This window comes from Pleurodeles waltl, chromosome 7, assembly GCF_031143425.1.
Source record: "Pleurodeles waltl isolate 20211129_DDA chromosome 7, aPleWal1.hap1.20221129, whole genome shotgun sequence".
NCBI lineage: Eukaryota > Metazoa > Chordata > Amphibia > Caudata > Salamandridae > Pleurodeles > Pleurodeles waltl.
The window spans coordinates 1378294549-1378438727 of record NC_090446.1 but is presented as its reverse complement, the minus strand read 5'-3'; the positions used below and the strand labels follow the sequence as shown (position 1 = coordinate 1378438727).

Here is a 144179-nt window from a genome sequence, read left to right as displayed (position 1 = left end):
CCTTGGATGGTTGAGGGGAGATTTTGAACTTTTGGTGGATAGGCCACCACCTTTTTAAGTATCATCTAAACGCTTTTACCTTACAAGTTCTCTCTTCTCCGGAATTATTCTGTCAAGGTTCTTAACTCACCAATGAGATTTGTATGACGGGAATATTCAGATCCCTTTGGTGTTTCTTTTGTTCTTTCATACCACTGAATTTAACTACGCTAAATTATGTTTTTATGGAGGTGTTTTCCTTTTTTCACTATTTTCATGTTTGATTATGATTCCTTACTCTGTATGCCCCATCACTTGCCCTTCACTTACCAGTGGTGTTCTTCTTCTTAACACCAGTCATTCATAATTGATTGCTTTATGTTTGATTACTTACAGCTTTGAGAAAGCCCTAGGTGGACTCACCATAGAGGGTGAAACACGTGTCGGCTGTGTCTGATCTGGAATATATAAATAAATGATTGAATATTGAGCACAGTCTGCAAGTTTATTTCATGAAAATTGGATATCATTGAACTGAAGGGTTCTCACTCTCTACTTGGTCGGACTATTCACGATAGTTGTCTGCTCCACAGAGATGGACCTCAGGAGGTCAGTAGCCTTCACATTGAGTGCAGCAGGGCTGACTGGGGCAGAGGTGCATGCAGCGAAGGAGATGCCCACCCTCTTGGATGAGCAGGGACAGGCAACTCGGTGGGGAGCTACAGGGAGGGCAGTGCTGGTAAGGAGGAGTGGCAGGCAAGGACGGTACTGGGGTGGTCCCTGATGGGTCCGCCATGGAGCCGCCATCGGAGGAGGAATCTGAAGATGTAGTGGTCAATCCAGTCTCCCCTGTGGCACTCCCCTCACTCTTCATCCCACTGGTCCCCTCGGCTCCACTGGTGTCAGCCTCCTGGGTCCCGTGGGCTGCAGCTTTCCCACTCGTCGGTGTCCCTTCTCCTTCGTTAGATGATGCTGATGCATACAAAGATCGAGGAGAACAGGGAGGGATGGAGAGAGAGAGAGAGAGAGAGAGTGAGAGAGAGAGAGACAGGGTGCAATCGGTCAATGCCAACACAACTGTCACACAGGGCCGAACATCAGCACTTGATGCCATGCCATGACACATTATGCCCACCTCTGAACATCCTACAACTTGGAAATACCATGGGGGAAACCGCAACAATGCAGTTGTCAACCGCTGATGGTCTGACTGATGCAAACATCTACATAAGGAGTGTCATACCCACAACACCTATCCAATACCTGCCCACTACCCATAGCCGTTGAGACAGGCATTCAAAGGACTGCACACCCAACAGGATCCTGCACGGCTAGTTGGCAGGCCACATTGGCTATTATCAAGAAGCAGTGTCACCACTTGGTGCACCCACCCCAACATACATGCAGTGCCTGCCAACTGAATGAGGTCATGGATACATCCCTGGCACAGTGGTTGGCCAAGACCATTCACCAGGCCCTGACAACCCAGCTCTAAGGATCCTTTTGCCATGTGCTGGCAAGCTGATCTGGCAAGTAGGTGACCACACAGTTTCTCACTTAAGGAGTCTGCCCCGCTACCACTGACTGCATGGCATTACATACACCTGTGATGTCAATCCTGCCCAGATGGACACAACTCATAGTGGACATCATTGTACATAGCATCCACGGCACAACTACCCAATGGTGCCCACCCAGTGCCACCATGCCAACATATGTCACAAGTGAGAGTGAGTACTTACCCCATGTGGCTGCTGTGCTGCCCTCAGGCGCCCATCCACCTCAGGGTAGGCCACTGTCAATATGCATGCCATTAGGGGGGTTAGGGTCAGACAGGCACCCCTCCCACGTTAGGAGGATGTCCCCAGCTGGGCCTCTGCGGTCTTCGGGCCCAGTGTCTCAGGTCCTCTCACCGCTTTCTGCAGTGAGTGCTCCGCCCGGCATGGACCTCCAGGGTCCACACTTGCTTGGCGATGGCATGCCAAATCCCCTTCTTCTGATGGGCGCTGACCTGCATGGGTGACACAGACAGAGGAACACAGTCATGTAGGGTGGCAGCCCTGGGACAGTAGTGGACAGCACACATCACACTTCCACACCCACACGTCATCAGCCAATGTAGCCCTAGGCCCCTCACCCATGTCCATGCTCCATTCACACTGCCACCGACCAAGGCCCCCAACCCCATGCGCACAACTCACATACAGGAAAATGACAATGGGCTCACATGCTGCTCTGCTGCCCCATACAACTGTCCATACAGGGACAGGACCCTGTCCATGAGCCGCTCCAGCTCTTCCTGGGAGAAGGTAGGGGCCCTGTCTCCTGCAGGATGTGGCACCTTGGGAACCAGAGTCAGTTCACAGCAGCACACGCAGTGGAGGTTTTCAGTGCACGAAATGCAGGAGTCAAGTAAGCATGGAATGGCAGTCACGGCCGCCGCGGACATCACCATCACCGCAGGCAGCAATCACCATTGGCTCCTGCCTCCCATTGGCAACAGTGTGAGCCAATGGTGAGTTGCACAGCAGACGTGACCACCTACTGCCATGATGTCACTCGCCAGTGGGATGATCTCACTTCCACCTGTCCCATGCATGCAGACAGGCAGCAACCACTTTACATTCACAATGTGTAATGTGTGTGAAATTTAGTGCGTAATACATCTATGTTTCACAACATTGTACCACCTCTCTCCTGTTCCCAGGTACCATGCACGGTTGAGGAAGAGGAATGCACTGGTGTAAAGGCCCCCTAGTTGACCTTGCCACCCTGGAGGAGCATCACATTATCCAGACCTATCGCCTGAACCGTGTAACCATCATGGAACTGGTGGCCCAATTGGTCATCCCAATGCCATCCCTCCCACAGTGCAGGTGTTGTCAGTCCTCCACTACCTTGCCTCAGGCTCCTTCCAGGTCATAGTGGGCCTCGCAGCTGGGGTATCACAGCCCGTGCTCAGCAACGTCCTGAAGGATGTACTGTCTGCCCTGATAAAACATAAGTCCAGCTACATCCAGTTCCCCCGACGTTCAGAATTGCCCACTGTCAAAATTGTGTTCTACCATGTGGCACACGTCCCACATGTGATTGGGGCCGTTGATGGCACCCACATTGCCCTGGTGCCACCCAGGAGGAATGGACAGGTGTACAGAAACCACAAAAACTTTCATTCAGTCAATGTGCAGGTGGTGTGTCTTGCGTACCAGTACATCTCCAGGTGACCGCCAGGTACCCAGGCTCTGTGCATGATTCCTACATCCTGCGGAACAGCAGCGTCCCACATATGAGGGCACCACTCCAGAGAGACTGGTCCTGGGTCGTCGGTATGTACCCCAGCATAAGTGTGGCCCTCAGCTCTCTGCACCCTTGTGTACCTGCCCTATTCCCCTCCCGGTCTTGACATGCCTCTTCCCTCTATACACACAAGTAAAATCTGGCTATCCCAACCTGCCCTGGCTCATGACACTCATGAAGCATCCAACCTCAGCTGCAGAGGACCGTTACAATGAGGCCCATGGTCGTACCAGACGGATCATTGACAGATGCTTTGGCCTCCTGAAGGCCAGGTTCCGGTGTTTGCATGTCTCCGGGGGTGCCCTGCTCTACAACCCACAGAAGGTGTGCCAGATCATTGTGGCCTGCTGCACGCTGCACAATCTGGCCCTGAGGTGTCACATCCCATTGCTGGATGCAGAAGAGGGGATAGCTGTGCCAGTGGCTGATGAAGGGAACATGGGGAGTGATGAAGAGGAGGATGATGAGGATGCAGCTGACTCTAGGTCGGAGCTGATTCAACATTACTTCAGCTAATATGCGGGTATGTGTAAACTGTGTGGTATGTGTCCTCTACAGCTGTCTGCCTTGTCCCTGATGCCACCTGTTGTCTGTGACCACTGACCCTATTGGTTGCAGCTCAGACTCTGGGTGGGTTGGGGGGGATGTCACATGTGCCCATGACTTGGCTAGTCACAGTGTACAGGTCAGGCCCATAGTCAGGCAGCTGTTGTGCTGGTGCACTGGTGCCATCAAAGTGTATGTAGTAGGTTCCCTGAGCTGCGAGTGCAGGTGCTATGTGTGTGCCACACAGGGTTATTGCATGTGTACAGCATCTATCTTGGGATTCGACATTGGATTGCAGTGCTACATTGCTGTTGGTGGCAGCGGGTATGGGGTCAGGTCTTGCGCTGGGTGCTGTGCGGGTTGGACCATTGGGTTGGTATGTGTTGTTATTGTGTGTAGCTACTGGCCATATGGCTGTGGACCTGACTGGCATGTCTGCAATTAATTCCTGTTCCTACAGTGCATTTGTGTGGAGTTGGCATCTGTGACGCATACAGCGATTGTTGTCCCTGTCTTGCTCTACTTTCAGGACAATGTTGTGGTGTTCTGTGGTCCCTGCGTGGCCTGTTGCCTCCATTGATACATATGTCCAGCCACTGCCTGCTACACGTCTGTCCTCCCGGGTTTTTGCTCCCCCATCTGTCACCCTGCCATGTATGTGCAGTTGTACATGTATTGCCAGTTTCATGCATACTCATGACAAATAAATAGGTAGACATGAACTCTGCTCAGTAGTTGTTTATTTGGTATGTACTAGTGTAAGGGGTGATGAGTGTGGTCATGGCAGCAGAGATCATCTGAGAGGTGAGTCCAGTGTGCTGGCTATGGGTAGACGGTGATATGGGAGTGGACAGTCGACAGGGTGTCACAGTCACACACAAGGGAGAATGTTCAGGAGAGGATCACTTCCTGACTGTGGTTGTGGTCTGGCCATCATGTCCGGCTCTATGTCTAGTTTGACATCCTCACTTGCGTGGGGATTCCTCAGCTGCAGGGGTTGGGGTGCTGGTGTCCGCGAGTCCTGTGGCGGAGCCTCCATGCCACTGGCTGCCGGAGGGCTGTGATGGGATGTGGCCAGTGGTAGGGGCCTGCTGGTGGGTGGTGGACTCACGAATGACAGTGGTCAAGTCCCTGAGCACGCCTACTATGGAGGCCATGGTGGTATTGTGGGCCTGCCACTGCTGCATGGCCTCCGGATGGTATTGCTCCTGCAGCCGCTGGGACTCCTGCACAGTAGCAAGGATTTGGACCACTGTGTCCTGGGTGTGCTGGTATACACCCAGGACTTGGTTGAGGCCCTCTTGGGCAGTCAGTTGGTGTGGCTGTCCTGACCCTTCGCCCACGGTTCCACTCCAACTACCCCTGGCCCCCTGTGCCTCTGGCACAGTGTGCCCACTCGCAGTAGCAGCAGGCCTTCATTGTCTAGGGTGGGTGCACTTGACTCTGGCCTCTGTACTATGGGGCACACCTCTAATTGATGGGTCCCTGGGGCAGAGGTTTGGGGTTCAGGGTCTGGATGTGGTGTGGTTGCCACATGGGTAGGGGTCACCGGTGTGTCCAGGGTGGGTGTGCCATTGGTGGTTTGTCCAGTGGTCCCAAATGGCCCAGGCAAGTCGTCCTCATCCAGACATCCAGTGGGGCATTCATCCTGGGGAGGGATGTCTGAGCCTGGCATTCTCTGCAGGGTGTCAGTGGCAGGAGTTTGGTATGGATGGATATGGTAGATGTAAGTTGTGTGACTGTAGTTGTTATGTCCCTGTTGTGATGCATGCAGTGGCTCGACTGGGTTCCCAGTGCTGGTAATGACAGCTGCTGCACTGCAGACATTGATTTGCTTAGGATTGTGGGTGCTGTGGTTCTTCACAATGTGGTTGACATCCATGCATTAGGGATATGTGTGTAGGGGTGGTGGGAGTGGGGTGGGGTGACATGCAGAGGAGGGGTGTGGATTGTTTGGGATGGGGGCAGTGGGGTGGGTTGCAGTGGGTTGGGGAGTGGTGGGGAGCCATGCTGAGCATGGGTGGTTGGTGTATGGGGGGTATTGCCGACTTACCAGAGTCGAGCCCTCTGATGATGCCAGTCAGGCCCTCGGGATGGAAGATGTCCAGGACCTTCTCCTCCCAGGATGTCAACTGAAGTGGAGGAGGTGGGAGCCCACCACCAGTCTTGTTTCTGGCTATCCTCTGTCGGGATGCCATGGATTGGACCTTCCACCTGAGGTCATTCCACCTCTTTCTGATATCCTCCCTTGTGCGTGGGTATGTGCCGACCGCATTGACCCTGCCGACGAGCCTCTGCCACAACTCTGTCTTTTTGGCTATGGATGTTTGCTGTACCTGGACTCCCATGAGCTGTGGCTCTACTCTGATGATCTCATCCACCATGACCTGCAACCCACTGTTGGTGAACCATGGGTGCTTCTGGCGTGACATGTTATGGGGTGAGTATGTGTTGTGCAGTGCGGTGTGTGTGGTGATGTGGGGGTGTTTGGCTGTGTGTGCTGGTGAGCTGTGGTGTTGATTTGTGCAATGTGTGCTGTGTGTTATTTGTTTGCTGTGTTTGGGGTATGCTTCATCTCGAGAGTGGCTGTGGCTGCTCGGATCTGATGCAAGGGATGGTTGGGGGTGTTATATGGTGGCGTGGTCAGGTATGCGTGGTGTGTGATGGTTATCAGGTGCGGGTTATTTGAACTAGCCAATATGGTGTTGGCTACTTTCTGCAGTGCCTTTTTGTTCAGCTGCGGTGAAAACCGCCAACATTTTCCACTGTGCATGTTCTGCTGTGTCGGAGGTTGCCTCATGATATGACAGTCGGAATGTGTCGGCGTGGCGAGCCGGCGGTTGATCAGTTGCCGTGGGTTGCCCTGGCGGTGTTGGTTTTGTGCCTGCATTTGGGCGGTTTGTGTTTTGTGACTCGTAATATGGCAGTCGCTTTCCCGCCACCAATGCCGGTATGGTGGCACAAGTTTGCATGATGGTCTTGCCCAAAAACTGCCAAACTCATAATGAGGGCCTTAATATCATCAATAATCGTCAGGTTCAGAAATCTCCCCACTCCCTACGGGCATCTGTCATCATGTACAAGAAGTTCTATATATGTCTAATATGTTGGTCAACCTTTGTCAGACTGCAGAATGTTGTTAAAGGTTGCCATTTTGCATCAATTCAAAACATTTTTGTTAATATGCCCACTGATGGCAGTTTTCCAATGACTCAATGTAATCCAAAAGGCATTGACCTGAGCAGACAGTCTCCACTTTGAAATTAAGTTGACGTATCTTGTTAAATCAGTGGAACCCCAGGTCAAAAGACATTAAATATGTGTCCATCTATCTTAAAAAGTAACAATAATATATTGGGCCAGTTCCACATTATGGGCCACATGTACAAAGCATTTTTCTAGATGCAAATGGGCTGATTCGCAGATTCGCCCGTTTGCGACTAGCAAAATACTTTTTGGGATGTTCACATACCAAATTGCGATTTGGTAACTTGTTACTGAATCACAATTTGGATTTTGTCATTCGATATTAGGAATGGGCATGCTGAGGATGTCCCTTCCTAATACAGAATAGGAAAGGTATATATGAATGTTTGGCGACCAGAATGCTGTTGCAAAACATTTCCAGTTTACCGCCAATACAAAGTTTGTGGTAACCTTTTCGCAAATGGGAAGAGGTCCAAGAGGGAACACTTCCCCTTAGAGAATGATGGGGAAAATACTTTTTAAGAGCAGGTAGTGACCCCACTGACCACTGTCTACTCTTAAAAATTTAAACTTAAAGTTTAATTTGTTTCTTTTTAAACACAGCCCGTTTCCTTTAACCCCTTCGCTGCCAGGCCTTTTCCCCCCTCAGGTGCCAGGCCTTTTTTTGGCTATTTGGGGCAGGGCACGCTTAGGCCCTCATAACTTTTTGTCCACATAAGCTACCCACGCCAAATTTGCGTCCTTTTTTCCAACATCCTAGGGATTCTAGAGGTACCCAGACTTTGTGGGTTCCCCTGAAGGAGACCAAGAAATTAGCCAAAATACAGTAAAAATGTTGTTTTTTAATTTAAAAAAAAGTTGGAAAAAAGGGCTGCAGAAGAAGGCTTGTGGTTTTTTCCCTGAAATTAGCATCAACAAAGGGTTTGCAGTGCTAAAATCACCAGCTTCCCAGCTTTCAGGAACAGGCAGACTTGAATCAGAAAACCCAATTTTTCAACACAATTTTGGCATTTTACTGGGACATACCCCATTTTTACGATTTGTTGTGCTTTCAGCCTCCTTCCAGTCAGTGACAGAAATGGGTGTGAAACCAATGCTGGATCCCAGAAACCTAAACATTTCTGAAAAGTAGATAAAATTCTGAATTCAGCAATGGGTAATTTCTGTAGATCCTACAAGGGTTTCCTACAGAAAATAAGAACTGAAATAAAATAAAAAATTGAAATTGAGGTGAAAAAAATAGCCATTTTTTTCGACGTTTTACTCTGTAACTTTTTCCTGCAATGCCAGATTTTTTAAAGCAATATACTGTTACGTCTGCTGGACTCTTCTGGTTGCGGGGATATATAGGGCTTGTAGGTTCATCAAGAACCCTAGGTACCCAGAGCCAATAAATGAGCTGCATCTTGCAGTGAGTTTTCATTCTAAACCGGGTATACAGCAATTCATTTGCTGAAATATAAAGAGTCAAAAATAGGTATCAAGAAAACCTTTGTATTTCCAAAATGGGCACAAGATAAGGTGTTGAGGAGCAGTGGTTATTTGCACATCTCTGAATTCTGGGGTGCCCATACTAGCATGTGAATTACAGGGCATTTCTCAAATAGATGTCTTTTTTACACACTGTCTTATATTTGGATGGAGAAAATGTAGAGAAAGACAAGGGGCAATAACACTTGTTTTGCTATTCTATGTTCCCCCAAGTCTCCTGATAAAAATGGTACCTCACTTGTGTGGGTAGGCCTAGTGCCCGCGACAGGAAATGCCCCAAAACACAAAGTGGACACATCACATTTTCTCAAAGAAAACAGGGGTGTTTTTTTAAAAGTGCCTACCTGTAGATTTTGGCCTCTAGCTCAGCCGCCAGAGACCTAGGGAAACCCAATACGGGGTGACTTGTGGGGCTCGCACCACGTTCTGTTACCCAGAATCCTTTGCAAACCTCAAAATGTGGCTACAAAAACACTTTTTCCTCACCCATGGCAGCTGCTAACTTCTGTTTGATGCCCGACCCTGTATGACTGGCTACTGAACCATGCGTGTATATATAGCGACCTGTTCTAAGGTCCCACATCCCAAAGGGAGTGACAGGGCGCCGCTATTAGATACCTGTAGTAATGACTTGGTTTTGAGGGACATAGGTCGCTCAACCCTGGCGATCAACCCAGACAAATGCACGTTGGAACTTATGTCTTTGAACATTGCAGGTTTGGCAGGAAATTGGACGATATAGAATGGGCTACTTTTGTCAAAGATATAGATATCTGCCTGTTTCAGGAAACTTGGGCAGAGGATGTTATCAATATAGATGGATTCCTTCCATTTAGTGTTCCCGCCCTACCTCCAAAGAAGGGGTTGGGCCGGGCCAGAGGTGGGCTTCTATCGCTTCTAAACAAGAATTTGCAATGTGATTATAAGCATTTGGAAATTGATTCTACTGATGTAAAGGCTATGCGTATTACGTTTAAACAGGGTTATACAATTGTTATTGTCAACGTTTATATACGATCTGTTCCACCTAGCTCTGAGTCTCATACTCTGGTTATACTGTCTGAATTTGTAGGAAGCCTGCACCCTTCAACCATTTTAATTATAGCTGGCGACTTAAATTGTACATTCGAACCCTCTACCCTGCTTAGTGGCCTAACCGACGAAGAAGATGAGCTGTGGGGAATTCCACAGTTATCCACCACTCGGTCTGGTACACGCTCTCGTGTGGCCACACAATTAGCCACATTGTTTAAAACATAGCCTTAGGGCTTGCAATGGTAGAACATCATCTGATTTGAACATTGCACCAACATTTAAAAGGGGTATGTCCACAAGTACTATTGATTACTTTCTGGTGGATGTTAGGCTGTGGCCACACTTGGAAGATATGAGAGTAGAAGCGAGATGTGACAGTGATGACTTCCCTCTGCTTCTTACTCTGTCTGGGAAAATGTTTAGGAGAACACTAAATAATCACATCACAATGGTTTCATCACCATGCTGGAACAATAACTTCACCAAGGTTACCTGGCCAAAAGTGTTGTCCAACCCCCATCTGATCAGAGCAATATATCAAGCTTTTTCGGACAACTTGGCTGAGTATGAAGAACAGGCAGTTGGGAATATTCTGATTCTTAAAATACACAACAGCCGGGCCATCCAGCTACAGAGCTTTTTCTATAAAGTGGGTCGGACAAGGCCTAGCGAAGGGAAAAGGGTCCGTAAGGGTTGGTTTGATGAGATCTGTTCCAAGGCAAAGTCTGGGCTAAAAGCAGCAGTAATGTCAGGTTCCCAGGGGGAGATCAAACAAGCCAGGTGTACATATAAAGGAACCTTAACCACTGCGAAAAGGCGGTGGGAGGATTCCCTGTGGCAGGAATTACTAGATGCCTCTAGAATTAAGAACAACAAGCACTTCTGGGAACTTTTGTCTAAAAGAGAAATTGTAGGCAGGAATTGCCCTAATAATCACATACAACCCGAAAGTTGGGTAGAGCATTTTTCCAGTCTTTATGCTTTACCAGTGGGTTTAACGGATACCAATGCAGCCCATCCTCCCTCAATGCCACCGGACTTGAGCCCTAGTTTGCCCCCTCTAGAGGAGGATCCCTGTGCCTTCAAGGGTTGTACTATTTTTTCCATAGAAGAAACTCTTGAGGCCATAAATAGTTTAAAACCTGGCAAATCATCCGGCCCGATAAGCTCACTGGAGATCTTTATAGATCTGAACCAATTATTTGGTCCTGGTACATCAATGCTATTTCGAACAGCATTGCTGCAGGGGGACAAATCCCAGACACATGGAAGGGGGCCGAAATTATACCAATTTACAAAAAAGGCAATGCAAATCTTCCAGCCAATTATAGGCAAATTAGCCTTATAGATAACTTACAAAAGATCTTTGCTAAACAAATTTTACAGAGGCTAACTAGCTGGGTTGAGGATCTTCAAATTCTCTCTTCACTCCAGGCAGGATTCCGTGCGAAAACCAGCACAGTAGACCAGGTCTTCAGGTTGGCCATTTTGTACTGGAAATATGTAATTATTGCCAAGCAGCGCCTATATGTTGTATTTATAGATCTGCGATCTGCCTTTGACCTGGTCCCAAGAGCTAAACTGTGGGAAGTGCTGGGCAGACTGGGAGTTCCAGGGGACATACTACTTTTGTTAAAACGACTACACGAAAACACCTACGCGCAAGTGAGGTGGGGCAATCAAGGCGAGCTGACTGAAAAGATTCCAATTAGAAGGGGAGTTTGCCAAGGTTGCGTGCTATCCCCCCTACTATTTACCCTATTTATTAATGAGGTGGTGAAGGCTGTGACTACTTGTCAGAATGATGCCCCCTCCTTGAATGCACAAAAAAATTCCCATTCTCCTTTTTGCAGATGACTCACTCCTCATTTCAAAGACACCAATGGGGTTGCAAACCCTTGTTGACAGATTTAATCTATTCTGTAGAGAACATGGGTTGGAGGTTAACATTAATAAAACTAAATTGATTGTGCTTTGTAAAGGTCCTAGCAAAAGATGTACCATCAACATTGACGGAGTCCCCTTGAAGAAAGTCAGCTCCATAGATTATCTGGGTGTTAGGCTAACTAGTAAATTATCATGGGAAGATCAGATCACGAAGAGTGCAGGGTTGTTACAACACAGAGCTTCATCCATACTGCGCTTCTATCAAAGCTCCTTTATAAAAGTTGTATCCCCAGCAATTAAAATTTATACAGCCAAGGTGCAAGGAGCAGCTCTGTATGGAGCGGAAGTATGGGGATTTTCTAATTTTAACAAGATATCAGTGGGTGAAAATAATTTCGCAAGGGCCTTGATTGCATGTCCTCGCAGCACACCCTTGTCCCCATTATTTTTTTACTTGGGTTTAAGTCGAGTAGCTGACCTAGTCATTTTAAGACCTCTTTTATATTGGATCAGGATATGGACCACTCCTGAATTAGATATATACAAGGTCTCATTACTCAATTTACTAAAATGTCAAAATGCCAACACACTCCCTTGGATCCGACATGTATCTCACTGGTTTCGTTTGTTGGGTCTGGGTGATTACTGGGAAAATCCCCACAACCTAGAGAGACGTCACAAAAATGTTTTAAAGTCAATTTATTGGTCTTATGTCATGGACAACTATGTAATCTGCAAATCGCATGGTCGTTTAATTAATTTTTTTATCGATTTTAAATGGTTCCCACAGTTTGAACTTTATTTGGATATTATACCGGATTTGCAGGGCAAAAGCATATATCCAAGATTTCGGTTTGGATCTCTACCTCTGATGTCATTGACCCACAGCTGTGGGCAGACCACTCTTCCCGATATATGTCCCGTTTGTGGTGGTACCTCAGAAACTATTGAACACTTCATGTTCTTCTGCCCAGCATACTCGATCCCACGGTTAAAATGGATCCGCAAAATCTGTAGGGTCATGGGATTAAAAAATTGTTCTTCACCTATATGGGTTCTAAAAAGTCACAACTCCACTGACGCAATACTTGCAGTAAGCAAGTTTTTAGTGGCAGCATGGCATATTCGTCGCAGTCTTTTAAAAAAACAGGGATCTACACAACCGACCTAGACAAGACTTTTATGTGCAAATTTGATTTTACTTAATGTATTAAATGTTTTATATTAGTTTATTGATGTTTGTATTTAAATAGGATCACATTGTGTTGCTTTCATGGTCAATTGACCGAATAAAACTGATGATGATGATGAAACACTTTTTCCTCACATTTCGGTGACAGAAAGTTCTGATATCTGAGAGCAGCCACAAATTTCCTTCCACCCAGCGTTCCCCCAAGTCTCACTTGTATGGGTAGGCCTAGTGCCCGCAACAGGAAATGCCCCAAAACACAACGTGGACACATCACATTTTCTCAAAGAAAAAAGAGGTGTTTTTTGCAAAGTGCCTACCTATGGATTTTGGCCTCTAGCTCAGTCACCACCTAGGGAAACCTGCCAAACCTGTGCATTTTTGAAAAATAGAGACCTAGGGGAATCCAAGACGGGGTGACTTGTCAGGCTCTCACCAGGTTCTGTTACCCAGAATCCTTTGCAAACCTCAGAATGTGGCTAAAAAACCCTTTTTCCTCACATTTCGGTGACTGAAAGTTCTGGAATCTCAGAGGAGCCACAAATTTCCTTCCACCCAGTGTTCCCCCAAGTTTCCCGATAAAAATGGTACCTCACTTGTGTGGGTGGGCCAAGTATTTGTGACAGGGAAGAGACAAAAACACGTCAAAATTGAGGGGGAACCAAAGTGGGTCCAAAAGGGCAGTTTGAAAAAAAAAATTTTTAGGCTGACAAGTGCAGCAGAAATTTTATCGGTATAGATGAGACAATGCTGGGTGGTAGGAATTTTGTGGATTCCTGCATATTCCGGAATGTTCCATCACAAAAATGTGGGAAAACTGTGTGCTTTCCAGCAAAGTTGCAGGTTTGCAGGGCATTGTGGGTAAGGAAATGGTGCGGGTGCATGTGAAGCACACCACCCTGGAATCAACTAGATGTTTAGTTTTCAGATGTGTCTAGGTCTTGTGGATTTTTCTACATGGCAGCTTCCCAAAGTTTAAAAAAAGTGCAGCCCTCACCATTCCAAATGGGACGATTTTGCGAGTTACCAAGCTCTCATGGCTCAAATGTAAAACAAAAACCCAAAATAATCAAATGTCCTCTTGCTTGCCATGGGATAAGATGTTTTAGTGTGCGGGGGAGAGCTGAATGACTGTTAGCCCCTTCAGTTCGGGTGGGGGCATAACCAGGCCCATACTGGTTGGTAGCCACCACCCCACTATTTTCTTTTATTGTTTTTATTCCCTGGCATCTAGTAGACTTTCTGTACCCCGGGGTGTGGATCGGTCAGAATTGCCCAATCTGCCCACTGGTGGGCACAACAACTTTGGCCCCATTTATTTGAGGTGGGGGTATGGCCATACCCCAACCTCTTATTTTGAAAAAAACAATCTTCCCAAGGGGGGCAGTTATGGCCAACAGTAATGTGCCCCCATGGGGAGAGATCTTTGCCCAAGGGGCTGCCCCCCCCAAAAAAAAACACACACATACACACACACCAATCCTTGGTGTCTAAAGGTTTCTGCCCCCTTTGAGGGCAGATTGGCCTAACAAAAATAGGCTGATCTCCCCCCGGGGCCAGGAATGGCCTAATAATAATTTGTCCCCCCCGGGGGCAGATCGGCCTAATAACTTTAGGCCATCTGTCCCCGGGGGGGGCAGAAATAGCCTAGAAATAAATTGCCCCCTGGGGAGCAGCCCTTGCCCAAGGGGCCGCTCCCCTTATCAGTGAATGTAAAAAAAAAAGAAATCTCTGGTGTCTAGTGGCATCGCGATCGGGCAGCAGAAATGCTCAGAGAGACATGAAAGGAGAGGAAAGGCCTTTCCTCTCCTTTGATGCCTCTCTGCCCCTCCACGTGATCGGAGGAGAAATGCTTTTGCATTTCTCCTTCGATCGGCGCTGGGGCCTCTGATGAGGTCAGCGTGCGAAAGCGCGCTGACGTCATCAGATGCCACGGGGTGTCACGGGGGGAGCGGGGGCAGAAGGGGAAGCAATTCCCCTTACATCTCGGCCCAGAGGAGGGGGGTGCACGGCCATCTTGGGGAGCGCTAGCGCTCCCCCCGGGGGCCCATGGCCGGACGAGACCACCTTCTCCGGGGCACCCAAGGGGTTAAATAAAACAGGCTGCGTTTAAAAAAAAAGATTGCTTTATTTAAAAGCAATCACAGACATGGTGGTCTGCTGACCCCAGCAGGCCACCATCCCTGTGATTTTAGCCATTAACAGTTGGTCGCACATTGTGACCTGCCTCATGAATATTGATGAGGCAGGTCCATTTGCGATCCACTGTGAATCGCTAGCAGTGTTAAACACACTGTTGTACATCCATTTTGCGATTTCCTAATAGAGAATCGCTAACAATCACACAAAACCCCTCCATCATGCCGCAGTGGATCTTCCATGTATCCCATGAAGATTAACCCAGTACTGGTACATTAGTTGGAGCAGCTGATTATCAGTGAGGTTTATGTTAGCAATTCTATGGGCCAGCTACTTAGCCAGCAGAATACCCATCCTGTCATCATCGGTTGCAAGGAAACCAAGTCATCTTGCTGCCTTTGCTTAAAAAAGTCTTGCAGGAATATATATGCATGTTAAGAATAAATGTATAGCTTGTAAGGGTGTGTTACATCCATTATCTATACCACCAGCTCCCAATCATTCCTTATCACGGAGTTTCACAGTTGAATGATTCTGAAAGCTGTTGGTGGGCATTGATTCTACAACAGAAATTGCACATTTGTGCCTTTCAAAGATCTACGTTTATTCACCAGTCTAGAAAACCTAATTCATCATCAAGAGTTACCACATGGGATCATCTTGGTTCATGGCACACAACTCATCTCTCATTTTTGTCTGAGTCAACTTGCATTTTTCCATCAACTATCATGCCCATTCTGTTGCTCAAACTGAAGAGCTGAACTGAGCTTGATGTGGCAGTAGATATGTAATCCATATACAAATCACCTCACTGGCTCAATTTGCTGCGGTTATTTAAATTTACTTACACTATTTTAGGATGCTCTGAGACCATTAGGAGCAGAGACCCAATAGAACAGGGGAGTTTTAACATGTGAAGTTAACAGAATAAGGCAGATATATAGGGCTAGTTTCACAGAGATAAATTTGGTCGTAAACAGGATTCATTGCTGGCATATATGCATTTTCAATTTGGCACATCTCTGCCCACTAAAAAGGCAGATAAGCAAGAGTTCCTAAACAATTGTGCAGTTTTCTGTGGTAAATGATTGCCTTATGAGAACCCTGGCATGGTTTTGGAAACCAATAGTATGGAATCTGTGCTTTTGCACATCAGGGACAAGTTTAAGATGGGAGTAAGACATGGGCCACATGAGTGCTTTAATTCTGCTGGACCTATTAGCTACCTATGACACATAGATGAAGGACCACTCCGCAAGAAAATGTTTTCCCCGCAGTGAAAAAAGTGTACACTTAAGGATCCTTTCCTCCATGCAGATGTCTCCACTATGGACAAATCTGTATCATGAAATTAGAGCTTAGTAGATCACTCTTTTACACTATGTGCAAATAAAATTCAGTACCGCAGGGATCACCCGTTGTAACATGGTGGAATATCATCTTCTAAACTTTTACATTGGTCCTGGATGTAAGAGGTAATGTATGAAGTACGGCTATGTGTCACATTACAGTGGGCATAGCCTACTTATGTGTATACAGACACCTGAGTATGTGTGACATAGTGAGTGACAGTGTAATGTAAGTGAATATAAGTATATGTTGGCATGTAAAGTGGAAATATGAGTTATTTTCCTTATGTGTCTCCTTACCTGTGTTCTTTGGAGTACACAGACCAGGACTTGGGGACCGATTCCTCCTTGAAGAAGAGACAATCCTGGCCTGTCCCTTGCAAAAAGTACTCAACGTCACATTGCCTTGCTGCAGTGGATAATGGGATCATAGGTGCCATGGTTCCAGGTTGATCATGGGGTCCTACAAATTGATTGGCACATGTGTAGATCTACTACAAACAGTGGTGGGGGGTGCAAAGCATATATATTTCAGGGGGTGAAGTGACTTTAAATGTCCAGATTCCTGACAGTGGAGAAAACAAGACTTGTGTCCTGTGTGACGGTGCGATAAGTCTGGAGGTCAAGGAAAAATGGGGAAGGTGCTCACAGTTTGGTTTAATATATACCATCAGGTTCAGGATAGGGGGTAAGATGTTAAGGTATGTGCATTTTCCTCAAGACAGGCACATCAAATTGATTGACACTTACATAGAGTCCGGTCCTGTGTTATTGCTGAAGTGGGATATGTGTCGAAGGAAAGATTGAAATGATCAAAGTAAGCGAAGAAGTAGCTGAGAGCTTACTCTGAGAGTTGGGTCGAAATGGTGCACCCGTTTTTCACAAAATTATTTTTAGTTTGTTTCATTAAAGTAGTAGGAGGGGAGGGAGGTGGGCTCTTATGTATTCCACATCAAATGTGTATGAATGAAACTGTAATGATGGACAAAAGGCCAGTAGCATTTGCAGAGATGTAATGCCTGCTATTAAAACTAACATATATGATTGAGTGCAAAAATGCCTCCTAAAACCTTGGATATTTTACATTCAATATGGAAATTGTAGTGTGGTACATATGTTAATAGATAAATTGTAGCGGCCAATTTTTATCCGCTGTTCACATTTGTTCCTGGCCTTGGCTCTCTCACCCAAAAAAAAAATCCAAAGTAGGGATCTTCCTACATCAGAATTGCCCTTTTAAGGAGGCTGTAGCATCCTCCCCAGGCTCTGTACCCACCAATGCATACACAACAACACTATAAATCACATGTCATTATTCCTCTGTGTGTACCTGTGAACTCCCACACTCTTAATCAAGCTAAAACATTTTCATTACATTCTATTCTATCAATTACGTCACACTGCTACGGAGAACGTTTGGAGCCAAAAGGGTTCCGTCCAAAAAACTTGCAACACACTACAAAGGCATCACAAAACAAATTAAGATAATGGAGGTTGAGGTGTAGATAATAATTACGCCTGGAATGGACCCAACAAGATATTTTCAGGCCTTTATCTGTTATTAAAACAGGTGTTAACAAATTTACTAAATCTCTACCCTTGGGACTTCCTCATTCAGGGGTCATTACAGGAATGCAGGCAAGTAACAACACCAGAAATATCTCTGATCTCATTAACACAGCCAGACAACAAAAAGGAAGTGTTTTCCCTGCATCTCTGCCAAAAATTCATTCTACATGGAAGATTGGGCTCTTTTTCAGTAATTGTTTAAAAAATTTGAATTTAGTACACAATTTTGTAGGCGGATAGTGACAAGACTTAGATGACAGTGAATGGTCTCCTCTCTCAGAAGGTGGTCTCAACTATTCTCTCTCTCCCTTGGCTGAGCCTTTGTTCAACAGTGAAAAGCAGCCAAGACATTTAGGCCCATATTTATACTCTCTATCCACCGGATTTGCATCTTTTTTTAATGCAAATTCGGCACAAATTTAACTCCATATTTATACTTTGGCGCTAAACCCATCCAGCGACAAAGTTATGGAGTTTGAGTCATTTTCTGTACGTGAAAACCTACCTGGCGCTAATGACATTCAAGGTAGGCGTTCCCATGCAAAAAATGACTCTAAAACATGTGCACCTCATTTATCCTCCGGCGTCAAAATGATGCACAGGAGGAGGCGGGCCTTAAAACAAGGCGCCCAGCCAGATTTGCGCAGTTTTTAAACGTCTGGGTCAGGCCAGGCCAGGCGTTAAGGGACCTGTGGGCTCATTTCCATGGTGGGAGACCATTGAAGCAGTCCACAGGTGCCCTTCCCAGCACCCAGGGACACCCCCTGCCACACTAGCCCACCCCTGGAGGACACCCATGGATGGGGGGACCCATCCATGTTGAATGCAGGTAAGTGCAAGTAAGTATATATATATATATATATATATATATATATATATATATATATATATATGTGGCATAGGGGGGCCCAACTTGGGCCCCCCTACATGCCACTGTGCCCAATGGCCATGCCCAGGGGACAGATGTCCCCTGGGCATGGCCATTGGGCGGGGGGCAGGACTCCTGTCTTTGCTAAGACAGGAGTCATTTCCATGGGGGTTGTGCGTCAAAAAATGGCGCTAGTCAGGTTAGAGCCAATATTTTTGACTCTACTCTGACTTGCACCATTCTGTGGCACACAACCCCCAGTCTTCCCTTCGCCTCCGCTGCCTGGTTACCGTCATTCATTTTGACGCAAACCAGGCCGCAGCGCTGGCTAACATCATTCCATAAATAAGGCGCCCGGCTGGTGCGTTTGAATGGCGTTAGCCGGCGGTAAACTTTTTGACGCAAATCTGCCCTGGCACTGATTTGCGTCAAAATGTATAAATATGGGCCTTAGGGCCAGATGTAGGTAGCCGTTTGCATGGTGCAAACTGCGAAAAAATGCAGTTTGCGCCATGCAAACAGCCTAACGCGATGCTCATTCCCAAATTGTGAGTCGGTACCGACTAGCAATTTGGGAATGCGACTCGCAAATAGGAAGGGGTGTTCCCTTCCTATTTGCGACTCGCATCGCAATTCAGACTTGCCTTGTGACCGCGAATGCGGTCGCAAAGCAACTCACAGTTACCACCAGTGTCACACTGGTGGTAACTCATTCGCAAAAGGGAAGGGGTCCCCATGGGACCCCTTCCCCTTTGTGAATGTCGACAGAAATATTTTTTCAGAGCTGGCAGTGGTCCTATGGACCACTGCCTACTCTGAAAAAACGAAACCAAATGGTTTCGGTATTTTTTTCATTTTGCAACTCGTTTTCCTTTAAGGAAAACAGGCTGCAAAATGAAAAAAAAAAACTTCTTTATTTAAAAAGCAGTCACAGACATGGAGGTCTGCTGACTTCAGCAGGGCACCGTCCCTGTGAGTGCAGGGACTCGCTATGGGGTCGCAAAATGCGACCCACATCATGAATATTGATGACGTGGGTCTTTGCGACCCCATAGCGAGTCGCAGACGGTGTCTGAGACACCGTTCTGCATCCGGGATTGCGACTCGGAAATTGCGAGTCGGACAGACTCGCAATTTCCGAGTCGCAATCTCGAAGTTTCCTACATGTGGCCCTTAGAGTGCTAAACTGGGAAAAAATACATGTAAACTCAGCGTTTAAATGACATTCTCCTGTGCCTGGCAGGACTGGATAATTCTAGGCCAGCACTCATGGATGAGCTCCAGTCAAGCTTATATGGTAGCAAGATGTTCAGCGGTCCTAAAAATCAGCATCAATCTGAGTAGAGTAAGACAGTTGCACTACTGAATATACAAGAATATTGTGGACAGAATATTGAGGGACAAAATATCAAAAGGTGAGTGCAAATAGGGAAGTATAAATTTACTATTCCTAACTCCACATCTGTGTATCGTGAAAATATATGTGTATAACACTAAAGTATATGTGGATTTAGGTATAGAAAATGTATACTTATTTACCTTTTGATATTTTTATTTGATATTTTGTTGTCCATATTCTGGATTCCATATTCAAGGTGCACACCGAATGAATCCAGTAAGCAAACACAACTCACTCATCTGAAATGCTAAGCATCTGCTCTATATAGGGGTGAATATCATACATTCTTTCAAAGCATGATAAATAATAATTACGCTTGCTTATTAGGCAGCATATTTGAATACAAAGATAGCTCACACAATTGAGCAATATCATGGATTAGAAAGACAGTGTAAGTTAAAATAGAAATCTTATCAAAGCTCCTTTCCTTTCGCAAACTATTCCACAAAACCTCAAACCAACCATACCAACCATTGTCAGAGACATTCAAGAAAACATCAATAATTTGATATATAATGTCCCAAAATCGAAAAATATTGGTGAAGAAATAGGAAACAATTAAACATAATAACAAAACTTCAGACCAAATGGAATGCCAACATTATTGGTGCTGGAGATATTTGGAGTCCAGTTACCACCTAACTACAAATAAAATAATATGGGACATTGAACTAGTGGTTGCTAGATAAAACATTGCCAAACTCTCAGTGGGTAGTGCCAACCTATAATGCACAACTTAATGACATGGAATGGCTTATGCTATCAGAGAAAGAATCTACAAAAGTAGGGATTGCCCAAACAAAAGGGCCTATTTACAAGGACCTTGTGCTGCTGTTGCGTGAGTTTCTTTGACGCAGTGGCCACGCTTTGCTAACTCCATATTTACATTGCAAGGAAATGGCTCCCTGTTGCAGTTACCCCCCCACTTTTTGCCTGATACTGATGCTGACTTGAGTGAGAAGTGTGCTGGGACCCTGCTAACCAGGCCCCAGCACCAGTGTTCTTACACCTAAAATGTACCATTGGTTCCACAATTGGCACACCCCTGGCACACAGATAAGGCCCTTGTAAAAGGTACCAGTGGTACCAAGGGCCCTGTGACCAGGGAAGGTCCCTAAGGGCTGCAGCATATGTTGTGCCACCCTAAGGGACCCCTCACCTAACACATGCACACTGCCATTGCAGATTGTGTGTGTTGGTGGGGAGAAAAAGGTAAAATCGACGTGGCATCCCCCTCAGGATGCCATGCACACAAAATACTGCCTGTGGCAGAGGTAAATCACCCCTATAGCAGGCCTTGCAGCCCTAAGGCAGGGTGCACTATACCACAGGTGAGGGCATAGCTGCATGAGCAATATGCCCCTACAGTGTCTAAGTCTATTCTTAGACATTGTAAGTACAGTTGTGGCCATATTAAGTATATGGTCTTGGAGTTTGTCAAAAACGAACTCCACAGCTCCATAATGGCTACACTGAATACTGGGAAGTTTGGTATCAAACTTCTCAGAATAATAAACCCACACTGATGCCAGTGTTGGATTTATTTAAAAAATGCACACAGAGGGCATCTTGAGATATTTTACCCAATTGTTCAGTGCAGGACTGACTGGTCTGTGCCATCCTGCTGCTGAGAGATGAGTTTCTGACCCCATGTGGTGAGGGCCTTTGTGCTCTCTGAGCACAGAAACAAAAGCCTGCTCTGGGTAGGGGTGCTTCACACCTCCCCCCTGCAGGAACTGTAACACCTATCAGTGAGCATCAAAGGCTCAGGCTTTGTGTTACAATGCCCCAGGGCACTCCAGCTAGTGGAGATGCCCGCCCCCTGGACACAGCCCCCACTTTTGTCGGCAAGTCCAGGGGAGATAATGAGAAAAACAAGGAGGAATCACCCACCAGTCAGGACAGCCCATAAGGTGTCCTGAGCTGAGGTGACCCCTGCCTTTAGAAATCCTCCATCTTGATTTTGGAGGATTACCCCAATAGGAATAGGGATGTGCCCCCTCCCCTCAGGGAGGAGGCACAAAGAGGGTGTAGCCACCCTCAAGGACAGTAGCCATTGGCTCCTGCCCTCCCAGACCTAAACACACCCCTAAATTCAGTATTTAGGGGGTCCCCAGAACCTAGGAAACTATATTCCTGCAACCTGAAGATGAAGAAGGACTGCTGAACTGAAGCCCTGCAGAGAAGACGGGACACCAACTGCTTTGGCCCCAGCCCTACTGGCCTGTCTCCCCACTTCGAGAAAAACTGCAACAGCGACGCGTCCCCCAGGGTCCAGCGACCTCTGAAACCTCAGAGGACTGCCCTGCATCTAAAAGGACCAAGAAACTCCCAAGGACAGTGGCCTTGTTCCACAAAGACTGCAACTTTGCAACAAAGAAGCAACTTTTAAAGACCACGCGTTTCCCGCCGGAAGCGTGAGACTTTCCACTCTGCACCTGACGCCCCCGGCTCGACCTGCGGAAAACTAACTCGACAGGGAGGACTCCCCGGCGACTGCGAGCCCGTGAGTAGCCACAGTTGACCTCCCTGAGCCCACACAGCGACACCTGCAGAGGGAATCCAGAGGCTCCCCCTGACCGCGACTGCCTGCTTCAAAGAACCCGACGCCTGGGAAACACACTGCACCCGCAGCCCCCAGGACCTGAAGGATCCGAACTCCAGTGCAGGAGCGACCCCCAGGTGGCCCTCTTTCGAGCCCAGGTGGTGGCTACCCCGAGGAGGCCCCCCCCTTGCCTGCCTGCATCGCTGAAGAGACCCCCGGGTCTACCATTGAATCCTATTGCAAACCTGACGCCTGTTTGCACTCTGCACCCGGCCGCCCCTGTGCCGCTGAGGGTGTACTTTCTGTGCCTACTTGTGTCCCCCCCGGTGCCCTACAAAACCCCCCTGGTCTGCCCTCCGAAGTCACGGGTACTTAGCTGCTGGCAGCCTGGAACCGGGGCACCCCTATTTCCATTGAAGCCTATGCGTTTTGGGCACCACTTTGACCTCTGCACCTGACCGGCCCTGAGCTGCTGGTGTGGTAACTTTGGGGTTGCCCTGAACCCCCAACAGTGGGCTACCTTGGACCCAACTTTGAACCTTGTAAGTGCTTTACTTACCTGTGAACCTAACAAATACTGTTGATTTTTGCACTGTGTCCATTTTTATAATAGCTTATTGCCATTTTTGCCAAAACTGTACACGCTATTGTGATGATTTAAAGTTCCTAAGATACCTGAGTGAAATACCTTTCATTTAAAGTATTGTTTGTAAATCTTGAACCTGTGGTTCTTAAAATAAACTAAGAAAATATATTTTTCTATATAAAAAAAACGATTGGCCTGGAATTGTCTTTGAGTGTGTGTTCCTCATTTATTGCCTGTGTGTGTACAACAAATACTTAACACTACCCTCTGATAAGCCTACTGCTCGACCACACTACCACAAAATAGAGCATTAGAATTATCTCTTTTTGCCACTATCTTACCTCTAAGGGGAACCCTTGAACTCTGTGCATACTATTTCTTTCTTTGAAATAGTACATACAGAGCCAACTTCCTACATACATGGTGACGCATTTGGCCAAATGCTTCACTTTTTCAGGCCCTTAAAATCTGCGTGGGATCTGGCTGCGTTGCGTATATTTTAATGCATGCAGAATGGGTTCTGTCAGAAAAAGTCACTTATAACTGATGCAGTGGTATTTACAAGATTTTCCTCTTTTGAGGCTTTTTCAAGATGAGTTATGTTAGCCTATAATGTGTCAGAATTCCACCAAAACCCAGGGTTAGTACTGATGCAGTGGCTTTAAAACAGGAGTCTGCCCATTTAAGGTCACTTCACACCCTGGAAAATATCTGTTTTGCATCCACCTCCCCCACCTCCATTGTTTGTAGTAAGTTTACACATGTGCCAACCATGCTGTAGGACCCCGTGACCAACCTGGAATCATGGCACCTACGATCCTATTATCCACTGCAGCAAGGCAATGTGACATTGTATACTTTTTGCAAGGGACAGGTCAGGATTGTCTCTTCTTCAAGGATGAATCGGTGCCCAAGTCCAGGTATGCGTATTCCAAAGGACACAGGTAAGTAGACACATAAGGAAGGTAATACATGTATTTCCACTTCACATGCCAACATTTACTTAGATTCACTTACATTACACTGTCACTCACTATGTCACACATACTCAGGTGTCTGAATACACATAGGTATACTATGCCCACTGTAATGTGACAGATAGCCGTACTTCATGCATTACCTCTTACATCCAGTACCAATGTAAAAGTGTAGAAGGCGATATTCCACCATGTTACAGCCTTTTACATTGGTCCTCACACTTTAGGCTTCATGAGTCAATCTGAAATGATGTATCGCCTCAAATTTTTGACGCATTACTGAAGTTGCATCAGTTAAGACATCAACTTCAGCAATGCGCCAGTTTTTGTGTGGATGCCTTGAGACATCCTTCCATCGGATGTGTCAGTATTTCTGATGCATCCTGGGACCTGACGCCATGGGGAGCCATATTGTGAATACAACACATCCATGGCATTGTAAACTTTTTTTGATGTGGCGTAAGTATTTTTGATGCATCGCTGGCACAACTCAGTGATGCATCAGTTCTTGTAAATGAGGCCCAAGCCTTTTTTTTAAATGTGGGAAATGGTATGAAACGTACAATCTAGATTAACCTTTAATATTCTCTACTGGACAATGGTACACAATTTAAGAACTCTGCCAATGCAGATGTCTGTTTGCACTAACAGTTAATGGAAAACTATAAACATACAAATTTCATATAAAATGTGAGAAAACTAGAGCAGCCCTTACAGGTGAGACATATCAAGCAGAGAGGGCTGAGGATCCCTGCTGTTTTGTAGCATTATGAGGCAGAACAGTGTCAATTCAACTTAGTCTGGGCGTGATGAGAGATAAAGAAACACAGGTGCTTCAGCCACCATATGCTGTCCAACTTCTCTTTACTCTGCCGTACGACCAAGACTACTTTACTGGTCTGGGACAGTTTAGCTACTAGGAAAGTATTGACTTGTTTCTCTTATTCATTTGCACCCTTACTTGGAAATGTAGACTTCTGGTCAGGTCTTTATAGAAATGATAGCGAAGTGTAGAATAACACACAGCAATACATTGGGGATCTTTTCTTTAGGGGCAAAATCAAATTATTTTAAAAGGTTAGGAAGGACTTTGACATACTGGAGGATAAGAGTTCTAAATAAAATGAACCAAATTCATGGACAATGCATCCATAGAAGAAACAAGAACTATGAAATAGTTCACCCCTTTTTCTAAAGGTTTCCCAGAATAAGACATATTTGACACATGCTAACTCCTCTCCCTCATCCATAAAGTATTTCAAGCCTTATATTGCATAGACAAGTCGGAGATCATAAAGCATATAACTCAGAATAAGAATAACACTGGAAAAGAGGTTGAATGGGATGAGCCTGGAGCCTGCAGCTTTGCAATGGACACACATATCTTATCTCCTGTCCAGAGTAAAGTCACTCAGGGAGAACATCTTTGGTGATATAGATTTTTCAAACTTCAGGGGTGAAACTGAAAGAAAATTCCTCTTTTTCACATGGTTAGCCCCTACTTTTTACCTGGTGTATGATGTAGCCTAGAGCTGTTAGTACCTAGGGTTTCTGCTAACTAGGTTCCCTGGGTCAGAGCTCTTTCCCTAAACTGTTGTGATGCTTTGGCACAATTGGAGACACCTTTAGCTGCCACTGTAAGTCCCTAGTAAAGGGTACTTAGGGTACCAAGGGCATGCCCCTGAGGGCAACAGCACTGATTGTGTGACCCTCTAGGGCCATGCATTCAGATACACCCAGTCCTACCACAATGTAGGCTGAGTACTCTGGAGCAAACCTGAAACACAAACTCGACATGGCACACGGACTGTGTGCTCTGTCCACTATAAACTGCATGCACTATAGGTAAGACACCCCTTTGGAAGGCCTTCCAGCCCTAAGGCAGGTTGCACTATAATGTATCTGAAGGCATAGATGCATGAGCAATATGCTCCCACTGTGTCCTTGCCAAACCTGGGACTCAGTGAGTGAACAAGGCAGCCATTTTAATGCATGTGCTGGACACTCATCCGTATGAGTTTCACAGCTACATGATGGCCACTCTGAACCCTGGGTTGATTGGTATCAAACAACTCTGAATGATAAATCCAAACTGGTATCAGTATTGGATTTATTAACAAATGTACTCATGGATCACTTTAGAGGTGCCCCCTGCAAAATCTAACTACTCTGGCATGGTTGCTGACTGGCTCTATCCAGCCTGCCATCACCAGACAACCAATCTACAACCATGGGGTGAGAGAATCTTCTCTCTGGGTTGAGGAACAAAGCCCTTTCTGGGTGGAGGTGCTAACACCCCATCCCTCAGGAATGTGCATTGCCCTGGCGGCGAGCTTCAAAGGGCTTACCGCCTTTGAAACTCGAGCACCCATGCCTGCTGCTAGCAGTAGGTGGCTGCCCCCATTGCAAACCCTTACTTTTGGGGGAAGCAACGGCGAGAAATACAAACAAAGGATAGGAGGAGTGGCCCCACCTAGCATGCTCCACCCCTACAGTGTTTCCTGAGAGGTGGACCCTCCATTTCATTTTCTTCCATCTTAGATGGAAGGAAAATAGCCAATTAAATATAGGGAAGTGACACATGCCCAAAAGAAGTGGTCACCTAGTGGGTTTAGCCACCCTAAGGTAGATGACCCATTGGTCACTACCAGCTTCCCCCCTAAAACGCCCACTAAATACAGTATTTCGTTTTTATCACAAGACCAAGAAATGAGATTCAATGGACAGAAGAAGGCAAGCACCAAGAAGATCCAAGGCACGAGAACTGTGGACCTTCTGCATCATAGAAAATGTGCCAAACCCTGCCTGCTGCACCCAGGACCTGACAATCGCCGCTCTGGAGCTGTGGACAACTGAAAAAACTCTAAAGAACCCAGAGGACCTCCAGGCTTTGTAAATCGCTGGAGAACTCCTTCTAGAGTAGAGTTACCTCTCTAAATCTACAAGGAACCAACAAGCCAGTGAGGTCCATTTTACTGACTGGATGCTAAGTCCGGAACCACACAGTGCAGCCAGGCGAAACTTCTCAGCGAAGACCACGAGGACAGTTCCTGCTCTGGTGCCACGTTTGTTGGCATGGCACCATCTAGTGGCTGAACTGTACCAATACCGTGGGTGTTGGTCACCTAACTTTGGACATCAAGAAGAACAGTCCACCCAGTACTGAAAAAGGATCAGGAGGAAGTCCCAGTCAAGGGACTTCAGAAACAACCTGGACGTCCTGCTAGAGTGCCCCTGTTGTCGTGTAAATGACCCTTTAACAATCTACCTCTTGCTTCAAAGGGCATCCTTGCGCACAGCTCCTGGCTCATCGATTCCCTCTGCACCCGGCCACCCTGTGCCCTGCAATGAAGAATTAGCTGTGCCCTACTGGTTGCCCTACCCTTGTGACCTTGACACTCCAACGGGACCCCCAGGATTCACCTTTAAGCTTACTTATGCAGTGCTTTTCCAAGTGGTCTTTTCCAACGGCCCTGCACCAGCTCCAGAGACCTTCTTCCGCTGCTCCCGCCAGAACCGGGAGCCGCCCAAACTTCTCCAGGTGGCACAGTGTGCCCACCATCCACCTCGACCCACCTACAAAAAAGACCTTAGTCAACCCACTTTGTGATTTTATATGTATTTTTAAAGGTTATCCTCCATTGATTCCTATAGTGCGTCATTACAAACAAAAAGACTATTTTTATTAAATTTCACAAATTCATATCTCAAAAAGTACTTAACCAATTTTGATGATCTTGTTCTTAAAAAGTATATCAAATTATGACGTATTTTTTAAAAATGGTCTTGAGTTATTCCTTTGTGTGTGTGAGTTGCAAGATTGATACTGTGAGTACAACAAATGCTTTGCACTTCTCCAAGATTGGCCTAACTGTTTGACCAAGCTACCTTAAAAATTTGAGCATTAGGTGATCTATTTTTTACCTCTGTAAACCAATGTGTGGTTGCCTGGACCCAATTACACAGTGTGCCTGCCTTTGCACACTACATAAAGGAACAGCCTCCTACAGAAACTGTCACTGCTTCCTGAGACAGTTCTGCTGAGCCAGCTGATACACGGGTTTTATATGCCATGTACGATTTTGAACAAATGTGTTTCAGAATCACAGAACAGATGATCCTAGGACTTTGGGGGTGAGAGGCAGACATAATCCCTAAACTTTTGTCATGGATGGAAAGGTTCTAATACCTGATTGGGATAAAAAAAAATTACATCTCTGGACATAGGAAACAGATGCAAACTTGTGAGGAGCCCTCACCCAGTATATAGCACAAGCCCTTAAAGCACTGACTTGTCCAAGAAATCTCAGGGTTCTGAATATTGCACATCACCAGGGTGGTGGAATGAATATGCAGAGATAAAGCTTGGTCAGTAAGACTTGGGGGCGGGCGAGCTTCACATTTCCCAGCATGTTGGTTAAAATACATGATACGAGAATAGGTGCAGGAGGGTGCCTTAAGGAGCAGTAGGAAGGCAGAGGAGTGGAGATTGTTAGGAGTACTTAGGACTCCATCATTTTCAAAGCCTTTAAAACAGAGACAAGAGTGTGTGTGTGTGTGTTTTAGTCAGCATGTGTATGTGAAAATCCCAAGTGAAATCTGACAAACACCTCGCCATACCCAATTTAAGACACTTGTACCCAACTATTTACTGCACATTACATTTATTAGGGGAGTAAAACACCCCGATCAGCCCCCCCCACCACCAAAGCTATGCCCCTGAAATATGCTTATTTGCACCTTCATACCAAGGCATTTGCTGACCTCTGTCTGGAGCCTTGGAAATGCCTCAGTCACGAGACGCCCTGCTGCTAATATTCTCAGGTCGTTTTAGGTTGTTTTGAGATTAGGCGGCAGGTGAGGGTGGGAGGGAGACTAGGGAAGAGGGGGCAGTGGGGAGGTACTTCTAAATTGATTTTGTACGAATTTGTATCTGTTTTTTTTTTAATTGTTAATAAAATCACTGATAAACAAACATTTCAAGAAGGTATAGGTAGTTTGCAATAAAATGGCGAAACAGGATATCATTCTTAATTATCTCCATATACCTGAACGTCTATATCACATACACTATGCATTAAACACAGCTCTGCACTCTCACCCCTAATTTTAACAAAACTTCTCCAGGTGAAATTCTGATGGGTGGTAGTAAAAGAGGTGTGGGGGACTGGTGGGATAGTGGTGGCTAAAAAAGCCCCTCAGAAAGAGAATACAAAACACAATGGGACAAATTTACAAGAAAGTGGTGCATCGGTCCTGATTCGCCACTTTTCTTGCGTTGCCCCGGCCCCACCTAACAACGCCATAGCTGCACTATATTTACACTACGGTGCCTTATGGTGATCGTTAGGAAAACAGCATCAAAATCTTTGACGCTTTTATGGCGCTTTGCTGCACTAGCGGCAACAATTTTGGCGCTAGTGCAGCAAAGTTCAGGGAGGCCCATTGATTAAAATGGGTGCGTCATTGTACTGCCTCCTCAGAGCAGGTGTTAAAAATTATGGAAAAAAAATGGCGTAGTGAAATATTGTAAATTTTGCTGTGCCATTTCTTTGGGCCTCCCTGCGTTGGAACGTCCCCCTTGCTTACATTATGCCTGGCAAGCATTGCGATACTTTGTAAATACGGTGTGGGAGAAAGGCCTCCTTAACTCAGCCTTAGCGTAAAAAAAATTACGCTAGGGCGGGGCAAGCTGGCGCTAGGGGCTTGTAAATATGCCCTGAATACCGCCAGTACAACTGTGGCTCTCTTTTCAGACTTCTACACAGAGCAGTCACATTTCATTGTTGTTATTTTTATTAGTTAAATGGCTAGGGTTTCCACCATTCCCAGAGAAAAATACCAGCCATCTGTTCATGTTTTAAGATTCTGCAAAGGCCCAGACATGATTAGAAAGCAGAACTTTATATGGATTTGTCTGTATTCCTTTTTGTTTTGGCCCTTCTGGTTTTGAATATTGTAATTATCAGTCAGGTGTCAATAAAACAGCTATGGAACACATTTTTAAGAGGTTTCTTTTTCCATTTAATGTTTAAGGTATGTAGGGGAAAAATACAGGCCTTAAGTGATTTTCCTAATTGTTGTATCTGCAGGGACATTAAAGAAACGGCCAGGTGGCTACCCTATTTCTGACACACAAAACACCAGTGGTGTGGCATCACGGCACATTGTGACAATAGTAGGGGGATATCTAACAGATGACAAGACACTTTTTTAGGCAGTACTCAATTGCAGAGATCTCTCACCCCTTCTACCTTTGATGAAGTGGAGTTCATAGAACACATGGGCCCAGATTTAAGAGGGCCTAGTGCCTCCTTGTGCCACATTAGCGTCATTTATGTATTTTTAATGCTAATGTGGCCCACCGAGGCCAAAATCGCTGCACCAGATGTGCAAAGTGGCGCAATGCATGCATTGTGCCAGTTTGTAACCCCCTGCGCCGCATTATGCCTGCACCAGGCATAATGTGTGCACAGGGGGCGTTCCCCCATTAGGGAGGGGGGGAATGGCGCAAGGAAATCTAAAAGATTTCTTTGTGCCATTTTTGCAACATTTTTAATGCCTGCTCAGAGCAAGCTTTAAAAGGGGGCACATCATTATTTATAATGGGCCCCTATGTACTGGGCAGGGTTAGTGCCAACATTTTGCCACTAACCTTGAATAGTACATCAATAGTGTAAACAAGTTTGACACTAGTGCCCCCTACCCTGTGCCATGGTGTGCCATATTTTAAATACAGGGCACACATGGTGGTGGTAGAGGGGCACAAAAAAGTGGCGCTGCACTGGCTGCAGTGCCCCTTTTCTTAAATTTGCCCAATGGTCTCTTTGTTTATGTAGTCTCTACATGGCCCCTCCCCAAGCTCCTCTTCAGTGTCTACAGTGTGTCCTGCCCCATGACCTCCCCATGACCTCCCCATGTCCTCCCAGTCTGTTTTCAGGTGCACCTGCCTATTGTTCCCCCACAGGTTCCTTCTCACTCCTCTGCAGTACAAAAAGATGGGCAGGCTTGAGTTGGCTTCCCCCTTCTTTATACAGCGGACATGTTTTAAAAGTGTGCATCTTCAATATTGACATGCAGTGGGTGATGACCCCACTCTGGTACAGTCGTACACTCGCAGAACCTTTAACTGCATGATGTTTGCATATCAATAGCCACTGTAGCTCACAGTTAATGCTTTCACTCTGTCCTTTACTGTGAGCTTCACAGGTGGCAGGACAAATCTACCACTTTAATCTTATGCAAGTGTTTCATTCATGCAGGCAGTTCAAGGGCAGCTGCCCACTTCATGTGCATGTGGATGCAACAATTTGTATTTATTTAAACCAAGGTACATGCATAAAACTTTTAATATGATGTGAAACCCTGATCAGCACCGACTACCGTCAGAGGGATCGCTAATAAAGAACATATCATCCTTAAAAAGATCAGTGGCGTAACGAAACTTGAGAGGGGCCCCCTGCTAAGTTTATGGAGACCCCCCCCCTCACCCCCTCCGTACTCACCCAGGTGTCCTCTGGCCAGGGTGACAGTCGGACATAAGTCATACATCTGGGGCATGTCAAAGGGATTTAACCATTTTGCCTCTATGGGAAAATATGTTAGTGTACATGGGCTCAAGTTTGGCTAATTACTTAAAGGTAGAAATTCATATGTTAGGATCTCCTTCAGCTAAATGGAGAGAAAGGACGTCTGTTAACAATCTGGTCACATATGTGTACATGTGTTCAACCTCACAGCCATTCAGTCCTATTTCTGGCTCTTCTGTCACAACCTTTTGAGTTTTGCCTTCCACCGCTCAAAGTAGAAGCCTGGTGGATCACCTGGACTTGCACCATCCGCAGCGCCTGCTCACTGCTGCTTTCAGACCTCCATTCCAGTCAGCCACCCTCAACCAGCTCCACAAAGGACAGCTTTTAGTCACAGCAGCCTCAATATTCTGTGATGTCATTACAGGCACACCATGTCTTCTCCCCGGCTCTAGAATGTTCCCATGAGTTAAAGTACACTCATCATTCAAACAGACACACATATAAAACCTAATTCCAAACGCAAATGAACTGTATTACATTCTAGGCGCTACAGACACAAAGGAAGCTACTACTTTTGCACCAGTTTTTATTAAAGAAAAGCAAAGTGACTTCTGCTGCCAATAACCAAGAGACACATGAAGGTCCTGTACTTAGACAGGCTTCTTGCTCTGCTGTATGTGTCATGATTTGACTTTAAAGTACTGTGAAGCTGTTAAGTCAGTGACCGACTGCACACACCAGTTGCATGGCCAGTTACAAAAGTTGCCTGTCTAGCGCAGATTGTCATCTGCTTGTATCAAAAAGCCATTGAAAATACTGGTGGGCCTGTAAACAAATGACTGGGACAACTGCACTGTTTTCACATGCAACAGAGAAACCAGAATGGGCACCGAAACCTTTTCTACATAAAGTATTCAATGTTTTCCTTTTATTCCTGGGTTTTTCTAAAGTGCTATCCTATAAAGCTTACTTTGTTCAAAATCAAGCCCAGGAAGCCCATCGAAAGCTTCAGTTGTGTGTCTAAACAGCCAGGAGGGGGAAACAGAACTACAATGTGAAACACAAGGCATTGTGAGTTTACAGGAAGTCCGTATGGGGACACTATACCGATTGCCAAGGTTTGAAAGTGTATTACTGTTTAGGCAGGCGCGGCTCCTCCGCTAAGGCAAGGAGCGTCGTCCCCCCCTCGCCAGCAGCAGCAGCTGCAAAACATTTACAAGAATATGATATGTTTATTATCATTTTCTTGTAAAAGGGTCACATGGACCTTAGTGATGACGGGGACCTAGTGCGCATGTATGTTTGGCCGGCCAAACACACATGCGCATTGTGCTCTCTCCAACCCGGCACTCTGTTGCCGGATTGGAGAGAGCATGCACAGGCTCCCAGTCGACCTGGGAGCACCCTGGCTTGGCGCCTAACTAATCCGAACGCTGCATGCCAGCAGCGTTCGGACTGACTGCAGGGCAGGCTGGAAGCCTGTGCCTGGGGCTGCAGTGAAGGCAAGAGGAGTGGCGGGGTGGTTGCGGGGGTGAGGCAAGTGGTTTTTAGTTTATTAAATTATTTTTTTCCTCCCCCTCCATCAGTCTCCCCCTGCCACGTGATGCCCCACCCCATAAACGCACCGCTTGCCGCTCCTGTTTTTAGGTCTGACCTTCGAGAGAGCTCTAAATCTCTCCCCAGACTATTGTTTTCCAAAACAGAAATACAAAATGTACATATACTGAGGGCCTTTCGGTCAGCGGATGTTATCTATTGGTAAATTAAAATATTATTAGCATTTTGCTTCTGCCCACCACAGCACAAAGAATGTACAACGGGTCAGCCCACTTTACCCATAGACTCCCTCACTTTTACTGCACACAGCCTATAGACATTGTTCATATTCACTTCAAAATAATTCCTTTCTCTTCAGTGAAAAAGCTAGATCAGAATGTGCTCTATTTTTTAGCATTAAATACATGCTATTTATTTTGACTGTACTTTGGCTGCATGGTTAGATGGAGATTTCTTTTACATCTCCCTTTTAGGGCTGGCAGTTACCAAATTCTCTTAATTTTACTAACATTATATGTATAAGATACTTGCATACTCTTAATCCATTGGTCTATTACTGAGTCATTCACATTTGCCTTCCCCCCACTACAGCATACATCATAGAGCACTGGGTCAGCCCACATCAGCCACTGGCTAACATCATGGACATCAAATCACTGAAATACCAGGGGTAGCGGAAGTTACATCACACACCCTTTGACTCCCCACTTTCAGTCATGCACATATACTTATATATGCACAAAAATTCACACTTACGTACCCTCTCACATAAACACACTCTCACCCGCAAACACGCACACAAGGAACATTTTAAAGCATTTATACTTACCTCATCTGCCATGGAAGGGCATATTCCAGCCAATTGTACTCCATTTTCATTACACTAATAGTGAATGTTATTATTCAGTCTTAGTGTAATAAATAATTGACAAAAATAAAGAAAGGAGTCCCAAATAGTTTCATTAGGATGAGCTGCCACTGTGTTCCTGACACTGAATTTGCCACCTTTGAGGCCAGGGGTCGCGAAGGCATTGCCAGGGGTCGCAAGAGACCAGTCAGGGGTCGCAGTTGTAACCCCTGGCGACCCCTAAATGAAGTCCATAGCTAACGTGGCTGTGAGTGATTGCATTCTGCTCTTTTTCATAAAAACATGCTTAAGGCTCATGGACCACTTACAAAATGTGTGCTTTTTAAGATTAAAAAAAATATTTTTAGCCAATGTTTTTGTAGATTTACGATGGCCCAGCAGCTTCCCCAATAATAACGTTTTGTGAAAACCATGACAAAACAAAACAACCTGTGATAAAGACAGTGGCTGTCAGCCAATACTTACCCTATTGGTTCTGCCAATGCTTGTTTTTAATACTGCCATAAAGTCGTTAAGGAACTTTGTAGTTGCGGTGATTTGGATGACTGGAAAGATTGTGAATTATTATTGTCTCTGTCACAAATACTAATACTAGAGAAATGCATGGAGCAGCTGGAATTGTTATTTAGAAGCATCACAAAAAAAAAACCCATCACTGATGATTTTTTTAATCTAAAATGTATGTTGCAAACATATGGTGGACATGTTTAGGTGACGGCATATTTCCTTTTTTATTTGTGTGGCATATACTTGCAAATAAAAAATGTAACAAAAACAGCCGCTTTCGCGTCACCCTGCCAAGGCCATGTTTATTGGCTTTGGCAATGCTTGTTGCAGAGTTGGGAGTCACTTCCTATTAATCAGAGCGCAGGGTGGGTGTAATATAATAATCATTGCAGACCTCTCCTTTAAGAAGAGGTGCCCACACATGCCACAGGCTGGCGTGCGGAACACACCTCTCGTGGGTTGTGGAGCTGGTGCTCAGCAGTATCTGGAGCAGGGAGGGCGCCTCTGGCGGGGCAGGTTTTTCACACCGCCTCACATCAGGTTCTCCCAGTTCCCAGGCCAAAACAAAACAGGTTTTGTTGCTCTTTCCCTGGAGTTTCTAGAAGTCGAACAGGCGCGAGGCTTCGCGGCTTCGGGGTCGGGCGCGCGCCTTCTTAGTATCCCAACCTGCAGATCAGCCCGGGGAAATAACAACACTTTGTAGGAATTTAAAAGCTTCTTTTTGGGGGACTAAACGTTCTCCTAACGGACATTGATTGAACTAGAATGGCAAACATAATTCGAGCACTACAGAAGGGGTGCTAAAAACACGTGTTGCTTGCAGCGGTCAGCTTTAATTTCAAAATGTTCCTGTAAAGTGTTCCCAGATTTCCTGGATGAGGCTTTTAAAAGGATTAACTTCCGCACTTCACCCACTCCAGATTCATTGCATTTGTAAATAATGTGTACTCATTGTGGCATTTTAAAAGGATTTTCCTACGACCTGAGCCTAGTAACTCCGGCCTTGAGCAGACACCGATCTACTGACGCAGGAAACGTTATAGAAAAATTGATGAAATTAACTTAGTTGTAATATCATGACATATCTCAGTTTTCACAGTAAGTTGTGTTACTAATAGCCACTTTAAAGGTAAACAATTTATCCCACTCAAAAGGATGAATGGTTGAATCTGCCTTACTAGTTTTCAAACTCCTGACTTGCTGATTATTCGTGCATCAATAATCAGCACTTAATTCAGTAAACCATTGCGTCTGCTTTAATGAGTGCTAATTTGAGTACAAATTGACTGTGCTTGTACACAAAAGGACACAAAGCCAATGAGCATCGGCAATGCCAACAGGTGTCATCTATGTGAGAGCTATTCGCTTCGGCAATGTCTTTTAGCCGTATTGTACAGCAGCAGGTTTGCTGTTCAGTACGACTAAGAGCGCATGGCGTACAGAAGAGTGGAGTAGAGTGGTGTAGATTGGAGTGGTTTGGACTAGAGTGGTGCAGACTACAGTGTAGCGTGTAGTGGCGTAGAGTGGAGTGGCACAGGGTAGATTGGCATAGGGTAGAGAGGAGTGGCGCACAGTGGTGTAGAGTGTCGAGGCATAGAGAGATGCAGAATGCAGTTGATTAAACTGGAGTGGCGTAGAGTGGGTGGAGTGCCATAGAGTAGAGTGCCATAGACTGGAGTGGCATGCAGTGAGTGGCACAGAGTAGAGTAGGACCAAGGGGGTCATTCCGACCTTGGCGGGCGGCTACTGCCGCCCGCCAGGCGGAAACCGCCATGCGGCCGCCGATCTGGCCGCACTCACGCGGTCCCCATTCCGACATTCCCGCTGGGCCGGCGGGCGCAAACCAAGTTTGCGCCCGCCGGCCCAGCGGGAATGAGGCCGCAACACAGGAGCCTAATGGAGCCGGCGGTGTTGCGGCCGTGCGACGTGTGCAGTTGCACCCGTCGCGCTTTTCACTGTCTGCTATGCAGACAGTAAAAAGCTGGCCGGGGCCCTGTTAGGGGGCCCCTGCACTGCCCATGCCAGTGGCATGGGCAGTGAAGGACCCCCAGGGGCCCCAGGACACCCCTTACCGCCAGCCTCTTCCTGGCAGTGTAAACCGCCAGAAACAGGCTGGCGGTAAGGGGGTCGTAATCCCCAGGGCAGCGCTGCTTGCAGCGCTGCCCTGGCGGATTATCACTGCCGGGGGGAAATCGGCGGGAAACCGCCGGCCCCGGCGGTGCGACCTCGGCGGTACCGCCGCGGTCGGAATAAGGATGGAAGCACCGCCAGCCTGATGGCTGTGCTTCCGTCATTCTTACCCTGGCGGTCTCGGACTGCCAGGGTCAGAATGACCCCCCAAGTGCCTTAGAGTAGAATAATTTGGAATGGCGTAGATTCAAGTAGTATAGAGTTGAGTGAAGTAGAGTGGAGTAGATAACACAAGTTGGAGTAGAGTGGTGTAGATTTGTATGGAGTGGCACAGACTGAAATGGAGTTGTGTAGAGTGGAATGGGGTGGCATAGAGTGGTGTAAAGAGGAGTGGCACAGAGTAGAGTGAGAAAGAGTAATTGTAATTGCAAATGTATTTATATAGAGCTCACTACACCTGATAGCTCTCTCGAAGGCCTGAGATATTGAAGCACTTTTTGGCGAGTAACACACCACTCCGAAACCCAAAGTGGATTAGTATAGAGAAACATAAGTTGTTAATTGGAGCGGTGAACATGTGAGTCTGTTAAGTGGATTGACTAGGATAAAGAAGGAATAGATGAGTTAAGAGTCTAAAAGGTGTTATTTGGGAGCTCATAGTATTAACATGAGGTAAGGAGGGATAGAGGAGGGAAGAGTCTGGAAAGGGTTATTTGGGAGATTATAGTAGTAAAATGAGGCGTGGCTGAGTCAGAGAGTGGAGATAGAGGACATATTGAAAGTGGTATAGGATGAGACATTGAGTAGTGAGTTGGAGAGAGCAGAATGTTTTGTTTTCTACAGTGGGAGTAAAGTAGTATATAGATAAATAACTACTTAAAAATGGTATACATGTATATGGAAAGTAATAGATATAAAGTTGTACTATATAAATCCCATACGTACATGTATGGATAAATATTAAGAAACTCAGCCTTTCAAGGGTTGCTGTACATACAGCTAATTTATGTATTTATTTCTGTATATATTATTTGTTTATTTATATATCTATATATATATATATATACATATATATACATATATATTTATATATATACAGTATATATATATATATATATATATATATATATATATATAAATATATGGAAAATGTCACTTACCCAGTGTACATCTGTTCGTGGCATGAGACGCTGCAGATTCACATGCTGTGCACATCCCGCCATCTAGTGTTGGGCTCGGAGTGTTACAAGTTGTTTTTCTTCGAGTCACGAGATCAAGGGACTCCTCCCCTTTCGGCTCCATTGCTCCATTGCGCATGGGCGTCGACTCTATCTTAGATTGTTTTCCCCGCAGAGGGTGAGGTAGGAGTTGTGTATATAGTAATAGTGCCAATGCAATGGAGTAAATACGTATGTACATAATGTGTTTAAAAATAATATATTTACAAAGTTACAAATGTATAATTCTAATATTTTCTCAACTTAAAACGGCTACAGGCTCCCGGGGAGGTGGGAGGGCGCATGTGAATCTGCAGCGTCTCATGCCACGAACAGATGTACACTGGGTAAGTGACATTTTCCGTTCGATGGCATGTGTAGCTGCAGATACATATGCTGTGCATAGACTAGTAAGCAGTTATCTCCCCCAAATCGGTGGTTCAGCCTGTAGGAGTTGAAGTTGTTTGAAATAAAGTCCGTAATACTGCTTGTCCTACTGTGGCTTGCTGTGTTGTTAACACATCCACGTAGTAATGTTTGGTAAATGTATGAGGCGTAGACCATGTGGCTGCCTTACATATTTCAGTCATTGGTATGTTTCCGAGAAAGGCCATGGTAGCACCTTTCTTTCTAGTTGAGTGTGCCTTTGGTGTAATAGGCAGTTCTCTTTTTGCTTTTATATAGCAGGTTTGAATACATTTAACTATCCATCTGGCAATGCCTTGTTTGGATATTGGATTCCCTGTATGAGGTTTTTGGAATGCAACGAACAATTGTTTTGTTTGTTTTGTTTTGCAAATTTGTTTTGTTCTATCTATGTAGTACATTAGTGCCCTTTTAATGTCTAATGTATGTAATGCTCTCTCTGCTACCGAATCTGGTTCTGGAAAGAATACTTTGAGGGTTCTGTGCTCTGTCCCCGAAACCCCCCTCGAAACTGTGATTTCCGAAAAGTGCCTTTGCTCTGTGTGGAGTAGAGTGCACCCATTGCTTTGGCCGTATCTGTGTCTTTTTTTAGTTTTTCGATAGCAGTGTCCACCTCCGGCCCAAACAACTGCTGTCCGTTAAATGGCATATTCAACACGGCTTGTTGTATTTCCGGCTTGAATCCTGATGTACGCAGCCATGCGTGTCTCCGTATGGTCACTGCTGTATTTACAGTCCTAGCAGCTGTGTCTGCTGCATCCATTGCTGACCGTATCTGATTGTTTGAGATACTCTGGCCTTCCTCCACCACTTGCTGTGCTCTTTTTTGGAAATCTTTGGGCAGGTGTTTAATGAAATGTTGCATTTCGTCCCAATGAGCCCTATCATATCTAGCCAGCAAGGCCTGTGAGTTGGCAATGCGCCATTGGTTGGCTGCTTGTGCCGCGACCCTTTTTCCCGCAGCGTCAAACTTGCGACTCTCCTTGTCTGGAGGTGGTGCGTCTCCTGAAGTGTGTGAGTTCGCTCTCTTGCGAGCTGCCCCTACTACCACTGAGTCTGGTGTTAAGTGCTGCGTGATGTACACAGGGTCTGTTGGTGGCGGTTTGTACTTCTTCTCCACCCTTGGAGTAATGGCCCTGCCCTTCACAGGCTCCTGAAACACTTGTTTGGAGTGTTTCAGCATTCCCGGTAGCATAGGGAGACTTTGGTACTGGCTATGTGTGGACAATAGCGTGTTAAATAAAAAGTCATCTTCGATAGGTTCTGCATGCAGGGTGACATTATGAAACGGCGCTGCTCTTGACACCACCTGTGTGTAGGCTGTACTGTCCTCAGGTGGTGACGGTCTGGCTGGATAACAGTCGGGACTGTTATCTGATACCGGCGCATCATAAAGATCCCATGCGTCTGGATCATCCTGACTCATTCCAGTATGAGTTGGGGACTGCATCATTGGTGGAGTGGCTACCGGTGATGGTTGTGGTGAGCGTTGTGGAGATGGTGACGGGGTTACTTGTTTTGCCACCTTTGCCTGCGGCTGCTTGTCTTTCTCATGGAAGGCAAGTTTTCTTTTCATTCAAACTGGGGGAAGAGTACTGATCTTCCCTGTGTCTTTTTGAATGTGGAGCCTTCTTTGAGTGTAATCTGGCTCTATTGTCTCTAGTTCTTGTCCGAATCTGTGTCCTTGCATTTGTGAGGACAGGCCCTGTTCCTCTGTGTAGGAACATGATTTCGGTTCCGAGGCCGGATGTTTCGGTATGGAAACTTTTTCGGCTGTCTTTTTCGGTTCCGACGACACTTTCTTGAGCTTCGGCATACTGATCTCTTGGTGCCGACTCGTTTCGGTGCCGCCCTCTCGGTGCCGAGATTGCTCTGACCCGGTTTCTCGGGGTCTAGTCTGCTCTGTGCCGGTATCACGACCGGAGTCGGATGACTTCGACACATGCGTGCCCTTTTTCGGTGCTGATGGTCGGTCACCTATTTTTCTGGTTAAGCCATGGCCTGCTGGCGGTGGCGTCCCCTGGGCTTTAGTGGTTTTTCCGTGAGTTTTGTGTTTCGACGTCTTACTTACGGTTTTCCGCGTCTGTTCGGGATCGACCTCGTCCGAGACCGAATCCTCGATGGAGAAGGTTTCCTCTTCCTCCTCCAAGTGTTTTTGTCCTGTCGGCGCCGACGCCATTTGTAGTCTTCTTGCTCTTCGGTCTCTTAACATCTTCCTCGACCGAAACGCTCGACAGGCCTCACAGGTATCCGGAGCGAAAAGGAACACGTCCGAACCCGATGGCAGAAAGAAAACAATCTAAGATGGAGTCGACACCCATGCGCAATGGAGCCGAAAGGGGAGGAGTCCCTCGATCTCGTGACTCGAAAAAGACTTCTTCGAAGAAAAACAACTTGTAACACTCCGAGCCCAACACTAGATGGCGGGATGTGCACAGCATGTGTATCTGCAGCTACACATGCCATCAAACATATATATATATATATATATATATATATATATTCATTTTACATTGCCCCTAACATTTCAATAACAAAGCACTTACAGATAGAATTGTTATGATTATATTTACACATTTTGATAACAAAAATAAAACAAAACAAAGACCCATAAACATTAGGAAATGCTTCTTTTTGCAGGTTCACCACCACATTTTTTGAACTGACCCTGCTGGTTTTTCGACGAAAGTGCACTGAGGTCTGCTACCCAGACCTCAGTGCCAATGTTCTGACCCTAAACAAATTTCTTGTCTAAATGGATACCCACCAATTGGCAAGGGCTGCCTTACTTATAAGTCCCTAGTATATGGTCCCCTTGGTACCCAGTGCATGTAAGGCAGAGTGTCCACTCGGGGCTGCAGCACTGTTTGTGCCACGCAGCGTGTATCAAAGTACAAAATGGTCCCCCACCCTGCCAGTGCAGACTGGATGAACAGTGTTTTAACTGCTGGTCTGACTTTACCATTCATTCCAACAGCAAAGCCAACCTATCCCTTAAAATTATATGTAAGTCTTCCCTAAGGAAGGCCTATAGAACCCTACAGCAGAGAGTTGTATTTTGCTAAGTAAGAAATATATTTTTGGTTTGCCTTATTAGCAACACTTGCAATTTGTTGTTCTGCTCTGGATAAAGTTAGTAGTCCCATTCACTAACACAGGGTGCCTGGTTGGCATTCTAACTTGGCTAACTCCTGAATGGGACTAGTAAACTGGGTCATGTAAGGTATCAAGTTAATGGTGGCATGAAACCTGACCCGATGCCCAGGTCGAATTTAATGCCACTATTAAAGTTAAGCAACTTTGAGAAAGATGCCACTCTGTGCTCCAGCTAGCTTAGCAGCCTAGAAAGGCCCTGGCACACAGACAGATTTATGACCACCTAGGGAGACCCCAACATAGGAGCAAAGGCAGTTGCCACAGAGAGATGTGAATCAATCAAGATTTATAAAGCAAAGTTAATCACCTGCAAGGGTATCCAGACGCTGGGAGCATAGCCCATAAGTTTTTAGTTGAACAACCAGGTCTTGAGCCCTTTCCTAAATTCCAGAAGAGAAGATGAGGTCTGAAGGGGAAGGAAGAGGTTGTTCCAGGATTTCCCCACAAGGCAGGAGAAGAAGTGTCCTTCACTGTTGCTTCAACGAATGCGGGGTGTGTGAGCAAGGCAGAGGGAGGCAGAGTGCAGATATCTGGAGGGTTGGTGGAAGTTCAGGAGGTGGTTGATGTATGCATGTCCTAGGTTGTGTAGGGCTTGTAGGTGTGGATCGGCATCATGAATTGACATCTCTTCTCAATGGGGGGCAGTAGAGCTTCTTGAGGTAGGGGGTAGAGAGGGTTCGTCTGGGGAGGTCGTGGACGAGTCTAGCTGCTGAATTGTGTATAGTCTGTAGTCTCTTCAGGAGGTCCATGGTCATTCCTACGTAGAATGCATTGCTGTAGTCTAGCTTCTGGTGACTAGGGCTTGAGTGATGGTTCATCTGGAGTTGATAGGTAGCCATTTGTAGATCTTGTGGAGCATATGAAGGGTGAGGAAGCAGGTGAAGGAGACTGCGTTGATCTGGTTTTCCATTGTGAGCTTGATGTCCAGGATGGTGAAAAGGTTGTGTGCGTAGTGGGTGCTGCTCCTTGTTCCGAAGGCCACCAGGAGTCGTTCCACGGGGAGTTGTTCCTGAACATCAGTACTTCCCTTCTGTCTGTGTTGAGTTTAAGGCAGTTGTTAATTACCCAATCTGCGATGCTCATCATGCACCTGCAGAAGTTGTCTTTCGTGGTTGAGGGGTCTTCTGATAGTGAGTGGATGGGCTGGGTGTCATCTATGTAGGACATGATGTTCATTCCATGTGTTCTGATGATATTGGCCAAGGGAGTCATGAAGATGTTGAAAAGTGTTGGGCAGAGGGGCGAGCCTTGGGGGCGCGGCAGATGTTGTTCTTGGATTCTGAGGTGAGAGGTGTTAGGCAGCTTCTTTGGATTCTTCCGGTGAGGAAGGAGGCAATCCATTTGAGGGCATCTCCTATTATTCTGATGTGATGAAGTCTCTTGATAAGGGTGTGGTGGGATATAGTGTCAAAAAGCTGCTGAGAGGTTGAGGAGGATCAAGGCTGACATGTTTCCCCTGTTAAGGAGGGTTCTGATGTTGTCAGTGGCACCTTCTCCCCCTGGATGGCCACTCCAGGGTGTTAGCCCAAAAGGTGAGCTACAACGGTCAAGCCGACTTTATGAGGGAAGTAGCTCGAAGACCCTTGAGCAGGATGCCTTTTGTTCTTGCAGACAAAGTAGAGACAAGGTCAAGGATGGAAAACTTGCCCTCAAACCGGTTCTACCAGGGGCGAGTAGCCTTCTGGTAGTCACATTTCTCAGGTGGGCTACCATGCCCCTAACAACCGAGGAACAGTTGTGCCATCTTGAAAGGGGCAAGAATGTGGCACTCTGGGTAGTCAGATATCACACATCACAGTAACTCCATCATTAGGCAGGAGGGGACCCAATAACCCATTGGCTAGTGAGCATGTGGCCCTCTCAGGGCATTTTCTTGGGAAAAATATGGCATTCCTGGCACTCTGACTGTCAGGCCACACTGGAATTAGAGAGAGGGCTAAAGAAGGACTGCCATCTGCCCTGGAACCCACACAGAGGCTGCACGTTCAGAAGGACTGCCTCTGTCCACTAAAAGTGCTCTACAATTTCTCTATTAGCAGTTTCCAAACAGAGGTACTAGTCCTGCAGTGCCAGAGCTCTTTACAACATGTATGTACACAACTGTAGCACATGCAAGAGACAATGTAATTTTAAGGATTTAAGGGGGCCATGAGCAAGACGTACTTTAGGGGTCAACGTTTGAACATCTTTATATTTTATTAACCATTTTCTTCTAATTCAACCCCCATCATGTCAAACAATACTGAATATTATGTTAAAGGTAGAGATTAAGAAATAGACAGGCTTGAGTTAGAGAGAATGACCACTTTCTCAGGCGCCCCTTGGAAGATGGAAGGCCCTGGTCAATTGTCCACTTTGGCCGTGCCTTAAAATATCATTGACAAGAGAGCATATAAGACAACACAATGTATTCAGGGGGGCAAGTTCTATGCTATTTTTTCAAATGACTTTTATTGTTTTTTGCATGAAAGTCAATAAAATAAATGAGACACAAAAAAAGACAACCTTTCTGTGCGACAGTCTCAGTTTCACATAGTATATTCTTAGAGCTCAAGAGGTGCAAGATTCTGCAGGTGTGGCTCACATCATACATGTCAGGGTTGGTATTATTAGAAGAAAACATACAATAGTGATTATGTATTGGTGCATGAACAAAACCATCTGGCCAAATCCTTATGTGGTGAACATAGCATTTACACATTTGGTTGCCACATCATTCATGAATGAATAGTTTAGTCAAGCGAGTCATCTTCCATCGTCTGAGCTAACATCGGATCTCAAATCGCTCTCATCATTAAACTTATCAAGGAGCTGTCCCCAAGCCATTATCTATTCTGCTGCCCCCTCATCCGTTTGTGACAGGCACATATGTTTTTCCTCTGCCACTCCCAATTCAAGTAAGTCTCTCAGTCACTGGTCTACCAGTGGCACCCTGGACCCGAACTACCCTATGGTCACTCAACATTTGGTCTGAAGAAGAGCAAGCTGAGTAAGTTTGTGGGGAATCTTACGCCCTATGGGTTTAGCCATCACACCTAACAAGTAAACTATCGGAGTCCGAGGAATCACCAACCTGGTAGCCTCCTCAATCCTGGGTACCAATGCCCTCCAGAAGTTCTGGACACCGGCACACAACCAAGCCAGTTGCAAAAAGCTGGTGTCCTCCTCCCCACAGCACATGCATTTAGCCCCCCAGAATGAGCCATTGTGTTCAATTTGTGAAGTGTCACAAATGTGTGGAGCAAAACATTCTAATGTAACAGTTTGAAACTGGTATCAGAGTGTGCCAGTTCTGACCCTTGAGCCTAGTCAGTGTCGGAGACTGAAGCAGCTGGAAAGTCACACCACACCTCAAATCTCCCTTGCAACACTTTCCAGTTTGGCATAATCCAGGAAGTGACTGTGGCCTACTCTGAAGGTGTCCTGAGCTTCCTGAAAAGTGAGAAAAAGCTCCCCAGGATAAAGGCTGCCTGCCACCTGACAGCCCTGTTGCTCTCCAGTGCTCCATAGACATGCTGTCTCACTACCCCGTCCATATTTAGGTGCCTCTGAGCTGCCTCAGTGTGTGTAACCCATTTGCACAAGTATCTAAACCCCTCCATTTCTCAGTGAATCACTATATCCGGGAACTGAGCCAATGACTAAACAATCAGCCTCCTCCCCCAAGGGGAACAAGAGTGATTTCTGGGTATTGACTTTGAGACCAAAGACTTTACCAAAAGGTGTCAACAATTGCATTTAACAAGGATACCGACTCGCCAGGGGATCTCACATAGACTAACGCATCATCAGCATATAAAGAGACAATGTTGGTGGAGCACCCACCCAATTCCCATAAAGTTCTGAATCTTTACATAACAACATGGTGAGGAGAGCGATCGCTAGTACAAAAATGAGCGGCGATAGAGGACACCCCTGTCTGTTCCCCCTACATACCATCCATGCCTCAGAGAGCTCACCACGCACCTTAACGTGAATGGAGGGGTCGATGTACAAAAGCTGTACCTAAGCACAAAATCTGGGTCCCAATCCCATATTCCTTAACACTACCATTAGATAACTCCTTTCAACAGTATCAAAGGCCTTTTCAATGTCCAGACAAACCAGCGCCATTCCATAATCCACTCCCGAGGTTTCATGCAGGACATGAGCAAGTCAACGCAGATTAAAAGTCCTACTACACTGCAGCATAAATCTGCATTGATCTTCATGAACCAGCTCACGTATTACTCCCTGAATCAAGATGCCAGGATTTTACATAATATCTTGACATCCAAATTAAGCATGGTTAGTGGTGGGTAAATGGAGGGTCACCCGAGTCACCCCCAGTCTTCAGCATAAGACAGACAATCACCTCATGCATGGTCTCTGGTAATGCACTCCTCTCCTGTGCCACAAGAAGGACTTCCAACAATTTCTCCTGAAGTACAGCAGAGTATGATTGATAGAATTCTACAGGAAATCCATCCCCACCAGAGCTTTAGACCTGTTGAGAGCTTTTATAGCATTGCCCAGTTCCTCTAGAGATATGTCCTCCTTTAGTTCCTGCATATGGTCAGGTCCTAACCGAGGCAGCCCCACCCTGTCTAAGAAATTGTCTAACACCACCTCCGGGCCCACTGAGCCAGCCTGACACACTTCCCAAAAGTGGTCTACAAAGGCAGACAAGATGACCTGGTAACCAACACACCAGCAGGGTCTCTGAGGTGTAATTCAGGAGGAATTCCCGTTTCCCGGAAAAAATGGTCATCTGTATTCGGCGCATACATGTTCAGTAGTGTGAGCAGCTTCCCATCCAACATGCCCTGAAGAAGGAGATAATGCCTTTCCACATTTGCTTCGCTGTAGATGTAGATACCCCTGAAGGGGACCCCCAGAGCAGGGGCTAAAACATGTTGATGCATTAGCTTAAGGGTCATAGGACAATAATATCACAGAGTACCCTGCATCACTTTTGATTATAACCATACCTACTGTCACCATTAATAAAAGGATACCTTCATGAACAGTAACGTATTTTTAATCTTTAGTCCCCCGGTAGGTTCTTTGTAAGAGCTGTCGGTAGAGCCCACCCTAGCTCTTAGGGGCAGGGTAGACCGGATGATAAAGCATGCCACTACTAGATTGGGTGAGGGTCACTAAAAACAAAAAATAAATCTTTTCTGGTAGGAACAATCGAGGTTAAGCCTTTGACACTATTTACCGAAAGGTTTGTTGAAGGGTCTAGGGATACTTGAAGTTGATGGTGAACCCTGAAACGCCCTGGGTAAATATTTCTCCAGGGCCCAGGGCCGTGGATTTAGGAGTGCACAGGAGGACTCAATGCAGCACAGTGGGGTCCGAAAGATGATTTCCTCAAGTGTAGCAACCGCCCTCCTGTTCCGGCCATCTCTGCTATGCACGGAGTTGCTCAAGGGACACGACTCCACCAATCCACCTCACCGCAAAGGGTGGCCCAGTCTGTTTTGGCCCAGACATCCGCATCAGATGGCACCTCTGGACGAACAGGCCCGGCCGAGCGCGGCCACCAAGATGTCTCCTCCCTTAGGGCACACTGCACCGGCTCAGTGTAGGTTACCCAGCAGGCCAGCAACGCACTGGTACAGGAGTCCCTTAGCTGCTCCTCACTGCAGACAGTTCAGCTGGCAAAAGGAGCTATCCCTGGGCCCTGGAGCTCTGGAAGCTGCAGCGCCATCTGAAGCCAAGCCACAAGCCTGCCAAGATCACCAGACCCGCTGTGGGCCTCAGCAATCGTCAGGCGTACTTGTTTTCCCGCAGGCCAGTTTTCAGGTCTTGGTGCAGGGGGTCTCAGCGATGCCGCATGCCGGTTCTCCAGGTACCGGCAGTGGCCAATATACAAGGATTCCGCAGGATAATGCAGGGATCAACAGGGAGGCTCTTAGGAGTAGGTCCTGTCGGCCATTTTGTGTTGGCCACACCCTCAAGATGTATGCTAGCTAATAACAGAAGGAAGTAGAATACTGCTCAGGTTTTCTGACCTGGCTCAGAGCTAGTGTTAAACATAATGTTACCGATAGAGGTAGGTTAAGAACATTGGCTGTTGTAGGTCCAGTTTGAATGTCTCCGACTCTGGGTTGTATTTATTCTTATAGGTTACCTTAAAATATCGAACAAGTGTTCTTTGTTCTTAAATGCTGGAGAGTCAAAGAGCACAGATTTTGCACTTCGCAGAAGGGATGTATCTTTTGGTATCTGCTCACATTCTATGTCTATCCATAAGGGGCACTGCTCATACTGCGTGCAGCGTCTCTAGTTAAGGAGCTATATCAGTGACCCAGATCACAGATCCAATTGTTTTTATGTACAGAGTTTCTGATAGAAATTAACACAATAATTCAGCAAAAATGCATAGAAATGTAATGCAGGACACGCTTCAGTTTAACTGAACCATTTCACAGGTTAATGACAAGGCTTACCCATATCAAATTAAGGGGTCACACGTTTTAAAGAGTTGGAGAACACCGCTATTTTCCCCAACTATGATCTTCCGCCTTGCTTTCCACCTGAGAGCGTGAGGTTTATGTGCCAATTGTTGTACAATATTACCACCTGGTGGTAAAAGGTGAAAATGCAAGAAGTCTGCACTAAACCTGATGACTTATTGCACACTCCAAACCGGGAAGCCCTCGAAACAGACCACACCTCCACTCCCTGCCCCCTCCCGAAAAAAGAGGGACTAGACTCCACCTATCGATCAATGGGATATTACCAGACACACATAATTTTCTAATCTTTGTTGTTAGAAGGAGCGAGTTCTAGAATTGGTGGGCAGGTACTGTCCCGCACTGAGTACCTTCACTTCTTTAATTTCAAATACGGTGACCACCCGTCCGTAAATATCACGGACTGCCCGTAATTTCGTCCTGCCGACTGTTGTCCGTGATGAAAGGCTTAACGAACAGCATTTGTCCGTTATTTTAGCCTTTCACCAAAAGGACAAGCGAGGGCAGGGCAAAATTAGGGGCAGATCAGTTTCCCCAGCTGGATTGAAAGGTGGAGTTTCCTGTGCTGGAAGGGTAGGGCAGACAGATAAGAAAAGGCCTTCTTGCCAGGGTGTCTCCTTTCCTAGAGAAATGCAAATGTGCGCAACTGAAGGGCTTGAAAACCTGCATTGACTTTAATCAAAGGAGTCACTTGAAGCTTTCTGATGGCAAAGATATTTTCATTTAGAGATGTACTGTAATGGTGTTCCAAGCTCAGCTTTGACGTGTGTGGTTTTGATGGAGTGTTATAAAAAATGTTAGTACTAGGTATAAACTGTATTTTATTCAAATCTGAATTTGAGAAGCACCTTTTTCACCAAAATGTATTTGCGCATTTTGTAGCAGCCTATATCATGATGTAATTGTATTTATAAAGAGCTTACTACCACTGACGAGGCATCAAATGCGTGTTTAAAATAAGTACTTACACATTCTCAGTTCTTTCAGGGATCTTGGTACCTCATAGTACTAACAAACACTGGCAAAGCCAATAGGTCTCGTCTACGCAAGAGTTATTGGCTTTGCCAATGTGTTTTAGCCACGTTATACACCAGAGTGGCTGCTGTTCATGGCTAAATGTTAGTGGCATAGTGGTGTGGATTGGCGTATAGTGGCATAGGAGCAGTGGCGTAGTGGTGCAGAGTACACTGCAGTTGTTTAGAGTGCATTGACGTAGATTGCAGTGGTTTAGAGTGCAGTGGCATGGAGTGGTGTGGGGCATATAATAGAGTGACAGAGTGCAGTAGTCAAGAGTGGTGCAGTGGCATAGAGTGCAGAGTAGACTCGTGTGGCAGAGAGTGCAGTGGCTTAGAGTGGAGTAGTGTAGAGTGGTGTAGTGCAGAGTAGAGGATAGTGCTGTAGAGTGCATTTGCATAGAGTGGAGTGATGCAGAATAGTGTGGCATAAAGTGCAGTGGCTTAGAATGCAGTAGTACAGAGTAGATTGCTGTACAGTACAGTGGCAGAGAATGGAAATGTTGCAGAGTAGAGTGTCAGTGCAGTGATGTAGACTGGCACAGAGTGCAGTGGCATAGAGTACAGTGGTGCAGAGTAGAGGGCAGTGGCATACAGTGTAATATTTTAGAGTGCATTGGCGCAGAGTGCAGTGGCATAGACCTGCATGGGGTAGAGTAGCATAGAGTGCCGTGGAGTAGGTAGAGTAGCATAGAGTGCAGTGAAGTAGAGTGGCATACAATAGAGTGGCAGAAAGTGCTGTAATGCAGAGTCGTGCAGTGTCATAGAGTGCAGAGTAGACTCGTGGCATGGAGTGCAGTGGCGTAGAGTGGTGCAGAGTGGAGTATTGTATAGTGGTGCAGTGCAGAGTAGAGTATAATGCCTAGTGTGCAGTGGCGTAGAGTGCAGTGACATAGAATGCAGTAGTACAGAGTAGAGTTGTGTAGAGTGCAGTGTTGCAGAGTAGAGTGTCAGTGCAGTGGTGTAGAGTGGTACAGAGAATAGTGGCATAGAGTACAGTGGTGCAGAGTAAAAGGCAGTGGCATACAGTGCAGTCGTTTAGAGTGCACTGGAGTAGAGTGCAGTGGCATAGAGTGGCATGGGGTAGAATAGAGTGGTATAGAGTGCAGTGGAATAGAGTGCATTGGTGCGGAATGTAGTAGTACAGAGTACAGTGGTATCGAATATAGTGGCGACCAGTGCAGTGTTGCAGAGTAGAGTGTCAGTGTGCAGTAGCGTAGAGTGCATTGAACTACAGTGCAGTGGTCAGAGTGGCGTAGAGTGCAGTGGCGTAAAATAGATTGTTTCAGAGTAGAGTGCAGTTGCATAGAGTGGAGAGGTGCAGGGTAGAGTGCAGTGGCATAGAATGCAGTGGCACAGAGTGCAGTGGCATAAAGTAGATTGTTTCACAGTAGAGTGAAGTGGCTTAGAGTGGGGTGGTGCAGGGTAGAGTGGAGTTGCTTAGAGTGCCACAGAGTGCAATGGCATAGAGTAAAACGGTGTACAGTACCGTGGCATAGAGTGCAGAGGTGCAGAGTAGATTACAGTGATGTACAGTTCATTGATGTAGGGTGCAGGGGCACAGAGTTGAGTGTTACAGAGTAAAGTGCACTAGCATAGAGTGTATTTAGAGTGCAGTGGCGTACAGTGCAGTGTTGCAGAGTGACATAGAGTGGAGTTGTGCGGATTAGACTGGTTTTGCCTAGACTGGAGTTGCATAGCACGCAGAAGCGCAGAGCACAGTGGTGTAGAGAGGCGTAAAGTGCATTGGCATAGAGTAGAGTGGTACAGAGTAGAGTAGAGAGGCATAGTGTGAAGTAGCATAGAGTGCAGTAGCATAATGTGGAGTGGTTCAGAATGGAGAAGAGTGCAGTTCGGTGGCATGGAGCGGTGTAAAATGGATTGATGCAGAGTAGGGTGCAGTGGTGTGGAGAGGAGAAGAGTGGAGTGGAGTGGAGTATGCATGGTGTGGTAACACACTGCTACTACAGACAACACATTTTTGATTGAAATGACCATTACATTTGCACAGACATACAGTTTTTCAAATCAAACTATACTGTACAAAGATGATGATGTATTAAAATTGCATCATCTAAAGCAATGATTTGTTTTAATCATATAAAGGTATTTGTTTCCGGCACAGTTCAGAATTGACAACAATGTGCTTCATCTGTACTCCTAATTCTGATATATTCTGAAGTTTATTTAAATGTTGTCATGTGATAGAAAAAACTCTTTCCTAACCCCAGTATCCAGCAAGATTGTCACATAAATCCTCTCACTTTGAAGTCAGAGAAAGAAAAGTAAACACTAACTTCCCACCGAAGACAGAGCCTGACATTTGACTTTGTTCTTTGAAAGCACAGCAAATGTGATGAGATAAGAACAAGATTTACAGGCCTGTTTACAGAAAGGGAGCATTTAGAAGGATACTGTAAATAAGGTTTGGGCAGGGGAAGGGATGAACTCAAGCTGCATAGCCTAAAACAAATAAAGCCAGCAAATTGAAAGCAACAAAATGTGAGTTACAAACCACAAGGCCAATGGCAAGCAACAGGCGGAATGCTTTCCCAAGGAAGCTCTATGAATGTACTTAAAGTGACAGCTGTGGAATACTTTGTGGGTAAAGTCCAGTATTTTAGTCCAGTCCGTATCTTACAGAGGTTTGGCCACATCAATCACCCAGGTAGAATGACAAGAAGACCTGGGTTGGTTTCCATGTTGCAGGAAAGGTCTGTACACCTATTTCATTGGTTTGCCACCAGTTCCTATGGTGTAGAGCTTCTGGCACACCTCTTGTAGGGTTAGTGCTAGTTGGCAGACATGAAATAGGGTACTTAATGATTATTTAAGGTGGTTGTAAGTAATGAGTTGACCGGGGTGAAGATGGTAGTCTGCCACAAGGGTTTGGAAATTTAGTAGCTTGCTGTCCAGAAAGAAATCCCCCAATTTTAAGACACTTCCAGCATGCCACTGATGGAGTTGGTTTGAGCAAAGCCGTCCTGTGCGAGCGGGAAGGCTTAGCAAAGATAGTGCAGGAGCACAGGGTTTCTTCTTGCCAGAGTTTAAAGGTTCTACCAAGGCAAGAGAAAGCTGTGCATGATAACCCCAGATGGTGATCTGTCAAATGGTCAATAGGAAACAATGAGCAGTGCATTAAGCCTTCCGTAAAAAGTCTTTACTGATAAACCCCATCTCATGCAGGGAGGTGAGCAGAAAGCCAGCTAGCCACCCATTTGACCTGTGCAGCTGAATAATAGCATTTTAAGTCCAGAAGACCTAATCCACCTGCAGTCACAGGTAGCTTTACAGTGGAAAGAGCTACCCTACGGTGCAGCAGTGACCAAATCAGATGTGTGGCATGTCTGAAGAAGTAATGAAGGATGAGCAGGAGAAAGTTTGCAAAATAATACCATCATTGGGGTAGCACACCATCTTCACTAGTGCCACGTGGCCCACTATAGAAAGCAGAAGATTAGACCAAAAAGCAACCTGGGTTTGGCGGGACAGTGACGCTCTGCCGAGATTTCCATCCTGCAAATCAGTGGGGAATGGTAGATATTAATCACTAGGTATCAAAAGGTAACTGGTTCCCAGTTCAATCTGAGAACTTATTGTATATAAAGGGGAAAACAGTGCCAAATGTTAAAGAAACACTAATTACATTTTAACATTTTTACTTTTTGTTTGTGCAATTTACATCCCAAATATTTTGAAGATTCTATATGTACTTCAAACTTAATGACAACCAAGATCACTAGTTTGGCTTTTGCTCAATTTCAATACCATTTAAAGACATGGATAAAGCACCCAATTGCCTTGTACAATCTTGCAAGGGGTCTGGCCCCTGGTTACCCTTCACAAGCATGAACATCGGACCATTGCACCAGAAGAGTTTGCCAAGGTGGATGGGTGTTGCTTGTTCAACCACTTGACAGTGCCTTTTCTGTTTCTTTCCTGTGTACAGAGCCAACTCCCCAGGTACCCAATACCTTCCGATAGTCTTGGTGGACACATCTTGTCTGATTTTAGGAATTGTCCCACCTTGTTCTTCTCTTCCTTGTTTATCCAGTTCGTAGCAGCAACCCTTTGAATCACTTGCTGTGGATCTCCCATTTGATCTCAATTTCATCCTCCTCTTTTATTACCTTTGATTGGTAGCCCGGGCTCCCATTTCTGAGATAAATGTAGAGTCCCAGACATACACTCTAGTGCAGTGAGACTACAGACAAGTTGTGGGTACCTCACATCCTGACATTAGGTGTGAGACTGTCACCCACATCATCTGCCCTGCCTCATTAAATTTATTTTAGGATAAAAGTCCATGGCGGTTGGGGTGAGCCAGATATTTTTGTTCAATTGGTTTAAACTAGCATAAGGTTAATTATGTTAATGTTTCCCAAACTCTTTGCCAGGGGTTTTAGAATGTCCAGATACATAATAAAAATGTTGCTGTTTCTCTCTCTTCAAGAAAGATTGGGTAGATTTAGGTAGGGGTGATTCAGGCCTTGACACATTGCTGAAGGGCATTAATTTACTACTGAACAAGGACGTATGTGACACCTGAATGTAGCATACCAGGAGGCAATCACAAAAAGACCACAGTGAATAAATAGTGCTATGTTAAAAAAGAGTAAATAAATGCACTGACATAGTGAGGCTTGTCCTCTCTTAGGTGTGTCTGTAAAACTGGCATTTGTCCTGAATTTTTGTCCTGAATTTTGACCCTTTGTCCTGAATTTTTTACAGTCCTGCCCAGAATCTGCCTCAATGCCAGGTGGTCACCCTAATTTCAAAGTAAGAGCACCTCAAATATTTAACGGAGAGTACCTGCACTTTAATTTGAAGGGGAGAACATCTGCGCTTTTCACCTGTGCTGTGTTTGTGTGCACCCTTGTCGGAAGGGTTCCTGAGTCACAGTCTTCCTGTTCTCGAGCAAGCATAAAAGGTAGGTGTTATGCACTATTTCATTTTTTTTTTACACTTTCTAGACTTAACTCACTCTATTGTGACTGGGAGGAATTGCATTTACCCTGAGTTATCATCTACACATTCTCAGTCTTCTGTCAATCATTCTGCACTTAGTTTATTTGAGTCTCGAGGCCTGAGAGTAAACGTTGCAATGGTTGGGGCTGGGAGAGGGGAAACATACTTGCTTACACCTCTTTATTACTCTCTCCACTTTAAATGCAAATTTCCATTGATTGGGTAAATACCTGTATTTCATGTATTTTATCGCACAACTTATAGTAAAGGTTTTTGTGCCCTAGTAGTATTGAGTCGTAGTTTGAGCTAACAGATACCGATCATTTATTTAAATAACTCCGTCCTGAATGTATATGTTGTCCAGTTACGACATAACATGTGCGACACTTAAAACTAGTCCTGGCTTTCTAGCCAGAGGATATTTGCATTTTGGTTTTCCCTTCGAAGGCCAAATGTCTTTGCAAATCAATGTGCTGTCCAGTACAAATGCAAAAACCGCGGAAATGCTCTCAGTACAAGGCTCCCCGAAGACTACTGACTGCGCACCAGTGACCTTTTGCATCGAGTTTTGCGTGCGGGGGGGGGGGGGGGGGGGGGGGGTAGATATGGACCTGGACTCCCCAGAACCGCAGAGAAGAAAAGTACAGTAAAGTAGTGATAAAGGACACTGAAACATTAAGGCGGAGTTTACCTAAAAGTGTTTAATACACGTGTATATCGTTTAAACATTTGTACCACTATTTCCATTACGGCTAGTTGTGTCCTATGGGGTTTGACATTTGGTTACCTTTAAAACCCGCTGTTGTTTCTTTTTGTGAACTATTCTGCAGATAGATATTGTCCACATCGCTCTCAATTCTTTCTCCGAAATTGTCAATGGTGTTAGGGAGAACTTTAGACCAGCAAGTCTGAAACTACCTTGTCCCATCCATCCCCAGACCCCAACTCTTTCCACAACAGCGACGTCTGTGCCTGCATAACACTGCACCTACATGTCCTTGTTGCATTTCTAAACGTCCCTTATACAAGTATTGTGCAACAAAATGTTCTTTATTTTTCTTGATGCTTCTGATTACTAGAGAGCAACATCTATGTTTCAAACACAGTCAAATTAAATGAAGCACTGATTTTGATATAAAATGCAGAAATCTCCTTCTCCTGGGGAGGAAGGAGATTGGAGGGTACTCACTGTGGTGGGGATCTAGACCCGACTAGATACGGAAAGCTGGGCACTCCCCTGGATTCCATCTTGTGTTCACACCAGACATAAACTACGCGATACTACTAGCCCCAATGGCCTGGGTCTTTCTACTGGGTGAAGTAACTTTTTCTGCATTTTCCGCACCCTTTCCCTGTTGTAAGGTTCTTATTTGCTTTTAGGGCCAATCTGGCACTTCCTTGCAGGTGGAACCTTAGGCAAAGCATATTTTGCCTAGTGATAACGATGGCCTTTCCTAAGGCTAAGGTCTGATTCCAGCAGATGAGCCCATACCTCACAGTAAGTTTGAAACCCACACTGGTTCCAAGTTCAAGCTCACAACAAGGCCTTTCTTGTTTGCTTGTCAAGGAAGATCTTAAGCCAGCACTGGGAGCTCAGAACTCACCCCAAGGTAAGGCCGAGGAAGGGTCACAGCCACAGAGCGAGACTTGTTCCTACATCCACCTCATCACCTGGGGTCAGATCCACAGTGATACATTCCTTCTCCAATGCGGACGGGACACTTTTTCTGACATTAGGGCTATGAGGAGATTCTCCAGACATGGGGAGTCTTATTTGATGCAAACTCTCCCTTTAGTGTGTTTCGGTCGGATATGACCAAAGAATGATAACTGTACATCAATAAATAGAATTTCATTTATACACTGCACAGGCGCGTGCACACACACGGAAGCTGTAGAACAAGATACAGTTCAAGATACTGAAGAGAATATATTCACAATGGTCAAAAGAGTTTGACAGAGAAAAACAAGTTTAAAAAGAGGGAAAAACTGAAGAAAGATGAAGAGGGGATGCTGTGAGGTGATTAGGAAGTGTGGAGAGATGGCGCAAAGGAGGCCAGAACGAAAGGAGATGAAGGGAAATAAATAGCAGGGAGAGACATGACAAGTAAAAATGAGAGGAGGGAAAGGAAGAAACACTGAAGGAGAGAAGAGAGACCAAAGGAAGGAATAAGACACAAGTGGAGGAAAGAGGGAATGAGAGAAGGACACGGAGTAATACAATCAAGAGACAGAAATAAGGGGATAAGAGATATTTGAATGTTGAAGTAGACTGCCATATAAAAGGAAGAAAGAACCAAAAAAAGATTCAAAAAGACGTAAAAAAGTAATTAAAAAAGAAAAAAAACTACGTGAAATAGACAGTTGGAGGCTTGAGAGGAAAAGAAAGTCATATATGTGGATTGAAGAACTGTAGATCAGTCAAGCAATAAATAAATACATTTCCATCTTTATAAATCAGTCTTTGCGTCCCAGAGGATGACACTGTCGGTGCCACTTAACCATCGGGCTGCAGGGCGGTGATGGGCACTGGTAGGTTACCCCCTAGATTCCAGAGACCTGTAAGATAAGAGAGGGAGGAGAGGATCAGTGTGTGTGAAACAGCCTGTCTAGGGATGTGTGGAGTGAAGACAGTGTCTGTTTTTTTGCTAAAACCTCTCAATCAATGTGTATAATCTAGTTACCCAAAGAATGTGTTTCTTTTTTAGGTTTGAGTTTTGACAGTGTGACTGTCAAACAGACCTATTGCTTACAATATAACTAGAGTGGGCTTTGCTTCCACCCCTTTCAACCATTCTTTGATCAGCATCTTTCAACCACTGGCACAAGTCTTTGCCAACCATGCCTTGGATCAGCCCATTGAAGAATTAATTTCTTACCTAACACTATTAAACATCTGGATGTATCCTTCTGTCGAGTTCTTGCTTTGAACTGCTGGAGGGACCACTATAACCCTGACTGTCCACTCTTGCACATTAAACCAAGTCCTACCGGCTTTGCCAATGCTTGTTTCATTTAGCCTCTATCTTTCTTGCTGTCTCTGACGGGTGCTTGCAGTATGATTTAATAGGGGATATAATAGGGTGTCAGTTGTGTTAGTCAGGGCTTTTAGATTTCTGTCTTTCAAAGTTGAGGGATCCAGCCTGTGGCATTTGTTGCCTACAGAGGGAGAGTTTGCTTAATTTCACAGAAAATTCCCTGCTTCTTTCAAATCAGTTCACACTACACAGAGTAGGAACCTCAAAAGAGTTCAAGTTAAAAAAACAAGGACTTACAAGGCAGATGTCCTGTCTACATGGATAAAATGCTGTGCTTTGCCGGGGAGCTAGACCTTACAGGGTCATCGTAGTTTGCACCCAAACATTAAAAACTGAGTTTTTGCACTGTGCCAGATGAAAAAATTAAGGGGCATGATTAAGAGCCCGTAGCGCCACTTGAGTGCCGTCATAGCATTATTTATTTTACACTAAGGCGCTGCTAAAGTGGCTTTTCTGCTGCACCGTATTTGCTCAGCATTGCGCCAATTTGTAATCCCTTGCTCCACATTATGCCTGCACCAGGCATATTGTATGCAAGGCAGCGTTTTGGTGCTAGGAGGTCCGCAAAACTGGCGAATTAAATTTAACAGATTTCACTGCGCCATTTTAGGCATCATTTTTAACGTCTGCTCAGAGCTACCCTAGTGTCAAAATTTTTGATGCTACTGTAGCAAAGTGTCACAATAGCATCACAAATTTTGATGATATTGTACTAACGACCACCATGGTGTGCCGTATTATAAATACGGCGCAACCATGGTGTCATTAGGTGCCAGTAAGGGGGTTGCAGAAAAAGTGGCGCACCATAGCTGATGCGCCACTTTTTCTTAAATATGGGACTACATTTGTCAGGATTTGCAGAAACCCCATCCTAAATTAACTTTTCAACCAGGACACTTAGGCAAACATCACCTAGTAACTATTGTGTATACTTGTGGAACCGGTTTCTCCTATATTGATTTTACTTCCACTGTATGAACTTGGAGAGTATGTGCTCGAATAATATTGTTTTCTTTGAACATGTCACTTACAGGGCTGGTGTCTGCATGCCCCACGTGCCTGGTGAATTGAACAAAAGAAAGTGAGAAAAGGCTGCCCATGCTTAAGAACTAACAATTTGGAAATAAGTAATTGTGGGCATGTTCCAAGTTTGGATAACAGAATTCCTAGGACCAGTGTATTCTGAAGTGAGGGGCTTATAGATGGAGAAGGATAAGTTACTTACCTGTAATCCTAGTTCTCTTCCAGGGGAATCCTCATCAAAGTCATAAGCATTGAATTATTCCCACCCGTGTACGGGGACCCCGGAGCACATAACACAGATACATATTAATAATATAGATAACAGTACTATGTTTTATTGAAGAAAAAACTAATGTAAAGCACAGACATTTTTAGCCAATAGGCTGCATTCAGATTAACATGGTAAAGCAAATAAATGGCACTGTGCCTTTAAGGCCTCAGAGACCTCCAGGATCCTGCCATGCCTCAGATGTCAGAGAAAAGTAACAGTTAGGTGGCAGTTAGGTCAGTTCTTTTTTAACGGTGAAGTGAAGAATGAAAAACTCCACTAAAACATGAACTGCTGTATGTGAGGTTTGTCTGGGTAGGTGGGAGGGTTGCTTATGCCTTTGATGACGAATTCCACCAGAAGAGAACTAGGATTACAGGTAAGTAACTTATCCTTCTCTTGCAGGGGATCTTCATCAATAGTCATAAGTATTGAAAAGAGACACAATCCTATCCCCTGCGGACATAGCTAGAGTAAGCTACAGCAGGTGATCTCTCATTTAAACAGGTTTCATAATGATGCCTGTCCCACTTGGGTGTCTGCTCCAGTATCTGAATCGAGACAGTAGTGGCTTGTGAAAGTATATACCGATCTCCATGTCGCTGCTTTGCAGATTTCAGAGATGGGTAAATTTTTCGGAAGAGCTATTGTTGCTGCCTTGCCTCTGGTAGAATGGGCTTTTGGTCTGGTGGTCAAAAGCTTATTAGTCACCTGGTAGGTAAACATAATGCAGGAAACTATCCTTCTAGAGATAGTTTGCTTGGAAGTAGCCATGCCTTTTCTCATTGGACCATAGTTCACTAACAAATGACCTGAGTGTCTAATGTCTTTCTTTTTATCCAAATAGACCTTCAGAACTCTTTTTAGATCTAAAGAGTGTAGAGCTCTTTCGGCTGGTGTAGATAGTTTGGGAAAAATGTAGGGAGCAAAATAGTCTGGTTAATATTGAAATCAGAAACCAACTTTGGCAGGAAAATAGGATGGGTTCTTATAACCACCCTATTATCTTGGAACACTGTGTAAGGCTCTTTTGCACAGAGAGCCTAAATCTCGCTTACTCTGCACGCTGAGGTAATAGCTACAAGAAACACTGTTTTCCATGTCGTATGCTGTAGAGAGGACTTATGTATGGGCTCAGGGCGTGGACCCTTCAGTTTCAAAAGCACCACATTTAGCTCGCAGGGAGTAGAGAGTTAATGAACAGGTAGAAAATCTTTTCTTAAACCCTCTAAAAAATCTTTAACAACAGGCATTTGATAAAAGGATGTCTGAGAAGATGATTTTCTATAAGCAGATGTAGCTGCAAGATGTACCTTTATCGATGAAAACTGCAAACCTGATTTTGCCAGATGGAGGAGGTAAGGTAAAATTACATCCTCCTGTCCCAGAATCGGTTGGAAATTATTCTGGATGCACCACATTAAAATCCATTTAAACGCATATGAACGTCTCATTGATGGTCTTTTGGACTCCTTAAGAATGTCCATGCATTCCTGCGAAAGACCTAGATAACCATATTGCAGGAATTCAGGAGCCATGCTGTCAAGCTCAACAAAGGAAGGTTGGGATGGAATATTTTCCCCTCAAGTTTGTGAAGGAGCTCTGGTCTGCACAGCAATCTCATATGTGGTTTCTCTGACAGAAGGAGTAGGTCTGTGTACCACCACTGGCAAGGCCATGCAGGGGCTAGTAGGATCATCCTGGTTCTGGCTCTGTAGAGTTTGTTGCTGACCTTTGGAATTAGAGGATTGGGAGAAAACGCATACAGAAACCTTTCTGATCAGTTGATCAAAAGGGCATTCCCCTTTGTCCTGGGTCGGTAAAACCTGGATGCAAAGCTTGGGAATTTTTTGTGTGCTTTTTCTATGAATAGGCCTATTTGCGGTTGCCCCAGTTCCTGAAAAAAAGTTTGAATGACATCATCGTTTAGAACCCAGTCATGATCTTCTGCATACGTGTGGCTCAGAAAATCTGCTTTGGTGTTCAAGGATCCTGGTAGGTGAACCGCCGATATTGTCAAGGTTCTGGCTAGTAGCCACTTCCAGTTTGTTTGAGCTTCCAACGATAGGGTCCATGAGTGGGTCCCTCCTTGCTTGTTCAGGTAATACATTGTGGTGGTGTTGTCCGTTTGAACAGGCAGAGAGTTTGTCTGAATGGAAGGATAGAGGGATTTCAGTGCTAGATGGACTGCTCTGAGTTCCAATATGTTTATATAACAAAGTTGTTCCTTCTCAGAACACAGGCCCTGAACTTAACGGGACCCATGTGAGCCCCCCACCCCTGAGAGGAAGCATCTGTGATCAAAGTTTGTGTGGGAAGTTCCTGTTTAAAAGGAACTCCTATCCGTAAATGCCGTTTCTGCATCCACCATTGGAGTGATTGTTAGACTTCCCTTGTGAGAAGTATCTTGTCCCATTGGTTGGAATATTGAAACCACTGATCTTCCAGAACTTGCTGTTGAGGTCTTGTGCAGTCTGGCATTGGGAACAATGAAGATGCAGGAGGCCATTGATACCATTAGCGATGCCACTTGTGTGGCTGATGGGCGAGGAGTGCAGATGAGAGTTTGACATTTTATGTCGATTGAGTATAACCTTTCCTCTGAAGGATACTCTCTTGCGTGGTTTGTATCCAGTGTCGCTCCTAGACAATGGATGCTTTGACTTGGTACCTGTGTGTTTTTTTATGTTGATCTGTAAGCCCAGAGTTTGGAGGCAAACATGATAATGCTGTTGTGCTAGGCACTCTTGATCAGCCAGTCATCTAGGTATAGATAGATGAAAATTTGCTTCCTTCTCAGATGTGCAGCACCTACTGCCATGCATTTTGAGAATGTTCCACGGGCTGATTTTAGGCCGAAGAGTAAGACTTTGTCCTGGTAGTACTTGCATGCTACCATGAAGCAAAGATACCTCCGATGTTTTCTTGCAATTGGAATGTGGAAGTAGGCATCGTGGAGGACTATGGAGAACATCCAGTCCCCCTTATGGAGTTGGGGGTAGATCTGAGGAAGAGCAAGCATTCAGAGTTTTAATTTTTGGATGAACTTGTTCAGGAGCCGCAGCTCTAAGATCAGTCTGTATTCTTGAGACAGGCCTTTTTTCTGGACGAAGAAATAGAGTGAGTAAAATCCTGTACCCCATTGCAAGAGTGGAACTTCCTCTATTGCCTCTTTTCGAAGTAACTCGGCTACTTCCTTTCGCAACAAGCTCTGTTGATGGTGGAATGTTGCTTTTAGTGGTACTTCCGGTGGAGGGGATTTGAACTTGAGTGCGTAATCGTTCTGAACAATGTTCAAAACACATTTGTCGCTTGTTATTTTGTGCCACTCTTTTAAATGCTTGGCAATGCTTCCCCCCACTTGAGCGGGAGACCGAGAAGAGGGAAGCCGTGACTCATTATTTTGACTGCCCTTTGGACGAGGATGTGGAAGGACGGAGAGCATTTTTTCCTCTTCTTGGGCGTCGAGGATATGGATGCGACCGACTATGTTGTTGTGGCACCCAGTGAAGGGTTTGAACCCTCTGTTGTATATGACGTTGGTCATAAGGCTTGTTTCTTTGTCTGAAATCTTTTCGTTTCTCATGCCCCACTGTCTTGAGAGTGTTTGCCTTCGCTTTCTTTCTGGCCATTTCCTCATCGGTGTGTGTACCGAAAAGAGATGATCAGTTGAAGGGAAGGTTTAATATTCTCTGCTGTGCTTCAGGCTTTAACCCCATAAGTCTTAGCCATGATAAATGACTTGTAGTGATGCCGTGAGAATAACCATGAGCAGAGAGATCGGAGGCATCAACTGCCGCGCTAATGACCTGGTTTGCCACTAGACCGCCCTCTTCTAAGATTTCCTGAAAATCTTCTGTCTTCTTCAGGTATTTTTTGTGTAAACCTAAAAAGGGAGTCCCACAAAGACTTATTGTACCTGCCAAGCAACGTCGTTGCACTGGATAACTTCATGTAGGATGCAGAAGTATTCAACATTTTCTTCCTCATCGAGTGAAATTGCTTACTGTCTTTAACCGGTGGTGCAGTCGAGGATGAAGCAGTGGCATGGGTCTTTTTTGCAACTGCCACAACCACCAAATCTGGGGGAGTATCTGACTGGAGGAACAAAGCGTCTTGATCGGGCGCCTTATATATTTTCTGGACCCTCGATGGTACAGCTTGAACAGACGCTGGAGTAAGGAAAGTCTGCATGGCAGGTTCAAGAGGGCCGGGTACTAAAGGTAGTAGTGGTCTGGAGGAAGATCTGTGATGTAGTGTTTCAAAAATGACCAACAACGTAGACACAGGTGTTGCAATGTCTATGTTTAGCTTTGTCGCTCCTCTGATGTGGACATTATTGAATGTAACCAGGTCGTCCACAGGGGAGACTGTAGCTGGATGGGAGTCTGACAGTGGTGGTGAATAGTCCCTTATGGAAGAACAAGAAGTAGAAGAACAAGAAGGTGACCTATGCCTTCTTCGAGACCTGGAACGGTAAAGGGTGACGTGATCTGACCGAGATCTGGTATGCGTAGATCTAGACGGAGATCTGTGAGATTGTGGTTCTTTAGTTGGTGTTCTCCCTCTGAGTGGACTCCTAGATCTGTCTGGTGTCCTTGATGGCGTACACGCAGGTGTTCTGGATGGAGAATAGGTTCTTGACTAGTCCGAACCTGGAGCAAGATGTCGTCGAGGGAGACGTGGAGATTGTAGCAGAGACTTATCTGCCCCTGGCGCTGTCTCTTCATGAATGGATCTGATCTCTGTGGAAAGAGATATGTTTCTCGTTGTCGAGAATCTTGGCTGCAATGGCGACCTGGGCCTGTCTTGCTGTCGTTGTATCCGACTCGACGTTGATAGTACTTGACGTCGAGCGTCTTCCGACATCAATATTGGATCCTCCGTAGGTGGCGTCAACGTTGTGTGATTTGAGATAGGCCTTGAAGTTGAATCCTGTGCCGTCGACATCTCTTGTTGCGTTGGATTAGTCGACAGTGAACCTGCTGCTGCTGATGATGTACCCTGTCTAGACGCGACTTCTCCGACATAGGTTGTGTTGACCGGACTGGGACTCTTGATGTCGATTGACCATGCCTTGCTGGCAACTTCTCCGACGTCGGTCTTGTCGACGTCGATGGCATTCGGACTGGCACTCTTGATGTCGATCCCAACGGCGAAGGGGAATAGATAGGTACTTCTTTCCTCCTACCTGAGGACTGTGGTGAGGAACGTCATTTTTTCGTTTGACCTTCCTCAATGTTCCAGAGAGGAGGGCTCTGTAAAGGAGGTTTTTGACTCCCCCTCCCCCCAACCCCCCAGGCCACTTGAAGGTCTCACCTTTCCTCTCCCTTGAAGTGCATGAAGTCTGCTCTTCTCTCGGTTCTTGACAGGGATAACATGTCTCAGGATTATGAGAAGCTGGCAAACAAGCAATGTAGACTTGAATGAGGGTCTGAAATTGCCATCTTCCTCCTATATGAGGGACATTTGTTAAAAAGAGATTTTGACTGATAAAAACTCTACTTTCATTCAGAAAATTTTTAAAAGTACAAAATGTACTTAAAAACGTCGAATGAAGTCAAATTCGAATTTATATGAAAAATTTCAATTTGTATTAACAAATACTCAGGAGCAAATGCTCTGGGATCCCTTTCTGAAGGAGCCTGAAAAAAGATCTGACCTAACTGTCACCTTTCTCTGGCCTCTGAGGCAGGTGGGGTACTGGAGGTCTCTGAGGCCGTAAAGACATGGTGCCATTTATTTGCTTTACCATGTTAATCGAAATGCATCCTGTGGCTAAAAATGTCTGTGCTTTTCATTACAGTTTTTTCTTCAATAAAACATAGTACTGTTATTTATGTCTCTTTTTTTCTGAGTTTCAGAAATTCTGGAGCTCTTTTTCATATTTATTAAAGGAAAACGTACCGAAAATTACACATTTTTACCTTTAAAACATAGGCTGCATGGATATGTATATTCACTTATATATATATTAATATGTATATGTGTTATGTGCTTCCGGGTCCCCGCACGCAGGCAGGAATAATTCAGTGCTTATGACTACTGATGAGGATTCTCTGGAAGAGAAAAGGTTTTCCGTGATCATTATTGTCGTGAATTTGTTAAAAGCAGTGTGAAGAACTCTATTAAATTAGTTAATCTCAGCAGTAATGCATTTCTAAAAGGCCGAATTTGCCCAAGAAAAAATATTTACTTTCTGTAAAAACTGTGACATCAGAGAAATAAAAAGAATATTCTTTGACAAATGGTCCAGAAAGTTTTGAATTGGTTCTCTGTATTTTCTTCTGGCAGCAGTGGCGGCTGCAGCAAATATCAAGGGGAGGGGCGGCGGTGATGATGGGGACGGGGGAGGACAAATACATATAAAAAAAAAGACTTACTATTCCCCACCACCACTGTTGTCTCCTGCCGCCTCGCTCGTCCCTCCTTTCCTGTTCTGGTGTCCCAGCAGTCACATGGACACCAGAACAGGCTCCTCATCAATCCTGTGCTGCTTTCATGCTAAAGGTAGCATGATAGTATGAAAGCAGCATCAGGATTGATCTGAGCGGCTCAGACTGCCACTCAGACACAACCCTGGAGCCTGTGAAGTTTCTCCAGCCCAGTTGTGTACACAACCGAGCTGGAGAAACCTAAGTGTGCATGTATGTTTGGCCGGCCGCCTTAGGCCGTCCAAACACACATGTGTACTTAGTGCACTCAATTCCTCATACCCCCTCCCACATCCCGAGGCCCAGCCCTGCCCCTCCCTTCACATGCTGGCTGAGCTAGCAGCAGAAAAATAAAACAATATTGAAGTATCATTTTATTTTTCTGCTCCTGGCTCTTAGGAGCCACCACTGTCTGGCAGCATACTGGTAAGGTGTCCCAGGTTTATCCCATGCCTTTAAGGGTGGCTCAAAAGTCGAGCCCGGCACCTGCTTTTTCTAATATCAATATGGAAGCCCCAGGAGTTATGCTGGAGGGCACACACATCTCCTAGTGACACACAACTCTACCCTGGGATGCCATAGGAGTTCTCCTGTAGGACACAGACATCTAGACACACAGCTCTGTCCTGGGGTGTCATGGAAATTTTGCTGCAGGGCACAGGCATCTCCCAGTGACACCCAGGTCTACCCTGGGGTGTCACAGGAATTATGCTGGAGGGCACAGGCATCACCCAATGACCTGGGGTGTCATGGTAAATCTGCTGGAGGGCATGGGCATTTTTCAAGACAGTGGTTCTGTCCTGGGGACTCATAGGAGTTCTGCTGGAGGGTACAAGTATCTCCCAAGACACCCAGTTCTATTATGGTTTGTCTTACTTGGGCGACATTTAGGGGCATATTTACAAGCCCCTACCGCCACCGGAGCACACTTTTTGTGATGCTCAGGTGACGCTGTACACTGCGCCATATTTACAAGGTGGTGCTAAGCCACTTTTTGTGGCTTAGCGCTGCCTTGTAAATATGGGCCCCTCTGACGCACTTTTCTGTGGCAGAGGGACATACAATGGGTGTTGCTGTGGGTGTTCCACCGCAACACCCATTACTTTTAACGCTGCCCTAGATTTACAAGGAATCCTGAATCTGAGGCAGCCCCAAAAACTAATGCCACTCCTGGGGTAGTGTTAGCATGGTGTAACAAGGAGAAATACTCTTATTTCTCCTCCTTTTTGCTTTTTCCATGTGTACTGCATTCTGCAGCATACAGAAAGAGCAAAATGCCGTGATTGATTGCTTATGTGCAGGAAGGTGTTCCTTCCCGCACATAAACAATGATTCAATAATGACGATTTGCTACTTTTATGTATGTTGCATTCTGCAGCACACATAGAAGTGCCAAATGGCCATTGTAGATTGTTTATGTGAAGGAAGGAACATCTTCCTGCACATAAACAATCATTTCCTTCAATGCAGACACCCTTGCATTTCGGTGTAAGGATGCCTGCATTGGCGCTGGCAGCTAAATTTAGCACCAGAGCTAAGGAAACACAGGGGTGCACAGTATTTTTGTAAATACAGAGCAGCCCTCCGTTTCAGAACTGACGCAGTGCGGCATTGCCAATTTTGGCACAGCGCTGCGCCAGAGCCTTGTAAATCTTGCCCATAGTATTTGAGAGACTGTCCTTTGCTATCTATTATTGGATATCTCACATTTTCTTGAAACTTAACCCACCAAAGATGGAGTTTTGGTTGCTCATTTTTTGCCAAGAACCCCTTTAGGTTACTCTTGGCTTTCCACTCTCTCTCTTCACCGTGAATATGCTCTCTGTTGGTTCTGCCGTTGGGAAACCCTTGTGGCTCATTTTAGATTCTGCTCATATTTTTGTTTTCACAACATCAATTGTCAGTCCTTTTTTAAGTCAAGCCTACCCAATAGCGCAGGCTGTCTGGTCACAAAAGACATATTGTGGGCCTGATAAGAACTTATAGCGGTTTACAGCCCGCACATTGCTTACCATTGGTTGGCTTTATTGTCACTCTCATTTGCTTGCTTCTTATTTGATGGCTTCTTTTGTCCCAGAATGTCCATCTTGTGCTAGTCCCTCATCTGAAGCACAGCCTCAATGCCATCTTGTTGACTGTCTGGCTTCTATCTTACTACTGCTCATCTTCAGAAGACTCCCTTTTTTATTTTTGCTGAATCACTTCATGAGAGTGTTTTTTTTCTAGCTCTCTCATGTGCTTCTGCCACACCAATTACCTGTCCCCCCATGCTTCATTTTACTGTCTCCCTTGTGTTCATCCAAGCTCTCTCCAATGTGCGACTCCCTATGCCAAACTACCTACCTCTTCCCGTGCTCAGTGTTGGTTTCTTGCATGTGTGCTTCTCACCCAACTCATTTATTCCCCTCACTCCTTTTGTGCTGCTCCACCTGCCCACTCACTGTAGCTTCCCCACCCACTCCTCCATTGTCCCTATGCCCACCACCTATTTTTTCTTTCTTTTTTGGGGGGAGAACCAGGCAGGAATTTGCTGTCAACCCCTCTGCCTTAAAGAAAAGTCCTTTTGCACTCCTGTCATTTATTTTATTTAGTGATCTACCTTGAGTCAGCAAACAAAAAAAATTGAGCCTGTGCCATTTTGTAAGCACATATTGATAATGACTCATGGGTGCACCTGCAAAATGATGTGGCGGCCTGGCCCAGGTCATTGCGCCATTTTTTGCTTTTTTTAATTCACTTTTGGTCATGCTGGACAGCAGTGATATCCTTTTGTTGGGTCCTTACTTGCAGCAAGTTTTTACATTTTTATTTTATTTCAGTTAATTTTGTTCTGTTTTGTTTGGTTCTGTTCCTTTTATTTTGAAATGTACATTACACTGAAAATTCAGTACAATTTTAAATTCACTGCTATCTAGTTTTGTCCTACTCAGTGAAGTACCTCCAAAACATGTCACATAAAATCTAAACAAATTCCATGTAACCAGTTAAACCATGTACAATGGATAAGGCAGGACAGTGCCCTATATTTGTATGTCCAAACAGTGGGCCTGATTTAGAACTTGGAGGATGGAATACTCCGTCACAAACATGACATTTCTCGTCCGCCATATAAAAATCCCATTATATCTTAGGAGGATCGTAATATGGTGGATGGGATATCCGTCACGTTTGTTACAGAGTATTCCATCCGCCAAATTCTAAATCAGGCCCTGTGTCCCACAAGCTATTCTACTCCTTCTATATGACATATGTTATACGCTCCATGCAGATCAAACCTAATCCAAAATAACCTCCAATTGAATATAACCAATAAAATGTAGGCCCTCATTACGACCCTGGCGGTCCACGGACTGCCAGGGCTGCAGTGGTGGTCTCACCACCACCATTACAACTGCAACGGATTGGCCATTGCCAAACCGCTGCTTCCCCACCCGTCACGCCAGGCTGGGGATTTCCACCTCCAGCCCGGCGGGAGTCAAATAACCACCAAAGTTATTACTACTCGGGACACCACCAGCATTTTCCTGATGGTCTCATAACCACGAAAATGCTGGCGGAAAGGTATACTGACACAGGAACTTGTATTCCTGTCGCTGGGATACCCCCCAAACACCTCCACACACATGCAGGCATGAACCCACACACAATTACACACAGACACAACCCCACTCACACACGCACTCACAACATTCACCCTCATAGACACGCATACATACCCAGACACATCACGCACACATACACTCTACATCCCCCACCCCCTCCTTTCAACTACATACATACACAACCCCCACTCCCCTACTCACCTTCACACAACCTCACCCCCAAACGTACCTCACCGCATGCACACCTCATCTACACATACAAACATACACGCAATCATAATGAGGGCAGTAGTTTCTCTAGTCAGTTCTTAATAATCAAGCTATAGTGCATGCTTGTCTTCTTGGGTGCATAAAAGTAGAAGCACACTCAAGGACTGATAGAAAACAATAAGACAGCTGTGAAGTTATCTTCAGTGTGATTCCAAAAAGGTATAGATATACCCTAGTGGAACAATACATCATGTCCTAGATCAGTGGTAAAATCACGCTCATGGTAAGGCAGCAATCTTTGTTGATTTTGTTACAAAAATATGTGTGATGTTATTGCCATTTGTCTAACGTACATCCACTTCTGGGGCTGAACATCACCAAAAACATTTTGGGCCTGATTTTCAAAGGTAAACTTACACTCCTGTGTAAGTTTACAATTGTTTGTTATACACAAAGGTATTTTTTACTAGCAGCATCTTTACAACTCTGAGTCTATGCACATAAAAATAAAGGATTGTCCTATCTTTTTATGCGTGGAAACTCATCAGTTGAAGCATCCCTTGCACTAAGGTGCAAGGATGCCTGAGTTGCAAGCAGGATTGTTTTTGCGCAGGAATGGAGCACACAAGGAAAGTGACAAAAATGAGGAGGAATAAAGATATTTCTCCTTGTTGTGCCTCATCTGGGGAGGTGTATCTTTTTGGCACATTCCTAGGCTTACCTGTTCTTGTAAATCTGGGAAGGCGTCAAAATCCATGGCTGTTGCCTGGGAACACCCATGCAACATCCATAAAATTGCCTCCCTGGTGCCGAGGGATGCCACGCAATGATTTCCACTGCGTTACATTACTAGAGATTTATGAAGCCACATAGGGCCACACAAGCTAGCCTTGCATGGCTTCATAGATCTCATTTTTCATTTACATTCATCTTGCATGATGCTGCGTGGTCAGGAGCGAGGCAGAGGGGCTCTTAAATATGCCCCTTAGCTTTCATGGTGGAGGGGGCTGTGAGTATCTCACCTTCTATTTTGTCATACAGATTTAATAATGGATAGAGCTCATTGCCATTTGTAACACATTCTATCTGTCTAACAACAACTGGGTCCATTTTATATTTAGACCAGAGAGATCAGTCTTGATCCACAAAGGCTAAATTCATGCCAGAGTTACATGAGATATATTTATATAGAATTAATCTACATAGTTTTAATTACATATTCACTGGTGACCCTACAAACGTGACAACAGTCTGACCCTCTTTGACTACATTTGAATTCTTCTTGGTTAAGCCATTCTAGAAGCAGTGAAATCCTCAATCTGGCCAAAGTGTCACATGGATCCATAAAACCTTCATATCTTAAATGTTCTTGAGCTCAGAGATTTCAGAGTAACCTTGCTGAGTGACACTATGGGGGTCATTTTGACCCTCGCGGTCCGAGACCGCCAGGGCTAAAATGACGGAAGCACCGCCAACAGGCTGGCGGTGCTTCCTGCCCTATTATGACCGCAGCGGATGTGCCGCGGTCGCACCGATGGGGCCGGCAGTTTCCCGCCGTTTTAGCCCCGGCGGTGATAATCCACCAGGGCAGCGCTGCAAGCAGCGCTGCCCTGGGGATTATGACACCTCTACCGCCAGCCTGTTTCTGGCGGTTTGCACCGCCAGGAAGAGGCTGGCGGTAAGGGGTGTCCTGGGGCCCCCTAACAGGGCCCCGGCCAGCTTTTCACTGTCTGCATAGCAGACAGTGAAAAGCGCGATGGGTGCAACTGCACCCGTCGCACGGCTGCAACACCGCCGGCTCCATTAGGAGACGGCTCCTATGTTGCGGCCTCATCCCCGCTGGGCCGGCGGGCGCAAACTTGTTTTGCACCCGCCGGCCCAGCGGGGATGTCGTAATGGGGGCTGCTGGAGTGCGGCCGCATTGGCGGCCGCACAGCGGTTACCGCTTGGCGGACGGCCGTAGCCGGCCGCCAAGGTCGTAATGACCCCCTATATTCGTTGGAGAGGTGCACATTATTGCTTTTAAGAGGCCATTTTATCATTGAATTGTGTTGCCCTTGCATCACACTTGATGTAGCAAGGGCAACACAATCCTTTAGTCAGATTTACCAAGCAAGGCAAGGCCACCTTGCGTTCCTCTCCCTGGTAAGGCGTTCCATGGGTGGAGCATGGGTCTTCCAACACATTCACCCATGGATTTCGGCGCATTTCCAGATTTACTAAGCCTGGTAAGCCTGGGAATGCGTCAAAATGCCAAAAAGGTGCAAACAGGAGAAATATCTTTATTTCTCCCCATTTTTTTATTTTTCTTTCTCCGCCGTCAGTTTTTATTTCTACAGGAGGTGTACAAAAACAATCCTACCTGCAACACAGGCACCATCGCACCATGACACAAGGGTGCCTGTGTTCGTTCTAGGCTGTACTAAGTGCACCAATGCAAGGAGATGGCAGGAATGTGCCACGTCTTGACAAATATGGCACATTCCTGCTTTCTCTATTTGACGCAGCTCAGCAAGTTGTCTAAATCTGGCCCTATATGTCTACTTTGCTCTTAAAAATATAATGTGCTCTATTGGTTCCAAATAAGGCTTTTGCTGTGTCATCTGCAATTTGGCACATAGTTCTACTTAATTCTGATGCTGTAGTGTCATTAGTATTTATGATTAAAGGAGATTTTGTAATATATACAAAAAAATCCAGTCTTCTTACAGTATATTACATTGAATACACTTCTCGACCTTGGATCGTCTTACTATGCCATTGTTGAGTTTACAGATTTGTCTCGTCTGCAGTGCTGTGCCCCTACAGCTGATAGTCACATGCGCAATAATCGTGTATATAGATATCATTCCCAGTGGTAAAGCAATGAATAAACAGCGCTTTCCTTATATGAGAAAGCTCAACTACCTTTTGTGCTTGTGATGCATCCGGTTGTACGCCTGCTGTATGGTCCATCTTTTGTTTCTAGAGAGAGACTTAATGGCTGCAATTCCAATATTCGGAGTTTCTCATTGCATATGCTTTCCAGTGGGCAAAGATTTACTGCATGGCATATTGTGACATGCTCCTTTGGAAAGTGGAAGGAGAGTAAAATGTATTGCAGACCCAAGAACAATTATCTGAAATATATATGGCCACCACCATCTCTTTAGCCATCTCCAGGACCCAGATTGAACTGGTGCCTCCATGTTGACACAAATATGGATTGTTCATAGGTTTACAGGAGAATCTTAGGAAAGGGTGGGGTTTAGCCTTTGGCACTGACATTTGATGTTGCTGTCTTAAAAGCTTCCATTGCTGAATAAGTGTCAGTAGTTTCATTTCACTACTTAGCTGCCACATTTGAATTCAACTTTAACTTTCTTATAGGCACATAAGGCACTGATATTTTATATCCATTCAAGGATCAATTAACTGCAATATATTCTTATTGACTTTCAAAGTGGTCTACGGCTAAGGAAAGTGTTGCTGACGCAGTATGCATCTGGTTGTATCGTGTGGTGTAGTGGATTCACATGCTAGGCACATTCCTGCCATCTGGTGTTGAATTCGGATATTACAACTTGTTTTTCGATGAAATGTGGAGTCGCAAGATGGGCTGTGACTCATCCCTAGGTCCATAATGCAGCTTGGTTCTGACTCAAACCTAAATTGTATTTCATTCAAAAGGTTAGTAGTAAAACATCTTCTTCCGAAAACGGTAGCTAGTGAGCAGAAGATGGTGGTGTTTGGAACAATGTTCTCAATACTGCTTAGCCTGTTGAGTGACCTCGTATTTTTACGCAGTAGGTTTTCATAAAGGTACATGATGCTGAGCAGGTAGCTGCCTTGCAGATGTCTGCCAATGGGATGTTACCCATGAAGCCCCCTTTTTGCATGTTAAGTGTGCTCTGGGGGAGTACAGCGGAACTCTGGATTCATTTATTTATCACCCTGTCTTTGTGTACCTGAATGAATGGTTCTTGAATACGGAGTGCTTATAACTCACTGATATGTCTGAGGGAGGTTTGAGTCAATTTCTAGGACAGAAACATTTCTGATATTCAGTTCGAGTATCAGAAATGTTTCTGTAATAAATTACAAGGACTAGACCATGCATCAAGAACTGTTTGGATTGTGAAATATTTAATTGGATTATTTATCTACTTATGATTTGGTTGTCTTTACCTAGTTAAATTTGAGTGCCTCACGTAGGTTTGTGTTTAAGCTTCTGTTTACTTTGTAAACATTTTTAGGGATTGGGTGTTGTCCCATGTGAAGGCACCTTTTGTTTACTTTGCGCCTTGTACTATCCTTGAGCGCCTTTCCCTTCCCTCACAATCACACCCCATTTTGTTGACAGCAGTGTAGAGATGTGTGATGTAGGGTTGTGTTGGGAAGTGTGATGTGGCGAACAGGCCGGCGTGCCATCCACTTACGAGTAGCTGTTCTGTTGCTGCCTGCGTCGCGCGGTTCTCATCTTTTCAAAGCGCGCCTCCATCTCCTCTAGGACCTTGGGAGTGTAGCGCACCACCAGCTTCACTGTGCCCTGCGCAGCCTTCAGCAGCTCCACTGCTTTCTCGTGCTGCTCTCCTTCCACACTCTGCAGGAAAGGCACAAACAGCGAGAGAAAGAGAAAGGCAAATGAGAGGAACTATCAGGAACCAGGAGTCAACAGAAGAAGGGTCACCAAGAATATATCATGGAAGGAAAGCCAAGGAGGGAAACAGTGCAGGCCAGTCCCGAAGGAAGGCTCACGGTGAGGGATTGAGGGACTGGAGAGGATTCCCTTTTGTTTCTTCTCAATTACTCAACCCCCCACCCTCCAGTTATCACTCCACCTCCAGCTGGTATCCTGCTCTAATATGTAATTCAGAGTATAATGTTTTAGGGGAAACATAGTATCTCCGGGACCATCTCTTAGGAGAGCATCTTAGTAAACGTTGGAGGTTTTAGGAGTATATAAACGTCTAATCCAAAGTAGCCGCGGAATTCCAAAAATAAAAATTGAAAATTCACAATTTATTAGTGGAAGATGGCGAACAATAAATGTGGTGGGGCATAAATATTCATCTCGAGCTGGGTCAATAAGTCCTACTTTCAGCTGGTACGTTTTGAAAATTATTAGAAAAAAAAGAAGCCACGTGGTTCACCTTGCACCAGGCCCAGGTATCCCTTATTAGTGTATAGGGTGTCTAGCAGCTTAGGCTGATAGATAATGGTAGCATAGCAGAGCAGCTTAGGCTGAACTAGGAGACGAGTGAAGCTCCTACAGTACCACTAGTGTCATATGCACAATATCATAAGAAAACACAATACACAGATATACTAAAAATAAAGGTACTTTATTTTTATGACAATATGCCAAAGTATCTCAGTGAGTACCCTCAGTATGAGGATAGCAAATATACACAAGATATATGTACACAATACCAAAAATATGCAGTATAGTCTTAGAAAACAGTGCAAACAATCTATAGCTACAATAGGATGCAATGGGGACACATAGGGATAGGGGCAACACAAACCATATACTCCAAAAGTGGAATGCGAACCACGAATGGACCCCAAACCTATGTGACCTTGTAGAGGGTCGCTGGGACTGTAAGAAAACAGTGAGGGTTAGAAAAATAGCCCACCCCAAGACCCTGAAAAGTGAGTGCAAAGTGCACTAAAGTTCCCCAAAGGACATAGAAGTCGTGATAGGGGAATTCTGCAGGAAAGACACAAACCAGCAATGCAACAACAATGGATTTCCAGTCGAGGGTACCTGTGGAACAAGGGGACCAAGTCCAAAAGTCACAAGCAAGTCGGAGATGGGCAGATGCCCAGGAAATGCCAGCTGTGGATGCAAAGAAGCTGCTACTGGACAGTAGAAGCTGAAGGTTCTGCAGGAACGACAAGGGCTAGGAACTTCCCCTTTGGAGGACGGATCCCTCATGCCGTGGAGAGTCGTGCAGAAGTGTTTTCCTGAAGAAAGACTGCAAACAAGCCTTGCTAGCTGCAAGTCATGCGGTTAGGGTTTTTGGATGCTGCTGTGGCCCAGGAGGGACCAGGATGTCACCAATTGCATCAGAGGACAGAGCGGGCGTCAAGCAAGACAAGGAGCCCTCTCAGAAGCAGACAGCACCTGCAGAAGTGCCAGAACAGGCACTACGAAGTGGAGTGAAACAGTGCTCACCCGAAGTTGCACAAAGGAGTCCCACGCCGCCGGAGGACAACTTAGGAGGTCATGCAATGCAGGTTAGAGTGCCGTGGACCCAGGCTGGACTGTGCACAAAGGATTTCCGCCGGAAGTGCACAGAGGCCGGAGTAGCTGCAAAAGTCGCGGTTCCCAGCAATGCAGTCTGGCGTGGGGAGGCAAGGACTTACCTCCACCAAACTTGGACTGAAGAGTCACTGGACTGTGGGAGTCACTTGGACAGAGTTGCTGGATTCAAGGGACCTCGCTCGTTGTGCTGAGAGGAGACCCAGGGTACCGGTGATGCAGTTCTTTGGTGCCTGCGGTTGCAGGGGGACGATTCCGTCGACCCACGGGAGATTTCTTCGGAGCTTCTAGTGCAGAGAGGAGGCAGACTACCCCCACAGCATGCACCACCAGGAAAACAGTCGAGAAGGCGGCAGGATCAGCGTTACAGAGTTGCAGTAGTCGTCTTCGCTACTTTGTTGCAGTTTTGCAGGCTTCCAGCGCGGTCAGCAGTCGATTCCTTGGCAGAAGGTGAAGAGAGAGATGCAGAGGAACTCGGATGAGCTCTCGCATTCGTTATCTAAGGAATTCCCCAAAGCAGAGACCCTAAATAGCCAGAAAAGAGGGTTTGGCTACCTAGGAGAGAGGATAGGCTAGCAACACCTGAAGGAGCCTATCAGAAGGAGTCTCTGACGTCACCTGCTGGCACTGGCCACTCAGAGCAGTCCAGTGTGCCAGCAGCACCTCTGTTTCCAAGATGGCAGAGGTCTGGAGCAAACTGGAGGAGCTCTGGGCACCTCCCAGGGGAGGTGCAGGTCAGGGGAGTGGTCACTCCCCTTTCCTTTGTCCAGTTTCGCGCCATAGCAGGGCTGAGGGGTCCCTGAACCGGTGTAGACTGGCTTATGCAGAAATGGGCACCATCTGTGCCCATGAAAGCATTTCCAGAGGCTGGGGGAGGCTACTCCTCCCCTGCCTGAACACCTTTTTCCAAAGGGAGGGGGTGTAACACCCTCTCTCTGAGGAAGTCCTTTGTTCTGCCATCCTGGGCCAAGCCTGGCTGGACCCCAGGAGGGCAGAAACCTGTCTGAGGGGTTGGCAGCAGCAGCAGCTGCAGTGAAACCCCTGAAAAGGCAGTTTGGCAGTACCCGGGTCTGTGCTACAGACCTGTGGGATCATGGGATTGTACCAACAATGCCAGGATGGCATAGAGGGGGCAATTCCATGATCTTAGACATGTTACATGGCCATATTCGGAGTTACCATTGTGAAGCTACACATAGGTAGTGACCTATATGTAGTGCACGCGTGTAATGGTGTCCCCGCACTCACAAAGTCCGGGGAATTGGCCCTGAACAATGTGGGGGCACCTTGGCTAGTGCCAGGGTGCCCACACACTAAGTAACTTAGCACCCAACCTTTACCAGGTAAAGGTTAGACATATAGGTGACTTATAAGTTACTTAAGTGCAGTGTAAAATGGCTGTGAAATAACGTGGACGTTATTTCACTCAGGCTGCAGTGGCAGGCCTGTGTAAGAATTGTCAGAGCTCCCTATGGGTGGCAAAAGAAATGCTGCAGCCCATAGGGATCTCCTGGAACCCCAATACCCTGGGTAGCTCAGTACCATATACTAGGGAATTATAAGGGTGTTCCAGTATGCCAATGTAAATTGGTAAAATTGGTCATTAGCCTGTTAGTGACAATTTGAAAGAAATGAGAGAGCATAACCACTGAGGTTCTGGTTAGCAGAGCCTCAGTGAGACAGTTAGGCATCACACAGGGAACGCATACCTATAGGTCACAAACTTATGAGCACTGGGGTCCTGACTAGCAGGGTCCCAGTGACACATAACAAACATACTGAAAACATAGGGTTTTCACTATGAGCACTGGGCCCTGTCTAGCAGGATACCAGTGAGACAGTGAAAACACCCTGACATATACTCACAAACAGGCCAAAAGTGGGGGTAACAAGGCTAGAAAGAGGCTACTTTCTCACACCCCACCCTCCAGTTATCACTCCACCTCCAGCTGGTATCCTGCTCTAATATGTAATTCAGAGTATAATGTTTTAGGGGAAACATAGTATCTCCGGGACCATCTCTTAGGAGAGCATCTTAGTAAACGTTGGAGGTTTTAGGAGTATATAAACGTCTAATCCAAAGTAGCCGCGGAATTCCCAAAATAAAAATTGAAAATTCACAATTTATTAGTGGAAGATGGCGAACAATAAATCTGGTGGGGCATAAATATTCATCTCGAGCTGGGTCAATAAGTCCTACTTTCAGCTGGTACGTTTTGAAAATTATTTGAAAAAAAAGAAGCCACGTGGTTCATTTTGCAGCACTTTCCACACAAGTGAATGGCTAACTTATTACTTTGCCTGTAGGGTAGTTGTAGGATTAATGTGACCGCTGCACAGATCCTCGTGTAATCTGCAGGCAGCAGGGTCTTAACTCCCTAAAATAGCTCCGAGCCTTCGCTTGCTGTGGGGCTGCGTGTAACCTAGGTAACAAAAGGCTGAATCCTCACAGAACCAACTCAGCCTTCCATCTTTCTAAGGTGGGCAAACTGAGCACATTTAAATATAGTCATGCTAACAGCTATTTTTGAATTGGGAGCTAGGACTTAGACATAGCAGTCATGTGTGACACCTTCAGCCGCTCCGGCCAAATTAGGCACAAGAGATATATATTCGGGCACAAGTTGTTTGGATTTTCACACTGGAGGTCGCAGCTGAAAATAACACGATCCAGAGAGCCAGGAACGGATGAACATCCCACCCAGCACATGAAGAGGGGAGGAAGCAAGGAAATGAAGCAATATGCCTCAAAAGAGAGGCAACGGGCACTTGCCTCCTTTAACATGAATGGGAGACTAGCAGCACTTCTCATTAGCAAACAGGCAGTTTAGGATCATGAGTGCCTGCACTTGTATATTTTCATTTTAAGCCCTGGAGAGAGAGAGGGAAAGGAGGAAGGGGGAGATAACAGGGAGGAAAGGAAGGAAGAAATGGAGGAAGAGTGCAAAAAGGGAGAGAAAGAAAAGATGAAAAAAGAACAAAAAATGAAGCAAAGAAATGGTAGAAGAGGGAATGCAAAGTGGGAGAGAGATTTAAAAAGAGGGGAGAAAGAGTGGACATCAATCTAGGTAACTATTATAAAAACACAGCAAACTATACTCGTGACAGAAGCGAGCAGAGCTGTTTTAACATCTGAAAGGTTCTCTACATGGCTCATTGGTGAATAGCAAGATGTTTATCTGCTAGTTATTACATCTGTCTTTGCTTTTGTTGTTTTGGGGGGTTCGCTTTATAGAATGCCAGCCACCAGTGAGGGGATGTTTTGTTGATGCTCAAATGAATGATTAAAAACCAATGATTGTAGCAGTGGCAGCAGAGAGTGCTTTTCTGTGCTTGATGAAGCCCAAAGCCCTTCAGGTGGCATTTGCAAGTCTCTGTCTTTCCTAGAAAACGTTGTGGCTGCCAGAGACATACGGTAGGAGTAGTTGGAAAACACAGAACAAGCATTGGCAAAGCCAGTAAGCCTGACACTTATAAGGCTTTGCCGATGCTTTTAGCCATACTGTACTGCACTGTGGATGCTGTGCAGCATGGCTTAAAAATACAAAGTGTGGCTGTGGAGACGCGTCTACCGTGTCATTTTGTAGGGGAGCACACACGTTCAACACACATACTCACAAAAAGACAGACTTTGTTTCTTTTTATTTACCAATTGAAGACAGATAGGTACATTTTTTTAAAAAGTGGCTGAAAAGTGTTTTTTTTAAGTACAGCAAGAGTGCCGTTTTGAAAAAGAAAAAAAAAATCAAACAGATGAGCGAGTTGCAGGCTCGAGTTGGGGGTGAGAGAGGAAGAGGAAGCAACGCAGCGAGTGTGGGGAGCAGCACCACGAGGGAGAGCACACGGGGCCAAAAGGAGAAATACACAGGTGAAGGAGAGCAACATGGACCACATGGAGGAGTGTAGAAGGACATGGGTGAGAGAGAGCCACAGGTGCAGTCTGGGGGATGACCAACACCACAATACTCCAGACCCAGGAAGACTCATTTTTATGCAGGCTCTTGGAAGTCCCATGCTCAACATCAACTTATATCACTCATAAAGGACTAGGTATAGCCCATATAGGTGACTCTGTTCAGTTCAGTTTAGTGGCAAAAAGGTATAGCATTTGGAGCAAGACCGGCACAAAATTCACAAGGGATATAATCAGGGACTGCTGGGAACTTGACCACTACAGAAAAATACCATGGCTGCGGTGCATTAATAGTAAATTGCAGGAAACAGATGATAGCATCAGTATTACTGCACCTGCTACTATCCTGCAATATGGTAAAAAAGATCTAAAAAGCATTTTTATGGCAAAAAGGGAGGCCAGGAGAGAAATATGTGAAAAGGCGAAGGCGACCATTGAAAGATATTGCCAAGGGCCTCTATATCAAGGGTACAAGGTTATTTGATTAATGTATTAAATGCACAACAGATTTTATTTAACTAGACTATGCCTATCAATCGTACATTACCCTGTTGCATTCCCAAAAGCAGAGACATGGGCAGAAAAATTACCTAAGTGCCCATGTGATGGAAAAGCTGGCCAATCCACCATACATTTTATTCTGTTTAGTAAAGACATTAGGTGGTGTGTATTGCGCCCACTATGCTTTTTTTTTTATTTTTATCAAATAAGCTTATATACCATCAGGAGGCTTTTAGGCCCGTATTTATACTTTTTGACGCTAAACTGCGCTAACGCAGTTTAGCGTCAAAAATTTTTGCGCCGGCTAACGCCATTCTGAAGCGCCATGCAGGCGCCGTATTTATTGAATGGCGTTAGCCGGGGCAAGCAGACCGGCGCTGCCTGGTGTGCGTGGAAAAAAACCACGTACACCAGGCAGCGCCGGCGTTGGGAAAAATGGCGCTAGGGCGTCTTAAAAATGGTGCAAGTCAGGTTGACGCAAAAAATCGCCTCCACCCGATTAGCGCCATTTTTAACGACGCCCAGACGCCATTTACATGACTCCTGTCTTAGTAAAGACAGGAGTCATGCCCCCTTGCCCAATGGCCATGCCCAGGGGACTTATGTCCCCTGGGCATGGTCATTGGGCATTGAGGCATGTAGGGGGGCACAAATCAGGCCTCCCTATGCCAAAAAAAAATATAAAAAAAAATATATATATACTTACCTGAACTTACCTGAATGTCCCTGGGGTGGGTCCCTCCAGCCTTGGGTGTCCTCCTGGGGTGGGCAAGGGTGGCAGGGGGGGTCCCTGGGGGCATGGGAGGGCAGCTGTGGGCTCATTTTGAGCCCACAGGTCCCTTAACGCCTGCCCTGACCCAGGCGCTAAAATCCGGCGCAAATGCGGGGTTTTTTGGCCCGCCCACTCCCGGGCATGATTTTTGCCCGGGAGTATAAATACGACGCATTTGCGGCGCAGTCATTTTTTTAGACGGGAACGCCTACCGTGCATCTCATTAACGCAAGGAAGGCGTTCACGCAAAAAAATGACGCTCTTTACTCATAGTTTGGCGCTAGATGCGTCTAACGCCAAAGTATAAATATGGCGTTAGTTTTGCGCCGAATTTGCGTCGAAAAAAACGACGCAAATTTGGCGCAAACTGAGTATAAATATGCCCCTTAATCTCTTACGTGATTTAAGTGATGTCCATACCTTTGGCATAGTCCTGACTTTTATAAAATCTTCAAGTAGGAAGTGGAAAGCACTGAACCATTCAGAAATATTGCGATAATAGGAGGCCACTGTATGTCACTGATCATTGATTATTATCTATATGTCTGTCTACATTTCAATAGATTGATCACATTATTTATATTGTACTTATATGCTGCTTTTTCCTAGGCACCTGCACTTCTGTATAATAGATTATCCATCTATCTGTCCTTTTCAATATAAAGTTACTTCCATAGATTGGTCATTGTTCTTATTCTACAATTACATATTTTCACCATTGCCACCATTTGCACTTTGGACATATGACTAAATCACGTCACAACTGTTTTTAGCAAACGTATATTTATTCATTTTTCCACATTTTTCATCTTATGAATCTTATGGCCACCTAGTAGACTGTGGAAGTAACTCTACTCATAAATGTGTTCTGATTAGTTTCAATTATTCCGTTGTACGTTTAAAATGTATATAAGAGACCCTTACCAATGATTTTATATGGTGCTTGATGACTTAATGTGTTTTATCTGTTTTACTCTTTTATGGATTCTTTGTAATCTGAATAAAAATTGATTTGATATGAGAAAAGAATATGGGAGGCAAATTGAGAAACACAGAAAGAAATAGAAAGAGAGGGAAAGAGAATGACAAAGAAAGAGGCAGAAAGAGACCAAAAGTAGATAAACAGACCCAAAGAAAGACAAGAGGAAGAGAAAGAAAGAAAGAAAGAAAGAAAGAAAGAAAGAAAGAAAGAAAGAAAGAAAGAAAGAGAGAATGAGAGAAAGAAAGAACGAGAGAATGAGAGAAAGAAATAAAGAGTATAAAAAGAAGAAAAGGACAATCAGTGAAACCAGGAGAAAAAAGGGGAGTGAAAGAAGAAAAAGAAAGACATGGGCAGAAGAAAAAATGGAAAAAAGCAAAAAAGAGAGAAAGGATGTTAGACCTGGCAGCTTTTTGGCATGTCTCCCCTGTCTTTTTGCCTTCTGATCTCCTGGTTTTGGACTCTGTTTTTGCTGGTTAATTGTCTCTGCGCACTTTACCACTGCTAATCAGTGCTAAAGTGCAAGTGCTCCCCATATAAATTGTACTGTGGATTGGTTTATCCATAAATGATTTACTAATAAGTCCCTAGTAATGTGCCCTAGAGGTGCCCAGGGCCTGTGAATCAAATGCTACTAGTGGGCCTGCAGCACTGGTTGTGCCACCCACATTAGTAGCCCTATAAACATGACTCAGACTTGCCATTGCAGTGTCTGTGTGTGCAGTTTTAAACTGTCAATTTGACTTGGCAAGTGTACCCACTTGCCAGGCCTCAACCTTCCCTTTTACTTCATGTAAGGCACTCCTAAGTTAGGCCCTAGGTAACCCCAGGGGCAGGGTGCAGAGTATGTTTAAGGTAGGACATATACTAGTGTGTTTTATATGTCCTAACAGTGAAATACTGCCAAATTCGGTTTTCACTGTGCAAGGCCTATCTCTCTCAGAGGTTAACATGGGGGCTGCCTTTAAATATCCTTAAAGCGCAGATTCCCTTTGAGAGTAGATAAAAATGTGGAGTTTGGGGTCTCTGAAATCACAATTTAAAAATACATCTTTTAGTGAAGTTGGTTTTTAAATTGTCTGTTTGAAAATGCCACTTTTAGAAAGAAGGCATTTTCTTGCTTATACCATTCTGTGACTCTGCCTGTTTGTGGATTGTCTGTCTGGGACAGTTTGACAGTTGGGCTGTTCACACCTCTCCTCTAGACAGTGACACAAAAGGGGGCGGGTGTAGCCTGCATATCCTGATGAGCCATCTGAGCTAGAGAGGAGGGAGGAGTGGTCATTCACACCTGAAAGGACAGTGCCTGCCCTCACACAATGCAGTCTGGGGCCTGGCCTGGACAAGGAAGGATCTTGCAAACACTTGAGACTTTGCTTTGAAGTTTGCCAACTTCAAAGGCAGAACTGGGTATAAGAAGAAGACCCAAAACCCCAGACTTTTAGAATCTTTCGGGAATCAAGAGGAAACTACCCAGGAGAAGAGCTGAAGGAGCAGTACTGTCCCTTTGTTGCGTTGCTTTGCTGGACTGGCCTGCAGTTGCTGCTTATGCCTGAAAAAAGTGCAAAGGGTGAACCTTGCTGTGTGTCCTGCTTGAGAAAATTCTCCAAGGGCTTGGAGTAGAGCTTGCCTCCTGTTGGAAGTCTCAGGGACACCAAAGACTTCAGTTTCCTTGACCTGCAGCACTGGGAACTGTGTGTTTTGTGCTGTTCAAGAGGAGAACCCACCGCACCACCACCAACGATGCCGCTGACCTGCACCGTGACCTGCTGATGCCACACGGAGTCGCATTGCCCTGCTTCGCACCGCGACCCTGGTCTCACTGACGCCGTCATCAGACGACTTCACTGAGTCGCTGCTCGCACTGCGACCTGTGGGCCCCGCACTCCGGCATCGCCTGCTCACACCGCAGCCTGGACATCCCCAACGACGACGCTCCTGCTGACTTCGGCGCCGCTGCCTGCACCATGGCCTGTGGACACCACTCGTGAGGTACACGAAGCACCGTCCCATCCCGCACTGCAGCCCCGGTCCACCGACGTGAGCACCATTGACTCCTGTGTCGTCACCAGGCATCCTGCCTGCACTGTGGCCTGTGGACACCGCTCATGAGGGTCACGGAGCCCCGTCCCGCACCGCTGGCTTGGGCCTACCAATGACAGCGCTTCAGCAATGACGTCCCCGCTGCCTGCGCTGTGACCTGTGGACACAACACGTTGCACCGCCCGCTTCACACCGCAGCCCTGGTCTCACCCACGCCACTGGACGCTGTCACCGAGCCGCTGCTTGCACCTTGACCTGTGGATACCTCACATCGCATCGTCCCACTCGCACCGCAGCCCCAACGCCATCCACGCCGGCACACCTGACTTCATCAGCCTGGAGTTCGATCTGCAACGTGTGTGACCTCAAGGGCCCGAAGACTCCTGCACTGACTTTGGAACCGACACCGCGACGTCAGTGACGCCGCTCTCCGGAGCTCACCGCGAGGATCACGACGCCCTGCAAATCCAAGTTACTGTTTGCGGGTCTTCCCGACACAGTAGCTGGCCCGCAATGCTGCCGGCGGCCTGAACTGTTGGTTTTGTTGATCACGACGCCGTCATAGACCCAGGTGGAGCTATCGACTTCAAGGAACTGTAGTTTTGAGTAAATCTTGCAGAATTCATATTTTTCTTACTGTATGTTGGTATTTATCGTATTTGGTCTTGTTTTATATAGATAAATATTGGATATTTTTCTAAAACTGGTGTGGTGTCCTTTTGTAGTGTTTTCACTTATTACTGTGTGTTATGTGCAAATGCTTTACACATTGCTTCTGAGATAAGCCTGACTGCTCGTGCCAAGCTACCAACGGGGTGAGCTGGGGTTATCTGAGCGGGTATATCCCTTATCCTGACTAGAGTGAGGGTCCCTACTTGGACAGGGTGCAAACCGACTGCCAACTAGAGACCCCATTGCTAACAAAGCAGGACAAGAAATATGAAGGAAGGAAGGGAGACAAAGATAGAGGAAGGCAAAAGAAAGCAGGAACAAAAGAAAGAAGACACTGAAATTTAAGAAAGATGGAAAGAGCAGGTAGAAAGAAAAAGAGGTTAATAAAAGAATACAAAAGATAAAGGGAAAGAAAGGAGAGATCAAAAAGTAAGAATGAAACAGAAAAAGGAGAATATAGGGAGAACAAATAAAAAGGAGTAAGAAGAAGTAAAACAAATACAGGAAGAGCAAAAAAGAAAGAGGGAGGAAGGAAAAGAAATAAGCTGAACAAGACAATACAAAAAAGAAATAGACAGATTTGAAGAAGGAGGAAACAAAAAGGAGAAAGAAGAAACAAGAAAGAGGGGAGTAAAACCAAATGGAAAAAGTAGAGAATGAAAGGATGGAAAGGCTAGAGAGTAAAAAAGAACAAATTAAAGAAAAAGACATGTGGTGCTGGAGAAAGAAATGAGCATAAAAGAGAGAAAAGAAGAACAATTTTTCACAAGAGGGTGGGGTGCATTACCCTGCACTGTCAGCTTCCCTGGCCTACCATAACTGGGCACACAGTGTTTAACATGTTGCGTAAGCAGGTGGGCAGCCATATTTTTTCAAACAAGCAGCCAGGCATTTTATTATGTGCAAGCTAGTCAGAAGCAATCTGTAAGCTACTGGTAGCTCACGATCTACCTGTTGGAGAAGACCTCTGCGTTACAGGGTAGCAAGGAGTTTGTAGCGTGCAGGGGCTGCAGCTTTAAGAAGCAGCAAGGGGATTTTAGGATTCAGGGCTAGGTAATTTAAAATCAGAGTATATTAGATATGTAAATGAATTTATTTAGTATGTAGAAATATGAACTTTGCAGTAAATTAAACATAGCATTCAACATATTATTAGTAATGTAATTTTTTAAAATTAAATTATATATTAGAATTAATAGTTACTGTTGGGACAGAAAAGTCCCCTGCATGGTAAGAGACGTGTACCCTTTCCCTGAGTGCACAAATGTACTGTAGTCTGGATCCCTAGTGCTGATTTTTTGTCATAGGCGAGCATGGATCATGTATGTGGCCCATGACATAGACCTGTATCACAGATTGTGGTCTTGTTGGCCCAAAGTGCTACCTTCATAATGGTTGAAGCCTACTGCCTTCACCAGGAGTTAATCAGCACAAGAGCTGTGGTGACAGCATACAGTGTAGTGATCAGTAGTAGTGAGCAGGTACTTTTTGCCCTGTGTCACTGGAGTGAGGCCTACAGGCTCACTCACCTTTTAAAAGTTCCACTGTTATGTGCTTAACTCACTCACAGGTTGATGCGGAAGTGGGTTTGGCTTGGAAATGTGCAGAGTGCATGTGTACTCGCAAGAAATACACTACACAGAGGGTAAAGTGTGGTACAGTGTACACATGGTGAATGTGTGTGTGAAGGCAGTGTGTGCTTTTAAAATAGCACATTCTGGTGCAATATTGAAAAGGTGCAGTACTGAACAGTATAGTTATGCTTGTGGTGGCATAAAACATGAGAATAACAGTGCTGTGAAGTGAGTGTGCTGTGGACACTTAGTGCAAGTGTGCCTGCATTGGTACATTACATGGAGGACCTTGGGTTCCATTCTGGGAAGCCCAGGGCTGCTTGGTGGAAACATGACGGGTAGAGGAATCACTCTAGATAGATTTATGCATTGCATCCCTATAGGCTGGGTGGGGCACGCACTGGAGGATGGGAGAGCCAGGCTGTCCCAGCACATTTCAAAGGTTTCTTTGATTCAATGACAGATCACAAGGAAGGGGACTGGACACATCTCAGGAAGAAAGATGGGGATGATAAGAGAATCATGAAGAGTAGGGCTGAGGGTTAAGGATTAACCTTTTGATGCACATATAACTGTGGCTGACTTCCTGGTGTAAATTCTGGTCACTCCCAAGTATCTTTTGTTTAACTCTCCTTATTAAACTTTGCTCATCACACAGTGAATGCAATAATCAGACAAATCACGAGGTGTACATCATAAGAAGAACATTTAGCATCAATGGGTAACACACAGAAATGACAGGTTCCCCCCTTCTCTTCCCATACCTATCCCCTCATACTCAATTACCTTGGTTAGTAAGTTGCCCCACATCTTCTCCTATTTCCTAGGGCAGCCCCTGTTTTGACAGACCACTTGCTCCGCCCGCAGGCATCAATCCAAGTCCAACTCCCAGTCTTCAACTCAGGGGGAATCTGTGCACCCCAGGCACATGTTGTGTTGCTTTTAGCCACCACACAATGCTCAGCCAAATCTTCTGGTACCTTGGCTATGTTGCCTCACCCGTAACTGCCAAAAGGAGCCGCTCTGCATCCAGGGTGACGTCTAGGTCCAGTATCTGATACCTCCTTAGTCCCACCTCTGCCCAGTAGAGTTGTATTACTGGGCAGCTCCAAAGGATGTGGAAAAAGCTACCCTCCTGCCTACAGCTCTGCAGACATAGTGCAGATTCCCCTCTCCCTCTTCTATGGAGAAGTGCCCAAAAATAATGTGACCTATGAAAAATCCACAATTGTACAAGCCTAAAGCGAGCTTGTATTGCCACCTCCATTTGGTTTTGCAAAGCCTCTGCACATACAGTCATTATCTTCTAATGTCCCGACATCTCTTTCCAAGGCCTCTCTCAGTGACCCCATTGGGTCAGGGAGTTATTCTTTATTTTCGTATATATGATAAAAATAGCCTTGTTTGTTAGCGGGTCAGAGAGGAGATGATCTTCCAATTGTGTTGCCTCAATCAGCACACGCACATGTGGGTTAATTAGCTTCAAAGTCCTGCTTGCTGTGACAAACATCCTTCAACAGGAAGAAGAAAGGGGAAAGATGTCTATTTCAAAGAAGCAGAACCCCAACATAAAACTTCAAAATAGAGACACTAAATTACATTTTGTGTTTGGAAAAGGACCATAAGTAGGGGGGTTTGGGACCCCCAAAAACTGTCATCTGTCGAGCAGCCAGACAGGCTGTGTGAGGAGGGGAAGCTGTGCAAGACCTCTGCCTGTGCCCAGGACTAGGTGCCCAGGCCTGCTAGTCTCCCTAATGGGTGAGTGGACATCACCTAGGGAAACCAAGACCACCTGCCCTAGAGTCTAGAGCACCCCCGCCTGCATGCTTGCCAAGACCAGTGTGCCCTGTGAGGGAGAGAAGAGTGTCAAAAGGAGCAAGGTCCAGAGGGGAGCCCTGACATGATGACTCCCAGTGCGAGGTGGGAGGAACCCACTCCCACACTGAACGGGCCATAATCCGTGTGCTGGATTATTTCAACAACCCTTTATGCCAGGAGGGGTAAAGGTGGACTGAGCTGAGGAGCAAGGGTTGTGTGACGGGAGCCAGACCTGCACGACCTCATGATGTGTGGCCCTATATGCCAGAGGGAGAGACACTGTGAACACCAATTCAGGTCAGCGTGGCCAGACTTTTGAGTGTTGTAGCGGTGACCCTGTATGCCAGGAGGGGTCACCGGAGATGCTGAGATGGTCGCCTGAGACTGAGAAACTGCTGCTGTGACCAAGGCGGACCAACTGTGGACTACACTGAAGGAGGTCCGAGTATTAAAGAAACACTACTGGAGCCCAGTCAGAGCAAGGAGGTCAAACCCCTCTCCCCTGCAAAGAATGACTTACCATGCATTTGCCAGAGCGGGAGCAACCTTGATCACTGGAACCAGCCGGTAGCGTGGCTTAAAGAAGAGAGAGCCTGTGTCTGCCGGTTGCTGTCGCATGGGACTGAGTGCAGCCCAACTTTGCAGTTCTGGAGCAGGACTTTGCTGCTCTGCTGAAAGATTCCATAACGCTGGAGCAGGCAAGCCAAGAACTGGGCCTTTGGAGTCCAGGGGACATTGATTTATTGTTTGCCTTTCTTACACGTTGAGTTACGAGTCATGTTCAGTAATCTGTATCTGCGCTTTCTCTGAAGGCGCTTGATTGCTTGCCCTACGCTATCCAACTGTGAGTCTGGTACAGAGGGAGTGCTTGGCCCAGTTAAGTGGGATCCATAGTGGGGTGGGATCCGGGGCATCGGGAGTAAAAGACCTCAACCGCCATGGTTGGGCCCTGTAATTCCTGCTTGCTTTGTGGCCTTCAAATGGGTTACATTAACGTATTCCAAACCATTGTTACTTGTCCACAAGTGTTTTTCTAAAATCATTGATAAGGTGGCGGCTCTTACATACTACACATTTATTTGTACTAATAACACAGGCAAGTCTTGTTTACTTCGATCAGATATCAAGGTTAAGACTTTTTATACATAATTCAAAATATTCTGTTTATGAGCATATGTAGAGGTCTTTCAACATATTGTATGGCACCACAGGTGTAGATCACATTACATGCATGATTTTTCTCTGCCTTCTAAGATGACAGTGAAGTTTGGAATAGGGTTGACATAATGTGTCCTTCTTTCATTTTGTTTAACACGTTATTTATATGTCCCGAACAGCATAGTTTAGTTCGATTTTATTTTATACACGGACGCCTGCCACAGACACGCTCAGTTCTTTTTTTTTTTAACTGTGATTCGATTACACTATTTGATAACTAAGTTCACCAATTAATATAGGAATATTTACACTTTTATGTTTACGAATCAGTTGGGGGCTTTTCACATCTGTCTACTTAACTCTTCATGTTTTTGAGTTTGTTTACATCAAATTTGGTGTATACAACTTCAGATCTTCCACTCCTGACCATTCATGTATGACATGGAGTAATTGTATTTAACATTACTTAGGAGTAAGTTTTTGTACCTTTTTTTAATCTCACTCAATGGTTTCTTTACTTATTTTACATCATATTCTCATGTGTTACCTTTATTTTTATGGGTGGTTCTTGAATTTCTTCCCACCATAGTTTACTTTCCTTGAATTTATGGGAGTTTTGTTTATAAATATAGTTTGGTCGACTTAAAATTTTTATTTAGAGTCATTGAACTGTTGCTTTTGGAACTGAGCTTTCTCCATATAGCACACGGTCAAACTGGACGCTACTCAATGGGCTCATCTTTCAAACTGCTTTGTTAGACCTGATATATTCATATCATTTGGTCCGTGCATGGATTGGTAACAGACACAATGGTGTATACGGATGTCCACTCTTTAGTTTGTTTGCAGATTCTCACCGATGTGTTCACTTTTTTGCACTTTAGGGTGAAAGGTCTGTATATTGTGATTACTCCTTTCAACATGCAACATATAAGCGCATCATGGGTGCAGAAGTGCACGTTTGGTGACTTTGGTTTTGTTTCCCTTTTCTGTCAAATATAATTTGGGCTATTTTGTCTTTTTTTCATCTGATTTTCGTAAGGTTTGTATACATTTATTTTAATAACTGTTGCAGCCTTGAGAAAGTATTTCTGTGATGAAACATGGTGGTTGCCTTCTGATATGAAAATAAGTTCACAATCAAGTCACCTGAAAACTGGTGGAGTCAAGCTGGCATAATGCCTTTGGAACTTCTGCCATTAAACAATCCCATTGGACTCATGTACTGAACTGTGTGTTTGTGTGCTTCCTTATGATTGCTTTTACAACACTAGCTAGACTAGATAAGTAGCTCTGGCTACTTGATAAATAGTTACAGATCTTGCAGGGTAAGCATGTATTCTGTGGAAGCACACAACTTCTGCACAATCAAAACTCCTGTCAATCAACATGTAGGGGGAGCCAACACCCCTCTCTGTAGTACTCCTGAACGCCATTTGTGTGTTGATCTCATAATGTCCGGCAACTATTATGCTTCAAGCCAAACCTACAGACGTGGTTTAAAAAAACTCATATTAGAGTCGTGACTATGCTGCTTATTACATCATATCGTTCTGCTCAGTGCTTAATTTGAGTGGGTGGTTTTCGGTGCAGGACACTGGCACTTATTTTTGAGGGCTGGTACTTATTTTACTGCATCAGACATTTACTGCGTGCAAAAGGCACACATGGGAAAGATGGAGGAAGACAACAATGAAAAAACGTCACAAAGGGAGAAAGCAGAAAGCTGCAGGAGTGAGCTAAAGGGGCAGGGAGTGGCTGTAAATGAATTAAAGAGTCCCGAGATGGCTTTAGGATTACGCAGCCTCAGTATTCTCTGCTCACACAGTTAAATGCAGCAGCAGCGTGTTTCAAAGGAGACTTTTGGGCACCAGCACTTTTTTATTTACAAATTAATCACTGGTTCTGCTGACTTCAGAGTTCCAACAATTTGTACACCTTAGTTTGCAACCAAGAACCCAGCCATAGGTTTGAATTATGCCACCTCATGCTTTGGGACAAAAGATTTGTTTTTAGATGTCGATCTCAAGCTGGGCGGTAGAACAAAGCACCCACGCAGCTCTCTAGGAGCCAGGATGTACGGGATGCTTCCTCGTCCCCTTCTCCCTTGCAACTTTGAAGTCTTGCTGTGGTTTTTAGAGATAGTTGAGAGGGCTCGCTGACAAGAGCAGACACACAGACTAACATTGCTGCTGACTGGAGTCCCAGTAATCTTAAGCAAAGAGAATAATATTACACTCTGTTTAGGTTTACTTTCTTTGCTTCAATAGTTAGCTGATGTTCTCTTTAGGTCGACCTTATCAGACAGTGCAAGCTGTCTTGTTGCAGAAGACATATTTTGGGCTTACCAAGTACATACAGGGGCTTGGAGTCTGCCAATTGCGTGCCATTTGGTTGGCTTTCCTGTCCCTCATGTTGCCACTTTTTACTTGATGGCTTATTTGTCAGTCTTGTTTCTGTCCCACCTCTGAAGCACAGCCTCAATCCCATCTCTTAGGTTGGCATGCTTCTACTCTTCCTCTGCTCTGTTTTAGGCAACTAATTTTTTTTATTTTTGTCTAAACACTCCATGGGAGTGCATCTGTTTTACAGCTGCCTCCCTCCTGTGATTCCCCTCCCACTCTCTCTGTTCTTTTTTCCCTTCCCCTGCACTCATATTGCTCTTCCTTCCCCTTGTGCTCCTGCCCCACACCCACCTGTGCTCAAAATTGCTCTCTTTCACTGGTGTTCTCTTTCTTTTGTTGCGTCTCCACCACCCATGTGCTGTGTTGCTTCTGCCCCTTGCTCCTCCTCAACTGCTCCCACAACCCTCTCATCGATTGTTATTTAAAATATTGCTTTTGTGCTAACTTTTAAAATGGTGCTTTCACTCTACATTTTTTTTAATTTACAGACCCATCTCATATCAGGAAATAGATTTAAAACAATAAGACCTTTTGTAAGCGTGTGTATGTGTACTGAACGCATGCGCTTGCCTGCAAATTTACGCTGCAGCTGCATCACCAGGTCTTCTTTTTTCTAGCTATGCTGCACAGCAGCTGCAACGGTGTATAACATGGCTAAAAACATTGACAAAGCCTATAGGTCTTGTATACAAGAACTACTGGCTTTGCCAAGTCTTGTTTTATGGGAGGCTGCTACCTGCTTGTTCATAAGTGAATGAGCAGCTACTGAATTTTTCTATTAAAACAACCACATCCATTCAACTTCTTCTATAAGCAGATTAACTGAAAACTTTAATTTTACAAAAGAAATCCCCAAAATTATTCATTTATTAACACAAATGCAGTGATAAGCTTTCAACATACATTGTGATAAATCGTTTAACTGAGAAAAACCAAAAACAATGGATGCTTGTTTTAATCTAAGCCTCTGGTCATTTCTCGGGGCCGTGCTCCAGTCCATTTGTTTTCCTACCAAACCAATCTAAGCAGACATCACCCATATGTCATTTCCCCGAAAATTGCGGTAAATGTCAATGGCTCCATTTCCTCTTAAAAGGAAACATGGAAATGCCTATAGTTCTGGGCAGCATGGGACAAGCTTTGCAAGTGAACGAGAACCCAGGAGAAGCAGAGGTACTCACCACGCCATTGACAGACAGCAACTGGTCTCCTCTCTTCAACCCTCCATGGCGGTCGGCAACCCCTCCAGGAATGATGCGAGAAATGTAGATGGGGGAGTTCTGCTCTTTGCCCCCCATGATGTTAAACCCTAACCCTTCATCGGTTTTGGGTAGCTCCACCACCCGCGGATGGGCATGGCCTTCACTCGCAGCAAAGGCTGCAACTGTAGCCTGAGGTATTAGAAGGCAGGAAGAGACAACAGAAAGGGAGATAATCAGAACTCAGGCAACAACGTGTGGTTAAATAAGCAAACAAGTATTTAGAGCTTAGCAAAACAAATGTCAGTGTGCGGCCACGATATGCTGTGTGTAGGTACGTGGTATTTGTATTGCAAAAGAGTCGCTGTAAGGCAGCAGTGCAAAGATACGGTACTAGAGGGTTAGCTAGATTCCAAGAGTAAAAGTGGACTGTTACTTCATTGTGATGATGTAAAATGGTGAGATTCCTCCTTTAAGGAGAGTCTGCACATGGGATGAGGATCTTCATAGGTTTATTCTTCAATAAATGCTCTTAAAGTCATCCAAGCCACCGCCTTCAAGCTGCTCTCCCTGCTCGCCGTTTCAAACCATAACATTCATTTTTCAGAACATTCTTGGCTGCGCCGGAGATGACACATACACATTCCATATTAGAAGATACCACACACCTCCCTCCTATGCAACAAACCACCCACAAAATCCAATACAAGTGAGAGCACTAACTTACCCAACCATGGTATACACAATATAAACAATAGCATGCATATGCTATTCAGAAGCACAAAAATCACATTCAGGTAAACCAATGTTTAAGGAATAAAAACCTTAGACTATTCCTTACTATAAATCTATAAACATTTTGGTGTCTTTGTTATTCTTTGACTTTTCCTTCTTAACCCATTCTCCACAACTCCATCACTCATCTTACTGGAGATCTCCTTTCCATCCTTGCATTTCACCACACCCACTCTGTTCAAATTGCAAATCTTTGAGTCTGCAGTTCTGACTGCATTCTTAAACAATTTCACCACTCTAATGAGATTGAAGAATTTCCCTTGCTGACCATTCCCCGATTATCTGACCCACACCCAATCCCCAACTTGTATCTTCGTAGTTTTCACTCTCTTTCTGCTATCAAACAATCTTTTTATTTCCTCATTCATCTTCATCTTCATCTCGTTCTCTCTACAATTTGGCTTATTTTCCTCACCTCCTTGGCATTTCATAATAAACCAAAAAGGAGACATCACACTTTATGGTTTCCTACCTCTGAAGAACTCAAAGGGAGTCTTCCTTGTGACCGAGTGAGGAGTCAACCGGTACACTTCAACTCTCTTACATACTTGCTCTTTCCAATGAAATCCACCACCACTGTTAGCAAGTTGAATAGTTTCTTTCAGGACGCTGTTAAATCACTTAAATCACTGGGCATTCCCCGCCGCAAACATATCTCCAATCACCTAAGAGACCTCCACTGGCTCCCTACCGAGAAGAGAGTTAACTTCAAGTTCCTATTCCACGCTTAAAAGGCCCTCCACGACCTAGGACCCGCCTACCTCAACTGCTGAATCATCTTCTACTCCCCCACCAGACCTCTCCACTCCACTCAACAAGCACTAGCCACTGTACCCCGCATATGAAAGACCTCGGCTGGTGGGAGATCCTTCACCTACCTCGCAGCAAAGAGCTGGAGCACCCTGCCCTCGCGTCTCAGGCAGCCACCATCACTACCCCAGTTCAGAAAGGACCTTAAAACCTGGCTCTTCGACTGAAGCTCAGAGGACAAACCCCCTTAGCACCTTGAGAACGTTACGGGTGAGTAGTTGTGCTTTACAAAATCTGATTAATGGATTGACTCACCATTCAATTGGCCCCTGGTTGGTACAATGCACATTTCTTGTGCCTTAAATCATTATTTTGAAGAAATACTTCCATTTCTTTTGAGACCAGCTTGACCCTATTACCTGTTAGCAATGCACCCGGTATCTTTTCTCTCCCAATTAGTTCTCTTAAGAACGCCACCATATTTTTGTCTCAATATCATGAGTAACCATAATTTATGTCCATCTCAATACATACCTAGTAGTACCAGAACATAGGTCATGCCACCCTTTGAATGCATGGGTCCCAAAATATCCAGGGCTACTTCTTCCCATGGACCATTAGGTAACTTCCTCACTCCAATGGGTTGAACCCTAGATTTAAGTGTCTTATCACTCACCATACACTGTACACAATCCCTCACCTGTCTTTCTACTCTACCTAGACATCCATTCCTGTCCACCAATACACCATCCTCAAATGCTCCTTTGTCTTTGAAATTCCAGAGTGACCTTCATGCGTCATCTTCACTTGTACTCCCATCAGAGATTCAGGAGGAACTAATCTTGTTCCTCTAAATAATAATCCCTGTCTCTCAAACAATTCATCTCTCACATTCCAGAATTTCTCACACCCCTCTTTATCACTACCCTTCTTACACCAACCAGCTCTCAAATTCTTGACGATTTCTTGTAATACCTCGTCTGTCTCAGTTGTTGTCCTCCACTGTTCTGAAATAGCCACATTGTCAATCACACACACATAGGTACTCTCTCCTATCACTTCTTCCGCCAATGTTTCATCCTCACCTGTACCAAATCTAGATAATGAATCTGCCACAACATTCCTTGCTTCAGGAATGTATTTTACCATAAATCTGTACTCTTGAAGTGCCACTACCCATTTGGTGATCCAGCCTGAAACTGCATCTAATGAAAGATCTCCCTTGGTGGTTTGTGATCCATCTTTATTGTGAACTCCAGGCCCTACAAAAATGTATTCATCTTCTTCACTGCACAAAATATGGTCAACTCCTCTCTCTCAATCACCGAGTTCTGCGTCTCAGCCCCTTTTAGGCCCGTGATGCAAACATGATTGTTCTTTCTTCTTTCCTTTAACCTTGCACTAATATTGCTCCAATCCCTTTACACTAACATCCATTATAAGTGTGGATTTCACATTGGGATCATAGCTTTTTAGAGTGGGAGCCATTGCTAACCTTGACTTTATCACTTTATACTCTTCCTCACATTTCTGGTCCCACAGAAATTCTGCATCCTTCTTTAGTAGTTCTCTGATCCTTCCACTCTTCATGGCAAAATCAGTCACAAACTTGTTATAATATTCACCCATACCCAAGAATGTTTGCAACTCCTCCTTGATTGTGGGTGACGCCAACTTGTTAGTAGCATCAACAAAACTATCTTTTGGCCTCATTCCTTCCGCTGTGATCACATGTCCCAGATACTCAATGTGATACTGCCTACACTTCAACTTCTCCTCTTTAATAGTGAGATTCACCTTATCCAACCTCCATAGAACCTCTCTCTCTTGCTCATCCACATCTGATCCAAAAATTAAAACCTCATCTTGATAAATTTGGACCCCCTCAAACAATCGTTAACACTTTTTCCACTTCTCTCTGAAAAACAGATGCTGCAGACACTAGTCCAAACAGCATCCTCCTATTGCAAATGCCATTCAATCCTCTGACTCATCTAACTCAATCTGGTGATCGGCTGATTCAAGGTCAATAGAGGAAAATACCTTAGCCCGACCTAACAGTGTCAACATATCTGCTATTTTTGGAATAGGAAATTTGTCCACCACCACACATTTATTCAATTCTCTAAGAGCCACACACAGCCTCAGTTCATCACTGCTCTTTCTTGCTGCCACCACCAGAGACAACCACTCTGTCTCCCCCACTTCTTCAATTACACCGTCACCCTCCGGTTTGGCCAACTTCCTTTCCATATCTGCTCTTACTGGAAACTGTATATTCCACACTTTACCACGTACAGGTTGGGCACCTTTTTCCATCTTAATCCTATGCACATATCCTTTCAAACATCCTAGTTCTTTTCTGAACACTGACGGAAACTCCTTCAACATTTCCCATCTGAATTTTTCACCGGCTGATTCATCCTCCACCAATAAAATCTGTTGGCCCAAATCTCTCACAATTACAGGGGAATCACTGTTGGGATCAAGCATTACTCCTAGATCTTTTTAATGGAAACTACTCAGAATGCTGTCCCCTGTTGATGACACATAGATCTTACCCAACACGTACCTTCCTTTATATTCAACCAAACCCATAAAAACCCTTCCAGTTTTTTTGGTTCCCTCCATAAGCATACGAAAACATTGGCGTTCTGTAATTTCACTTTCTTTTGAAGTTTTTTACTAACACATTTTTTGGAGATCAATGTTATTTTTGCACCTGAATCAAACATTACCCTTGTGGTTTCACCTTCCACTTGTATTTCATCCATAAGACTCCTTTTCTTCCCATCCTTTACTTGTAATATAATTTGTCCACATTCAATCTCATTATCAGTTTGCTTGTGTCTTACATCAATCAATCAATCAATCATAGTATTTATAAAGCGCGCTATGTACCCGTTAGGGTTTCGAGGCGCTGAGGTGGGGGGGGGGTGGAGAGGCTGTTTAGCGGTCGAAGAGCCAGGTCTTGAGGAGCTTCGGGGATGCCCGGAAGCATTCAGTGGAGGGCCCGCGGTTGAGGGCGCGGAGCTCTTCGGCCGAGAAGTGGGCGCGGGAGGCGCGAGGACCAGGGGGGGTGGCGCTGGGCGCGGTACAGGCGCGGACGGGCGCAGACGGGCGCAGATGGGCTTGCCTCTGGCGCGCCTCCGGCGCGCCAGCGGCGCGGACGCGCAGCGCCAGCCATTAAGAAGGGAGGGGGGAGGGAGGAGCAGCTGGGAGGCGGGAGGCGGGAGGGAGCGGCAAATGGGGGCGCGAGGGGGGCGGGGCCGCAGGGAAGCAGCGGCTGGGGTCGAGGAGCGCACAAGGGGCGAAAGGCACTGAAATCGGGCAAAAACAGTCACAAATGCAGGAAAAAACACAATATGGACACAATACTGGGATTAAATACGATCGGGGAGACAGCAATCAGGGGGGCACGATGGGGCAAAAAGCGCCGGCGGCGAGGCGCAGAAAAGCGGAAAAAAGCTGAAAAACAAACTTACGGGACGGCGGAAGCGGCACTCGGGTCAAGTGAGCCCACTAGCCACCAGGGATGAGGCGCAGGAGGATGCCTGCGGGTGGAGGAGGGCCTCGAACACGCAGACGGCAGCGTGGTCGTGGGGCAGAGGCAGAAGGCAGCAGGTTGGTGCTGCGGTCGTGAGGGGCGAGTTCAGGACCTGAACCAGGTCCGAACTCGCTCACTGGCGACGCGCAGCGCCAGCCATTAAGAAGGGAGGGGGGAGGGAGGAGCAGCTGGGAGGCGGGAGGCGGGAGGGAGCGGCAAATGGGGGCGCGAGGGGGGCGGGCCGCAGGGAAGCAGCGGCTGGGGTCGAGGAGCGCACAAGGGGCGAAAGGCACAGAAATCGGGCAAAAACAGTCACAAATGCAGGAAAAAACACAATATGGACACAGTACTGGGATTAAATACGATCGGGGAGACAGCAATCAGGGGGGCACAATGGGGCAAAAAGCGCCGGCGGCGAGGCGCAGAAAAGCGGAAAAAAGCTGAAAAACAAACTTACGGGACGGCGGAAGCGGCACTCGGGTCAAGTGAGCCCACTAGCCACCAGGGATGAGGCGCAGGAGGATGCCTGCGGGTGGAGGAGGGCCTCGAACACGCAGACGGCAGCGTGGTCGTGGGGCAGAGGCAGAAGGCAGCAGGTTGGTGCTGCGGTCGTGAGGGGCGAGTTCAGGACCTGCCTATCAACTTCTTTGATGTTTCCTTTATCCTTTTTGCTTTCACTCTCACTCTGAAAGTGACCTTTCTTTCCACAATTTCTACACACTGCTTTAATCGCTGGGAAAACGTTAAAGGACTTTTGCCTCCACAAATAAAACATTTTCTTTCTACTTCAGGCTTTCTTTCTCATACATTGTACTTTTCACCAACTGTCTTACTTTCTTGTACATTGCATTTTTTCTTTACTACATTTACTTCTTGTCCCGAATCCTTCTTGATAACATCCAAGCACTTCATGGACAGCTCCATTCTTTTAGCTATTACCAGCATCTCCTCTAGTGTGATATCATCTTCCAACCATAGTTCATGTCTCACTTTGTCTATATTGCAGCCAAGCATGAACTGATCTCTTATCCTTTCTTCAGCAGTTCCTAAAAATTTGCAAGTAGAGGCAAGCTTCCTTAAATCTGTGATGTAATCTTCAACAGATTCCCCACTTCTTTGTACTCTTCTACCAAAATGGTATCTCTATAGAACGGTACTGGCCTTGGACAAATAATGAATGTCCAGTTTAACACACAATTCGTACTCATTCAAACTCAAAGCATCACTATCAGCAACTTAAGGAAGATGATTGAAAACCTCTTGCCCTTGAGGCCCCAAACAATGTAGTACTAAAGCTGTTTTACGCTCCAAATTTAATGAGGTACCACATACTCTTGCATACCTCTCAAACACCTTTTTCCATCTACTCCATTTTATAGTAAGTTCCCCAGCTGATGTCAAAAAAATGAGGAAGGTGTAACGTTCTGCATCATCAAATAATTTAAACCTCACACAGGACATCTTACAGGAAATATGATTAGCTCTATATGCTCTGTATAACAGAACATTATGTATTTATAAGCACAAAGTAATAGGTGTGCCTATCACCGATTAACTGCAACCAAAAGTCATCTGTCACCTGTGAGGCACTTTCGGGTGCCTACCACAGTAGTAACACAATGTCCCGTGGTGTGCCTATCACCGGAGTTCTCGCTGAAGGCACAAAAAATCACTATCAAAACTCTGCTGTGAGGCACTTTAGGGGTGCCTATCACCATCATAACACAATTTCCACTAGTGTGCCTATCACCAGAATTCTCCTTAAGGGCACAAAAATGGTTAATTGGTCCTGCTGAAATGTGCCTCTGTGGTATGCCTATCACTGGAGCTCTCCTTGAAGGCACACAGATCTATTGTTAGAACTCTCTTTCCAAAGCTCCTACAACATTGTGAAGTGTATGTTTCCCTTTATTTTCCTTCCCAAATTCCAATGTGGTAGAAGCAATGTATGTTACATGTAATGTTTGTTTCTAGGGTGAATTCTGCTTGTCACCCTTGAATCGCAAGCAAAATGATGCCGCACCTGAAATATGCGAGGCTACAGATAGAAGCAGCATGAGAAGAGGACATGAAGACGTGAATATTGAGTCAGCAGCTACTGAACTGAGAAGCACGATGCAGGCCCATGCTAAATCAAGCACAGGAGACTGTTTACTCAGGAGCACAACGGGTAAAGCAAGCACACACCAAGGGCTTGTGATGAGAACCGTTCACTCAGCAGCATGAGTAATGTATTTTGATCATGAAGCTATTTTTCTGAAAGCTTCAGCTTATGAGTTCTGTAAATATTTTCATCTCAAATACACACTCTCAATTTCCATACTGTAGGACGTTGGCTCTGTATATACTATTTCAAAGTAAGAAATAGTGTGCAGAGTCCAAGGGTTCCCCTTAGAGGTAAGATAGTGGCAAAAGTAGATAATTCTAATGCTCTATTTTGTGGTAGTGTGGTCGAGCAGTAGGCTTATCAGAGGGTAGTGTTAAGTATTTGTTGTACACAAACAGGCAATAAATGAGGAACACACACTCAAAGACTTACTCCAGGCCAATAGAATTTTATGTTGAAAAATATATTTTCTTAGTGTATTTTAATAACCACAGGTTCAAGATTTACAGTTAATCCTTTAAATGTAAGGTACTTCACTTAGATACCTTAGGAACTTTGAATGAAAACAATATAATGTACAGTCTTTGTAAAAATGGCAATAAGCTATTTTCAAAGTGGACACAGTGCAAAAATCAACATTTCCTGGGGGAGGTAAGTAAAGGTTAGATTAGGAGGTAAGTAAAACACTTACAAGTCTCAGTCCTGGGGCATAGGCAGCCCACCGTTGGGGGATCAAGGCAACCCCAAAGTTACCACACAGCAGCTCAGGGCCGGTCAGGTACAGAGGTCAAAGAGGTGCCCAAAACACATAGGCGCCTATGGAGAACAGGGGTGCTCCAGTTCCAGTCTGCCAGCAGGTAAGTACCTGCATCCTCTGGGGGCAGACCAGGGGGGTTTTGTAGAGCACGCAAAACACACCCTCAACGGCACAGGGGCGGCCGGGTGCAGTGTGCAAAGTAGGCGTCGGGTCTTGTATAGGTTTCAATGGAGGGACCCGGGGGTCACGCTAGCAGTGCAGGCAGGCACGGGGGTCTTCTCGGGACAGCCACCACCTGGGCAAGGCAGAGGGGTCACTCCTGCATCGAAGTTCAGTTCCTTCAGGTCCTGGAGGCTGCGGGTGCAGTGTTGGTTCCAGGCGTCGGGTCCCATGTTACAGGCAGTCGCGGTCAGGGGGAGCCTCTGGATTCTCTCTGCAGGCATCACTGTGCGGGCTCAGGGGGGTCGTCTCTGGTTACTAACAGGCTTGCTGTCGCCGGGGAGTCCTCCCTGAGGTGTTTGTTCTCTGGATCTCGAGCCGGGGGCGTCGAGTGCAGAGTGTGAAGTCTCACACTTCCGGCGGGAAACGTGCAGTCTTTGAAAGTTGCTTCTTTGTTGTAAAGAAGTATCTGGTTTTGAACAGGGCCGCTGTTCACGGGAGTTTCTTGGTCCTTTAGTCAAGGGCAGTCCTCTGAGGCTTCAGAGGTTGCTGGTCCCTGTCGGATGCCTCGCTGGTTGCAGGTTTTCGAAGTTGGAGACAAGCCGGTAGGGCTGGGGCCAAATCAGTTGTCGTCTTCCTCTTTCTCTGCAGGCTTGTAGGTCAGCAGTCCTTCTTGTTTCTTCAGGTTGCAGGAATATGATTTCCTGGGATCTGGGGAGCCCCTAAATACTGAATTTAGGGGTGTGTTTAAGTCTGGGAGGGCAGTAGCCAATGGCTACTGTCCTTGAAGGTGGCTACACCCTCTTTGTGCCTCCTCCCTGTGGGGAGGGGGACACATCCCTAATCCTATTGGGGGAATCCTCCAAACTCATGATGGAGGATTTCTCAAGGCAGGGGTCACCTCAGCTCAGGACACCTTAGGGGCTGTCCTGGCTGGTGGGTGACTCCTCCTGGTTTTTCTCATTATCTCCTCCAGCCTTGCCGCCAAAAGTGGGGGCAGTGGCTGGAGGGGCAGGCATCTCCACTAGCTGGGATGCCCTGGGGTGCTGTAACAAAAGGGGTGAGCCTTTGATGCTCACCGCCAGGTGTTACAGTTCCTGTAGAGGGAGGTGAGAAGCACCTCCACCCAGTACAGGCTTTGTTTCTGGCCACAGAGTGACAAAGGCACTCTCCCCATGTGGCCAGCAACATGTCTGGTGTGTGGCAGGCTGGCAGAAACTGGTCAGCCTACACTAGAAGTCAGGTAGGTATTCAGGGGGCATCTCTAAGATGCCCTCTGGGTGTAGGTTTCTATAAATTGCACATTGGCATCAGTGTGCATTTATTGTGCTGAGAAGTTTGATACGAAACTTCCCAGTTTTCAGTGTAGCCATTATGGAACTGTGGAGTTTGTGTTTGACAAACTCCCAGACCATATACTCTTATGGCTACCCTGCACTTACAATAGTGGACCCTGCCTTAGGGCTGTAAGGCCTGCTAGAGGGGTGACTTACCTATGCCATAGGCAGTGTGACGTTGGCATGGCACTCTGAGGGGAGCGCCATGTCGACTTAGTCATTTTCTCCCCACCAGCACACACAAGCTGTGAGGCAGTGTGCATGTGCTGAGTGAGGGGTCCCCAGGGTGGCATAAGACATGCTGCAGCCCTTCTGGCATCAGGGCCCTTGGTACCAGGGGTACCAGTTACAAGGGACTTACCTGAGTGCCAGGGTTGTGCCAATTGTGGAGACAAAGGTACAGTTTAGGGAAAGAACACTGGTGCTGGGGCCGGGTTAGCAGGGTCCCAGCACACTTTCAAATCATAACTTAGCATCAGCAAAGGCAAAAAGTTAGGGGGTAACCATGCCAAGGAGGCATTTCCTTACACATACACATATAATAATTCAACAAAGCAAAAGCTTCTACTTGTGCAGCACAATGAAGAGCTACTTGCAGGTAGGTTAAAGCTACTGGTAGCGCACAAGCTACTCGTTGGAGATCTACGGGGTGAGAATGAGGTATCAGATTCTCATGAACCTGTCCAGAGATGCTCCATAATGTTAAGAATGAAACAACACTGTTGGGCTGGTATGTAAATTCAATACTGAAATCCAGGCTTAGACCTTCAAAAGGTGGTACTCTCTTGGAGAGAGAGCATGCCAGTTGTTCATCCTCACTTCCAAACTTATTCAACATCTTTAAAAAGTATGCCAGACAGGGTATACTAGAAGGGTCTTAACTAAAAGTTCTGAGCACCTGGAGTTTGCTAAAGTTTGAAACACAGGCCATGATATTGTAAAACAACGCTGACAGATGTACCTTGGCTGTAGCATGGGCACGTATCTCTGCACTGCCAGAGACATCCAGGGTATCATACAGCTGCTCATAAACCTGCAAATATAAAACCACTGAGTGAGAATGGGAAAGAAATGATCACAGACACAGAAGCATCATTTAAGGAGAAAATAGAAGGGTGTTATCAATCACTTGTTGACCATGACAGAGCCAGGATCAGACAGTTTGCCAATAGTAACTCTGGCACCACCCGGTTTACCCTCTCACCAATCCTAAACAGACTGATGGAACCCCAATCAAACCCAGCACCAACCTCAATCTCACTGGGCAAAACTCAACCTATTACTGTACCGTCAACCTAACCTGATATCTGCCACCGCATCGGACCAGGGATTCTCAAACCTAGGTTGCACTGCTACATTGAACAATGTTGCACTCAACTTAATACAAGACTAAAGCCAACTAGACACCTCACCTCCCCCAGCAATGCCCCGAAAAAAGTGGCAACACTCCAGCTTAACTTGCTGATTTACATAGTCTATTTCAGGTCCACCTTAACCTAGTATGACAATATTCTAACCCAATTTGAATGCATCCCAACTAATTACGATAATGCCCCAATTTAACCGACAGATACCACAATCTATACTAGAATAATTTGGCCTAATTTGGCCTAGCCAGCCTAACCTGGAAACCTAATCTGAACCAGTACCACCGATTCTAACTCAGTCACAAATCCTTAACTTGAGCAAAATTAATCTTTTCTCTGAGGTTTATCAGGTTTGGGAGGGGGAAAAAAAACATGCCTGGCTGATGACTGATATATTTGTACGTGGTCAGGTTCAGAAATACTCAAGCTTTCTGCTAACTTACAAAAAATATATAACTTTATAAGGCATCTATTCTTGTTATTCCCACAACTGGATGTTAGATCAAGCTGGAAGGAAGTTGCTGGCAAAATAAGCTGCAGCATTTTTGTGCCCACTGACCACTGTCTATGCAACTGCCAAGGTGTAGAGTATAGATATGGGAAGCACTTTGAAACCTCTTATTAATCGTATGGGAGCAACACAGTTTTAGCATGCCTGACCAGTGGCAATCCCCATTTGGCCAGTCACTTTATTTTAAAATTTATGGATAAAACACTGAAATATTTCCAATAACATGGTCATTAATTTTACCATTTACCAACCTGGCTATTTTTTAAAAAAAATCTGTCACTATTGATTGCATTATCTAATTGAAGACGCTGACTGCTGACATAACCTTATTTACTATTTTTATTAATGTATTTTTTGCCGCATAACTAACATTTTTTATTTTTTTTCCTCATGCCACGGGTCAACATATGTGTGGATTGCCTTTAGGATTTTTGCAGAGGTTTTAATTAATCAAGAAATAAAGTTATTAACTCATTTAACTTGTTTCTCTAAAAATGTACTAGGTGCCACATCACCTTAATGGGACCCACTGTAACCACCCTATCTGCCACCTCAATCCAACTGAGACACTGCAACCCTACGTAGATCAAGCCAACATAACCCATCATTACCAAGTTTAGCCCAAAGACTTTACTAGGTACCACATTAACTTACTAGAACCCACGGTAGCTACCCCAGTCGCCACCTCAATCCAACTGAGGCACTGCAACCTAACCTAATCCAGCATTAGCCAGTTTAGCCCCGCCATCCCATTCTAACTTGATGGCGAAGTATGAATAACTGTCCTCAGACGATTCGGTGATGAAAAATAACACAGCGGTCAACAGTAGCACAGAGAAAAGGAAGATATACACAGATGCTAATTGTATAGTGAAAATGAACAACCGGTCAAAAAGAACAGTGAAAAGATACAGAGAAGACAAAGTAAGGGGTGCTTTGGTATCCAGGCATGAGGTCCAAGTCTGGAGGTTTACGTTGGAGTGGGATGTAGACAAAGGTAATAGTAGGGTTTATGAAAATGTTTTTTTTACATAAAGCATACAAAGAGGGCTACTGTGGAGTAGAAGGAATGAGGCGGAGTTTGTTGGTCATCTGACCTCCCTTATAGCTGAGCAGAACTTGCTCTGCAGGACTCGCTGAAGAGCTTGCAGTTTTTGGGGGGGCACCTCTCCGCTCCGCTGCAGTCGTTCCAGCAGATCTATGGCTCGGGCAACATCTAGCAATGAAAAGGAGAACGTGAATAGTAAACATATAGATAGGTACTCCTCTTAGCCCAATATCATCGGACACTCCTTGGACCCCACATGTTATTCAATATGGCATGCATCTTAAAATTTGCAGAGTAAATCCCATCATGCTTTATACTGTGCAACGTTCTCCTTCATACGTGATAACACCCTTGCTACATTTTTTGGCATTATCATGACCCCTGCCTCAGAGAAAGTCCCATGAAATGGAGATGCCGCCCAACAATGCAGGATACATCCCTCTGTATTCTACCACATGTGCCCTTTATGTAGGTTAAGCATCCCCCTCTGTATTTTGTGCACCTGCTGAGAGATTCCTGCCATCTGAGGCTCCTTGGGCTGCAAGATGCAGTAGCTTACTCTGTGTCCAATGAAAGTCACAGTTGTGTGTTGAATTCCCATAGATTATGCTTTCACCGGCCTTACGTGAGTCTGTTGTCTGCCTGGTGTGAGGTACAGAAGGTGGTCCAGGGATAAACAGGAGGTCAATATGGAGGTTGGTAGTGTAATCAACAATATCTCCAACTAAATGTTAATTAGGGGAATAGGATAATCTAAATCTCATGAGGAAAATAGTGACAGAGGTAACTTGCCTCAGACGAATCAGGTTTTCCATCAACCCAGGATGTTGTCCTCCATATTGGGAGTCCTGGTGTGTGGACAATCATCTATGGTAGGCTTGAGCATCTTTAAGCTGTGGGGGGTGATTCCAGTGGGGTTGGCAGGAAGGAAATGGTACCTTGTCAATAAAATGCTATACAAACTTGATCTGTGTATATAAGAGGTGCTGAAAACACTTCAAAGGCATCTATGACATGTTGCTGGAAGATGCAGCCTAGCAGCTAGGTTGTTGACTTTGAAGCTGGAAATTGGAGTTGTAATTGCCTCTTTGACATGTTACCAATCACTTGTGGCCGTTCACACAGTAGTAAATCTGCACCCCTTAAAGTACTCCCACTATTTACTATTTCTTGGACTTCCAAATATTCCAAGTAGCTCATATGGAAAGCTGTCGCAAATTCCAGGAATACTACTTGGCTTGTCATATAACAAGCTCCCTGGACTCCGATTTCCCAAGGCGTGATTTTTCATAGCATAGATTTAAGCAATGGGAATGGTGCACATTTATTTATCTTGATGGTGAAGTCAATTTTCCCAGTGGAGAAACGTGTTCCCTACATCTCCAAGGCTTGAAATGATCTGTTCCTCTTCCCATTCTGGAAAGAGAGTTACTTCCGTCCTTTGATGACTGGGTGGGCTTCTGGGTGGTCAAAATATTACAAGTCTAACTACATCTTGTTCTCCCCACTTCCTACTTCTTGCATGGGAGCTACTACTGCAGACCTCTTAGTTATAGTAATCATAAATTAGGGCATTTTCAGTCATTGATCAATGTTTATGGTCAAAAGTGCCTTTGTACATTGTCTCATTGTGTGTTTCTCACCAAAACATATGTCCATCTGTCTAACTATCGTATGTTAAATTTACTGTGCCTAAATAATATAAAAATGTGTAAAAAAACACTTGATGTACACGATTCCAAGTCATCTTCCCAACCCCTGATATGCAGCCGTCCAGTGATCCCAAGTCAGGTTAGTGCTATAGGATAACCAATACTTACCTAGAAGGTGCATGTGTTCATCAAGAAGCTATGCCTAAGACATCAACCAGGCAGAGATATAGTTGACCCTCATTTGCAGTATCCATTCCTCAAATACTAGCTGAGTGTTAACTAACTGTTTATCCTCAGGCTTGGTGTACTTGCTAGGCTCGCTTACAATCTGGAATGCTTCTTTTTTTCATACGTGCACAGGCAGTTACAAAGCAACAGAGCTCTGCACAAGGCTGAGTTATAGACTAGGTAGATTAGATAGAGCATCAGGGCAGGGGATACAGCTGGTTACAGTGGGCAGGGTGAATTTACTGGGATGGGGCTTACATAGAGGGTCATTGCATCAGGGGGTGGCATAGATGCAGATATGAAATGGGGAGGAGTGGGGCAACTGTACATTTCTACATGCCATATGTGAATAAACCTGTAATTGTATGTCATCAGACTGCATTCTAACGATTACTTTTAAAATTCAAAGTCAAGAAAGCCCTTTTGGGAGACTGAGAAAAGCAGACTAAGCTTTCTAAAATGTACTCGTGCATTATTTAGTCAGGGACGTGCTTAGCGTTGGTTTGAGAAGAACAGTCACTAGATCTTCCACAGTGTGTGGACAAAGGCTCGTAAAAACATGAATGTCATAATTCCACATGCCTGTATCATACACCCCTCGTCTATACTCTGGAGAAGATTCCCCAGGGGCGGTGAGTCACCAAAATGCCAAGGGTGGCAAAGTGACATCACATAACCGCCCATTGACTGAAGGACATCATAAGAAGTAGCCTCATATGATCTTTGACTCTGCATCTTCCTAGGAAGTGATGTCACATGATATAAATCCTGACGGCACCACAGTAACTAATATTGCTAAAGTTAAGAGGCTCTTAAGCACACAATTACAGAAATATATAATTTACTAGCATAGATAAATTAATTTTATATATCACTTACATTTAAATATGGCGCTGACAGGCTAGGGGCATTACACATTTCTCTTTGTATTTTGTGCACAATTGTGTGATGACTGGAAGAGGAGAATAAAGTACCATAAAAACAACACTGAGAAGGCAAATTCTTTGTATCACTGTCATGGTGTAATGGTTGTCCTGGTGTATAACGAAGCATAAAATGGACTAGTAAATTACAAGAAGACAAACAAAAATATTTTTTTTTAAACGACGGTGATTTTGCCCACCTGTATTACTTGATGCAGACCATATACGGAGTGTGAACTATGTTATTAACTTAAAGTATTCCTTAGCATTGTTAATCACTCAGTCAAAGCACAAAGGTAGGTTTGTGTTCCATGTGTTCACAGTACAAAAAAAACACCCTGCTTAAAAGTATATTGTTATTTCATTTTTAAATGTTATTTAGGAGAGCATACATTGTTTAGAGAACAAAGACTTTAAAGCCTCAGGCCACAATCAGAGCTGCAGAAAATAAGCAGTGCACATCACAGCACTGTTTACTTTCTGCCTTGCGTTGCTTTTGCCACCACTGAAGCCTCGTTTTGCAAGAGGCAGGCCTGGAGTCACAGCTGCGACCCCTGGCAACCCTTAATTGAGGTCCATGTATTGCCCTGACATGAGATTTTCTTTCAAGCTGCAAACCTAATCTTCTTTCTCCCGAAATATCCATGACGCCTGGAAAAACTCCACCTGTGCAACCCATGAGATGTTCCGGTAGACTACAGGAAACATCTCAACTCATGTTTGCAACTTGGGTGGACACAAAACTGGCCCCGGTATTCCTGAAATATCCTTTTGCAGGCTAGGGAGGGAAACAGGCCAAATCCCTGCTCTTATGTGCAAGTTTCCTTGTCCAATGTATTCATGAGATGTCCCTGTAGCCTGAAGGTATACTGCTTCGCCTTGAATTTGGGGTTATTGTATCCTGGGAGAAAGCAAACAAACTACTGCTTTAGCATATGGAAAACCACCCCACCCAGTGAATTTATAAGATGCCCCAGCAGCCAGTGAGAAACAGATTCCCCTGCACTTCTGATGTATTTCTGCAGCCCAGGGGGACATAAACATATCCTACTGTTCTTTAGGTCAAGCGTGCAAGTGCTCTGACGTGTTGTAATCTATCTGTGGGCTTTTAACCACACCCACTGAACGCCCATCACTAACACTTGTTCATGGGCTTGCCTTTCAAAAATCCTTTGTTATCACTGGTAATAAATGCTTTACGTTTGTCCCTCCTTGGGGGGGGGGGCTTGTTACCACCTTGGCCTTCGACCCTGTTACATGGATAATTGCACGTTTGCCGAAATGTTTGACTGCGAGTTGACTTATTTTTCCTTTGTGTCTCTCCTTCGCGCTCTCGCTCATTGCAGCTGAGGCGCTTTGAATTGGCTTGCTTATGTCAACTGTTTTACCTTTCATTTTCAATTTATGTGGCAAGAAAAGTCAGGTTAGGAATTTACAACACCAATAGCTCTAACTCGAGCAAATATGAGACCCATTGCATTGCAAATGCTTGTTTACAGTCGGAGAAACAGGGCCACCACCCTGCTCTCTTCATGCTGTGAACATTGAACTTTTCTGAGTTGAAGTATACAGAGTCAATTCCTAGACAAGCACAGCCAAGCTGCTTAAAGGCTTATTATTTAGTTTAGCATTGTATTAATGTTTATTATAGCACTTTCATATCTCTTAGCGAGGTCCCCGTATGATCTCCAAATAGCCAAGCAGTTAGAAAGATTTTCTTCCTGGGTATGGATTGGAGGAAACAGTGTCATCTATTAGTGCTCAGTTTTGGTGTCATGGCTGAAGCCTGTGTAGTGTGCTCCAGACTTGGTACACCAGCATGAAGCAAAATGCAACAGGAGTGTGAGTGGTAGATTCACAGGCAACCTATACATACCTGTATGATTTTAGTCCACTGTGTCCAGGTTTTGGGAACAAGAATGTATTTAATGATATTCTGAATTCAAGGTGGCTTTTGATGATCCTTATTCTCTGTTGGTGGGGGTTCGAGGCTAGCATGTCTGGAGAGTGAAAGAGCTCCAACAATAGAGGTTTTGGTGGGATTCCACCCAAACGTGAAAGCCCAACCATTTAAGGCACTATTATGGCATGGAAAAGACTATATACATGGTCCAACCAGGAGCAAAAGGAGCCCAAACCCTTAGTGGCAGTCTTAACCCACCGGCAAAGCACTATGAGGAGTCCACACTGGAAACTGAACATCAATCCCCTGGAGAAACTGTATTTACTGTGAGCCACCAGTGATATGACTGCCCAGGAATAAAGGAGACCAAAAATAAGTAAGAGTAAAAGACTAAGTGGAGGCCATCTGGGCATAATGGAGGCCCTAATCACTTCAGCCGTTGTCAAGCCACCAGTAAAACTGTTATATAAAATCCGATCCCTGCAGACATTCTTAAGCCACCAATATAACAATACATGGAGACCACCCCAGATCAATTGAGTGTCAAATCTCTGTTAAGCTACCAGTTATCCAGGAGTGCAAGAGTGACAATCACAAGTGCCATTTGTAAACCATGAGTAATATTTTAAGGGCCAACGTAGTCTAGCCAACAATGGATTTTTCATTTTGCTGTTTGCGAGGACATCTGTGGAAAGAAGTTGACAGATTAAGAGGATATGAGGGGTAAAGAGAGAAGGGCAGTGGTCTGGGTAAAACAGGGAGGACACAATGGGAAGATGTCCCTACGTGTCTTTTATTTACCTCGACGCCTGGGCTGGCCCTCGGCAGGTGAGATAATCTATGGCAGGTGTAATGGATTCCTTCATGGAGATCTTTAGTCACATGACCTGACCAAGTCTACCCTTGTAGCTTGTACTATGCATGGGGAGACGTGGATCACCACTTATGGCCAACTTGAGTCTGGCAGGAGATAGAAGAAGGACCTAGGCAGCTCAGATAAGAAAAACTCATTTGCAATAGACATACTTTCTACATTCAGTCAAATCGTTTTTTTCATTCTCGTACTAAACCTGTTGAGATCTTGTATTCCTGCATTACACTCCACCTGGAGCTAAATTAATTACCTAATATTATTGCATAGTATTGTTGCCACTTCTCTCAGTATTTCCTTTCGAGTGATATAAACTATTTAATGTGATCTATTTTGACATTTTCCTAATATTTTGATTGTGTAGTCTTTTTTAAAGAAAGTAAAGTGAAATGGCCTTGTAGCCCAACGTAACGGGCTATACCAGACATGGAAAGCCCTTTCTTGGCGAGGACTTTTAATAAGGGGGCGGGCCTTTAATGGCCTGTAAAGCCCAGCTACAGTGGGCAATAAGGCTTTTAGAATATTCTGCCACTAGAGGGCAAAATGTTACAATAAATAAAACAGAGGCCTCACAGAGCCAGAGGGGATTGAAATCCCCTCAAGCTCTGTGAGGGTTTTGCTCAAGGCTGTTGCTGTGAGACAAACACTGGAATGTTGGAGCTCTGGGCTTTTACCAGCCATTAGAAGCCCAGAGCACTCCGTCTTCCATGGAGCTCCCAACATTCCAATGTTTTAATATTTGTTATAGCCCGGTGCAAAGGAATATACCGGTTGTAAAAGGCCTTGAACCTGAGTTATAGGCCTGATCCACAGGTGATTACCTATAACAAGGGAGAAGGCCTTTAACAATTGGTATAGCCCGAGGCAGAAGGGTTATAAGGCTATTAGAATAGTCCACCCAATTAGGGTAAAATTTTCTGAATAAAAAAGGGAGAAACAGAAAGACAAACATTGGAATGTTGGAGCAGAAGTCCTGTACCAGCCATTGATAGCCTTGAGTCACTCCATTGCCTTCAGTGGAGCTCCCACATTATAATGTTCTAATATGTATTTGATAATGTGCTGCACAATCTACCACACTATACTCTGCAAAGATGCAGACTCATTATGTTACCAAACTGTCTGTTTCCAAGTACATGTTGGTGCTAAATATATTACAGTGTTTAGTGTTGTTTGGTTGGTGTAGTTGAGACCTTTACAAGTTGGGCTTGTGCATTGCCCAGCTTATAGTAAGCATCTGAGAAATTGAGATTATGGCATCTTTTTAGGGTCCACCCAGCAACTCACACTGACTCTTTACTCAGAACTGCCTTTTGTGTGGAGAGGTTGTTGATTTACTATATTTTTAGGTTGAGCGTGCAAGCCTAAACTTTTAACCACGCCCACCGCACGCCCATCACTATCACTCGTTCATGGGCTTGCCTTTCAAAAATCCTTTGTTAGGGGCAGCCCCTCTGCTAAGGCGGACGAGCGCCCCCCGCTGGTTTTTCCTAAAAGGAAAAATAAAATGATAATAACGTAATGTACATTATTATCATTTTACTTTTCCATGTAGGGCGGAGCAGGACTGGGCTGCAGGGAGGGGGCCCGAGGAGGGCTATGTGCACACAAAGTGCGCATGTCTTTTTGGCCGGCCGTGTTCGGACGGCCAAAAAGACATGCGCACTTTGCATGTTCTCTACCCGGTTGTATAGCACAGCCGAGTGGAGAACATGCACAGGCTCTCAGTCTGAGCAGCTAAGCAGGCCGCTCATACCAATCAGGACGCTGCTGTCAGCAGTAGTTAAAAACAGATATTGACAGCATTATCTCCAGGACTCTATGAAGATGTCCTTAAAATTAGAAGCAAAAACACACTTCATTCTCTAAACTGTGTTCACAAACCTATCCTGTAATGCAAGTCAATGAGGCAATCCCTGTAATATTTCACATTTTACTTTATGTGCATTGTATATGTGTCCCTATTTCCTAAGAGTATTTTTTCTCTTATTTGTATTCTTATTGTGATATATAAGTTTTAAATAGCACAGACAGAGTCACCTCAAGTTGCTGATGACAAGACACGACTGAGAGATCTGAAGATGAACCTGAAAACAGTGCAAGTTTCTCGTAGTACCTGTCAAAAAGGTGATCCCACTGCATGCTCATCCAATTCTTGGCCTCTCTGCAGAACCCACAGATCTCATATGTGCTAAATGTAATTATGCTATGGAAAACTGTGTGAAGGAGGTGCACAGTTGCGGAAATATGGATATCCCCAAAGGAAAAAATGCAGTGTGTGTTCGAGAGAAGAGATGGCGGAGGAGGAGTAGGCGAAAGGAAGTACATGCGTGATGCAACAGTGATGCAGTGGAAGGAGAGGAAGAGGGAGACGTGCAGCTGAATGAACTTTCCGAAAGATGTGTGGAGAAAAGGTACTCAGCACAGAGAGAAATATTATAGCGGAAAGTGATGTGAAGGGAAGAATAATATTGAATGGAAATATTTAAACTGAATAAAAATCAGTGCTAACAAGCATTGGTATCACCCATAGGCCTTGCTTGTTTTAGGTGTGTGTTTGTTGTAGTGTGAGATATTCGGAACAGAACAGATAACACTGATGCGGTACCCAAACACTGTCCAGGTGGTACACTGTGTGGAGCACATCCTCTAGTTCACGTTTTAGGTCACGCCCATAGTTACACAGCCCGAGGCTCTTGTAGACATTGCTACTTGCGCTCCTTTAGCCACGCCCCTCCATCGCCTTTTTCATTCTACTTAAAGCGCTGCGTTGAGCCCTTTGCTCTGGGGTTCCAGGTCTCCTTGTGTGGAAAATCTCTCACCCGCTGTGTGCATCCCTCCCCACCGTAGAGCACTTGAAGCAGTGGAGTACAACAACACCCCCCACTCGGTATTTTTCTCAGGATGCAGCACCTCCTGCCTCTATTACACAGACATTTACCACACGCAGTGGGCCATGAGCCTCATTCGTGTAGTGGACAGAAGCAACTTTCTACATGCTGCTTTCGTAACACCCTCGCCTCCTCCTGCAGCCACCGCATGGAACATTCTAGTTTCAGGGGCACACCTGCTAAACATTACTCACAACCGGTGCCCCCTCATAGGCCCTGCCACAGACGTATGGCGTGCCCTGTGAATGACGCCATCCACACACCTGTCCCTTGCATCCTTCCATTCAGCTGCTCAAGCTCTGGGCAGAGGCATCTCAAGAGGGGTCGGGAGAAGCGCTGCTCCCGCACATGCTCTCATCCATCCATCCATTCATTCATTCTCCCATCAGCTCTCCCCCTCCTCGACGTACACCCACACCCTACGACGCGACCGTGCACGGGCTCACCCCTTTCCAGACCCAGGGGCTCCGCCAGGGCTGCCATGTTCGTTCCAGCGGGATCACGTGCCCCGGCCGTGGATGAGAGGGAGTGCCAGGGTGAGGTGGTGTGAAGGGAGGGACGCCTGCTAGGGCGGATGGAGTGCGTGGAAAACGGAGCCAGGTGTTCCTTGAAGGGCGGTAGGGAGTTTGGACCACGCGTCGGAGCGGAGGGGGCTGTGGCTTCACTAGGGAGGGCAGATTTATGCTGGAAAAGGAAAGAGGCAGGCTTCGTTGAGGGTAAAGAGATGATGCGGAAGGGAGGGGCAGGACTAGAGGAGGGTGGAGGGCTGCTGCAGAGGGAGGCGCAGTGAGGGCGGTAGACGCACAGGGTGGAGACGCGACACGACTTGGGGTGGACAGTCTGGAGAGTGAAAGGACAGACTGCAGATGAGGGACAGTCGGTGGGGATGATGCTCAGAGCGCCGAGCTGCGTGCGAGGTGGAGAAATGCTGCAGGGATGCTGCGGGAGTGAAGGGCGGGGCAAGGTGGTGGTTGGACTTCAGGAGTGGGTACTGCGTGCAAGCCATGTGAGATAGAAGACAATCTGCTGCAGGAGATTTATTTGGGTTAGGGACAGAGGATGGAAAGTGCCGCACAAATTAGAGGCAGGGTGCAGGCTGCTGCAAGTTTGGTTTGTGTGGCACATGGTCCTTTGGGCACAGGGCCAAGGAACTGGATGTGCATGCAGCTGAGGGTGTGTGGGTGGGATGCATGTTACATCAGGACGAGGGTTCTGGGACCATCCAAACCTAAAGGAGAGAGGGGTATGGTTTAGTACAGCTATAGTAGGACCATGTAAGACTGTGCGTGCCGCTTCCGGAATGAGACATGCTGCAGAAGAGACATTTCCAGACGAGATGACCAGGTCATGGGTGTCAATTCATCAACATGCTAGGAGTAGCGGAAGTGACATCACCTACCCTTTGACCTTAATGGCATCTCAGTAAGTGACATCATATGATCCCTGAACCTGTTTTTTTAGGAAGGTATGTCACGCGACCCATACATGACAATTGAGGATTTGCGTTGGATAGTATACCAATGTAACACAAAGTTGTGCTATGCACTGCATTATATTGTATCAAGGGGGAATTATATGGGTGGTGCATGGGCATTCCCATGCTAACACCCATGGGTTTTGATGCAAATCCCTATTTACAAACATTGATAGACATGTATTTGCACAAAAATCTTACACCTTCTTGGGGCAGGTGTAACAAAGAGATTTCATTTTAATTTTTCCTGTTTTTTTCCCCAGTTTTTAATGTGTGTTGCATTGTACAGCACACCGTCAAAGTGGAAAAAGCCTTATATCATAGTTTTTGCACGGGAAGGCACTCCTTCCTGTATACATCTATACTTCAGAGAATGCACACACATTGCACTGTGGAACAAGGAGGTATGCATTGGCGCATTTCTACCAAAAGTGTGCCAGCCAGTAGGTAATCTTAGTAGATATGGTGCATTTTTTCTATACCCCTTTGATGCAAGGCAGCACAGTAGCTTTGGTGCAGCATAGCCTTGCATTAAAGAATAGTAAATCTGGTCACCAGTCTCTCAAACTTTCACTCATTAATCACTTCTAGAATATCGAAGAACGGGCAGACCATAAGGAGTGCGTATCTGCCCCTGTGTTCTTGGCACTGATTGTGCCACATCTGAGGCCAGCAATCAAAGGAAGTGTCAGGAGTCGCAAGGGGCAAGCCAGGGTTGCAACTGTGACCCTTGGCGACCATTAAATGACCTCCATGGGTCAGGTATATGCAGCTTTGTAGAGGCGCATATACCATGCTGCTGAGGGGCTAGCGCTGTAAGTTACTGTGGAATGGACGAGACTTAGAGGTGCATGCAGCTGCATCAAGAAGTAGCATGAAACAAACAGTATATGCAGCTGCATAGTCTTTAATATCCATTTGATTTTGTCCATTTGAGAGAATCCTATTCTGTTTCATTATTCCTCACTTCCCACGTATCCCTCATTTTTATCCCTTATTTTTTATCCCTCACTCCACCCTTCTCTCATCATCTCATGTTCCTGAGCTCTCACCTCACACTCATTTCTCCAGTGATTGCTGATAAACTTATCAGAAAGGGGGTGGACGAAACACAGACGCATATATACACACTCAAGGTCAAAATATGTTTATTTCAGTAAATTAAAACCATAAAATTTCCCACAACACAGTGCAATAATTAAAATATTAAAATTATTAAAAACATATTAGAAAAGAGATTTTAAAACTGGTAAGTACATTGTCTAGGGACATTTGCAGACCAATAGTTTATTTTAAAGGATGGGGAGAAGTTAAAGGAGAGTGCCCAGCCTAATCTTCCCGAGCCCCTCTGACACCAGATTTTATAGCTCCTGAGTTTCCCATTGTTCTGATCAGCTTCACACTAGGAGGGAACGAGGGTAAGGAATGCAACACTCTTAGTCTGTGTATTACATTTATTAAGGCACTTCCCAAGGCTCAAATGAAAGTATAAAAAAATATTAACAAGAGCATTTAACTTGAATGCAGAAAACACATGCAGCTACTAAAATAATCACAGCAGTTGAACAATAATAATCAGAAAAAATGCAATATATCAACAATGAATATGTATGCAGTGAATATATATATTTATGCATACACACAGCAAAGCTAGATAATTAAGAATTAAAAATGCATCACCATAGGGATAAAATCCAACATCATCCTTATCCTTGCCAACGTCAAGCTGTGCACCCCTGGACAGCTAAGGCAGGAAAAATGTTCTCCAATGGGACTCTGATTTTCCAAGCAATGCGTCCACCCTCAGAAATTAGTTCCTTCTGCCTCAGCGCCAAGTTTCCCCACCTTATATAACTTAAACAAACTCAAGGGGAAGGTTCTGGTAACCTCCCCCCCACCCTTCAAGTGAGTTGTGAAATTCAAGTGCTCGCTGTGCTTGGTCAGTGTTGAAAACACACAAAAGGATTGGCCAGATCCCAATGTGCATTTCCAACACAGAGCCATACCTTTCTCTGCTATAAACATTCTCATCCTTGTACACTCTTATCATCGTTGCATCCCCCATGTAATGTTCTCTTCCCAGGTAAGAAAAGCGAAAACACCTTCAATGTAGAGAACAATCTGTGCGTGGAAAAATACCTATGCCACTGATGTGACGGCATTTGAAGCTAAGCACAAAAGGAAGCCAGTGATCAATATGGAATCAGTGATTGAATACAGATAGCATTACATCCATGCAAAAACAGCTAAATTGGTGCAGGCCGAGCATAGGCCCTCATTACAGCCTTGGCGGTAAATGCCGCCTACCGCCGTGCTGAAGGCTGCCAAGATACTGTGACTGCGGCGGTATACCGCTACGGGTATTAAGACCCACACAGAGAAATCCGCCACTATACAGACACCCACACAAGTCCGCCAGACCAAAGGTCAGTGATAAATTGGCAGTACCAAAACCCACACCATTACGCCAACAGGAATACGCCCACAGCATCAGGACCCACGAATCACTGCGGCGGTCTTTCAACCACGGTAAACCATTGGCAGTGCACACCGCCGCGCTCAAAATACACACACACAGCTACACCACATTGGACAATTCAAAATACACACACCTGACACACATACACACACCACACCCACACACTCACACCATTATAAAACACACACCCACTGTAGGAAGTTGGCTCTGTATGTGCTATTTCAAAGTAAGGAATAGCATGCACAGAGTCCAAGGGTTCCCCTTAGAGGTAAAATAGTGGTAAAAAGAGATAATACTAATGCTCTATTTTGTGGTAGTGTGGTCGAGCAGTAGGCTTATCCAAGGAGTAGTGTTAAGCATTTGTTGTACATACACATAGACAATAAATGAGGTACACACACTCAGAGACAAATCCAGCCAATAGGTTTTTGTATAGAAAAATATCTTTTCTTAGTTTATTTTAAGAACCACAGGTTCAAATTCCACATGTAATATCTCATTCGAAAGGTATTGCAGGTAAGTACTTTAGGAACTTCAAATCATCAAAATTGCATGTATACTTTTCAAGTTATTGACAAATAGCTGTTTTAAAAGTGGACACTTAGTGCAATTTTCACAGTTCCTAGGGGAGGTAAGTATTTGTTAGTTTTACCAGGTAAGTAAGACACTTACAGGGTTCAGTTCTTGGTCCAAGGTAGCCCACCGTTGGGGGTTCAGAGCAACCCCAAAGTCACCACACCAGCAGCTCAGGGCCGGTCAGGTGCAGAGTTCAAAGTGGTGCCCAAAACACATAGGCTAGAATGGAGAGAAGGGGGTGCCCCGGTTCCGGTCTGCTTGCAGGTAAGTACCCGCGTCTTCGGGGGGCAGACCAGGGGGGTTTTGTAGGGCACCGGGGGGGACACAAGTCCACACAGAAATTTCACCCTCAGCGGCGCGGGGGCGGCCGGGTGCAGTGTAGAAACAAGCGTCGGGTTCGCAATGTTAGTCTATGAGAGATCTCGGGATCTCTTCAGCGCTGCAGGCAGGCAAGGGGGGGATTCCTCGGGGAAACCTCCACTTGGGCGAGGGAGAGGGACTCCTGGGGGTCACTCCTCCAGTGAAAGTCCGGTCCTTCAGGTCCTGGGGGCTGCGGGTGCAGGGTCTCTCCCAGGCGTCGGGACTTTAGGTTCAAAGAGTCGCGGTCAGGGGAAGCCTCGGGATTCCCTCTGCAGGCGGCGCTGTGGGGGCTCAGGGGGGACAGGTTTTGGTACTCACAGTATCAGAGTAGTCCTGGGGTCCCTCCTGAGGTGTCGGATCTCCACCAGCCGAGTCGGGGTCGCCGGGTGCAGTGTTGCAAGTCTCACGCTTCTTGCGGGGAGCTTGCAGGGTTCTTTAAAGCTGCTGGAAACAGAGTCGCAGCCTTTCTTGGAGCAGGTCCGCTGTCCTCGGGAGTTTCTTGTCTTTTTGAAGCAGGGGCAGTCCTCAGAGGATGTCGAGGTCGCTGGTCCCTTTGGAAGGCGTCGCTGGAGCAGGATCTTTGGAAGGCAGGAGACAGGCCGGTGAGTTTCTGGAGCCAAGGCAGTTGTCGTCTTCTGGTCTTCCGCTGCAGGGGTTTTCAGCTGGGCAGTCCTTCTTCTTGTAGTTGCAGGAATCTAATTTTCTAGGGTTCAGGGTAGCCCTTAAATACTAAATTTAAGGGCGTGTTTAGGTCTGGGGGGTTAGTAGCCAATGGCTACTAGCTCTGAGGGTGGGTACACCCTCTTTGTGCCTCCTCCCAAGGGGAGGGGGTCACAATCCTAACCCTATTGGGGGAATCCTCCATCTGCAAGATGGAGGATTTCTAAAAGTTAGAGTCACCTCAGCTCAGGACACCTTAGGGGCTGTCCTGACTGGCCAGTGACTCCTCCTTGTTTTTCTCATTATTTTCTCCGGCCTTGCCGCCAAAAGTGGGGCCTGGCCGGAGGGGGCGGGCAACTCCACTAGCTGGAGTGTCCTGCTGGGTTGGCACAAAGGAGGTGAGCCTTTGAGGCTCACCGCCAGGTGTGACAAGTCCTGCCTGGGAGAGGTGTTAGCATCTCCACCCAGTGCAGGCTTTGTTACTGGCCTCAGAGTGACAAAGGCACTCTCCCCATGGGGCCAGCAACATGTCTCGGTTTGTGGCAGGCTGCTAAAACTAGTCAGCCTACACAGATAGTCGGTTAAGTTTCAGGGGGCACCTCTAAGGTGCCCTCTGTGGTGTATTTTACAATAAAATGTACACTGGCATCAGTGTGCATTTATTGTGCTGAGAAGTTTGATACCAAACTTCCCAGTTTTCAGTGTAGCCATTATGGTGCTGTGGAGTTCGTGTTTGACAGACTCCCAGACCATATACTCTTATGGCTACCCTGCACTTACAATGTCTAAGGTTTTGTTTAGACACTGTAGGGGTACCATGCTCATGCACTGGTACCCTCACCTATGGTATAGTGCACCCTGCCTTAGGGCTGTAAGGCCTGCTAGAGGGGTGTCTTACCTATACTGCATAGGCAGTGAGAGGCTGGCATGGCACCCTGAGGGGAGTGCCATGTCGACTTACTCGTTTTGTCCTCACTAGCACACACAAGCTGGTAAGCAGTGTGTCTGTGCTGAGTGAGAGGTCTCCAGGGTGGCATAAGACATGCTGCAGCCCTTAGAGACCTTCCTTGGCATCAGGGCCCTTGGTACTAGAGGTACCAGTTACAAGGGACTTATCTGGATGCCAGGGTCTGCCAATTGTGGATACAAAAGTACAGGTTAGGGAAAGAACACTGGTGCTGGGGCCTGGTTAGCAGGCCTCAGCACACTTTCAATTGTAAACATAGCATCAGCAAAGGCAAAAAGTCAGGGGGCAACCATGCCAAGGAGGCATTTCCTTACACAACCCCCCCCCAAACGAAAGAGGATGAGACTAACCTTTCCCAAGAGAGTCTTCATTTTCTAAGTGGAAGAACCTGGAAAGGCCATCTGCATTGGCATGGGCAGTCCCAGGTCTGTGTTCCACTATAAAGTCCATTCCCTGTAGGGAGATGGACCACCTCAACAGTTTAGGATTTTCACCTTTCATTTGCATCAGCCATTTGAGAGGTCTGTGGTCAGTTTGAACTAGGAAGTGAGTCCCAAAGAGGTATGGTCTCAGCTTCTTCAGGGACCAAACCACAGCAAAGGCCTCCCTCTCAATGGCACTCCAACGCTGCTCCCTGGGGAGTAACCTCCTGCTAATGAAAGCAACAGGCTGGTCAAGGCCATCATCGTTTGTTTGGGACAAAACTGCCCCTATCCCATGTTCAGAGGCATCAGTCTGCACAATGAACTGCTTAGAATAATCTGGAGCTTTGAGAACTGGTGCTGAGCACATTGCCTGTTTCAGGGTGTCAAAGGCCTGTTGGCAGTCCACAGTCCAGTTTACTTTCTTGGGCATTTTCTTGGAGGTGAGTTCAGTGAGGGCTGTCACAATGGATCCATATCCCTTCACAAACCTCCTGTAGTACCCAGTCAAGCCAAGGAATGCCCTGACTTGAGTCTGGGTTTTTGGAGCTACCCAGTCCAGAATAGTCTGGATCTTGGGTTGGAGTGGCTGAACTTGGCCTCCACCTACAAGGTGTCCCAAGTAAACCACAGTTCCCTGCCCTATCTGGCATTTGGATGCCTTGATAGAGAGGCCTGCAGATTGCAGAGCCTTCAAAACCTTCCTCAGGTGGACCAGGTGATCCTGCCAGGTGGAGCTAAAGACAGCAATATCATCAAGATAAGCTGTGCTAAAGGACTCCAAGCCAGCAAGGACTTGTTTCACCAACCTTTGGAAGGTGGCAGGGGCATTCTTTAAACCAAAGGGCATAACAGTAAACTGATAATGCCCATCAGGTGTGGAGAATGCTGTCTTTTCTTTTGCTCCAGGTGCCATTTTTATTTGCCAGTACCCTGCTGTCAAGTCAAAGGTACTTAGAAATTTGGCAGCACCTAATTTATCAATGAGCTCATCAGCTCTTGGAATTGGATGAGCATCTGTCTTGGTGACAGAATTGAGCCCTCTGTAGTCCACACAAAACCTCATCTCTTTCTTTCCATCTGTGGTGTGAGGTTTGGGGACTAAGACCACTGGGCTAGCCCAGGGGCTGTCAGAGCGCTCAATGACTCCCAATTCCAGCATCTTGTGGACTTCCACCTTGATGCTTTCCTTAACATGGTCAGACTGTCTAAAGATTTTGTTCTTGACAGGCATGCTGTCTCCTGTGTCCACATCATGGGTACACAGGTGTGTCTGACCAGGGGTTAAGGAGAAGAGTTCAGGAAACTGTTGTAGGACTCTCCTACAATCAGCTTGCTGTTGGCCAGAGAGGGTGTCTGAGTAGATCACTCCATCTACTGTACCATCTTTTGGGTCTGATGACAGAAGATCAGGGAGAGGTTCACTCTCTGCCTCCTGATCCTCATCTGTTACCATCAACAGATTGACATCAGCCCTGTCGTGGAAGAGTTTAAGGCGGTTTACATGGATCACCCTCTTGGGGCTCCTGCTTGTGCCCAGGTCCACCAAGTAGGTGACCTGACTCTTCCTCTCTAGTACTGGGTAAGGGCCACTCCATTTGTCCTGGAGTGCCCTGGGAGCCACAGGCTCCAGAACCCAGACTTTCTGTCCTGGTTGGAACTCAACCAGTGCAGCCTTTTGGTCATACCAAAACTTCTGGAGTTGTTGGCTGGCCTCAAGGTTTTTGGTTGCCTTTTCCATGTACTCTGCCATTCTAGAGCGAAGGCCAAGTACATAGTCCACTATGTCCTGTTTAGGCTCATGGAGAGGTCTCTCCCAGCCTTCTTTAACAAGGGCAAGTGGTCCCCTTACAGGATGACCAAACAGAAGTTCAAAGGGTGAGAACCCTACTCCCTTCTGTGGTACCTCCCTGTAAGCGAAAAGCAGACATGGCAGGAGGACATCCCATCTCCTTTTGAGTTTTTCTGGGAGCCCCATGATCATGCCCTTTAATGTCTTGTTGAATCTCTCAACTAAGCCATTAGTTTGTGGATGGTAAGGTGTAGTGAATTTATAAGTCACTCCACACTCATTCCACATGTGCTTTAGGTATGCTGACATGAAGTTGGTACCTCTGTCAGATACCACCTCCTTAGGGAAACCCACTCTGGTAAAGATACCAATGAGGGCCTTGGCTACTGCAGGGGCAGTAGTCGACCTAAGGGGAATAGCTTCAGGATACCTGGTAGCATGATCCACTACTACCAGGATATACATATTTCCTGAGGCTGTGGGAGGTTCCAGTGGACCAACTATGTCCACACCCACTCTTTCAAAGGGCACCCCCACCACTGGAAGTGGAATGAGGGGGGCCTTTGGATGCCCACCTGTCTTACCACTGGCTTGACAGGTGGGGCAGGAGAGGCAAAACTCCTTAACCATGTTGGACATATTGGGCCAGTAGAAGTGGTTGACTAACCTCTCCCACGTCTTGGTTTGTCCCAAATGTCCAGCAAGGGGAATGTCATGGGCCAAAGTTAGGATGAACTCTCTGAACAGCTGAGGCACTACCACTCTCCTAGTGGCACCAGGTTTGGGGTCTCTGGCCTCAGTGTACAGGAGCCCATCTTCCCAATAGACCCTATGTGTTCCATTTTTCTTGCCTTTGGACTCTTCAGCAGCTTGCTGCCTAAGGCCTTCAAGAGAGGGACAGGTTTCTTGTCCCTTACACAGCTCTTCCCTGGAGGGTCCCCCTGGGCCTAAGAGCTCAACCTGATAAGGTTCAAGCTCCAAAGGCTCAGTTCCCTCAGAGGGCAGGACTTCTTCCTGAGAAGAGAGGTTCCCTTTCTTTTGCTGTGTTGCAGTTGGTTTCCCCACTGACTTTCCTGTTCTCTTGGTAGGCTGGGCCATTTTTCCAGACTCCAGCTCTACTTTTTCACCCTGTGCCTTGCATTGTGCTCTTGTTTTCACACACACCAGTTCAGGGATACCCAGCATTGCTGCATGGGTTTTTAGCTCTACCTCAGCCCATGCTGAGGACTCCAGGTCATTTCCAAGCAGACAGTCCACTGGGATATTTGAGGAGACCACCACCTGTTTCAGGCCATTGACCCCTCCCCATTCTAAAGTAACCATTGCCATGGGATGTACTTTTCTCTGATTGTCAGCGTTGGTGACTGTGTAAGTTTTTCCAGTCAGGTATTGGCCAGGGGAAACCAGTTTCTCTGTCACCATGGTGACACTGGCACCTGTATCCCTCAGGCCCTCTATTCTAGTCCCATTAATTAAGAGTTGCTGTCTGTATTTTTGCATGTTAGGCGGCCAGACAGCTAGTGTGGCTAAATCCACCCCACCCTCAGAAACTAGAGTAGCTTCAGTGTGGACCCTGATTTGCTCTGGGCACACTGTTGATCCCACTTGGAGACTAGCCATACCAGTGTTACCTGGATGGGAGTTTGGAGTGGAACCTTTCTTGGGACAGGCCTTGTCTCCAGTTTGGTGTCCATGCTGTTTACAGCTATGACACCAGGCCTTTTTGGGATCAAAGTTTTTACCCTTGTACCCATTGTTTTGTGAAGAGGCTCTGGGCCCACCCTCCTGTGCAGGTTTTTGGGGGCCTGTAGAAGACTCTTTACTATTTTTAGTTTTGGTTGTCTCATCACCCTTCTGCTGGGGAGTCTTTGTGACCCCTTTCTTTTGGTCACCCCCTGTTGAAGTCTTGGACACCCTTGTCTTGACCCAATGGTCCGCCTTCTTTCCCAATTCTTGGGGAGAAATTGGTCCTAGGTCTACCAGATGCTGATGCAGTTTATCATTGAAACAATTACTTAACAGGTGTTCTTTCACAAATAAATTGTACAGCCCATCATAATTACTTACACCACTGCCTTGAATCCAACCATCTAGTGTTTTCACTGAGTAGTCAACAAAGTCAACCCAGGTCTGGCTCGAGGATTTTTGAGCCCCCCTGAACCTAATCCTGTACTCCTCAGTGGAGAATCCAAAGCCCTCAATCAGGGTACCCTTCATGAGGTCATAAGATTCTGCATCTTGTCCAGAGAGTGTGAGGAGTCTATCCCTACACTTTCCTGTGAACATTTCCCAAAGGAGAGCACCCCAGTGAGATCTGTTCACTTTTCTGGTTACACAAGCCCTCTCAAAAGCTGTGAACCATTTGGTGATGTCATCACCATCTTCATATTTAGTTACAATCCCTTTGGGGATTTTCAACATGTCAGGAGAATCTCTGACCCTATTTATGTTGCTGCCACCATTGATGGGTCCTAGGCCCATCTCTTGTCTTTCCCTCTCTATGGCTAGGATCTGTCTTTCCAAAGCCAATCTTTTGGCCATCCTGGCTAACTGGATGTCCTCTTCACTGGAGTTATCCTCAGTGATTTCAGAGTTGTTGGTCCCTCCTGTGAGGGAACCAGCATCTCTGACTATTATTTGTGGAGTCAGGGCTTGAGAAGCCCTGCTCTCCCTAAGTAGGACTGGAGGGGGGGAATTTCCCTCCAAGTCACTATCTTCATCCTCTGAGTTGCCATCCTCAGAGGGGTTGGCCTTTTCAAACTCTGCCAAAAGCTCCTGGAGCTGTACTTTGGTAGGTTTGGGGCCCATTGCTATTTTCTTTAGTTTACAGAGTGACCTTAGCTCTCTCATCTGTAGATGGAGGTAAGGTGTGGTGTCGAGTTCCACCACATTCACATCTGTGCTAGACATTATGCTTCTAAAAGTTGGAATACTTTTTAAGAAACTAAAACTGGTTCTAGAATCTAATTCAAACTTTTACAAACTTTTAAACTCTAACAGAAATGCTAAACAGGATCTAACACAAGGCCCTAGCAGGTCTTTTAAGAATTTAGAAAACTTTTCAAATTGCAAAAATCAATTTCTAATGACAATTTTGGAATTTGTCGTGTGATCAGGTATTGGCTGAGTAGTCCAGCAAATGCAAAGTCTTGTACCCCACCGCTGATCCACCAATGTAGGAAGTTGGCTCTGTATGTGCTATTTCAAAGTAAGGAATAGCATGCACAGAGTCCAAGGGTTCCCCTTAGAGGTAAAATAGTGGTAAAAAGAGATAATACTAATGCTCTATTTTGTGGTAGTGTGGTCGAGCAGTAGGCTTATCCAAGGAGTAGTGTTAAGCATTTGTTGTACATACACATAGACAATAAATGAGGTACACACACTCAGAGACAAATCCAGCCAATAGGTTTTTGTATAGAAAAATATATTTTCTTAGTTTATTTTAAGAACCACAGGTTCAAATTCCACATGTAATATCTCATTCGAAAGGTATTGCAGGTAAGTACTTTAGGAACTTCAAATCATCAAAATTGCATGTATACTTTTCAAGTTATTGACAAATAGCTGTTTTAAAAGTGGACACTTAGTGCAATTTTCACAGTTCCTAGGGGAGGTAAGTATTTGTTAGTTTTACCAGGTAAGTAAGACACTTACAGGGTTCAGTTCTTGGTCCAAGGTAGCCCACCGTTGGGGGTTCAGAGCAACCCCAAAGTCACCACACCAGCAGCTCAGGGCCGGTCAGGTGCAGAGTTCAAAGTGGTGCCCAAAACACATAGGCTAGAATGGAGAGAAGGGGGTGCCCCGGTTCCGGTCTGCTTGCAGGTAAGTACCCGCGTCTTCGGGGGGCAGACCAGGGGGGTTTTGTAGGGCACCGGGGGGGACACAAGTCCACACAGAAATTTCACCCTCAGCGGCGCGGGGGCGGCCGGGTGCAGTGTAGAAACAAGCGTCGGGTTCGCAATGTTAGTCTATGAGAGATCTCGGGATCTCTTCAGCGCTGCAGGCAGGCAAGGGGGGGATTCCTCGGGGAAACCTCCACTTGGGCGAGGGAGAGGGACTCCTGGGGGTCACTCCTCCAGTGAAAGTCCGGTCCTTCAGGTCCTGGGGGCTGCGGGTGCAGGGTCTCTCCCAGGCGTCGGGACTTTAGGTTCAAAGAGTCGCGGTCAGGGGAAGCCTCGGGATTCCCTCTGCAGGCGGCGCTGTGGGGGCTCAGGGGGGACAGGTTTTGGTACTCACAGTATCAGAGTAGTCCTGGGGTCCCTCCTGAGGTGTCGGATCTCCACCAGCCGAGTCGGGGTCGCCGGGTGCAGTGTTGCAAGTCTCACGCTTCTTGCGGGGAGCTTGCAGGGTTCTTTAAAGCTGCTGGAAACAGAGTCGCAGCCTTTCTTGGAGCAGGTCCGCTGTCCTCGGGAGTTTCTTGTCTTTTCGAAGCAGGGGCAGTCCTCAGAGGATGTCGAGGTCGCTGGTCCCTTTGGAAGGCGTCGCTGGAGCAGGATCTTTGGAAGGCAGGAGACAGGCCGGTGAGTTTCTGGAGCCAAGGCAGTTGTCGTCTTCTGGTCTTCCGCTGCAGGGGTTTTCAGCTGGGCAGTCCTTCTTCTTGTAGTTGCAGGAATCTAATTTTCTAGGGTTCAGGGTAGCCCTTAAATACTAAATTTAAGGGCGTGTTTAGGTCTGGGGGGTTAGTAGCCAATGGCTACTAGCCCTGAGGGTGGGTACACCCTCTTTGTGCCTCCTCCCAAGGGGAGGGGGTCACAATCCTAACCCTATTGGGGGAATCCTCCATCTGCAAGATGGAGGATTTCTAAAAGTTAGAGTCACCTCAGCTCAGGACACCTTAGGGGCTGTCCTGACTGGCCAGTGACTCCTCCTTGTTTTTCTCATTATTTTCTCCGGCCTTGCCGCCAAAAGTGGGGCCTGGCCGGAGGGGGCGGGCAACTCCACTAGCTGGAGTGTCCTGCTGGGTTGGCACAAAGGAGGTGAGCCTTTGAGGCTCACCGCCAGGTGTGACAAGTCCTGCCTGGGAGAGGTGTTAGCATCTCCACCCAGTGCAGGCTTTGTTACTGGCCTCAGAGTGACAAAGGCACTCTCCCCATGGGGCCAGCAACATGTCTCGGTTTGTGGCAGGCTGCTAAAACTAGTCAGCCTACACAGATAGTCGGTTAAGTTTCAGGGGGCACCTCTAAGGTGCCCTCTGTGGTGTATTTTACAATAAAATGTACACTGGCATCAGTGTGCATTTATTGTGCTGAGAAGTTTGATACCAAACTTCCCAGTTTTCAGTGTAGCCATTATGGTGCTGTGGAGTTCGTGTTTGACAGACTCCCAGACCATATACTCTTATGGCTACCCTGCACTTACAATGTCTAAGGTTTTGTTTAGACACTGTAGGGGTACCATGCTCATGCACTGGTACCCTCACCTATGGTATAGTGCACCCTGCCTTAGGGCTGTAAGGCCTGCTAGAGGGGTGTCTTACCTATACTGCATAGGCAGTGAGAGGCTGGCATGGCACCCTGAGGGGAGTGCCATGTCGACTTACTCGTTTTGTCCTCACTAGCACACACAAGCTGGTAAGCAGTGTGTCTGTGCTGAGTGAGAGGTCTCCAGGGTGGCATAAGACATGCTGCAGCCCTTAGAGACCTTCCTTGGCATCAGGGCCCTTGGTACTAGAGGTACCAGTTACAAGGGACTTATCTGGATGCCAGGGTCTGCCAATTGTGGATACAAAAGTACAGGTTAGGGAAAGAACACTGGTGCTGGGGCCTGGTTAGCAGGCCTCAGCACACTTTCAATTGTAAACATAGCATCAGCAAAGGCAAAAAGTCAGGGGGCAACCATGCCAAGGAGGCATTTCCTTACACCCACATTACCCACAACCCTTTCAACGAAAAAAACAAGATTGCAACAGAGAGAGACACAAGCCAGGAGCACCCACTCAATCTGAGCCACAGAACACCATCACCCATACACCATCCACACACCTCACAGCACACACCACAACACATCACCCCACACATCATCACACATATCACTCACACCACATCCATGGCACCCCAAAGACACCCCAGGTTTTCAGAGGAGGAGCTAAGGGTCATGGTGGAGGAAATCATCCAGGTAGAGCCACAGCTATTCAGATCACAGGTGCAGCAGACGTCCATTGCTAGGAAATGGAGCTATGGCGGAGAATCGTGGACAGGGTCAATGCCGTGGGACAGCACCCCAGAACAAGGGATGACATCAGGAAGAGGTGGAACAAACTACGGGGGAAGGAGCGTTCCGTGGTTGCAAGACACCAGGTAGCTGTACAGAGGACTGGCGGTGGACCCCCACATCCTCCCCCACAACTAACAACATGGGAGGAGCAAGTCTTGGCGATAATGCATCCTGAGGGCCTCGCAGGAGTAGCAGGAGGACTGGACTCTGGTAAGTCAAATCTTTACTACCATATCCCCCACCCTACCTGCATGCCACCACAAACTCTTATCCCTACCCTCACCCCCATCACTCCTCCACCTCAAATATACACCTCTATCTCAACCCACCCATCCCAATACCAAGCCCTGTATGCCACAACAATCCATGGACCCCCATCACAGACCTGCATGGACACCCATCACCACAGCATGTCCATTAGAGAGAATCACCTAGCCCACAAAATCACCATGCACACAAGGCAAAGCTGACAGGGCAATCACAACCATACAGGGAAACACACCCATGCACAAGATGGCACACGCAGATACAATAACACTGCATCTTCATCCCCACAGGACCCCTACTCAACGTCATCGGAGAGGAGTTGCCAGCAACATGCAGCCCCCCACCCCCAAGAGGAGGCCCACAGTGATGACAGCAGCTCTGCATGCCTGGATCACGATGACCAACCTGGCCCATCAGGGACCTCTGGACAGTCGGGTACCCTGCCACAGTCCTATACCACCACAGACCATCCCCCCTCAGGAAAAACCAGCACAGCATCCACCCAGCGGGCCCATGCCACTTTCCCCAGGACACGTCAATCAGCAGTGTGTCCACCACTACAGGGGCCCCAGACAACCTCACAAACACAGGACGATCAGGGACCTGGGGTCAGTGGCAATGGGCACACGGTTCAGGGGACAGAAGGCACAGGACAACAGGTAAGCTGGGAGGACTGCTGTGCGACAGGGGGAGGACAGGCCCAGGGAACTCACTCTCCAGGAGGCACTCACCAACATCCTGGGAGCATACCACCATTCCCAGGAGACCATGGGCCAAATACTGGCCAAGTTGCAGGAGACCCAGTGGCTGCAGGAGGGACAGTACCTGGGGATCAGGGAGGACCTCAAACACATCTACACCATCCTGGTCACCATTGCAGGTGTGCTGGCTGACATGGGCAACACCATGAGGGAGGCAATGGCACAACAACGGGCCCCTGACACTAGCCACACCGAAGAACAGCCCTCCACCTCAGCCGGCGCTAGTGGACAGGAGGCCTGCCACAGGAATAACAGCCCACCAGCACCCCACCCCCTGCAGAAGGAGAACCACCCCGCAAACGGTCCCTGTGATCCAGGCAGAAGCCAGAGAACATTACCAAGACCCACGCCAGGAAATAGGACTCTCCTGATTGTCACCCTTCTGTCCCACTCTGTCACCCTGTCCACCTTGAACTGCCATTACTCCCCTTCCTATGCCCCATTGGACAATACACCAGTGATACCAAGAGACTGGACTCTAACTGGACATTCATCCACCATCACCCCAGCCCATTGCACATCCCCTCTACGTAGGAGCACTTAAATAAACACCCTTGGAACAAATACAAATCTGGAGTCTGTCAAATGATTGAAATATGTATTAGTACAACATTCTGAAAACATCGCAAGCCATATGTACATTTATATATACATTGGTATGACCTTTAGTGGGCAGAAGTAAACATACAAGGAGCCAGAGTGGGCCACAGATATCTAAAAATAGAGATGCCAAAGGGTACAGTAAGTGGCCATAGACATAGGGAAATCAGGCTGCCATGTACAATGTCCAACACAAAACTGAAAAGTAAAGTGAAGTTACAGTGTCTTACCTGTCTGCCACTGGAAGTACTGCTGTATGATATTACTTCTGTTGTCCACATCTTCTTCCTCTGCCTCCTCTTCCTCACTGTCCACAGGCTCCACCGTGCCACAAGACCATCTCCAGGCTCATCCTCCTGCAGAAAAGGCACCTGGCATCTCAAGGCCAGGTTGTACAACATGCAACATGCAGCGATGATCTGGCACACCTTCTTGGGTGAGTAGTACAGGGATCCACCTGTCAGATGGAGGCACCGGAACCTGGCCTTCAGGAGGCCGAAGGTTCTCTCAATTATCCTCCTTGTTCGCCCATGTGCCTCATTGTAACGTTCCTCTGCCCTTGTCCTGGCATTCCTCACTGGGGTCAGTAGCCATTAGAGGTTGGGGTAACCAGAGTCACCTGCAAATTTCGAGGGACAACTGTTAGACACACACTAACCCTTAGGGACAACCCCATACCCAGACACCAACATGAACTGGGTGGGGACCTTGGGCTCACCTATTAGCCATACCCGGTGCCTCTGGAGTTGGCCCATCACATATGGGATGCTGCTATTCCTCAAGATAAAGGCGTCATGCACAGAGCCAGGATACTTGGCATTCACATGGGAGATATACTAGTCCGCCAAACACACCATCTGCACCTTCATAGAGTGATAGCTTTTTCGATTCCTGAACACTTATTAATTTCTCGAGGGGGGGGGGACTAATGCTACATGTGTACCATCTATGGCACCAATGATGTTGGCGATATGTCCCAGGGCATAAAAGTCAGCTTTCACTGTGGCCAGATCCTCCACCTGGGGGAATACGATGTAGCTGCACATGTGTTTAAGCAGGGCTGACAACACTCTGGTCAACACGTTGGAGAACATTGGCTGAGACATCCCTGATGCCATGGCCACTGTTGCTTGGAAGGAACCACTTGCCACAAAATGGAGCACTGACAGGACCTGCACTAGAGGGGGGATAACTGTGGGCTGGCGGATAGCTGACATCATGTCTGGCTCCAATTGGGCACACAGTTCTTGGATTGTGGCTCGATCAAGTCTGTATGTTAGTATAATGTGTCTGTCCTCCATTGTCGCAAGGTCCACCAGGGGTCTGTACACTGGAGGATGTCTCCATCTCATCCTCAGTGGTTGAAGCCTAGGGAGGAAAACGGTGAGGAGAGGGTCATAATCACACATCGAGTGCAATAATGAAGCTTTTCTACATTTACAGAACCAGTATGGGAATCCAAGAGTCAGTTGCTGTGCCAATGTGTGCTGTGACACAGTTAGGTGCTATGGCCTGTGCCTCCCTGAAATGGCAGCTGCGTGACCTGTGAGGAGGGACAAGTGGAAATTAGGTAATTCTGCTGGCGTTGTGCGCCGTTGCAGTAGGCGGTCGATGACCGTCACGCAACTTCGCATTGGTTATCATTGGGCCCTATGGGTTCCAGGAGCCAAAGCCGATGTACGCCGGTGGTGACTGTACGCACCGCTGCGGACATGACCACCATTTTCTATCTGTTCACTCACTTGCTACCTGACCTTCAACAGGAGAGGACCTACACTGCAAGTGCTGCTGTGACCTGTGTCTGGAAGCGGCAATGGCTCATGTGTCTGGGGAAAGGGCCCCTGCTTTCACTGTGGAGGAGTTGGAGAGACTGGTGGATGGGGTCCTACCCCAGTACACGTTACTCTATGGTCCTCCAGATAAACAGGTGAGTACATTGTGAGCATGATCCGTGGGCCATGAATGTATGGAGTGCTGTGTATGTAAGCAACATGTAGGGGGAGGCTGAAGCGTCCTGGCCAGAGTGCTGCATGTACGGTGGTCAATGTATGTGCGGGGATGGGAGGGATATGGTGGGCCATGAGTGTGACGGTCCGGACGGTTAACTAATTCCCTTTTCTGCTGTCTTTTTCCTGCAGGTCAGCGCCCATCAGAAAAAGGGTATTTGGCATGCCATCGGCAAGGAGGTGCGGACCCTGGGGGTCTTTGACAGGTGGAGCACCCACTGCCGCAAACGGTGGGAGGACCTGCGCCGCTGGGCAAGGAAGACGGCGGAGGTCCAGCTGGGGATGGCTTCCCAAAGACAAAGGGGTGCCCGTCGTACCCTGACCCCCCTGACGGTCCGCATCCTGGCGGTGGCCTATCTGGAGTTAGATGGGCGCTTGAGGGCATCACAGCAGCCACAAGGGGATGAGTAAAAAATCTGATTAATTACTTAGCACGCGTTAAGCTTTTTCCTGGGTGGGGATGTGGACTGTGGGTGCCACTAGGCCAGGGCGAACATGGCAGGGTAGGTCCCTTGTTGGGCAGGCTCTGAAGCACTCCAAACCCAATAGTGTTAGTGGACATCTACTACTGGTCAGGGCCCTGTTTGTTTCAGGTGTGCAGCTGATGGCGTTTGGCATTGTACCCCATGGGCTGATGACTGGCATTGTAACTGTTAGTGCATGGCCTAGTGCATAGGGCTGTTCCCTGTGTGTTGTGTACGCCAACGGTAGTGTTGTTGCTGGCATTGACCAAGTGTATCCTCTGTCTCTTCCCCCCTTTTTGTTTTGTCACCCTGTCCTTGTGTGCATTAGCATCATCTGGCAGAGTAGCAGAGGCACCGGCGATGGAGGGAGCTGCATCCCACATGGGCCTGGAGGACCATTCCACCGACGGTGAGGGCACCAGTGGGACGGAGGGCAAGGGGAGCACCACAACGGGGACAGGAGGGGACACCACAGACAGCGACTCCTGCTCCGATGGAAGCTCCCTGGCGGTGGCGGACACCTCTGTGCCCATCCCAACAACAGGTACAGCCACCATCCCCCCTACCAGTACCGCCCTCCCAGCAGCCCCTCAGCGTGTTTCCCGTGCCTGCTCACCCAGGAGGGTGGGCATCTTCTTGGCCTCAGGCACCTCAGGCCCTGCCCCAGTCAGACCTGCTGCCCTCAGTGAGGAGGCTATTGACTTCCTGAGATCCCTCACTGTCGGGCAGTCAACCATTCTGAATGCCATCCAGGGTGTCAAGAGGCATTTTCAACAAACAAATGCATACCTGAAGGGCATTCACTCTGGCGTGGCAGCCCAACAGAAAGCATTTTAGGCTCTGGCCTCCGCACTGATGGCAGCCATTGTCCCCGTCTTTAGCCTCCCCCCTCCAACTTCATCTACCCAGTCCCAATCCCCTCAACCCCAACCTATACCAAGCACACCTTCAGACCAGCATTCACCCAAAACAACACACAAAAGTAGCTCAGGCAAACACAAGCACCACACTTCATCTCACAGGCACTCACACAAGCACCATCCCCATGCAGACACACCAACATCCACTGCCTCCACTGTGTCCCCCTCCTCGTCGTCCACCTCCCTCCCTCCCTCACTCACATCTGCATGCCCTACATCCTCATCCACTACCTTCATCACCAGCACACCCATCAATACACACCCCTCACTGGTAGTCACCACCCCCACATCCATGCACACGTCCCCTGTGTCCCCTCCCAGTGTGTCTGTGACCCCTCCTCCCAAAGTACACAAATGCAAGCACCCACCCAGTCAACAGCCATCTACCTCCCAACAGCATCCAGCCCATGCACCTGCACCCAAACTCAGCAGACAGACACCACCTACAACCACTCCCTCTTCCTCCACTCCCAGACCTTCTCCCTCTTCCCGCCCCAGTGTCCCTAAGAAGCTTTTCCTGGCAAACATTGACCTTTCCCTCCCCCTCTCCCCTGTCCTTCCCCTCGGGCCAGGGTGGCCAAAACCCAGCCCAGCATCTCAGCCACCAAGTCCACATCCGCTGTAGTTCCTGCAGCTGTCAGAGGATCAAAGGGGGCACCGTCAGCCCAGCCAGTGTGCCACCAACCCCTGCCAAGGAAAAATCCATTCCGCCACCTGGAAAGGTGAAGAAGGGGACAGCATCCAGCAAGGGGACGGAGCCACAACCACCCAGCAAGACCACCTCAAAGACTTCAGCTACCAGACCCAAGGTGACACCACCATCTGCCAAGGTGAGGAAGGGGCACAAAACACCACGCAAGGCACTTCTGCCGTCTGAGGCTGCAGGTGAAGGCCTGGTGGCTACCAGCACAACCGCCAGCATCGCCACCTGCACCGCAGCCATCACCGCCAGCAGCCCCGCCGCTAGCACCGCTACAAGCACTGCCACCTGCACTGCCACCTGCACCGCCGCAAGCACCACTACTGTCAGCAGCAGCAGCTCCAGTGAACAGCCGTCCAAGGTTGCAGGAGAGGGGCTGGAGCCTCCCTCCACCACTGGCAGTGCCTCCACTGTCACCGGCACTACCACCAGTGTGCAGCTGTAGCCACCGCGGGATGGACTCTAGCCCTGCATCCATGGACTATCATGCATCCTGGTCACTGCAAATCTCGTGGCTCAGACACCCAGGTGAGGGACTGTGAACTGCCACACCCCAAGTGTTGCATCACTGGGCACAGAGCCCCCTCCAGAACCAGTGGAGAAATGCATCCACTCACCCTAACCTTGGCAGGATGAAGCACACTGGGCACAAAGCCCCCTCCAGAACCAGTGGAGAAAGGCATCCACTCACCCTATCCTTGGCAGGATGAAGCACACTGGGCACAAAGCCCCCTCCAGAACCAGTGGAGAAAGGCATCCACTCACCCTATCCTTGGCAGGATGAAGCACACTGGGCACAAAGCCCCCTCCAGAACCAGTGGAGAAAGGCATCCACTCACCCTATCCTTGGCAGGATGAAGCACACTGGGCACAAAGCCCCCTCCAGAACCAGTGGAGAAAGGCATCCACTTGAGAGACTGTGGCTTTGCACTCCCCAGGACCAGGCAGTGGGCAAACCACCCACTTGAGAGACTGTGGCCTTGCACTCCCAAGGACCAAGCAGTGGGCAAACCACCCACTTGAGAGACTGTGGCCTTGCACTACCCAGGACCAGGCAGTGGGAAAACCACCCACTTGAGAGACTTGAGAGACTGTGGCTTTGCACTCCCCAGGACCAGGCAGTGGTCAAACCATCCACTTGAGAGACTTGAGAGACTGTGGCCTTGCACTCCCCAGGACATCGCTGTGGGCATGGAGCCCCCTCCAGGAGCAGTGGCCTTGTCCCATCTTCCAGCTGAGGTGCCCCCCCCCCTTCCCTGCCCCCCTGAGGTGTCTGTGTGTTTTGGGCCTGATGTCCCTGGAGTGTTCTCTCAGTATTGAGGTAGGAGTAAAGTGTGGGCCCGGCCTATGTCATATGGCCCTGTGGCCCCCGGACATTTTGAGTGGACAAGGTACCACCTTATGTATATATTGTAAATACTATTTTTGAATTTGTAACGTATATCTGACTATTTCTAATATGACACTAACTTGACTCAATTCCTTTTGTTCTTGCGTTCTTCCAGAGGGCTCGGGGTGTATATGTAATGTTATTGCATGTGTTTGTGTGTATGGTGTTGGGGGTGATGGTGGGGGTGTTGCATGTTGCGTATGTGTGTCACTCTCTTTTTCCTCCCCCCTCCCTTGTCTGCTAGGTGCAGTACTCACTGTTGTCGTCGCCGCTGACGTTTGGACTCCTGGTAGATGAGAAGATACACCAACATCGGTAACACTTGTAGTTCAGGCTCCATGGCGTCCTGGTTCTTCGTTGAGTGTCGAGAGGTGAGTGATATCCATTCTGTGAACTGTTTCTGCCGTGCTTTTGATGGCATTGGTACGGCCCCGGAAAAACTGGCGGATGGGCGGGTTGTGATGTGGTGGGTGGTACATTGACTTCCTCCTGTCTGTTGGCGGTTACCGCTGCGGTGTTTGTTGCTACCGCCGTGGCAGTCGGAGTGTTAAAGTGGCTGTCTGTGTTGGCGGTTTCCGCCGTGGTCATGATTCAATTTATTTTACCGCCGGCCTGTTGGCGGTGTGACCTCCGCTTTAACAGCGACCGCCAGGGTTGTAATGAGGGCCATAGTCTTGTTAGGGATTTCTCGCATACATACACACTCACTCATACCCATGCATCCAAACATGCTCGCACACACACACACATCCGTTCACAACACTCACTACCAAACATGCACGCAGCAAATATTAAAAAATAAATCACACTTATCTGCAGCTCTGCTTCCGAGGTCCCAGAAAGGTTGGGACTGCTACCTTCTCTCATTGGCTGACCTTAGCTCAGTAAGTGAGGGGAGGTATCAGTCCAGATGGGGTCAGTAAGGCTGCTGACCCCACCCCACTCTGTGACTGAAGTCACTGATTGACACTCAGCGCTGGGCACTTCAGGGCTTAGAACTGAAGCACCCAGGTCAGAGGCAATCAGTGATACTCCCCCTGTCACCAGGGGGAAGGCCTTAAGGACCTTTGCTGAGCTGTGGAGGTCATGCCCACAGAAGCTGTGACATCCTCAGCCTAGCAAAGTTCAGCTCAGCCAGCCAGAAGCCTGCACGTCTAGTTCATGGCTGCCAGACCTGAAAATGAAGAGTGTCTGTCAGGCTGACCTTTTCTCAACCTGACAGACACTCTTCTTGATGGGCAAAAGGTGAGGGGAATGACCCCTCAGCCCCTATAGAGGGGCTTCTGCTGCATTTCTCACTCTTTAGCCCATTTTATTGACTTACTAACATCCCTAACTTCTCAGACCTAATCTTTCAATCCTTGACCCCCACTCCTCATTCGTCATCCCTCATATCTCCACAGACTCTGCATTCCTTATTCTTTTTCCATCAAGCCTCTTCACTCATTCCTCATCCCTCAATCCTCATCCATCACTCCTGATATTTCACCCTTTACTCCTCACCCTACTCCATATCCCTCACCCCACTTTGTTCATCACTCCTCATTCCTCAACCCCACTCCTCTATCCTCATCCCTCACTCCTCATCCCTCACCCTATTTTGCATCCCTTCCCCCACTCCTCATTTGTCTCCTCAACCCCACACTTCTTGTTCTTTGTTCCCCAATCCTCAGTACTCAACCTTCACTCCTTGGTATCTCACTCCTCACTCCTCAACTCTCATTCTTCATCTTCTTCTTCATCTCCTGTACAAACTCTGCATTCCTTATTCTCAGCCATCAAGCCTCTTCATTCATTCCTCATCCTGCACTCATCCATCGCTCGCTACACTCTACAGCCCTTACATCTCGTACCTCACTCTATACCACATCTCTCACCCCACTCCTCATCCCTCACTCATTATTCCTCATTCCTCAAACTACACCACATCCCTTACCCCATTCCTCATCCCTCTCTCCTCATCCTTCTCTCCTCATCCCTCACTCTTTGTCCTTATCCCTCATCCTTTACTCTTCATTTATCCCATTCTCCTTATCTCCCATCCCTCACTCCTCATATCTCACTTCTTAGATATAAATTAGTTTTAAAATACCAAACAATCAAATCACATTAACCAGCATTCTGAAGAAACCACCTTCAATTGAATTTAATTAATTTTTGCACAGCTGTAAGGAAATGCCTTTTTGTATGGTCACCCCTAAGTTTCTGGTCTGATGCTGGTGCTTTTTGACTCTGAGAGTGCCCTGGGGCCTGCTAACCAGACCTCAAAGCCTGTGCCCTTACCTTTAAACTGGTATGTGGCATTGGCCTGTACCCAATTGGCCAAGCTAATTTATCTGCAGGCTCCTAGTAAATGCAACCCAGTGCACCCAGGGCATGTACATTAGAGGGTCTCCCCAGGGTTCACAACACTAGTTGTACCACCCTGTGTGGGACATGAGTGAAACAAGGTTCCCACCCCACCATTTGCAGGTGGGAAGAACTGCTGGTCGACTTTGCCATTTAAAGCAATGGCAAGCCGGACTTCCCCTGATATACCTATGCCTATCGAGTCTAAAAGCAGGATACAAGATATTCAATGTGCAGAACCTGTAATTGTACATGCTCTGATAGTGCAATTTTTGCTGTGGAAAAGTTTAGTCTGCCAGTGGCTAAGTGCAGACTTACACACTGACCCCTCAGCTGTGCTAACTCGGGAAAATGAGACCAAAGTGGGTCATCCAAGGTATCAAACAACTCATTACATTAACCCCCACTTGATTCTTAGGTCAAAATTAATGCAACAAGTTGCAGAGTGAAACTTCAGGCAAGCTGCCACTTTATTGCCTTCAGCCCTTGTGCCCATACTGGTTACACACGGAGTCCTGATGCAGAGACAGCTTTCTGACTTCCTGGGGAGGAGTGCTAATGACTCCTTGGAAAGGATACAATAGGGGCCTGCACTGGAAGGAGGTGTTGCCTCCCTCCTGCAGGAAGACACATAGGTCTTGACCTGAAAGGCGAGCTTCAAAGGAGAGGCTGCCCTTGAAGTGCAGATGGGTAACACTTGGGAGAGGGGATGCCCCATTGCTCAGACACTCAGGACTGTGTCTGCTGTGTCCTGCTTGAAGAGAAGTCATCTCCCGATCCCAGCCAAAGTCAAGAGACTTAAAGGGTCGGTGAGCTGACATCCTGTTTACAGCACATGGGACACAACAGCTGAGAAGCCTGCTGGGCAAGTTGGCAGCCCAAAGCTTCAACCTGCCACCAACTGTCACTATGTAGCACCAGGGACCAGGACCCAATGCATAAAGCTGCACTCAAGTTCTCTGAGGTAGGAGTATCATCAGAGTGCAGCTGGGACACCCATAGGATGAGTTATCGGCCCAGAAAGGATGGGCGACCGGTAGTTGAGTGGTGACTGGGCTTCTGCCAGCACAAAGAGTACTTCTGGGGACATCAACCCTTCATGGGCCGAGGAGTAGTCGCAGGAAGACAACTGTCGACCGCATCACATCCACAACATCCTTTAAACATCTTCGGCATTCTTTATCTCGTGCATCAGGACCACTTCCATAGGAAAGTCCTGCAAAGGATAAAAGTGAATGGAACTGATTGAAGGCTACTTCACCTGTAGAATTAACTGTTTCTGAGGACCCTGCTGGTCCCCCTGATTGGCTCCCTACTAGGGATGTTCACCTAAAGTGACTCTAAGTGACCACATTCCAACTAGCCCAAAACCTTTGGTGAAAAAGTTTGTTTCAAGTGTATTGTATTTACCATTTACCTTGTAAATTCTGTATCTCTAGAATCCATGGGTGGATCATGTTCATTGCGGTTTCTAAAAATATATAAAAAGACAACACATTTTTATTAATTGATGTTAGATTTCTTTGGTCTCTTGTTGATTTCTTCTTCAACTCTTTTGGTGCTGTTTAAATGTTTTGCACTTGTTTCTTTCCAAAAAGCCTTGGTCCTCAGAGCCACACCTATCCAGGGCTGAGCTGAAGGTTTGGCAAGTGAAACCTAAGGGTCCTAAAGGGATAGGTAAGTGTATTACATAGTGAGGTCACACAATTACACCATACAATACACCCCATGATCTCACCCCTTTTACATTGTTTCCATAATGCTAAATGGCTCCCTTCTGAGTATAATCATGAGAGCTGCAACATTCTACTTACTCTACTTTTATTTCGAGTATTAACAGTTTACTTCCCTCAGGTAATTTTCAGGGGCCAGATGCTGAACTTGTTCCATTTACACAGTGTAGGAAAATGCCACTCTTTGCATGGTCACCCCCCACCTTGTGCCTAGTGTTGATGCCAGCTTTGATTGGAAGTGTGCTGGGACCCTGTTAAACAGCCCCCAGCACCAGTGTTCTTTCCCTAAAACTGTACCTTTGTTTCCACAATTAGCACAGCCCTGGCACACAGTTAAGTCCATTGTAAAAGGTACCCCTGGTACCAAGGGCCCTGTGGCCAGGGACGGTCCCTGAGGGCTGCAGCATGTATTATGCCACCCCCAGGGAACCCTCACTCAGTACATGCAGTACAGGTGCTATACACCTTCCCCTGCAGGAACTCTAACACCTGGCGGTGAGCTTCAAAGGCTCAAGCCTGGTGTTACAGTGGCACAGGGCACTCCATCTAGTGGAGATATCCACCCCCCGGACGAGCCCCTCACTTTTGGCGGCAAGTCCAGAGGGATACTGAGAAAAACAAGGAGGAGTCACCCCTCCAGCCAGGTCCACCCCAGAGCTGAAGTGTCCCCCTCCTTGAGAAATCCTCCATCTTGCTTTGGAGGATTAAGACCAATAGGGATAGGGATGTGGCCCCCTCCCCAGAGGGAGAGGGCACAAGGAGGGTATAGCCACTCAGGGACAATAGCCATTGGATACTGCCCTCTGACCCTAACACACCCCTAAATTTAGTATTTAGGGGCGACCCTGAACCCAGCTCTTCAGATTTCCTGATGACCTCAAGAAAGAAGGACTGCTGAGTTGAAAAGCCTGCAGAGAAGAGAAGGAGACAACAACTGACTCAGCCCCAGCCCTACTGGCCCATCTCCTGCTTCGAAAAGCTGCAAGAAAAGAAGCAACGCATTCTGCAGGACCAGAAATCCCTGAAAAGCCTCTAGGGGACAGCCTGCATCACCGAGGACCAAGAAACTCCTGTGGACAGCAGACCTGTCCAAGAAGAAAACCAAGAAACCAACTTTAAAGAGACTCTCACCTCACTCCAGAAGCGTGAGTCCAACTTCTCTGCACCAGACGCCGCCGGCCTGTGTCTAGAGAAACCATCTATCCAGAGAGGACACCCTGGCAACTCAGACGATGTGTCCACCCTGGGCTGACCTCTCTGCACCCCCACAATGCCACCTGCAGAGGGAATCCCGGGGACCCCCCTGACTGCGACGAAGATATCCGATGCCTGGAGGAGCACTGCACCCCCATGCCCGTGAGAAACCAACCACCGGTGCAGCAACAACCAGCAGGCAGCCCTCAGCCTTGCCCAGTCAGTGGCTTGCCCGAGAGGCCCCCCTGTGCCCTGCCTGCAGCACCTAAGTGAACCCCAGGTCCCTCCATAGAGTTCTATTGAGAACCCGACGCCCTGTTAGCAAACTGCACCCGGCCGCCCCGTGCCACTGAGGGTGTGGTTTTTGTGCCTACTTGTGGCCCCTCCAGTACTCCTCCAAACTCCCCTGGTCTGCCCTCCGACAACTCGGGTACTTACCTGCAAGCAGACTGGAACCAGGGTACCCTGTCTCTATAGACGCTCACGTTATTTTGGTTTCTGTTTGACTTCTGCACCTGACCGGCCCTGTGGTGATGGTGCTGGTTGCTTGGGGTTGCCTTCAACCCCCAACGGTGGGCTACCTATGCCACAGAGACTGAACCCGTAAGTGTGGTACTTACCTCAAAAAGTGTACTTTACTTACTTCCCCCAGAAACTGTTGAAAATTGCGGTGTCCACTTTTAAAATAGCTTTTTGCCATTTTAAAGAAAACTCTGTACAATATTGTATCTATTCAAAGTCCTAAGTGTTACTATGCAAAGTACCTTTCCTTTGATGTACTTACCTGCTAAATGAATCTTGTGGTTCTAGAAATAAATTAACAAAAGAATATTTTTCAATATAAAAACCTATTGGCCTGGAGTTGAGTCATTGAGTGTGTGTTTTCACTTATTGCTTGTGTGTGTACAACAAATGCTTAACATTACCCTCTGATAAGCCTAACTGCTCGACCACACTACCACAAATAGAGCATTAATATTATCTATTATTGCCTCTGTCAAGCCTCTTTGGGAACCCCTGGACTCTGTGCACATTATATCTCATTTTGATATAGTATATACATAGCCAGCTTCTTACACACAGGCACACCCAAAACCAAGACTTTCAGTACCATTCCTTCAACTCCCTCTGACCAGAGAAGGATGGGCACAATTTTCTCCTTTATTACTCATTGGCAAAGCGACTAGCTTTACAGGTAACAGACATCTCTCTTATTATAACATGTAGGAACATATATTTGAAATATCCTCCTAAATTGTTTTACTCCCTTTTTTCTAATCCCAGAAAGGCATTCTAACATAGGAAGTTTAAAGAGCTTTTAAACGTTTGGCTTGATATCTGCAAACAACTCAGATCTCAGGATTACACAGCTATTCATGATTATGGAACAATCCAACAATTCCTGATTTTTTTACTTGAATCTCTTGAGAGTCATTCTGTAAATAATTCATCAATAGTTTCATTAAGGGATCCTTTAAATTGTTCTCTGAGAATCAGAAATAATTTTGTATCACCCATGCTGAATTTTTAAAATATTCACAGCTAAGTGAATATTTAAAAAATATAAGTTATGAGATAGAATTCCAGACTATCCATGCAGTCTTTTAAACATGCTTCATATGTCCACATTCAATAATATCAGCTGTGTAAACATTAATTACTAAAATATGTAAGACTCTTTGCAGGAGGAGGCAAGAAAATGGTCAGAGTGGCTGGGTATGAACATTAAACAAACATTTTTGGTATTCTGTTATGGTGGATATGAAGTCACCCCATGACTAAACTCCGGCTTCATCACTGTTTTCATTTTTATGACACCAGCAACGATTTTCAAGTGGAACCCCAATGCAAGACCTGCTGGGCAATGCCCATAATTCAATTAATGATGCCCTAGTTCATACGTTTGAAACCTGCCCTAATTTGCAACCATTTAGAACCAGCTCTAATTTGCAACCATTTGAAAATTTGTCTTCCACAGACTCTCTGTAACGATAGACATCAATCCTACCACACATAAGGTGCACTTAAAGAATTACGAAATTATTTCATGTCAATTATGATCATTGCAGAAAGCACACAACGGAGGCACAGTGGAGAGCCAGGCGTAGATGAATTTGTTGAAAACGTACTAGATAACTACTGTTTTGAAAAGCACCATCCACCAAACGCAGAGATTCAAACAAGTCAGTTTAATAAGTATGTTTTTTTTAAATCTAATTGTGTATCCATAACAGAAGAAGTAGAATTAGAAGTACAGAACATTTAAGCAATGATCAACAGTAGGCTTCAACCTTTTGGAGCCTTTGGGATTTTTTATTTCTTTTCTGTTTTCTTTTTATGAACCCGATTTTACCAATAAATGAAATAGGATGGATAATTGTTAACTTTCTCCTGCTTAATAAAACATATTTGTAATAAAAAAAATCTGGCTATGAAATGTCATATGCGCAGATCCTTCTTATGTATCTGTGCCGTACAGGAGTCTGGCTCTCTCATCAGATGATTGCACAGTTGGAAAAAAATCTTTACATCTGCTTTCTAAATGCATGTGTTGAGACCATGAAATAAAATAACGTGAATCAGTTATTTCCCTTTCCTGCTTATATTTGATTCAATTCAATTTGCACTTGTATAGCGCAGCTTGTCACTCGAGAGGGTATCAAGACACTGTGCTGCTGGTATCAGTCAAAGAGCCAGGTCTTGGGTCTCTTTCTGAACTGGGTCAGTGAGGGTGCAGTGCCAAAGTGAAGGGAGACAGCGTTTCAGGCTTTGGGAGCGAGGTGGGAGAAGGAACATCCTCCGGAATGGCAGAGGTGGATGCATGGTACCTGTGCAGGGGCGAGGTGTGCGGAGTGGACATTCCTGATGGGTCAGTGGAAATGGAGGCAGTTGTTCACGTAGGCTGGTCCTTGGTCATGGAGAGCTTTGTAGGCATAGGCCAGAAGCTTGAATTGGCGTCTCTTCTGGTGGGGAGCCAGCGGAGGTACTTTAGGTGCTGTGTAATGTGTGTCCTCTTAGGCAGGTTGAGGATCACCCTGGCTGCTGCATTTTGGATCATCTACACTCTTTGCATGAGTTAATTGGTGGCACCTGCGAGAATGCGTTGCCATAGTTCAGTCAGCAGGTGATGAGGGCCTACTTCACCATCTTCATGCCCTTGATGAGAAGCCACTTGAAGCCTTTGCAGAGCCTGTGGAGCGTGTGGAAGCAGGCTGAGGAAACGGCATTGACGTACCGTTTCATGGAGAGTTTGCTATCCAGGGTGATGCTGAGGTTGCATAGGGGTGGGTCTGATCTCTGCCGGCCACCAGGAGTCATTCCAGAGGGCAGTGTGCCTGCTGAAGAACAGAACTTCAATTTTGTCTTTGTTGAGCTTCAGGCAGTTGTCTCTCATATAATTGTGGAAATTGGTCTTCATTGAGGTGTTGTCTGTTGAGAGCGAGAGGACGAACTAGGTATCATCAGCATAGGAGATGATGTTATGTTGTGCGATCTGGTGAAGTCTGCGAGAGGTGTCATGTAGATGTTGAAGAGGGTCAGATTGAGGGATGAGCTTTGGGGTACCCCGCAGATGGGGTGCTTGGGTTTCGAGATGTAGGGCAGGAGGCGGACTCTCGGGGTGCACCCTGTGAGAAAGGATGCCATTCATCTGAGCCCATCATCTGTGATTCCAGTCTGGTGCAGTCGATCGATGAGTATGTGATGGGAGACGGTTTTGAAGGTTGCGAAGAGGTCCAGCAGGATCAGAGCGCTTGATTCTCCTCTGTCGAGTAGGGTGTGGATGTCATCTGTTGTGGCAATCAGGGCTGTCTCTGTGCTTTGGTTGCCTCTGAAACCTGATTGGGAGGGGTCCAGTAGGTTGTTTCTCTAAAGATGTTCGGTGAGTTGGAGGTTGATGGCCTTTGCTATGACTTTGGTGAGGAACGGGAGCAACGAGATGGGATGGTAGTTCTGGAGCTCGCCGGGGTCTGAGTTTCATCTCGGCATGTTCCAGATGTTGGGAAAGATGGCTGTGGTTATGGAGATGTTGAGGATGGTGGTGAGCTGGTGGCTGATCTCATCTCTTCTGAAGTTGAAAAGTTGGTGGAGGAATGGGTCGGTGGTAGCTCCTGAGTGGAAGGAGTTTGTAAGACTGGTTGTGTTCAGTATGCTGAGTTGTTCCCATGCGGTGAGCAGGTGGTTGGCGGTGGTGGTCGATGGGATACCTAGGAGGGCGGAGGGTTGGGGATCGAAGTTTCTATAAATGGTT

The 144179-nt window shown here is 46.3% G+C and overlaps 1 protein-coding gene across 1 annotated transcript; it reads right to left on the bottom strand.

Moving 5' to 3' along the window:
* Positions 1-52578: 52578 nt before the first annotated feature.
* LIN7B (lin-7 homolog B, crumbs cell polarity complex component) lies at positions 52579-113563 on the bottom strand. The gene is made up of 6 exons (XM_069200868.1): positions 113050-113563; positions 104185-104303; positions 102171-102242; positions 91740-91949; positions 72895-73058; positions 52579-56460 (listed from the first exon to the last, which is right to left on the bottom strand). The coding sequence occupies exons 1-6, from the start codon at positions 113084-113086 to the stop codon at positions 56439-56441; spliced, it is 624 nt and encodes a 207-aa protein (XP_069056969.1). The 5' UTR covers positions 113087-113563; the 3' UTR covers positions 52579-56438.
* Positions 113564-144179: the final 30616 nt, after the last annotated feature.

Excerpts from the sequence above, each read along its gene's own strand:
- LIN7B (XM_069200868.1), bottom strand. The coding sequence starts at position 113,086 with ATGGCAGCCCTGGCGGAGCCCCTGGGTCTGGAAAGGG. Across the intron at positions 91,950-102,170 it reads GTGCCCATGCTACAGCCAAG|GCTACAGTTGCAGCCTTTGC; the intron begins GTACATCTGTCA and ends CTAATACCTCAG. Across the intron at positions 73,059-91,739 it reads TGCTGTCTGTCAATGGCGTG|AGTGTGGAAGGAGAGCAGCA; the intron begins GTGAGTACCTCT and ends CCTTTCCTGCAG.